The sequence below is a fragment of the Saimiri boliviensis genome, chromosome 1 (assembly GCF_048565385.1).
Source record: "Saimiri boliviensis isolate mSaiBol1 chromosome 1, mSaiBol1.pri, whole genome shotgun sequence".
Taxonomy (NCBI): domain Eukaryota; kingdom Metazoa; phylum Chordata; class Mammalia; order Primates; family Cebidae; genus Saimiri; species Saimiri boliviensis.
This window is the reverse complement of record NC_133449.1, coordinates 46,353,494-46,497,672: the sequence shown is the minus strand read 5'-3', so window position 1 is coordinate 46,497,672 and position 144,179 is coordinate 46,353,494. Positions and strand designations below refer to the sequence as shown.

Below are 144,179 nucleotides of genomic sequence, written 5' to 3'. Positions count from 1 at the left end.
CTCTAGCCACTGCCCCCACATTTTTCCAGCTGCTCCAAAAAAGCCAAACTGCTGCTCAAAACACTTCTTTCCCTTCCCTGAAAAGTCCCATTCCCAGGAAATTCACTCCTGACTCCCTCATGCCTCCTTTGGAGACGCTTTTTTCTTTTTCTTTTACTTTAGGTGTATACTCTATCCAGCATTTCCCCCCAAGTTATCCCTCCCCACCCTCCCCACCCTCCGCTGTCCCTCCCCTACCCCCCCACCAGCCAATTGCCCCTAGTGTGTGATGCTTCTCTCCCTGAGTCCACGTGTTCTTTTTGTTCAACACCCACCTATGAATGAGAACATGCGGTGTTTGGTTTTCTGTTCGTTCAACTCCTTGTTCTTAATGCTTTGCCCTGCTTCTCAGAAGTGCCCTGATCCTCCAACATCAAACCGTTTTGCTCGAATGTCATCAAGTTGCAGAGAATTTTCTAGAAGGATCAGAGGGAGCCTTCTTAAGGGGCCACTGCAGCAGTGGAGGCCAAGTGGAAAGCATGCCGGACTGGGAGCCGGGATCCTGAGCCCAAGTGCTGACACCGCCATGAATGGGCTCTCCACGCTGTGCCTTAACTTCCACATCTGTGAAATGGGATGGCCCAGCGACTCTGAGGTTCCTCTCCCCCTCCCCCTCCCCCTCTTCCTCTGAGACTTCAGAAGCTGCTCCAGGCTGAACACAGCCAGGCCTGAGGTACAGTTCACCTCCCAGACTCTGCTTCCTGGGGCCTCAGCCAAGCCCCGGGCTTCCTGCCTGGTGAGCCACGGGCACAAGGGGACTTCACAGAGTCTCTGCCAGGTTTTCCTGGGGAGCTGGGGGTGGGGAGGCAGGGAGCCTCTCAGAGCTAACACAGAGGCTTCGTCTGTGTCCAGAGCTGCAGGAGGAGTGCACTGAACAGCCCATGGGGACTCTACCTTGCCTCTAGATTTTTCCGTGACTTTTTCAGAATCTTTCATTTGCCCAAGTAACCTCTCAGCAGTTGAGACTAATAAGGGCCATTAGCTCAATTTGACACATGAGGAGGCCGAGGTGCCATGAAGAAAGCGATGCTGGAGGAGGCAGCATGTCAGCACAGGTAAGAGCATCTGCTGCTCGGCCACTTAGCCTTTCCCAGCCTCAGTTTCCTCATCTAGAGGTGCTGATACTCTAGACTGCTCTGATAAGCCTACCCATGCTCCTTGGAGAGGAGAAGGAGGCCCAGGAACACCTCTGATCTTGAGGTGGGACCCAGGAGCCAAGCCAGTGCACAGGCAGGTCTCCAAGAGATCCATGATGGGTCAGGTACTGTTCTAGAACATTCCATATGTCATCTGGTATTATCTTCACAGCAGCTCTGTCAGTCAGGCATCCTTTGCCCCATTCTGCAGAGGGACAACTGGAGTCTGAGAGTTCACACACAGCCAGGGTCCAAACTCAGGTCCCAAGTCATGTTCTTCCGACCACTCTGGCCCACCCTCCTTGGATGTGGGTCTAGCGCCAGAGCATTGAGGCAGGCTCTGATTCTGCATTATCTCCTCCTTGTAGACAGAGAACCAGCAGGTCTCAGACTCTTGCCCTCAAGTGACCCTCCCACCCTGGCCTCTCAAAATTCTGGGATTTCAGGCTCAGGGCCCAGTCCGATGCAGGTAAGGAAACCAGGCAGAGAAACTACTGAGTTTGGGAAACTTGTGCTTTGAGATCCTCTCCTTTCTTCAACCAGAGGGAATTTTTACAGATAAATTTTACATAGATTAAAGAGTTATTAATACATACTTTTTAAAAACCAAGTCAAACTAAAAGAGAGACTTGAACAGCCACCAAATCTCTGGAGGAAAAATGTCTTTTATTAAACTTAGAAATGATTGATGAAATCACAAAGAAAAGATTAGCAGGTTTGACTACAGAGAAATGTACATTTTCTGTATCAAAAAAAGACTGAAAAGGGGCAAGTGGGAAAAATATTTGCAGCATTTAAGATATATAAATTAAAAAGTTATCTGCTTTTATTTATACTCTTATTTCCTTCCTAAGATGATTTGAGGAGGATAAATTACATAAAGAGTCCATACAAACTGCTAGTTACAAACAAAAAGTCTTATATGTATACAAATAAGCAAGGAGCATAGAAGCAATTTACATAAAACAAGCCATAACTAGAAATAGATTTACAGAAACTGTGCAGGCTTGTTAATCACCAAAGAAATGTGAAGTTAAGTGGAAAGTTTAACTTGACACCCAGAACTCATGAAGGTGTGATAAAATAGCCCCATACATTGCTGGTCTGAGTAAATTATTACAATTCTCAAGGAAAATAATATGGCAAAAGATATCAAGACCTATAAAATATTTTTTATATTCAACAGTAATTTTACAACTGGGAATTTATGCCAAATATTAAAAAATGTGAAAAGAGTTATGTGTACAAAAATCCTTGTTGCAAGCGATTTTTTTTTTTTTTTTTTTTTTGAGATGTGGCCTCCCTCTGTCACTCAGGCAGGAGCGCGGAAGTGCCATCTTGGCTCACTGCAACCTCCATCTCCCAGGTTCAAACAATCCTCCCACCTCAGCCCACTTGCCCCCCCACCCCATGTAGCTGGGACCACAGGCACATGCCAACACACCTGGCTAATTTTTTTGTATTTTTAGTAGAGACAGGGTTTTGCCTTGTTGGCCAGGCTAGTCTCAAACTCCTGACCTCAAGCGATCTGCACACCTTGGCCTGCCGAAGTGCTGGGATTACAGGCATGAGCCACTGCGCCCAAACTTCATTGCAATATTTTATTTTTTTTAAAGGCAAAACTTTAAAATGACCTAAATGTCCTAAAGTAGGAAAATTATTAACTGAAGTTTGCCTCGTCCATTTAGTGGAATACAGTACAGCCTTTAAAAAAGAAGTTTACAGAGAGAGATCCAAGATGGCTGATCACTAGCAGCTCGGGATTGTAGCTCCCAGTGAAAACGCAAAGAACGAGAGGACGCCACACCTTCACATGAATTCTTGTTGCTCACGCACCGGGAGATTCCCAACGGAGGAACCCCACGGGTCGCCAGCGCGACTCTTGTGACCGGCGAGGCGGTTTTGCCGGCGCCTCGGAGCGTCGGTTCTTGGTGCAGAGTCAGAAAGGCACCATCAATCTTAACGCCGCTGATTTGGTCGGCGCAGTGAGATTCTCAGATTTTGGCGCTGAGAATCAATAAGTTGGACGTCCACCCAGAAACCCAATTACAAAGACGGTAATTATAAAGACCACAGATGGATAAATCTACAACGAAGGGAAGAAAACAGCCAAAAAAGACTGAGAATACCCAAGATCAGAACGCCTCTCCCTCAGCAGGGGATCCCAGTTCCTCATCAGCAACGAAACAAGGCTTGATGGAGAACGAGTGTGTTCCAATTACAGAAGCAGGCTTCAAAACGTGGATGATAAGAAACTCCTGTGAATTAAAAGAACTCGTGCTAACACAATCTAAAGAAACTAAGAACTTTGAAAAAAGGTTTGATGAAATGTCAACAAGAATACAAAATTTAGAGAGGAAAATAAGTGAATTGATGGAGCTGAAAAACACAATACAAGAACTACGTGAAGTATGCACAAGTTTTAACAGCCGAATTGATCAAGCAGAAGAAAGGATATCAGAGGTCGAAGACCAACTCAATGAAGTAAAACAAGAAGACAAGATTAGAGAAAAAAGGATAAAAAGGAATGAGCAAAGTCTCCAAGAAATATGGGACTATGTGAAAAGACCTAATCTGCGCTTGATAGGTGTACCTGAATGTGACGAAGAGAATGAATCCAAGCTGGAAAATATGCTTCAGGATATTATTCAGGAAAATTTTCCGAACTTAGTAAAGCAGGATAATATTCAGCTCCAGGTAATACAGAGAACACCACAAAGATATTCCACAAGAAGAGCAACTCCAAGGCACATAATCGTCAGATTCACCAGGGTTGAACTGAAGGAGAAAATACTAAAGGCAGCCAGAGAGAAAGGTCAGGTTACCCACAAAGGGAAGCCTATCAGACTCACAGCAGATCTCTCAGCAGAAACCCTACAAGCCAGAAGAGAGTGGGGACCAATATTCAACATCCTTAAAGAAAAGAATTTTCAACCAAGAATTTTACATCCAGCCAAACTAAGTTTCATAAGTGAAGGAAAAATAAAGTTTTTTGTGAACAAGCAAGCACTCAGAGAATTCATCACCACCAGGCCTGCTTTACAAGAGCTTCTGAAAGAACCACTACACATAGAAAGGAACAAACAGTATCAGCCTTTCTAAAAAATACCAAAAAGTAAAAAACATCAATATAATGAAGAATTTACATCAACTAATGGGCAAAATAGCCAGCTAATATTAAATGACAGTATTAAACTCACATATGTCATTATTAATTCTAAATTTAAATTGACTAAATTCCTCAATTCAAAGACAGGCAATTTGGACAAAAAACTAAAACTGTATGCTGCATCCAGACCCATCTCACATTCAAGGATACACAAAGACTCAAAACAAAGGATGGAGAGAGACTTACCAACCAACCAGAGAGCAAAAATAAATAAGTAAAAAGCAGAAGTTACAATTTTTGTCTCTGATAAAATAGTATTTAAAGCAACAAAGATCAAAAGAAGCAAAGAAGGACATTATATAGTGATAAAAGAATTAATGCAATAACAAGAAGAGTTAAAGGTCCTAAATATACACGCACCCAATACAGGAATACCCAGACATACAAGACTTATAAAGAGACTTAGACTCCCACACAATAATAGTGGGAGACTTCAACATTAATATTAGACAGATCAATGAGACAGAAAATTAACAATGATATCCAGGACTTGAACTCAGATCTGGAACAAGTAAATGTAATTAACGTTTATAGAACTCTCCACTTTACACAAAATATACACTCTTATCAGTACCACATCATATCAACTTAGAAGTTTAAACGAAATGCTGGTTGGCTCCTTGTTTGTTACTCTCTTCCCTTATTTTCTTTCATGTCTCCATTATTTAGGACAATTATAGGTATACCCATATTTAGACTGCATTCTAGCCCGGGCAGCAAAGCAATACCCCCATTCTCTCTCCTTCTTCCTCTTTCTCTTTCTTCCTCTTCTTTATTCTTTTTCTTATTATTATTTTTCTAAAAAAAAAAAAAGTTTACAAAAACGTATGGCAAATAAAAATGCCTGTGACAGAATGTTAACTTTAAAAAGCAGAATATATAGCTGCAGTATTCAGAATATATAATTCATAGTATAAATATAACTATGTGAAAAAATACATGCATACAAATATGTGAAAGGCAGGCCTTCCCCCAATGTGTGCAAGAGATGGGGTATAAACGGAGACCACATGCCAAATGCCTAAATATTAAAAAATAATAATTCAAGCTAACAGACTGTCAGATCAAATGTTTCACCTTCCTACCTTGTGATACATTAAGATGCATACTGTAATCCCTCAGATAACCATTAAGAAAATAGCTCAACCATTATAGTGTAAAAATGAACAACGAAATTAAAAAAGTTTGCTAGAAGAATGTACGTTTAACATAAAAGAAAGCAATAAAGGAGCAACATAGAAACAAAAAACAGACATGAGACATGTAAAAAATAAAGAGCTAAATGATAGATATAAATCCAATAATATCAATAATTACTGTGATTGAATGAATGTTTATGTCTGCCTCTTCCCCACAAATTTGTTTGTTGAAGCCCGAATTCCCAATGTAATAGTAGTTGGTGATAGAGCCTTTGAAAGGTGATTAGGTTTAGATGAGGTCATGGTGGTAGGAATGTGTTGGGATTTGTGTCCTTATAAGAACTGGAAGAGAGACCAGAGGTCTACCATTTGAAGACACAGCAAGAAGGCAACCTTCTACAAGCCAGGACTAGAGCCCTCACCAGGAACTGAAATCTCTAGCACCTTGATCTTGGACTTCCCAGCCTCCAGAACTGTGAGAAATAAATGAATGTCTCTTGTTTAAGCCACCCAGATTATGGTAGTTTGTCATAGCAGCCCAAGCTAACTAAGACAATTACATTAAATTATAAAAACATTATTCATAATTACTCCCAACTGGAAATAACCTAAATGTCCATCAACCAGTGAACGAATAAACAATGCAATACTAACCAGCAATTAAAAAGGAACAAACAACTGATAGACACTTCCATGTGAACAAACTTCAAAACCATGCTAAGCAAAAAGAGCCAGATGCAAAAGATGAAATGTTATGTGATTCCATTGACATGACATGTCCAAAACAGTGGTTGGTGGGGGCTGGCAGTGTAACAGGAGTGACTGCAAATGGCCACAATGGGTTATTGGGAGGTGATGGAAATGTTCTATCTAAAATTGGATTATGACCATTGTTATGGTGATGAACAACCCTGTAAAATTTACTAAAAATCATTGCATTTAAAATGGATGAAATATATGATACATGAATTATACCTCAATAAAGCTGTTTTTTATTTATTTATTTTTTTTCAAGTCTAAGCCACATTTATTTGCACATGTATAGTAATGGGCAACAGATACTCCAAGTTCATACAAATTTGTAAAACAACAAAGTTAATAATCACTTGGTACACTTGTGTGTTATCTTGCTTACATATTAAAGCCTAGATGAACTTCCTTCATTTTGTAGACTTCCATACAATACTTCCTTAAACAAAATTCTTGAAAACACATATTGGCATGTTTCAGTTAGAGCCAACACAAAAGTTAAGACAAGACACGAACTCGAAAACCAAGTCTGAAAGATACTTTAACTCCCTCCCCTAAAAAGAAGTGATTTTCTTTAACAGACGTATATGCTATAAATCACACAAGTAACCATGAAATAAAACTGTTTTTTAAATGCTAAAATTAAAAAATATAGTATACTTATGATACTGTCAAAAAATGAAAAGACAACTCATTAACTGTTTAAAGTACATGTGTGGTTTGTCTATGACATATGGTTCAGCCGGGTGCATTTTCTGGCTTCTTATGACACAGGGCTTCAAATTTTTCTTTAAAATTCAGATAATAGATACTTTTTTTTGACCTCTGAACTTTTTATTGGCCTTCTGCTCCCCAAAGGGTCCCCTGCTTCTGCTGGCTTAATGTCTCAGAACTTTGGGATCGCTGGTCTCAGACACCACTTAGCCATCCACTATCCGGCAGGTGGGGGTCTATCTGGATGGTTTGCATGGAGTTGCTGCTGTCCAGGGCATCACCAAGATTGAAGTCCTCTCCATCTTCCAGCAGGCGGCAGTAGGTGGCAGAACAATGTGGGCATTGTCCACAGTATTTGCCAAGATCTGAACCCTTAGGTCCTCGATGGTCTTGAAGTAATGGCTCCAGTCTCTGACCTGGGGTCCCTTCTTCTCCAGGTGCTCCTGGATTTTGCTCTCCAGCTTCCAGTTCTTTGTCTCCAGGCTCCTTACTCTGTTTAGGTAGGAGGCCAGGTTGTCGTTCAGACTTTGCATGGTCTCCTTATTCTGGATGCCTCCCATTCCTGCCAGACCCCCAACCATCCCTGCCACCAGACCCCTGGATGCCATGCCACCCTGGAAGCTGGTGGAGCAGGACACGGAGATCCGGGAACCAGAGTCCGCGGTGCCTGCATAGACACTGGCCACACTGCTGACCAGCTGGGCGCCATAGCTGGGTGCCTGGACAGAGCCCAGGGACCGGTAGTTGGGACAGAAGGTGGAGCAAGTGGTGAAGCTCATACTGTCCAGAGAAGAGAGCAAGACAGGACTCAGGCTTTGCCGACAACCGATAATAAATACTTTCAACTTTGCAGAGGTATCTCTTGCAAAGACTCCACTCTGTTGCTGTTGTTCGATGAATGAGTGTTGCTGTGTTCCAATAAATCTTTATTTACAAAAACAGGCCACTGGCCAGAGGGCTGTAGTTTGCCAACCCCTGACAGTGTTTCCCACTGAGAAAATCACACAAGAGCAAATGCAAAATCGACATTATGCTCATATTGTTCCCTGAGACACCAATCATGTTGGAACAGGTTCTCCTCCCCCACTGCCACCTGCAACTGTCTGGATTGAATTATACAGGTTCTCATTTTCAAAACAAGCGTTATGAGAGGTAACAAGAACAGACTGAACTTGACTGGCTGTTATGAGAGGTAAGTGACCTCGTGCCTATAAAGCCCTAAGTCACTGAGAGATTGGTGGTCCATGGATGTTAGTGATTATTATTCGCTATGTTTTATGGTTGTTGTTGGCATTACATTTGACTATTTATGTGATACACTTAGAACAGTGCTTATGGCTGGGTGTGATACCTCACGCCTGTAATCCCAGCACTTTGCAAAGCTGAGGTGGGTGAATCACCTGAGGTCAGGAGTTCGAGACCAGACTGACCAACATGGATAAACCTCATCTCTGCTAAAAATACAAAATTAGCTAGGCATGGTGGTGCATGCCTGTAATCCCAGCTACTTGGGAGGCTGATGCAGGAGAATTGCTTGAACCTGGGAGGCAGAGGTTGCAGTGAGACAAGATCATGCCATTGGACTCCAGCCTGGGCAACAAGAGTGAAACTCCATCTAAAAAGAAAGAAAGAAAGAAAAGACAGTGCTTGCAACTTAGTTATATTTTAAAGACTCTTTTTGGGAGCAGTTTTAGGTTCACAGCAAAATCTTGAGGAAGGTGCAGAGCTTTCCCATATACCCCCTGCCCTCACACATGCCCAGCCTCCCGACATCCCACTCCCACCGCCAGAGTGGGGCATTTGTTATAACTGGTGAACCTACAATGACATATCATCATACAAAGTCTGTATATTACACTAGGGTACATTCTGGGTGCTGTACATTCTACAGGTTTGGACTAATGTATACTGACATGTTTCCACCATTATAGTATCATCTGGAATAGTTTCACTCCCCTAAAGACCCTCTATGCTTCACCTATTCATCCCTCTCATCCCACTGAGCCCTGATAACCACTGATCTTTTTACTGTTTCCATAGTTTTGCCTTTTCCAGAATGTCATATAGTTGGAATCATTCAGTAAGTAGCCTTTCAGGTTGGCTTCTTTCACTTAAAACCTAGTAATTTAAAAATAAACGCAGCCACCATTTTCATCAAATCCAAGACCTATATTTTAAAAAATTGTGGTAAAATGCACATAACATAAAATTTACCATCTTAATCATTTTGCAGTGCACAATTTGGCATCAGGTAGTGCATTCACAGTGTTATGGAGCCATCACCACTGTATAGCTCCAGAATATTTTCATTATCTCCAAAGGAAACCCTGTTCTTCTCAAGCAGTCATTCCCTATTCCTCCCTCTCCTAGCCTCTGGAAGATGTTTCAAGAAAAAAAAAAATCACTTCTCCAAACGTTTGAGATTGCACAGTGCTTACAATCAAAAACATCATTTTTTTTTTTTCAGGGCAGGGTCTCACTCTGTTGCCCAGGCTAGAGTGCAGTGGCACATTCATGGCTCATTATAGCCTTGACGTCCTGGCCCTAAGGGATCCTCCCACCTCAACCTCCCTGGCAGCTGGGATCATAGGCATATACCAGCTATGGTCATGGATGTACATGACCTTGCTAATTTTTGTATTTTTTGTAGAGACGGAGTTTTTTCTCCATGTTGCCCAGGCTGATCTCAGGCAGTTGACCCACCTTAGCCTCCCAAAGTGATGGGCTTACAGGCATGAGCCCCTGCACCCGGCTCCAAAACATCTTATAATCATTGTTTACCCTGTGGTGTTCCCACACAGTTGTCATTGCCTGAATAGGCATAAATTTGGTCTTTTGCTGTTTACAGCTATGAGTTCTAAAAGAATGCGTAGTTTTGTGCATTCCTAGATATTTTATGTGTTGAGTTTAACTTCCTCTAAAGTGCCTTCAAGAATGCTATGGCTCAACAATTGAAAATTTGTTGAATGTGAAGAAGGACCTGAAACAAAGCTGCAGGACATAAACTCAATATGAATGAGGCAAACATCCACCAGCAGAGACACCACCATAGTCTGTGCTTCTTCCAGAGTCACAGTCAGGTGCTTTATGGGACAGGAAAGGAAGAGGTAAGTAGATGAAGTTGTGCCATGTTTTGTTACTGAAATATGTCTAAAGAGACGGCCTGTCACATGTCAAGCAAGGCAACCGAGGGCGAGAGACATTGTGAAATCCCTTGGAATAGCTAATAAACAATTTCAAAATAAAGGGAGGTTGGTGTGTCTGGTTCATGTGTCATGTGAGACTGCTGTTAAGGTATTATGATTCAGTTTAATGGCAGTATATTTTTTCATGATGGTACATAAAATTAAAAATTGCATACTACAATTGATAGCATCTTAAAATGATAACATAGTATTATTATCATCATCACATTGCATTTTATTTCCACTTACTTGTCTGTTTCTCCTACTGGATTGTCAATGTTTTGAAGAACAGGAATTTCTCTTATTTGCTACTGTACCCTCAGTGCCTTGCTAAATGTCTGGTATGTAGCAGAAGCCAACAAATGAACAAACAAAATTCATTTGGGAGATGAAGCTCACCAATTTAATTAGTCTTAACTCCTGGTTTTAAGGTTGCTGTGAGAATTAAATAAAAAACAGTGTTTAAGATCTTGCCTATTATAGTGCTTGGCACAAAGTAAGTGCTCAATAAAGACTCATTGGTTGGTTCTTGTTTTTGTACCAGTTAGGATAGTATTTGGCTAAAGTGACAGAAGACCCAAAATAATAACGGTGTAAACAAGAGAGAAGTGTCCCTTCAGATAAGCAAAGTGTGGAAGTAAACAGCCCAGGTATGGGAAGCTCCATGACCATCAGGATCTCAAATTCCTTAGCTGTATTGCTCTGCCATTCTCACACATGGCATCCACCTTATAGCCCAAAATGGCTGCTTGAGCTCCAGCCATCATGTTTACATTTCAGCTGGAAGGAAGTAGAAAAGGACAGCGGAAGAATGGTACCTCATCATTTATCAATACTTTCTCAGAGTCATCATGACACTCTGTTTACATCCCATTGATCAAAACTTGACTACATCTAACAAATGGCATCTGGAAAATTCAGGCTTTTGTATAAGCAGCTTTGTGCCTAGCTAAAATTCAGGAATTTCATTGCTAAAGAGGAAGGGGAGAGTAGATGTGCAGGGACAAGTCGGCTCTGCCAGAATTGTTCAATTTCATGGTGCTGACTACAAGCCCAACATGGGCTCTAAGAAGGCTTGGTCCATAAAGGCAGTGGAAGACTTCCAAGTGGAGATGGGCATGAGCTGGGCTTTGAAAGATGAGTGAAAACGTGGAAGGGATAGGTAAAGGCATTTCAGGCAGGGAAATGGCCTCTCCAGGGCAGGAGGCACAGGGAGTGTACCTGGGAGTGAATAGGGTGGTTTGGTCCTGTAGGGGCTTTGTGTTGGGAGGAAAGGGGCACTCAGATGGTAATTAGCTGGGTGTCAGCCCTGGAATTAGGGGTTAATCCTGGGCTTGTAAGCAGCATGGAGTCACTTAGCCCTCTGAGCTTTGCTTTTGTCACCTGTGAAATGTGCACAGTAATGCACCTGCTGTGAAGATTCAATAAAATGAGCAAGAGAAGCGCTTTGTAAACTATGAGTTCCTACACACTTTAGATGTTCAAAAAGCAAGCAACTGTTACCACGGCAGAGGCCAGAGCTTGGAAGGGGCGGGCTTGGAGTTTGCACCTCCTCATGCTGGTCCAGGTGGCTCACCACTTGCGGATCCCCTTGGGTGGGCATGGGATGCGCGTGGTGATTGAGGGACTTGGGGGCAGAGAGACAGGAGCCTTTGGTGGGGACAGACAAGGCACACAGATACTCCTAGGATGGGAGACAGTGACAGGAAGAATCGGGGGAGGGCAGACCCGGACCGTCCCAGTGCCCGTTCTGCTCCCACCCACACCAGGAAGCACCATGTGTCGGGGTCCTGTGCTAGCCAGGGCCTACTCCTGGACCTCCTAGCCTGCTGTAGTCAAGTCTGTAGGTTGCTAGGCTCTGGAGCAGGTCCAGCCCTCTGGGACATGTACCTCCTTCACATCACTCTGGGAGTCTCTGTGGCAGAAGCCAAAGGCCACGAAAGGTAATGGTGTAAAGGGGTGCAGACTGCAGAGCAGAGCTGACTTTGTCCTGAAGCTTCACCAGGCTGCTGCCTTCCCTGCAGAGGGGCCGACCAGGTTGCTATACTGTAATACCATCGTAGTCATTTTGGGCTGCCATAACAAAATCTGATAGACGGGGTGGCTTAAACAATAGGAGTTTATTCCTCACAGTTCTGGAGACTGAGAAGTTCAAGATTAAGGCACTGGCCAATTCAGTTTCTGCTGAGGGCTCTCCTTCCAGCTTGCAGGTGGTTGCCTTCTTGTTACATTAGGGTGCACTTTTGGTGCTGCGTATTCTGCCATGGGCAACAGGCCTGCAGCCTCCAGTTAGGCAATTGTAATATCTTAGACTGGACCTCCCACAGCCATTTGCAGGGCAGTCATACTAATGTCTGTATTTATCGTGGCATCAATGACAGTTTCGTAGCCTCACATGGCAAGGCAGAGAGAGCACTCTGGCTTCTCTTCCTCTTCTCATAAGGGCACTAATCCCATTATGGGGGCCCCACCCTCATGACCTCATCTAAACCTAATTACCTCCCCCACCTTCAAATACGATCATGTTGGGGGTTAGGGCTTCACCTAATTCCCAACATATATTCCATAGCAGACATCTAATTCCATCTGGACACCTGCTTTGGCCCCGGGGCTCCTGCTGTGTCCCTGTACTTGCCTGTCCCTTCAGGACATGCCCTGAGGATGGTGGGCTTTTGCTCTAGAAGTGTCAGGCAGGGGAGGTGAACCAGGGCTGGCGCCTCTGCTGAACGTACACAGACTGCCCTGGAGGAAGGCGGGTGGCAGCTGCGAGGGTGGGCAGACCCTGCAGCTGCATGTCAAGCCCACCAGGTTTTACTGCGACGATGAAACCACACAGTGCCTTCTCTTTTCTTTTTTCCATGAGATTGCTGCAAAGTGGGTTGTCCAGGGGAGAACTCTGGAGGGGGAGGAGAGTCCGAGAACTGGTCAGAGAGAGACAGGACAGGGAGGCACAGAGTGAGAGGGAGGCCGAGAGTGGCATGAGGACCCGGAGAGAGTCGGGGACACAGGCATAGACACAGAGAAAGAAGAAGGCAGAGCTAGAAAACAGAGGGACAAGGTGGCAGAGATCCAGAGACACAAGAAGAGATGAGGTCTGCGAGGCCGTGCAGAGAGCACCTGAGGCAAGTGAGGCCGGACGGGGGGTGGGGGGGGACAAGGAGGAGGGGAAGGACGGGGCATGGGGGAGGGGAGGCAGACAGAGGACTCGGAGGCCTCACCCTTCTCAGAGGCCCCTTCCCCAACCCATCCCAAGAGAGGCAGAAACAGGAGCATCCAGGGCAGAGCCCCCCACTGGGATCCAGGTCTCCCCACACTCTTACCTGGCTGCCCGCCCCCTCCAGCCCAACGCCTCACCTCCGAGCTAGGGGACCGGGGCTTGAGCGAGGAGGGCTATGGGACCTCGAGGTTCCAGCTGACAGGTGGCTGATCTCATGGGTCCAGTATGGCCAGGCCTACGGGCGGGGGATGAGGACTTCTGAAGCCCCTCGTAGCCCCCAGCTGCCTGAACTGCAGGGAGGAGTCACTCACACTCACGTGCTATTGGCAAGGACATGAGATGACAGCCAAGGGCTGCCAGGGGATCACAGCAAATCCGACAGGAAACCCCACCAGAAGCCAGAGGTTGAGGACAGAGGAGAAGCAAATCAACCTGCAGGGGCGGGCGGGGCTGCGTCCTCCCTCTGCCTGCTTCCCCGCACGTCCTCAGGTAAGTGTCGGAGCGAGGCCCTTGGCACTGGCCCTAAGCTGTCATGGGGAGTGACTGGGGCTGCTGTGGCACCTCCGCAGGAAGCTTCCCTGGAGGAGGGGAGGATAACGGTGTTATTCTTCCTAAACAAAGATGGTGACAGGGAGGCCGGGGCTCACGGCTCCTCTGAGATCAGCTGGCCTGATCTTCCTCAGTGTACAGAAAAGAGCAAGCACTTGCCCAAGGCCACCAGCCCAGTCCATCTCTCCGTGCCCGTTGGCTGCCCTTCCACTGCCTCAATGTCTCTCTTCTGACTTGCCGTGTCTTTCCTGTCTTATCTCAGTGGCTCTCCATGGGCCACTCTTAAATCTGTCCCCGCTTCCTCATCCTCTGCCCCATGCCACCCTCAGTTCATGACACCTCAGTGTGGGGGAGTGTGTCAGCCACTAGCCTTACGTGGCAGAAGGCTTCGGGGAAGCCACAGCACAGTGACGCATGGGCTGATGTGCAATGAGAATATTTTAGATCTGAGTTATCCTTCCAAGACTGGAACATGTGGCTGCCAGAGGCCAGAGGGCACCGTTCCCGAAGAGGGGAAAGGAAAGGGAGAAGTGTTGAAAGGGCAGAGAAGACAGCAGGGCGGGGACAAGGACAACCTAGCAGAATTCGAGACATCCTCAGGGCTGGCCTTAGCAGGCTGCTGTCCTCTGATGCTCAGGGTCAGTCCCTCCCAGGCTCTGGAAGCCCATTCTTGCCCTCTCAGGACCCCCGCTCCCAGCATGTTTCTGCAGCACCAGCAACACATTTCTGTATCTCCCGATCTCCCTGGGTGGCCCGTTCCACCCCACCAAAGTGGGCCTGCGCAGCAGATGCGTCCCTTACTCCACTAGGAGATGTGTGAGAGGCAGGGGCAGTCCCATTTCCTCATCCTCTAGACTCCAGGCATGGGACCCCGGGAACAGGACAGCAGGGCCCTGAACTCATCAACCACCTGCGAGCCTGGACATCTGGGTAGGGTGCCCAAATCCTGTTGCGGCCAGCTGGGCCAGGGCCCTCGCACAGAGAGCACCCGAGAAGTCAGCACAGCCCAGAGGAGAGGCCCAAGGGTGGCTGGTGAGCACCCAGAGAGGGACGAGGGATGGCTGCCCTCCCCTGAAAGGCAACGTTTTTAGTTTGTCGAGAAGAGACAGATGGGTGTGGGGGGCACTCAAGGGCTCTGCCTCCAGGGCTTTTGCAGAAGTGCTTCCTTCCCAGAGGGACCAGATAAAACTCAGCGGCTCTTAGGACTGAGCTTCCCTCAATGAGCCTCCTCCTAAGAAGCTAGCTGTTGGGCCAGTTAGCCACCACCCCAGGCAGACTTCCCACATGGGGCAGAGTTTCTGAGCAGGCCATCACAGGGAAGAGGCCAGCCCCCTCCTGTTGGCTGTGTGATTGCCTTCCGATCTCTGGTCTAATCACTGGGAGCAGGTTGAGGAGGTGATTTGGCAAATCACCTGGCACCAGCCATAACAGCTTTATTTGGGGCCTTTCCTCTAAGGAGCTCCGAGAGAGGCAGGTACCAGAGCTCCTCAGGCTGACACATGGCTACCAGGCTCTCAAGGCTGGATTTCTTGATTCATTCAGTAAACATGTATTGAGTGCTTGCTGTGTACCAGGCCTTGATAATGCAGGGGATATAGAGTCCCAACCCTTGTGGAGCCTTAAAAGTTGCCCATGATTACAATCAAATTGGGGAGAACAGGGTGCTTCGGGAGTTTCTGGGGGCCCTTACTCAGTGCTGGGGGTTGGAGGAGATCACCTTAGAATCGACACCTGAGACAATGGCCAAAGGATGTCATTTAAGCAAGAGGGGGCAGGGAAGAGCCTTCCAGGTAGAGAGGATGGCCTTGCAAAAGTGATGGTCCTTCCCAGAAAAGGCTCCCAGAGCAGGTGCTGGAGAGAGAGGGGCCTTGCTGGCCCGGTGTGTTTATACCTGTCTCCAGTCCAGCCAGAATTTTTCTGGGCCTCCAACTCGAGCAGGAAACCCAGTGGGAAAGAGTTATTTCCTGCCCTCAGAGAGAAGAAGAAAACAAAAACCCCAGCAATTTCTGCCTAACTCCAGAATGTCAAAGTTGACTCATGCTGGTTGGGTCAACTTTGACATTCTGGAGTTAGGCTGATGAGAGACTTTTCTCTTTCAAAAACAGTGCTTACTGCTTTTCTATTTAGAAAGGTAACACATGCCCTATGTAGCAAAGTGTACAGAGGAAGGTGAAATCACATAGAATCTTGATGCAGAGATAACCAATAAAACACTTCGTTTTTCCTTCGAGTCTTTTTTTTTTAAAAAACATGCGCTTTTACATTTGTTACATAGCTTCACAAGCTGTGGCACAACTGTACATGCGGTTTGTTACCTGTCCTGTTCCCTTAATGTCTGTTCTAATGTTATTAAAAATTTCTTCTTCTTTCTTCTCCTTCTCCTTCTTTTTCCTCTTCCTCCTCCTCCTCTTCTTTCCCTTCTTCCCCTCCTTCTTCTTTTTTGAGACAGAGTCTCGCTCTGTGGCCCAGGCTGGAGTGTACCGGCATGATCTTGGCTCACTGCAATCTCTGCCTCCCGGAGTTCAAGAGATTCTCCTGCCTCAGCCTTCTGAGTAGCTGGGATTACAGGCACATGCCACCGTGCCTGGCTAATTTTTGTATTTTAGTAGAGACAGGGTTTTACCATGTTGGTCAGGCTGGTCTCAAAGCCCTGACCTTGTGATCTGCCTGCCTTGGCCTCTGAAAGTGCTGGGCTTACAGGTGTGAGCCACTGCGCCCGGCCAAATTCTTCCTTTTAAGGGCTGCACAGTATGCTGCCATATGGCTGTATCATAGTTTACTGAAGTGCCCTCCTGGGCACTCTTCTCCCATGTGACTTTTCCTGGCCTTTTCCTAGGGTTTCCCCTCAGCCCACAAGACCCCAGGCCTCAGCAGCCCCTGGAACAGCAGCGCCAGAGCCAGCCAGGCTATGGAGTTACCTGGGGGGCCTGGGGAACGCTCACAGTCTTTGAATAAGAATCGAAGATGTGGGGCTGAAAGTCTGCATTTTCAAAAATCTCCTCGGATGCTATGAAGCCACTCCAGGGGCAGGATTTGGAAGATGCCGTTTCAAAGTCTCCTGGGCTGCATAGCACCTGCATAGCCACATGGAGTTGAAATCGCTTATTTTAAATTAGACAAATCATATCTATTTTGCAGAATTGTTGGGGAAAACAGAGGTATGGCTTGTGAAGCTCAGGGTCTGTCATATCTTACATGCTCAAAAACATTGTAACTGCAGTTGTTACCATTCCAAGCAGAAGCTTTTGCGCTGTGTCCCGCTCGGATGGACACTGTCGGTTCCTATACCCATCCCGGAGGGGCTTTCCTGCCTTAGGACCCAGTTCTCCTCATTCTCTTTTGCATCAAATACAGAATCTGTGCTTACCTTTTCACAAACACACCTACTGTAGGGCAGTCAATAGAAAAAAACATCAAGCTGGGTGTGGTGGCTCATGCTCGTGTAATGCCAGCACTTTGGGAGGCTGAGGTGGGAGGATTGCTTGAGGTCAGGAGTTCAAGACCAGCCTGGGCAACATAGTGAGACCCCATCTCTACGAATAATAAAAGTAAAAAAAATTAGCTATTGTGGTGGCTCAAGCCTGTAGTCCTAACTACTAGGGAGGTTGAGGCCAGAGGATTGCTTGAGCCCAGGACTTGGAGGCTGTAGTATGAGCTATGATCATGCCATTGCATTCCAGCCCAAGCAACAGATAGACTCTGTCTCAAAAAAAAGAAAAAAATCATAACGTGTTGCCCATGAGTCAGAATATGTATAATTGGGACTGTTCCATATGGCATATGGTGTTAAATGACCAGGAAGGACCTGCGATGGGGGAAGAGGTTCTAAACAGATGGTGAGGGACTATTGGAACCCCTCTTCTTATCTAATCAAGGAGGTAAAACTTCAGGAAGAAAAAGAGGGAAATTAACCTTTATGAAAGTGTCAGCTCCAAGTGGAGTGTGGTTGTTGTGCTACCAACCAGTGGTACAAACTGTTATTGGTTGCTGATGAGCTAAACACAGACATTGAGAGTAAGCACACAGAACAATTTTACAGCAATTTGACATTGACATTACCACAGTACCCAAGCGTGTGATCATTTTTTTTTGGAAATTTTTATTGCATTTTACGAAAGCACTGATCTATGACTGATTATATATTTTAAACAGGGATTCTTCACCACGGAGAGCTTGAAAGGCACTGGTTTAGAGACTGGTATTATGAGATCTCGCACCACCTCTGCAGGGTCTTGAATTAGGGGCTCCATCACTTCTCCTCTGTTCCCTCTCCGGAAGACAGTACATTCCCATGCTTGCTTGCCAGGCTTCGGCCAGAGGAAGGCAGTCCTGCTTCCAGGTCCCCCATCCCACACCAACCACAAGGCAGGGGTCAAGACTCCCCAGGAAGAACCCGGGCAGAGTTTGGAGGATCTAGGTTTTCCCAGGAGGACAGGGGTGTGAGACCCTCAGGACAGACCAATGTGGGGGACTGGCATCTTCCTGAGGCCTCAAGGGAAGGAGATTCCCCGATGACTTCTGCCCTTTGTTTTATACTCACCCCTCCTCATCAGGGAGCTTCTCTTGTGTCTGATCTCAGTTCTCACTGCCGGAGCTGAAGTCCTTGCCTAATAGTCCAGCCCCTGCTCCACGCTGAGGCTGGTGCTAACTGCTCTGGGGACACATGCAATGGAGATATTTTTGTTAAGCACTTACTCTGATTAACTCATTTACTTTTCCCGATGATCTCATGAGATAGGCCCTATTTTTATCTTCATTGCACAGGAGAATCTCAAGGAGGCTGGTGGTAAGGGACTGGCTTAAAATCACACAGCTAATATGTAGGTAGACCTCCAGCCTGCCCTACTCCAGGACCCGAGCCCTGAACCACTGACCGATGCTGTGGACCTGCCTTCGAGGATCTTACAGTCTAGCTGGGTCTGTGAGAGCCTTGAAGAATCCCAGAAGAGGCAGGTAGCCCTGAGTGTGTGGCCCAGGAACCTAGAGGAAGGAGGGACACTGGGGAGGAGGCAGCCAGCCCCAGGCCTTGCTCCTGGCTCTCCATGCTCCCCCGGGAGGATGCTCATATCCTGTGTTTCTGCCTCCTTCCTCCCCAGATGTGATCTCACTCCTCCTCTCCCGAGAGGCCCTAGGAAAGTGGCTATTGTTTCCTCCCACACAGAGAGCTTGGGGACCCATGAGACCCCTCTCACTCTGTCAGGGCAGCTCATATTCCCGGCAGTGACAGGGTTGGGTCGTGCCCCTCAGCCTCCCAACGACACCGTTTGTGTTTTTCCTTCGAGAATGGTCTGCATTAGGAATCTGGAGGAAAGACCCTTGTTGGAGTCCTTCCTCTTTCCCATTCTCCTGTTTTCCTACCCCCTGCGTCTGGTATTCCCTGCTTTTTGGATGGGGCGGAACAGGGTAGAGCAAGTGATATCAGGAGAGCCCAGCCAGTGTCCCGCTGTCCTAAGCTCTCAGTGCAGCGTCACTGAACCTCTCAATGTGCTCATCCAGCAAAGCAGCGTTTGAGGATCCAGTAGGAAATGGCTGTGGAAGCTCCGCTAGCTCTAAGGGGCTCTGCCTGGTTTGGCTTCCCTCTCATTCCAGACTTACTCAATTCTTGCAGCTTCCAAAGCTTGGCTCAAGTCCACTGCCTCCAGGAAGCTCACTCTGACTACACAAGTCTGGATCCAGTCCTCAGCCTGGAGGGATTCTTGTTCACACTAGTGATACGAGGCTGTGTTCCATCAGCCCTCGAGAGCTGTGGGGACACCAGGCAACCCTATCGTGACCACGGGTTGGAATTCGCCATGCTGCTCCGCAGCACCAGGCCCCACACAAGCTCAGGCTTGCTCTGCTCAGACCTTCTCTGCTTTAGGACTTGGTGGTTTTCCATGTTTTTCACCTGGGATCACCAGCTCTGGGGGAATCTCTGAACGCCCGGGGAGACGGTTTTAGAAGAGATCTTTGTTATTCCCACCACACTGGTGAGGAAACTATGAGAGGACCTGGGCGAGGTCACGAAACTGGTTTAATGGATTGCTGAGTCAGGACTCAACCTGGGTTCTGATGCTCTCAATACACCCCAGGCTGCCACCTTTGCCCAGGGCCTGAAGAAAGCCATGCACAACGCAAGTGCGTGCACCTGGGGCTCATTACACCTCTCAGTGGGCTTTTGCCTGGTCTTGGCTTCATCAACGTCTCCTCCTGGCATTCTCAACCTCTCCCAGAACCCTCCCACAGCCCCACAGGGAGCCAGGCGGAGACAGCGGTGGCCGGAACAGACCCTACACCCTACATACATGGGGATCCCAGGCCACAGCGGGTGGGGCTTTGCTCTTGGCAGGACAAACAGTCCTGGTTCCGAAAGGCCCCAGAGGCCAGGACAGAGTTTTAAATAGCCAGTGACAGGCCAATTGTGAGGCCCGGTTTAAATTAGTTGTCAGGGCTCCATTGAATCAGGTTTAATTGTTGGTTGGTGCTGAAATGATGAATGAGATGTGGCTTTAAATAGGAAGCCTAAGTGTTTCAACCTCACCCTCGGCTGGAACTGCAGGCATGATCTGGTGTCCTCTTATTCAAAGAGTTCCCTAGAGGAGAGGAGGCAAGAGGATGGGTGGACTGAGTGCAGTGGACTGCTGCATCTGTTTCTAGGTGGTCTAGTGTTCCAGGACAGACACAAGGATCACCTGTTGGAGGCTCAGGGAAATAAGGTCTCGATCATTCAATCAGCCAGTCCTTCTTCAGCCCATCTGTCCACTATTTTCCTTGCCATCCTTTGACCAAGGATGCTTATTCCCATCTGTGCCTTTGCAGGGGTCCCAGACCAATCTTCCGAGAGTTGACAGAGGAAGTGGGGGGAAAAGGCAGACAGGAAAAGTCCGCCATACTTGGGAGTTCCTGCATTTGGACCTCACTCTGTCCCTCAACTGCTTGGCTTTGAGAAGTCACATGAGCTCGCTGAGCCTCAGTTTCTACATCTGTGAACTAAGACAAAGCTTGCCCTACCTCCCTCCTCCAAGGAGCTGTTGAGGGATCAAGAGGGCTAAGGCGGGGAAAGAGCTCTAAAAACTGTCATCGTGCCATTACTGATGATCAGCAATCAGTGCCTCCTCTGCCTGGCCCTGGCCCAAACTGGGGTGAAGGGAGGGTGGAGTGTGAATGGGGAGAGGGAGCCTCCAGTGTGCCTCCTGCTGTCCGCTACTGACCCCCAGCAGGTCACTGCCAACTCAGTGGTGGTTTGGTACCTTCTCCAGGGTTGCTGGACAGTTCGAGTTCTCTGGGCCAGGGCGGGGTTCCCCACCCACCTCTCTCATCTGGGGCCTGCCTGGTAGGTTCCCCCGGCTGCATTTTCCACCTCCAGCTTCCTCTAACCCTTACCTGGAGCCAAGTGGGGCAGTCAGAAGAGAGGGCAAGAGAAGCCCCACAGAGCCAGGTTGTAACCGCCAGTCTTCTTAGTAGAGGAAGCTGGAGGGCTGATTTCTGCGTTTGCCTCTCAAAGCTGGAAGAATGGCAGCAGGTGGGAACCAAGGATCAGCCACTGGCGAGGGAAAGCTTGGCGGCTCCGGGAAGGCACTGGAAGCCTCCACAATGGTGTTTCTGGGGCTCAGGGCTGCAGCAGCTGCTGTTAGTAACACCCTCCTGAGAGGGCCCCGGAGGGGCCCTCACACCCATGTCAGCCGGCTCCTGCACCCCTGGCCACACCAGGCTCAGCAGAGTCCTCTCCATTAAGCAAGCAACTGTCCTAAAATGTCACATTCCTCAGGATGTCACTCCTAGAGGTGGTTAGCAGCTCCCCGTGGCCTATGAGGTGGCACCCAAGCCCCTGAGCTCACCTGTGACAGTCCTCATGGCCAGCTCCACCTGTGGCTTTCCCCTCTCCCCTTGTACTTTCAGCAGCACAGGGGTGCACCAAGCAGACACAGGATTCCACACTGGAGTCCAACTCACACGTCGTGTTTTTGGTTTTTGAGACAGGGTCTTGCTCTGTTGCAGGCTTGCCCGTCTTGTCTCTGCTCCCTCCCTAGCTGTCATCTGGCCCCAGCCTCCTCATCTGCTGGCATGAGGAATATTTACCTGCCCCAGAGCAGGGCCATGAGGGGTTGGGAGGAGTTGGGAGATGGCCCTGGGACAGCAGCACAAGGAGCTTAGGTAGGGCGTGTTCAATCTCCTTCCTTACCTTGCAGGCTTGGTGGGATTGTCTGCGGAAAGAATCTACGGGAGGAAACGTGCTGCTGAAAACTTTTAGGAACTACACAAATTCTGGCCTCAGGAACCCCCTTCTCCTGGATTTCAAGCAAATGGGTCTGTGCACTCCAATAGGTAACGGGTGGGCCACATTCTTCCCACCCCCAATACCCTCTGATTCCCACCCATTTCTCTCCCCGCCTCCAGGTCAGTGGCCCTGGGTTCCCTGTGGACACTAGCCGTCCTCTCTGCACTTCACACCTTCTCTGTTCTCTGTCTTTGAGATGCATGCCATTTCATCTTCTACCCTCAACTGTCTTTCAACTTTTACCACCTCCAGGAAAGTAAGATTTAAATCACCCTTGTTATATTGTAAAGGGTGAGAAGACTCCAGCTGACCCTTGGATGCATGCGGAAAAAAGAGACCAAATACTATTTTTTTTTTTTTTTTTTTTTTTTTTGGAGACAGAGTCTCACTCTGTTGCCTAGGCTGGAGTGCGGGGGTGTGATCTCAGCTCACTGCAACCTCCACCTCCCAGGTTCAATCAATCCACCCACCTCTGCCTCCTGAGTAGCTGGGATTACAGGCATCCACCACCACACCCGGCTAATTTTTTTTTTTTTTAATCTTTAATAGAGATGGAGTTTCACCATGTTGGCCAGGCAGATCTCGAACTCCTGACCTCAAGAGCCACTACGCTTGGCTGACTAAACACTTTTCTATTTCTATGTTTTTTTCTTTAGCTTAAAAAAGTTTGTTGGGGGTGGGGAGTGGGCTACAGAGGAGATGCTTTTGAAGAGAAAAACATCACAACTCTGAAAATTCTGGTGAATGACAGAAAGCTCAGGAAACAGGCTCCCGAGAAAGTAGCCACGGTGCTAGAGTGCGCATGACCTGCTCTTGGCAGTTTCTGAGCCCTCTCTACCGGCATCACTGCATGCTCCTCCCGGATGTGTGAAGCTGCCATTATTGGAATGCCCACTTGCGTTGATGGGGGAAACAAAAGTAGGTATTATAATTCCCGCTCCATAGAAGAGGAGCCAAGGTTTGGAGAGGTTAAATACTACTGATGATAAAACAACAACTATAGCTACCATTGGCTGAGAGCTCATTACGTGCAGGCTCTGGGGGAAGTGCATGGGAGGCATCTTCTCATTGACTCCCTTAGCCATCTGGCAACGTAGACACAATTGCCCCCATTTGATGGAAACTCAAAGATGTTAAGAAATGAATCCACATTTAGGAAGTGGCAGGGCTGGGCTCTCGAGAGCACCCATTCCAATTCTAGGACAGGGATAGGGACAGCCAAGGGTCATCTGGGGCCATCTCCTCATCTCTGAAGAACAGACATGACCGAGGGCAGAGCTCTGGCTTTCTTTCCTTTACCTGGAGTTAGATTTAGGACTTATAGGACCCATAGATGAAAGTGACAGAGAGGCAGTTTTTAGTCCAGCCCCCAAAAACATTTTAGATGAGACTTTCCTTAGAAATAGGAGACACACAAGGGGTTCAAAATCTGGATGAAACTTCTACCTGGAGTGCTGTAGAAGAGACTCCTTCTGTGCCTGGGACAGACAGGGCTTGGTCTCAGAGCTGGAAGACCATATCCCAGCACTACCACCGACCTACTCACGTCATGACCTTGAGCCAACTACTTGAGCTCTCTGAGCCACAGTTTCCACATTTGTAAAAATGGGAAAGTAAGGCCTTTCCAGAAAGATGGTCGTGTGGATTTTTTTTTTTTTCTTTTTTTTTTTTTTTTTTTTTTTTTTTGAGACGGAGTTTCGCTCGTTACCCAGGCTGGAGTGCAATGGCGCGATCTCGGCTCACCGCAACCTCTGCCTCCTGGGTTCAGGCAATTCTCCTGCCTCAGCCTCCTGAGTAACTGGGATTACAGGCACGCGCCACCATGCCCAGCTAATTTTTTGCACCTTTAGTAGAGACGGGGTTTCACCATGTTGACCAGGATGGTCTCGATCTCTTGACCTCGTGATCCACCCGCCTCAGCCTCCCAAAGTGCTGGGATTACAGGCTTGAGCCACCGCGCCCGGCTATGTCGTGTGGATTTTGAAATATGAGATAACAGGGGCGAAAGCACTCCTGGCTTGGCCCAGGTGGGCATCCAGTAAATACTGGCTCAATCTGAATCTAAGCCAGGCAGGGGGCTGGGATCAGAGGACAGTGACAGTCCCTTGCCACTCCAAGTGTCTATGACTTTCATCACCACACTGGCCATGGGCCCTGCTTATTGTATTTGCCACAGGTAGCCAAATACCCAAGTGAGGATGTGTCCACGGGGCCGAGAAGAGATCTGCTAAGAGTATTCAGTTTCACGGTGGCATACCATGTCCTTGGTTCAACTTCTTTTGGAGAGGAGTGTGGAGAGAGGAGGGGAAATCTTATGATCTGTCTGAAGTGGAAGGAAAGCTCTTATCTCATTTCCTTCTCAGAGCTACATGTGATGGTGTGACTCGGCGTGGACGTGCTGGGGAGATTAACGGGAACTGACAGAGGCCTGGGCCACGTTCTCTAGTCCTCTTCCCACACAGGCTTCCAGAGAAGGGGAACTGGGCCCTCTTTGCCGTGCCAAAATAAACTTACATTGTTTCCAGCTCCATGAGAGGCCTCGAGTGAAGCCTTTGCCAAACCCTAAAAGGAAGGAAGGCTGGGGGGTGAGGGGGCCCTGGATCGGGGGATGCACCCACCACCCCTCTTTCTCCTGACTTTGCGAAAACTCCATGTGGGCAAGCTCTAAAGCAAATCTCAGATAGCACTATGAAAATCTGGGCTTTTAGAGGAGAAAGAAAGAACTGGAACTCCCATTTGCTGAGGATCTACTATGTGGTGGGTACTTGGCTCGTTAAGAGTCATGTTGGTGGGCTGGAGGCACATGCAGACGTGGGTTCGAATTCTGATCCTAGCCCCATTTGCTAACCATATGACCTGGGCAGCAAAGAACTCTGAGCTTCCATTTCCTCGCAGGTAAAATGGGGCTGTTACGTAACAGCAGTGCTTTGGAGAGGTGCGGCGAGGGTTAAGTCAGGTCACGGATGTGAAGTTCTCAGCATAGTGCAGGGCATATAAAGGCACTCAATGTACGTGAGTTATTATTGCTGTTATACAGCTGCTACTACTGATAACATTTTAAAACTCATGAAAATGCTGAGAGGTAGGTATTGTTCAATAAACATGACAGATATGGGCAATATGGGCTCAAGAGAGGCTGAGGAACTTTTCAGGGTCTGACGGTTCATGAGCCGGAGGCTCAGGATCAAACTCAGGTCTGCCCGGAGTGCGGGCCCGTATGTGTTGCACCTGCATCTGAAATGAGGGCTGACTGGGTTTTCTGATACAGATGCCAAGTTGCTCTGAGGCTGGAAAGCTGGAAAACGGCAAAAACAAAGATCACGGGCATCACTTTCACGGCCCAACTGCTCCCAGACTTCATAGGCTCAGCTAGTATCCAGCCGGGCCTGGCTGACCACCAAAGCCTAGGGTTCTCCTTGCCGGGCCCCGGGCTCCTCTGTCTTTCAGCTTCCATCTGGAGCCAGCATCTGCAGCGTGGGCGCCGTCTGCACCACTGGACCCCAGGCCCAGCACAGTTGGCTTCCTGCTCCTGCAAGGACAGCTTGTGGGAGCTGAGCCAAAGCAGCCTGGGATTGAAACCCTAGCTCTGTCCCTCACTAGCTGGGTGATGCTGGGCATGTTACTTGCTCTCTCTGAGCCTCAGTTTTCTCACCTGTAACTCTGGAGCAACAGTACCTAGTGAGAGTTACAGGAGACGATGACAATGGCAAGTGTCTGAAGGTGTTAGCTCTCCCTCCTCCCATTCCCTGCCTCTGGAAATGGGTGCTCCTGGCTCTCCTGCTCACTCAGGATCATAAGGCTGTGGAGCCCCAGGCCAGGACCTATTTTTCATCCTGATATGTGCTCTCTGCATGTCATCCGTAATGAAAAACGAATAACTCATGTGTTCATTTCATTAAATGCTGCCCCCACAAAAGTGTGGGCTTGTGCAATTCTCCAAAGACTGTCAGCTGGAAGATATCTCAGAATTCCTCGTAAATCAAAAGGTTTCATTTTGCTGCCAAGACAGTCAACTCTCTTTGCCTGAATAAGGCGGTGGGCGGTGCTGGGCTGGGATGGAGCCGGAGACTTGCCTGCTTGTCCGGGCTCTGCCAATTACCCACACAGGAAGGGAGCAGACTGCCTGTGACTCCGGCAGAGGAATGGGTGGGGTGGGGTGCTGGATCCTACAGGGTCCTTCCTTCTCCTCCTCCGGTTCTAAAATTCTAGACTTTGGGCTTCCCTTCTTCCTCTGCCTCTCCCAGCCCCCTCCCACTATCCTCCTCCCGCTCTGCTCCACCATCCTGGCATCTCCAGTCAATCAGGTCAAATCAGCTTAGGGCAGATTCTGCAGAGAAAAAAGCATCTATGCCTTCCTGGTAGAGGATGATCTTCTAATGGCCCTTAGCACCAAAGCTGCCCTCCTTAGGAGTGAAAAGAAGGGCAGCCAAAGTCTGTGTTTCTATTGTGGGGTCCAGGAAGAGCGGGGCATTTGCTCATGGAGCTAAGGATGGATAAATTCAGAAGTAAAAAGAGGGTTCCCCTCCTGCCTCCAGCTTTGGAAGGGGCTCCCAAGCCAGCCCAAAGGGGCTTCGTGGTCTAGTGGAGCAGGTTCTGGACCACCCAGAGGGGTATGCACTTTGTGGGTGGCAATGGGAGTGCACAGGGTGAAGGTCCCAGAGGAAATTGGGCCTCCTAAAAAACACAGTCAGAGCTGGTCTCTTGGGGAGGGGAGATGAAGGTTGCAGAGATGTTCAATGTCTTTAACGCTGGGGTGTCTGACTGAGAGCAGGAGATAGACATCTCTTCTATGTGTGGTATAAACAAAGACTACAGCATATTTAATGATTTAGTGAAAGATTGCTTCTGAGTGCAGGGGTTGGGAAGGAGAAGGAGACAAAAGAATGACAAGGACAGAAACAGAGACAGGCTGAGGGGACAAAGAGAGAAGTGAGGGGCCAAGGGGAAGGAAGGGAAAAGGGGACAAGAGAAAGAGAGAAAGGAGAAGGAGGAAAAGGGGAGGGAGAAAAGCACGCGAGAAGAAACAAAAACGGGGGGAAAGAGTGAGGAAGGACAGTGTTTCCCAACACGTGTCATCTGAGTGCCGCCCTCCTTGACAAGGGGGTGGGGGCGTGGAGCAGCCAGCCTGCACGCTTAGCAACATCTCCACACCTCACGTCCTGGTCATCGCTGTGCCTGCCACTCCATTGCCTCCCCAGCAAAGGTGGGCTCAGAATCCGCCCATCGACAACTCCAGGAACACTATTTACCTAAAACAGAGAACAGGTACCCTGGAGCTGTACAGGAGGTGGTACCCCCTGTGTGGCTGACAAATCCCAGCAGCACAATAAGATGGGGACATAACGAAGCACTCAAAATACAGAACGCGCTGTCCCATTCACGAAATCATTAAAGATGCCGTAGCCTCTGTTTATACCACACTAGCACTTTGATGTTTATAAAATCGCTCTATTCACCATGGGAGGCTTAAAAAAATCCCTTCACTAATTCTGAAAATAAAACCCCTGGCCAGTCATGGTGGCTCACACCTGTAATCCCAGCACTTTGGGAGGTTGAGGTGGGCAGACCACCTAAGGTTGGGAGTTTGAGACCAACCTGACCAACATGGAGAAACCCCATCTCTACTAAAAATACAAAATTAGCCAGGTGTGGTGGCACACACCTGTAATCCCAGCTACTCAGGAGGCTGAGGCAGGAGAATCGCTTGAACCCAGGAGGTGGAGGTTGTGGTGAACCGAGATCATGCCACTGCACTCCAGCCTGGGGGATAGAGTGAGACTCTGTCTCAAAATAAAATAAAATAAAATAAAATAAATAAAATAAATAAATAAAACAAAATAAAATAAAAAAATAAAATAAAATAAAACAAAACTCCCTAAGATGTCTATCCATCCATCTACTTGTCCATCCATTCATCTGGAGTCCATCCTTTCAGTGACCTTTTAATTGAGGAGCTACAGTGTCAGGCACTCTGTTTTACTGGTACAAGCATGAAAACTTCCCAGTTCTTGCCCCCGGGGACTCATTTTCTGCTGGGGAAACACAGCAGAAATTAAGTAATTTATTATATATATCATTACAAGTAAAGTCATGAATAAGTCAATTTATCATATTCAGCATTCTGGGTAGAATAATAACTGTATTAACAATTGTTATCTGGGAAAAACAAGACTATGCAAAACAAACCCCACGTGTGGAGTGACCATTATAGGTCACCTGTGATATAGTCCCCTGTTCTTCAGCAGATGCCCTGCTCTCTCTACCTCTCAACTGTGCCCTGATCTCTTGCTTGGCTGGTGTGCCCTGAGTTCAGAACTGACAGCTAAGGTTTTATTTCCTCTTTTTATTTAAAAAATAAAACCATTTTCAATGCATAAAACATATGCATAGTTTAAAGTAGAACTATAAAGCAAATATTAGCTGGGCATGGTGGGTCCCGCCTGTAATCCCAGTACTCTGGGAGGTCAAGCAGCAGGATCACTTGAGCCCAGTAGTTCACAACCAGCCTGGGCAGCATAGCAAGAACCCATCTCTACAAAACATAAAAAAATTATGGGCATGATGGCACATGCTGGTGATACCAGCTACTCGGGAGGTTGAGGCTGGAGGATCCCTTGAGCCCAGTAGTTGGAGGCTGCAGTGAACCATGATCATGCCACTCCAGCTTAGGCAACAGAGCAAAGTCCTGTCTCTAAAATATTAAATAAATAAATAAGGCACATTTTTTTTTTTACCACCAATGAGATAAATAAATAGACTAGAACATCGCTAGTACCTGTGAAGTTCCTCGCTACCAACACCACAGATCCTTCCCCAGTCAAATCTCCCTTCTTTCCTTCAGAGGTAACACTATCCTAACTTTTCTGTTAATCAGAAAAGGTCTGATTGAACCTCGCTTTCTTTTTTTTCTTCCTTTTTTTTTTTTTTCCGCTCTTGTTACCCAGGCTGGAGTGCAATGGCGCGATCTCGGCTCACCGCAACCTCCGCCTCCTGGGTTGAGCCAATTCTCTTGCCTCAGCCTCCTGAGTAGCTGGGATTACAGGCACGCACCACCATGCCCAGCTAATTTTTTGTATTTTTAGTAGAGACAGGGTTTCACCATGTTGACCAGGATGGTCTTGGTCTCTTGACCTCGTGATCCACCCGCCTCGGCCTCCCAAAGTGCTGGGATTACAGGCGTGAGCCACCGCGCCCGGCCCCTGAACCTTGCTTTCTTTTTAATGATTTTACCATTTATGCATGCACCCTAAACAGTATTAGAGTGAATAATAAACGCCATTTGTAAGAGAAAAATAGCTGAATATCTGCAATTTCATACAGCTTCGTATTGTTTAACCCACTAGTTTAGTCTATTTTTTAAACTTGGAAATAAATATACCGTATGCATTCCTTTATGATCACTTCATTTGGTCAACATAGCTACAATTTCATTGTATGTATTTTCAGTGCTGAGATTTCATATACTACACAAGCTCACAGTTTATACATTTTACGGTTGATGGACATTTGAGTTGTTCCCGGTGTTTGGTCCTTACCGACGTTGTTGGAAGTTTTCTTGTCTCTGGCGCATACATGCATGAGTTGCCCTAGGGTGTTAAGCAATACAGTTGCTGGATGACGTGGTCTTTAACATTGTTAGATCAAGTCCAGTTGGTTTCCACATTGGCTGTACCAATTTATACTCCCAGATGCATCTGCATCCCTGTCATCTCTTGGTATTACAGACTTAATTTTTCCAATCTGGGGGATACAAAATGGTACCTTATTGTGATTTAAATTTTTATCTCCCAGATTATTAATGAAGTTGAGCTGTTTGTTTGTTTCGTACCTATTTGGATTTCCACTTTTCAGACTTGTCTGTTCAAGTCTGTTACCTTTGAAAAACTGGTTTTTTTTCCCCTTGATTTTTAGTTTTTTCTATGTTCTGGATATTAGTCCTTCATTGATTATATGTGTAGTTCCAGTCTGTGGTTTGTTTTCATCTCTTTATAGTCCCTCCTCAGTCTTCTCTCTCTCACAAAGTTATTTATGATAAAATTCCCAACATATACAAAAGTAGATAGAATAATATGATCAATCTCCTTGTACCTATCACTCAACTTCAACAATTATAATTTCATGGACAATCTTGTTTCACTTATACCTTTTCAACTTCTGCTCCTCTAGCTTCATTTTTAAGCAAATCTAAAACACTACTCATCATAAAATTTTGAGGATTTATCTCAAAATTTATCTCTCTTCATAACATAACCACAATACAAGTATGACACCTAAAATATTTTAAACAATTTAATATCACCAACTTTTATAATAACTTTTGATAAACAGAGGTGCTTAATTTTAATGCCAATCTACTTCATGGACCTATTTATTTATTTATTTATTTGTTTGAGATGGAGTTTTGCTCTTGCTACCCAGGCTGGAAGTGCAATGGCATAATCTCAGCTCACTGCAACCTCCACCTTCTGGGTTGAAGCAATTCTCCTGCCTCAGCCTCCTGAGTAGCTGCGATTACAGGTGCATGCAACCATGCCTGGCTAATTTTTGTATTTTTAGTAGAGACAGGGTTTCACCATGTTGGCCGTGCTGGTCTCAAACTCCTGACCCCAGTTAATCCACCCACCTCGGCCTCCCAAAGTGCTGAGATTACAGGTGTGAGCCATTGTGTCCAGCCATTTCCTTACTTTTATATCTCATTTAAGAACTCTTGCTCTGAGACCACAAAAGTATTTGCTTCTCTCCTTTTTTAAAAGGTTTATAGTTTTACTTTTCACATTTAGCTCTTTATTCCATATTAAAGAGATTTTGGTATGTGGTGTGAAGTAGAGACTCATTTTTTTTCCCCTTTAGCTCTTTTTTCCCTCCAATATCATTTCTTTAAAAGTTTTTTTCCCACTGCCCTATAATCTCCAGTCAGTCATATATCAAGTATCCATATATGTGTGAGTCTGTTCATGTCTCTCTCTTCTGTTTTATTAATATATTTCTCTATGGCTATGCTAATGTCACACTCTTTTAATTACTATGGCTTTATAATAAGTCATGATACCTGGTAGGGCAATTCCATCACTTTGTTCTTATAATTATTGCACTTTCATATGAATTTTACAATAAGCTTACCAAATTCTACATGCAAAAATGTGTTGGGATTTTGATTGTGATGCATTGAATCTACAGACAAAGTTGGGGAAAATGGCATATTTACAATATAGACTCATTCATCCATAAATATAGTATGTCTGCATTTATTAGTGCATTCTTTAATGTCTCTCAATAAAGTTTAATATTTTATACAAAATCAGCATACATTTTATTGGACTGATTCATAAATACTTTCGTGTTGCAAATGTAAATGATCACTTCAAAATTTTTTATTTTCTTAATGTTTATTGCTCATCTGTTGAAATAAACTTGTGATTTGCATGTTAATTTTATACCCAGCAATCGTACTAAACTTTTTACTTGTTCTAATAACTTCGATTTTCTATTTAAACAATAATATTGCCTGTACATATTTAACAGTTTGTCTCATCTTCCCCAAACTTAAGTCCCTTTCTCTCTTTCTCTTCCTTCCTTCCTCCTCCCTTTTTCTCTTTTTCTTTCTTTCCTTTCTCTTTCTTTCTTCTTTCTCTGCTCTCTTTCTCTCCTCTCTTTTTCTCTTTTCTCCTTCCTTCTTTCCTTCATTCCTTCCTTCCCTTCCTTCCCTTCCTTCCTTTTTTCCTTTCTTCTCTCTCTCTCTCTCTCTCTCTCTCTCTCTCTCTCCTTTCAACAGTCTCACTCTGTCACCCAGGCTGGAGTGCAATGGCATGATCTTTGCTCACTGCCACCTCCGTCTCCCAGGTTCAAGTGATTCTTCTGCCTCAGGCCCCTGAATAGTTGGGATTACAGGCGCATGCCACCATACCTGACTAATTTTTGTATTTTTAGTAGAGATAGGGTCTCATCATGTTGGCCAGGCTGATCTTGAACTCCTGACCTCCGGTGATCCACCCAACTTGGCCACCAAAGTGCTAGGATTACAGGCGTGAGTCACCGTGCCTGGCCCTTTTTTTCTTTGTTAAAATGGGTATGATTCGTAGTATAATATTAATATAAGTAGTGATAGTGACTATCCATTTTTCTTTTCTCCATTTCAAAGGCAGTGGTTGGACAAGATGATCTCTTTCCAATGCAAAAATCTTGATTTTCCTTATAATCATCTTCTTTCTGGCTCAAGTAACTACTCAGTCTTCTAGAGTAAGACTAAGAATCATAATTTATATGCAGACTTTATGTTTTTGAGACAAGTCTGGCTCTACTGCCTAGGCTGTAGTGCACTGGCACAATCTCAGCTCACTGCAACCTCCACCTCCCCAGCTCAAACTTTCGTGCCACCTCCGCCTCCCGAGTAGCTGGGACTATAGGCATAGACCACCAAGCCTGGCTAATTTTTGTATTTTTCGTACAGACAAGGTTTCACCATGTTGCCCAAGCTGGTTTCAAACTCGTGGGTTCAAGCGATCTTCCCATCTCAGCCTCCCAAAGTTTTGGGATCTTGGGCATGAACCACCCAGCCATATCCAGACTTCTGATAGTTGCATCTCTCTAGCCTGAGTGGAGAAGATCCTGGAGTCTGATCTCTGCTCCAACAATCCGTATTTGTTGAGTCATTTCCTCTCAAAACCCCATTCCTCCTCAAACTCCCAAGCCATTTCTGGTTCATATTTTGAATCATGACTAATCATCAAAAAAACTGTGATGGCCAAGAAGTTGGCTGTGCCCATATCCCTTTTTGAAATTCTCTCTGCCCTTCTCCAGGGTGAGAGAGATGGACTATGCCTTTGCTCCCACCTCCTAGCTCTGGCTGAAAGAAGTAACACGTTATGCTATGCTATTGATCTGGGGTGTCTAAGTTGCGTCCAGATAGGAGAACACCAGATACAGCACAACTAGATTCTCTAGGATCAGTCCCTTTCCCCAGAGAAGTGCCTAATGCTCTGGCCTACTTTTATGGAGGGTTACTAGAACAAGCAGCTATTGGAAGAAGGTTTGCCATATAAGTATTGGAGATGGTGTTCATCGTGTTGTTCAACATTCCTTACATAAGGACACATAGATGATATTATGATTGGAATTAAGTATCGGTCTAGTTAGTCTCTCCTGTTGATCTAACATGTGTCTGCAATGGGGTTGATACTTTCTGGAATTATTTTTAGATAAATTTTCATATCCTGTAAACATTGTTCTGTAGTTTCTTGTACATTGGAGGAATGTTTGAGTCTCAGATGGAAAGCTAGATGTTGAGAGAGAAAACGTTTACTAAATTCTTTTGACCCTCACTTAGCACATCAGGAGGTAGGTCTGGCTGACTACATTTTAGAAGATGATGAAGGAAAGCGTATCCCTTCTATCCTCATAGACTGTGGAAAGGGGAAGGAGGATAGAGAGAGAACAGGTAGCTCAGGAGCCGGAGCTCTTCTCTGCCTCTATCATTATTACCTTCCCCACCGATGTCTCAGGGTACAACCTGGCAAGTTGGGAGTTTCTTTTTTTTTTTTTTTTTGAAATTGCCGTGATTTTTCATTCAATTTGACATCTCGATTAGAATGAAACTAGTAAGAATGAAGCTTTACAAACATTGCAATATTACTGTATCATTGTGATATGGCTTTACATCGATTATATGTAGAGAACAAAATAACATTAGAATTAAGGCAATAACAACACGTGCAAACCAAGCACATTACCCTGATATGGTCCTTGATAAAAAGCTCTTTTGGTTAGCTGATGGTTGATATTGCTGCATGCAGGCCATTGCTCTGAAGGATAAGCTGTGAATAGCTTCATTCGTTAAAAAAAAAAAAAAAAAAAAAAAAAAAAATCCCTCCTACTGGCCCACAATAGCCAGAAGAAGTCTTCAGTAATCTCCACTCCTGTCACCTGCAATCATTGTGTCCAGGGTCTTCTGATACATCTGAGCGAACATTTGTGTTATTTGTACAAGATCAATCTCACTTCGAGTGACCACAATCCTGACCAGGGTGGAGTTATCTGTGCCAGCAGCTTTCATAGCGTAGTAGAGCCTCTCAGCAAAGAGGGCAGTTCAGGGTACACTGCAAGATGGTCTTCAAACCACTTTTCACATATCCGGAAAACTCATGGCTCACACTGCTTAAGAAATCTCAATTAGCCATCCTGGAATAAGCCTCCATGGTAGCTCTCAGTTGAGGAAAGCTTCTCGTGGCAAGGATCATGTTAAAGCAAGATTCATCAGTCCCTATTATCCCCTCGCTGGCTTGATAGAGACACTGAGCATCTTCCTGAGCCATTTGGTGGTTTACACTCTGGTTTTCATCACGATTTCCCCGGCACATGGACGCAAGTAAGCGTTCAAAATGTCCTGATGTATCTGACCTAATGTCCTTTTCAAGGTCTCGTCCAAATTCTGACTGATAACATCTGACAATTTCTCGGATTTCCTGATTTGTTCTTGTGCACAAAATTTCAATCAATACACGTTCCTGAGTTCCTGCATCGCTTTCCGTAAGCTCCAGGCATCGTAATATGTAGGAGGCATGAACAGGGCCAGGATCGGTTCTTCCATATTTCCACTTAACTCTGATTTGAGATACTTGATTAAATCCTTGCCATATGAGGTCTTAAATGCTGCTTTAATTTTTTTTTTTTTTTTTTTTTTTTTTTTTTTTTTTTTTTTTTTTGAGATGGAGTTTCGTTCTTGTTACCCAGGCTGGAGTGCCATGGCGCGATCCCAGCTCACCACAACCTCTGCCTCCCGGGTTCAGGCAATTCTCCTGCCTCAGCCTCCTGAGTAGCTGGGATTCCAGGCATGCGCCACCATGCTCAGCTAATTTTCTGTATTTTTAGTAGAGATGGGGTTTCATCATGTTGACCAGGATGGTCTCGATCTCTTGACCTCGTGATCCACCCGCCTCGGCCTCCCAAAGTGCTGGGATTACAGGCTTGAGCCACCGTGCCCGGCCCTGCTGCTTTAATTTTTTGCCTCTGATCATTGGAACGGTTGGCCACCACATCCACAATTGCCTGCTCGTCTGTCCCAAAACCCTTTATTGCCTTACGGAGAATTTCTGCATCTCTCATAGCATCGAAGTTGGCAGCTGGTCGGATAGTTCCTTGAGTGCCCTGAGTCATTGTGGCAGGCTGACTAGGTTAAGTAGGCTGTCCTCCAGGATACTGAGAAGGCATCTGTCCTCCAGGAAAGCCACCAGGTAGTGAGACCTGTGCTGGACCGTCTCCATAAGACTGTGAAGGTGGCTGTGGATAGCCGGAAAAGCCTGCTCCACCTGGTGGGACTCCAAATCCATGGCCTGGAGGAGCTCCGGGATAGGATGGAGCGCCCCCTGGCTGTGGGGCACCAGGATAGCCTCCAGGGGCTGTGTAACCTCCAGGTGCAGGGTAGCCTCCAGCTCCTGGATAGCCACCACTTGGCACTGTGGGTAGGCACCTCCCCTCATTGGAGGAAAGCCACTAGGATAAGGATACTGACCAGAAGGGGGAAAGATGACTCCTGACCTGCAGGAGGATATCCAGGGAAAGGTGGGTAGCCTGTTGGGGGATAGCCTGGGTATGACATTCTGACCAGGGCAGCAGCATCACAGCCAAACCTGGTCGTCTGCCAAGTTGGGAGTTTTTAAAGCAAGTAGACATCGGAAGGCCACAGGGAGTATCTGGGCTGGAGACACCCTTCTCCAGGAACACTGGGTCCAGGAGAAGCACCCACATGAAGACGTGGAGGTAGTGCAGGAAGTAGGAGGTAGGGGAGTCTGAGACAGCACCTGAGCAGGGGTTGAGAAAGCCAGCAGAAAGGCAGAGGCCTGGTGACAGGACTGAGTGACCACTAGGACAGCTGGCAGGGATCACGGGCTCCAGCAACAGCTCCTGGCACAGCACCCCAGAAAGCAAGATGAGGCCATCCCATCACAGCAGCCATGAGCTCAGGAAGCAGGAGGTGAAGATCCAGGCGATGTCACAGGAAGCCAAAGGCCTCCCTTCTGGGCTGTGCAAGGTTCTGGTTGGAAATGTCTGCCATACTGGGATTCAGCAGCCAGAGAGAGCAGTCTTCAGAAGGTTGACATTTACCTGAGTCAGTCCAGTTATCTATGAAAAACAATTTTGATTTCTAGATCAAGCTTGACATTTACCAAATTGGATAAAATTTAGGATTTTACCCTTCTGCTTCCCAGTGGAACTGATAAGAAAGAAGACATTCATTATAAAGAAAATTTTAGCCAGGTGTAGTGGCACATGCTACTTGGGAATGTGAGCTACTCAAGAGGCTGAGGCAGGCAGATCACGTGAACCCAGGAGTCCAGCCTGGGCAACATGGCGAGACAGCCATCTCTAAAACAGAAAGAAAGAAAGAAAATTGTAAAAGTTACATGTTTTCCCCATCGTTGCATCGCACTGCATTTTCCCTGTCACTGCCTTGCAGAGTAAATGTTTCCTCCCTACACGTCACTACACATCCTTTCTATGAAACTTAGAATTATTGATCTCACTGTGGTCTCTGTTTAGCTGCAGAGCTGACTTGTGTGTTACACTCAGTAACAACAAATGTTCTTGCACAAGTGAGGAAAGGGCACAAGATGTGGCGTTAGGCAGACCTGAGTGTGTGGCTTGGGCCACATTATGACTTCTGCGGACGCCAAGCACTTTTATACTTGTGGACTTCTTCCTCCACAAAAAAATTAAATACATTTTACAATTGTGTGGGCATAAAGACAAATCTATTAATATCATGTATTAAAACATTTTCTTCAACCTAAAGATTCTTTTCTCTTCTGATAGTAAAAGAAATTTTAAAACATTTTAGTGGGCCCCTAAATGTATCCTGGGCCCTGCGCCTGTTGGCGAGGGCGGCCCTGCTGGCACCTTTGCCTGGCCCGGGCATGCCTCTTTGCTTGTCTTCCTCATCTGTGAAATGGGGCTGTTGGACTCAGTGATGGAGTGCATTCAAGGACTTGGCACCTGGGTAAATAAATGTGGTTTTCCTTTCTTCATCTCCATGGATTTGATTTTCTATTTCTATTTTCGTGATCTTGCTGCATATGTGGTTTTCCCTGTGAGTCACCTTCAAAATTCTCTTTGGAAGTAGGTGGAGTATAAATTAGAAATAAAAATGCCTTTTTACTTCCTCAGCACTTAGCACAATGCCGAGCTTTATATTCCCAATCCTTGTTTGTTGACTGTGCCTGTAAATGGCTCCCTCCCGGCCAACCTCCGCCCACCGCCCTGTCCCACCCGGCCTGGCTGCTCTTAGAGGAGGCATCCTTTCTTTCATTCTTTGGCCTCTTCTCTCTCCCTCAGAATTCTTCTTTCCTTAGTGGCCTGTGCTCAGCTGGCTGTCAGAGTGAGGAAGGTGCCTGCTAAATGTCACATGGTGAGCTGGGTCATCCTCCCACAGCCCCACAGGTGCACACCCTGCCCCACCGAGGAGGATGCTGTGGCTCAGCAAGGAATTGCTTCCCTATGTGGTGGGACTGGGATTTGAACTCTGGCCTGTTTGGCCAGGTGGTGGCATGGTGTGTTAAGCCTCCATGGTTTACAGTTTCTAGCGGTCGGAAATTTCTTGGCACTGCTCAAATAAAACCCCACTGGAAAAGATGGAGGTCCCTCGAGGTGTGTGCTCAGCTTTGACACCATCACTCGGGCCCCACCATTCACCCAGCTGGAAGCTTGTGCTGAAACTCTCTTCCTAAATGTTAGTGCCACAAGCAAGGCGGGAGGAACCGGAAGGCACAAAGCTCCCACTGGAGATTCAATGGTGTGTCCATCAAGAGGATGGCCACCAACACATTTCCTTTATTAGCCAGACTTCAGAGTGCTCGGCTCCAGGACTTTAAGACGGCACCAGAGTATTCAATGAGCTGGTGTATGTGAGGCGCTTACAACAGCGCCTGGCATGTGTGTTGGCCGGAGCCGAACCGAATGCACCGACTCATTCAGCACACATTGAGCACCTACTGGGCTGCAGGCTGGGAAGATACACATGAATAAAACATCTTCCCACTTATTCAAGAAAAGGCAAAATAAAAATTGCCCCGTGATGGGATAGAATCTGCAATTAAAAAGAAGAGCATGTGCAAGTTTATTTATGTCCTATTACACAGGCTCCTCCATTCTCCACCCCACCCCCACCCTCTCAATCTGTCGCATTCAGGGATCTGGGGCTCTGAGCATTTGCTTGAATTAAACAGAGTCAATGGCATGTCAGAGTTGGAAGGAGGAGGAATGGAGAAGGTGGAAGAATGAGATGGAGGGATAAGTTTAAAAGAGAGATGTTGGAAGTCAATGCACAGATGTCTCATCCTGGAGAGGAGACCAGGTCGGACAGACAGACCTGGAATGTTCTAGTGGGAACAATCATATTATTAATAACTGTGATAACGATGCATGTTACTGAGTGCTTACAGTGCCAGGCACTGCTCTAAGCCTTAACACAGATGAGCATATTTAATTCTCCCAATTCCCCAAGGAGGCAGCTCCTATCATAAACCCCATGTTAAACCCCAGAGGCTCAGCAGGGAGCAGTGACTTGACCACAGGCACCACTGCCAAGAGACAGCCTCCTGCCTGGAGCCTGCCTGTCCTGTGGCCTTCACACAGGTGTGTGTGACACTATGGGCCAGGTGAGATCGGGGGGGAGGGGTATACAATACCACCACAGCCGAGTTAGAGTTTAGAGCAGAAAGCATGAGGTCATACTGGTGGAGTTTGAATGCTGGCCCACCATCACTAACTCTGTGGCCTTGGCCAGGGTCTTTCTATGTCTTGGTTTTCTTATAAATTAAATGAAGATTGGAGATGGCAATGATGACAGTACCTCCCAGAGTGGTTGTAAGGCTTTAACACAATTCTGCACACACAGGGTTTAGCAGGGCCTGCCCAGATGAGCCAGAAACATGGCAGGCATCCCTGAGGTCATGATTTGTCCCTAGGAGAGTTCCCCCTGCCATCATCCAGGCAGATCAGCTCAGGCTTCCAGGCTTCCACGCTCACAGATGAGGGGGCCAGCTCATGACAGACAGTGGGAACCACAGAGGGGGAAATGCTAATGAGAAGTGACCCCACCCATGAAGCCTGTCCCCAAGCTGATTGAGCATGTTGGGAAATGTGCCCAAGTGTGGCAGGACCTGATCCGTGGAAATGCCTTGGGCATGGGCAACTGATGACTGGCCACAGGAATGCTGGAGGACATCGCCTGATCTCTGCCTCCAAGCAGGGCACCATCTGGTCGGGGGCAGAAGACTCTTCACAAGAACCAATGAGTGGCCCAGGTGGGGTCTTCCCAAGAGTCACCTGCAACGTGTGGTCCTGGCCGTTGGAAAGCACAGTGACCAGTGAGCCACGGGCTGGGAGCGGGTATGCGCAGAAGGCCAAGGGGCTGTGGGAGGTGGCGTATGTGTGGGATGCTGTGACTCAGCCACCCAAGGACTAGCTTCAGGTCTGGCTGCCCCACCTTCATCAGGCCTCCACGCTTCTGACCAGCCATTTCTGATTTTCTCTCCTTTTCCTCTTTTTGGTGAGGGGAAGGTCTGGTGTCATAAGTGAGGCACAGCAAAGGCCAAGGTCTTCTCTTCTGGGGCTGTTCTGGGCTGGGCCGACTCTGCTGTTTGAATGTACGGGGCTCATTCTACAGTATGCCAATAAATGTGCCCATGAAAAAGAAGACCTTTAGAGATGTGCTCATGCAGATGATTCTATCCCACCTGTCACAGAGGGAGGCACGGCGACCATCTGCTAGATTCTCTATTCCCACCCCACCCCTTACATTTTTAACCACAGATTTTCACAGTTTGCCTTACTTATTTAAATCTGTTATTTAGAAAGACACATGTATGGCTAAGTAAGGAAACGGCAGCTTTTGCCCATTGAAGCCTGTTCTTCACATATTCTGTAGCTGGCTGGGGTCCCCTGAGAGACCCTTATATGTGCAATCCTGGGTGTCCTTTAACCAGGCTGGATTTAGGACCGAATCCACTGTGGATTATCGAGTGCTCTGTACTGGGTGGGAGGAGAGCTGACATTTAATGTGACTCGTCTTTCAGAGTAACAGCGAGACCCCCATCTCTTGGTCCTTGAGGGGGATGTAGATCCCTCCTTTAACCTGGGGACAATACTGTATGTCCAAATGCTATGCTCTTGAAATCATGCTGCTCAGCCAGACCACAGATTCAGTTATTCAGCACCTACTGTATGCCATACATCGTGTGCCAGGCACTGGTAATGCCTCGGGATGAGACGAAGTCCCCACCCTCATGGAACTGACACTTTTGTGGGGAAAGAGCCAGAAAACCCAACACGGACAAATTGTGCTAAGTGCCCTGAAAGGAACAAACTGTGACAGAGAATGGAGAATGGCAAAGAAGACCGGGGGCAAGGAGGGTCCACAGAAGAGTGATGTGGAAGGCGGGCCCTGGCTGGAAGAACTCTGCACATGCAGAGGGAGGGTGAGTGTAGGTGGGGAGGAGAGAGAGCTTTACAGATCAGAAGCAGGAGAAGGATCTGGCCCTGGGCCTCTTGCATACCGCCTACCTGCAAGCCCTGGGGTCTCCCTGGCCTTCTCTGTCTTTGCAGCTCCTTGGAATAGGAAGTACCAGGCCCTGTGCTTCTGTCCATGGCCAACAGAGCTCCCTAGAGAGCCTAGCCTGCCTGCTCACCCAGTACTTCCTGGCTATGCCAGAGCCTGCACCTGGCCAGAGTCCTAAGGAGTTCCGAAGCCTCCCTCAGACCACACAACTCCCGCCCCACCACACCCTGCTCAAGTTACAGGGCTTTCAGCCTTGCGGCCACCGCTGCCATCTCTTTGGGCCTCTGGTCACCTTGACACAGCCTCATCACTCTGATCATTTCTGCTGCAGCTGCAAGGCACCGCTCACTGCCCTGCCGTGACTTCAGCCTTCAGCACGCTGTCAGGAATATGCCACTGCCTATTCCCCTTCTTTCTGGTGACATCTGGTGACTTCTTTGAGATCTCTCCAAATGCTGCTCCCTTCTGCACCCCCTCTCCCACGCTTTCCTGCCTCCTTCCCCTCTGTTCCTGGCACTTCACTATAAGGCTTACTTACCCCGTCGTTAGCTGTTTGAGTCTCTCCCCGGCTTCCCAAGGGCAAGGTCTGAATCACTTTTATGCTTGCAGTTCCAGGAGCTGATGCAGCGTAAATCATCAATACAGCTTTGTTGAATGAACTCCTCATGAGCCCTTTAGAATAATATAATAATCTCCTTTGTATATTCAGCGTTTAACAAGCTCATCCAGAACTTTGTGCCATTGTATGCTTGCAACACCGTTAAGAGTAGGTGGTGACCTGCTGCACAGGTAGGGAAATGTGGAGAAAGGTTACATGATTTATGTTAGATCACACACAAATTGTTGGCAGGGGTGGGGCATGGTCCTAATATCCTTACTCTTAGTTCACTGCTCTTCATTAACTTCAGAGCACTCAAGCCTGGAGTCAGAGAAAAAACACATTTCTCAGTAATACATCTTAAGATACAAGCTGAGTACATACCTGTTTTAACACAAACTTAAAAAAAGTGCCCTATATTTGACCTTAGATTTCCCAAGCCAAATAAATAAATTAGTTAAAAGTGCACTATAGACAGGAGGTAGGCCTTTATTGAGCACCTATTATATACGGTTATATACGGAACTCAGTATTCTGGGAGACACAAAAGAATTACAAGACTCTCCTTCATAGTACTCACAATTATTCAGGGAGAAGGACCCAGTGACAAACACAGCAAATGGAGATAACGTACGGGTGGGTAAATGCAGAAGTTCTTGGATCACAGTTGCTCCTGAGAGGCCCATGGAGAAGGTCCCAGGAAGTCATTCCCATGGGAGAAGTGATAGCAGAGAGAGACCTGGGGATGAGGAGCAGAGGTGGGCAGATGCAGAGGACAAGGAGGCGGCCCAGGGGCTGCCTGGAGGGAGGAGCTTTATAGGAACACTTGTGTGAGCGCTCTTCTGAGGACCAGAGAAGACGCAGACATGGTCTTCTGGGATGTCTCATCCACAAGTAAAGCATTACTCTTTTTCATCAGTTGCCAGAAACAGTTTTAAGGATAACAAACTCAATCTCTGGCATCAGAAAGGATGCCTCATCCCCAGGGATTCTAAGAGGATAGGAGTTGTCTTTCCAACTCAGCTCAGCTCGGCTCAGCTTAACCCAGCTCAGCTCAGCTCAGCTCAAGTCAGCTCAATTCAGCTCAGCTCAGCTCAAGTCAACTCAACTAAACTCAGTTTAACTCATCTCCACTCAGCTCATCTCAGCTCAGCTCAATTCAGCTCAACTCAACTCATCTCAGCTCAGTTCAGCTCAGTTCAGCTCAAGTCAACTCAACTTAACTCATCTCCACTCAGCTCGACTCATCTCAGCTCAGCTCAATTCAGCTCAACTCAACTCAACTCAACTCAGCTCAGCTCAGCTCAGCTCAGCTCAGCTTGGCTCAGCTCGTCTCCATTCAACTTGGCTCAGCTCAGCTCAACTCAGCTCAGCTCAGCTCAGCTTGGCATGGCTCAACACAACTCAGCTCAACTCAACTCACTTTAGCTCAGTTCAGCTCAGTTTAGCCTGCCCTTCATATTACCTGTCAGTCATAGATCAGCACTTCCTATCCTCAACTGCCACAGACAAAGCTAGTGAAGTAAGACCACAAACAGGGATTTCTATCTCTTCTCTGCCCCAAGAGCAATCACGACATCCACTCCCCGTTACCTCCACCTACCCCCATTACAGGCACTTATAACAAGGTCCAAGGACCCAGCTTCATTACTGAATATGGTACTTGAGGGATGGTTGGCAAAGGCTCTAGCCCTAATGGAAAACCCTGGAGAACACTCCAGGAGTGTGATGGAAGTGTGATGACTCTCCTCCCCTTGCAAACTGAGACCTTAGTGAAATGGACACAAGGAAAGAAGAGGTTGTTGTAGGCTGATGGCCCTGTCTGCCTGGCCCCATTGGCCTGGCCATTGAAGTTGTGCTGGAACCAGGCAAGTGTCCAATGTGTCCCTAGGAGAACTTCTTTTTCTTTCTTTTTTTTTTTTTTTTTGGGAGACGGAGTTTTGCTCTTGTTACCCAGGCTGGAGTGCAATGGCGCAATCTTGGCTCGCCGCAACCTCGGCCTCCTGGGTTGAGGCAATTCTCCTGCCTCAGCCTCCTGAGTAGCTGGGATTACAGGCATGTGCCACCATGCCCAGCTAATTTTTTTGTATTTTTAGTAGAGACGGGGTTTCATCATGTTGACCAGGATGGTCTTGATCTCTTGACCTCGTGATCCACCCGCCTCGGCCTCCCAAAGTGCTGGGATTACAGGCGTGAGCCACCGCGCCCGGCCCCTAGGTGAACTTCTAAGGTTGTAAGGAGGTTTCTGAAGGACACATAGGGGCCTCATGGAAAAGTAGATTTGGTGGGGGCCTTTCTCTATTCTCTCTTTCAAAGCCATGCATTGTGCTGGTCCAGGGTACCAGGCAGGGCTCTGCTTCTTTCACTCTGTCCTATGGCAACGCTAATGCATTTCAGCAGCTCTTTAACCTAAAGACCTGTGTCAGTGTAGGGCAGGTCACACACACAGCATCTCTAGTTGAGTCCGCTGACCTCATCACAATGCCTGGGAGCTGTTCATGGGCCTGTAGAGTTCATGCCCCTCCTCATGTGTCAGCACAGGAGCTAGTCCACGCTGAGGAAATCATTTATTGTATCTTTCGCCAACAGAGTTTCTGTGGAGGGATTCCTCAACTATTTTTACAACTTCTTTCAAAGTTTGACAGTCTTTGTTCAGGTGTAACCTGGATCTAACCTCCTACTACCACACAAGCCAGTTCTCTTTGGTCTGCCACTGCAAAATCAACAAGCAGAATGGTGGTAGATGCAATAATGACCATGAAGGCTACCGGTTAGTGAGCACACACTCTGTATTAGGTACCCTACATGGACATTATAAACATCTCATGTCATTACATGTAGCCGTCACCATCTCTGCCCTATGAATGAGGAAACTGGAGCTCAGAGATGAGGTTACTCATTTGATGTCACGGCAGTCTAGGGTAAAGCTTATATTTAACCAAGGGCTTATGATTTCAGCCTTATAATATTATCCATTCAAAAAACATTTGTGTGGGCCAGGCATGGTGGCTCATACCTGTAATCACAGCACTTCGAGAGGTTGAAATGGGAGGATCATTTGATATCAGGAGTCCAAGACCAGCCTGGCCAGCATGGTGAAACCCCATCTCTACTAAAAATACAAAAATTAGCCAGATGTGGTGGCACGTACCTGTAACCTCAGCTACTTGATAGGCTGAGGCAGGAGAATCGCTTCAACCCAGGAGGTGGAGGCTGCGGTGAGTAGAGGTCATACCTGGGTGACAGAGCAAGACTGTATCTCAAAAACAAACAAACAAACAAACTTAAAACCATTTGTGGAGTATGTATTACACGCCAAGCACTATTCTAGTCACCGTGAACATACATGAATACAAACACATGGACAGATATCTCTCTCATTTCAGAGTTGTTCACAGAGTCACAGCTGCAGTGGAGAGAAGCAATTATGCATAGATGAGTAAGAGAGCCCAGGGATGCTGAGTGACATGCTTTTGGTCACCCAGGAAATTGAAAGGCAGAACCAGGTGTCTCAACTCTTGAATACTCCTTGTTATTCCTCTCATCTTTGAAAGTAAGCATTTTCTAGGAAGACAAAATAATCTTTTATTTTCTGGGTTCCTAGCCAGGAAGTCCTCTTCACTGCTTTGGAGGGGGTTTCCTTGCCCAGGGAGACCCTGGCAGGTCAGCCCTCATGTTCATGGTTCCTGCTGCTTGCAGAGAAAGTTACATTCCTGGACCTTCATCTTCTGGAAGCATGACATTACTTTTTTCTTTTCATGCATGGTATTTATGAGGTCTTTTTCCCCCTGGGGCTGCTCCATGTTCTGAAATGTGAACATGGTAGACAGGATGGATACATTTTTTGGAACAGTAAGTACAACCAGATGTGTGGATGAGGCTGAAGAAACACAGCGAGCTATAAATATCCCTCAAACATTGCTTAGCTGCATCTCACAAACTTTGACGTGTTGGATGGTCATTTTCATTTGACTCAAAATATGTTTCCATCCACTTTGTGATTTCTTCTTTGACCCATGGGTTATTGGAAGTGAGTTTTTACATTTCTAAGCATTTGCATATTTTTCACATCTTTCTGTTACTGATTTATAATTTCATTTCAAATTAGTATGGCCATTCATATTAGTATTAGTACTCTAGATTATTTAAATTCTTGTAAGTTTTTTGAGACTCTTGATCTCAGCATACAGTCTATTTTGGTAAAGGTTCTATGTGCACTTGAAAAAATGTGTCTTCTGTTACTGTCACATGAAGTGTACTATACATGTCATTTCTGTCAAGTTAGTTGATAGTATTAAGTCTTCTATATTTTTGTTTTATAATTATTTGTTCTATCAGTTACTGAGAGGAATTTTGGGATCTCCAGCTACTTTTGCGGATTTGTCTATTTCTTCTTTCAGATCTGTCATTTTTTTGCTTCCCTTATTTTTAAGCTTTCTTACTGGGTATATATACATTTTGGATTGCTTTGTCTTCTGATCTATTGACCCCTTTATCATTATAAAATGTTTCTCTTTATCCACAGTACCATAATATTCTCTTTTCTGAAATGTACGTTGACATAACATAGTTACAATGGCTTTTTAAATGATTAATGTTGTGCATGGTATTAGTATGTGGTATATCTTTTCCCATCCCATTCCTTTAATCTAACTGTTTTTTAGGGTTTATATTTTAGGGATTTTTTTTTTAAAGAGTGTATAGTTGGGTCTTGGTTTTATATCCAGTCTGACAATCTATGTTTGTGAATGACAGTGTTGAGATAATTTACATTTAATGTGATGGTTAAGTCAGATGTATAGCTACCATCTTGCTACTTGTTTTCTATTTGTCCCATCTGTTCTTTGTTCCCTTTTTATTCTTTTTTGTCTTCTTTTGCATTCATTGTACATTTTTTGGTGTTCTATTTTATCTCCATTATTGACTTGCAAACGATATCACCTTGCTTTATTGTTTTTAGCAGTTGCAATAGTGTTAAAAATATACATAATTAATATATCAACTCTGCCTTCAAATATACTAATTCACAGAGAATATAAAAGCCTTCCAACAATATGCTTTCATTTTTATGCTATTGGTGTCATAAACTTACTTTACTGCTGCGTGTTATTAACATCACAATACATGCGTTTGTTTTAAATCATTGTTTTTAAAACTAATTTTAAACAAAGGAAAAAGAAAAAAGGTCTTTTCTTTTTATCTGAATATTTGCCATATCCTAGTCTCTCCAGTTCTTTGTGTGGCTTCAAGTTTCCACTTGACAGTATTTTCCTGTTGCCTGAAGAACTTTATTTTTTGAAGTCCAGTGCTACTGGGAACGACTGCTCTCATCTTTTTTCTATCTGAAAAAGTAATCATTTCACCTTCATTTTTAAAACAGGTTTGGGCCATAATATTGAAAGACATAATCCTGAATGCCACAATCCTGTTAAAATCCCAAGAGATCAAAATCCCTAAAGTCTAAAAGTCTGGAAAATCATAATGCTGAAAGATCAAATTCTGAAAATGTAATTTTGGAAAAACTGATTTCAAAAAATTCTTTAAAGACATTTATTTATATTTTTAGAGAGAGATTTATTTGAGAAACGTATAAAGACACAACAGAACACTTCATACTTTACCCAATAAAATGGGCAATCACAACATACATATTTTTACAAGCATACACACTCAGGTATACTAACAGCAGTCACATGGATATAACAATTATAAGGAGATGAATCATATTCATAAAGAAATAGGTGAAAAAGCAAAATGTGTACATGCATAGCAGAATGGTTGGCAATTGTGTGCATCCAGCTTTATAACTGCTGTCATTTGAAATAACATGATGGACAACCTAAGTCTTTTGGTGAGATCAATCAAAAACATCAGTGGGTCACCCCTGTATATGCAGTGGCCCAAAGAGCCAAGATTTTGAGACATTTTATCTTTCTCAAGTGCAGGTGTACAAAAAGAATATCTTTTCATTTACTGAGGAAGTTTCAATATTTTACATATATGGACAATGCTTACACACAAAAGTCAATGTGATATGTACTTTTGTGGAATTAAATTCGCAAAAATTGCACAAGACAAATTAGAACTCACTAAAAGTCTTTATACAATTTATACTTAGTACTGGAAATGATGTGAAGATGAAATAGAGAGCACAGCAGATTGGTACTGTGTGTGAAGGGGCAGAAATCATGCACAATTGAATAATTTAGCAGGGGAGATTTCTTGTGATTTTTGCCTGCATTTTCACTTCTATGATCTTTGAGACACTCACTGCTCTTGTGTTTGGAGAGTGGTTGAGGTGTACAAATTTTGTAATTATATGATGTCCTTTTGAAATTCTGGTTATTGCTTGGCTGTTGCAATTAAGCAATTTTCTGTTTTTTGCAGTGTCAAAAATAATTAGCTTTTTTTTTTTTTCTTAGATGGAGTTTCACTCAGTTGCTCAGGCTGGAGTACAGTGGCACAATCGCCACTCACCGCAACCTCCGCCTCCTGGGTTCAAGCAATTCTCCTGCCTCAGCCTCCTGAGTAGCTGGAATTACAGGTGCCTGCCACCACACCTGGCTAATTTTTTGTATTTTTAGTGGAGATGGGGTTTCACCATGTTGGCCAGGCTGGTCTCGAACTCCTAATCCACATGCCTTGGCCTCCCAAAATGCTAGGATTATAGGCGTAAGCCACCATGCCAGGCCATAATTAGATTTTTTGAGATAGGGTCTCGCTCTGTCACCCAGGACTGGAGTTCAGTGAAACAATCTTAGCTTACTGCAGCTTCAACCTCCTGGGCTCAAGTGATCTTGCCATCTCAACCTCCCAAGTAGCAGCTGGGACTATAGGATCATGCCACCAGGCCCAGCTTATTTTTAATAGAGATGGGGTCTCTGCCACGTTGCCCAGGCTGGTCTCAAACTCCTGGACTCAAGCGATCCTCCTGCCTCAGCCTCCCAAACTCCTGGGATTGCAGGTGTGATGCACCATGCCCAGCCTAAAATTATTAGCTTTCAAATTTTTATCTTTCACCATTAAGTAGCCTTGTACTTTTTATTCACAGTTTTGTTTTGTTTTGTTCTTTTGTAAAGAAACAATTTCACAGATCACTTCCACTGAGCTGTAAGGAATACATTAAGAAGGAATGATACTTGGCTTCTCCAATATCAAATCTGTATTAGGCAATAATCTCCAGAGAAACAGAAACAATAGGATACGTATATAGTATATGAGAGGAATTTTTTAGGGGAATTTGCTCATGTGATTATAGTGGCTGAGAAGTCCTATGACAGGCTATCTGCCCGCTGGAGACTGTGGAATATGGGAAGTATGGGTCAGTCTAAGTCAGAAGGCTTCAGAGCCAGGGAAGCCAATGGTGTAACTCTCAGTCCAAAGCTGAATGCCTTGGGACCCAGGTCGGGGCTGCTGGCAAGTCTGGAGCTCTGATGTCCATAGTAGCAGAAGAAAAGCCTGTCCTAGGTCTCAGAGAGAGACTCATTCACCTTCTGTATTTGTTCTCTCTGGACCCCTGGATGAGTGAATGGTGCATACCAACAGTGAGGGCAGTCCTCCCCACCCAGTCCACTCAGCCTCACACACCAATCTCCTCTGGAAACACCCTCACAGATCCACCTGAAATAATGCTTTACCAGGTTTCTAGGTATTCCTTAATCCAGTTAAATTGATACCTAAAATTCAGTGCACATCCCCTTGTCAATTTGGCACATATATGCATCTCCTTAAACCAAACTTAATTTCCAAATGAAGATGATAACAAGGTAACAGTTCTGCATAGCACGCTGCAACCAACATGATGCAACTATCTTGTGTTCAACCGAAGACACACTAATCCTTTCTCCAGAATTTATGTTTCGGAATTTTAGAAATTAGGATTTTAATCTTTTTTTTTTTTTTTTTTTTTTTTTAGATGAAGTCTCACTCTGTCTTGGCTCACTGCAAACTTCCGCCTCCTGGGTTCAAGCAATTTTCCTGCCTCAGCCTCCAGAGTAGCTACGGGTAGTATGTGCCACCACATCCAGCTATTTTTTTCTTTTTTTGGTATTTTTAGTAGAGGTGGGGTTTCACCATGTCGGCCAGGCTGGTTTTAAACTCCCGACCACAAGTGATCTGCCCAAGTTGGCCTCCCAAAATGCGGTAATTACAGGCATGAGGCATCATGCCAGGCAGGATTTTAATTTTTGGGATTTCAACATTCAGGATTATGGCATTAAGAATTATTATTGGCAACATTTTAAATTATATTTTTACTAGATTTACAGTACTGGGTTGGTTTTTTTCCTATCCATGCTTTAAAATGCATTCCATTGTCTTCTGAATCGCATGGTTTCTGATGAGGAATCTGTAGTAAGTTTTATCTTTTTCTTCTATACAAAATGTTTCTTTTCTCTCTGGATGCTTTAAAGATGTTTTCTTTGGAGCCATTTTTCAGAAATTTGGTCAGATATTAATAACATCTTGGTGTAAGACTTTTCCCTCTATTGATTTATAGTTCTCATCAAGTTTAGGGGGGAAATTCACCATAAAATTTTCAAGTTTTTTTCTATTTCCTTCTCTTTCTTATCTTTGTGGCACTCCAATTTCATGGGCACTAGACTGCTTGATATTGTCCCACAGGTCATTGAGACTATGCTATCTCCCCCTACTCCCGCTCAAATTTTCTTTTTTTTTTTTTCCTTTGGTTTAGATAGTTTATATTGCTATGTCCTCAAATTCACTCTTACTTTCTTCTGTAGTGTCAAATACGCTGTTAGTCTCATGCAGTGAAATTTTTATCTCTTGAAGTCCCATTTGGTTCTTTTTTTTTTTTTTTGAGACGGAGTTTCGCCCTTGTTACCCAGGCTGGAGTGCAATGGCGCGATCTCGGCTCACCGCAACCTCCGCCTCCTGGGTTCAGGCAATTCTCCTGCCTCAGCCTCCTGAGTAGCTGGGATTACAGGCACGTGCCACCATGCCCAGCTAATTTTTTGCACTTTTAGTAGAGACGGGGTTTCACCATGTTGACCAGGATGGTCTCGATCTCTCGACCTCGTGATCCACCCGCCTCGGCCTCCCAAAGTGCTGGGATTACAGGCTTGAGCCACCGCGCCCGGCCCCCATTTGGTTCTTTTTCATATCTTCCATTTCTTCCTCATTATCTTCGTTTTTTCTTTGACTATGTAAACTTATCTATAATAGTTGTTTTAAAGTTTTTGTGTGCTAATTTCGTTATCTCTGTCATTTCTTAATTAACTTTTATTACTGATTTTCCTCCTGGTTATGGGTCACATTCTCCTGCTTCTTTCCATGCCTTGAAAAGAGTATTCTTTTGGATGCTGGGCAGTGGGGATTTTATTTTGTTCTGTGTTCGATTTTGTTATGTTCCTTTAAAGAATGTTATCTTTGCTCTGGCAGGCAGCTAAGTTACCTGCAGATTAGCTTGACCCTTTTGAGGATTGTTTTTACGCTTTGGTAGCACTTCTGCTAAGGGATGACTCTTTGTGGTCTCTAACTGAATGGCTCTGGAGCTCAATGTGTACTTTCTATTCTGCCTGGTTGAATGCAAGTATCTTGTAGCCCTGTGTGACTGCTGGGAATTGTTCAGCTTGTATCTCCCCAGTAATTCTTTACTTAGTCTCATAGAGTTTCACCATACTCAGGTTCAGCTGGGTGTGCAGCAGCAGATTCAGGGGGACCTCTCTGCAGATTCTGGAAGCTTTCTCAGCATAACTCCCTTCTTTATGATACTTTGTCACACAAATTCTGGCTGACTCAGCCTCCCTGAACTTTGATCTCTGATACTTCAAATCAGTAACACCACCACACTCTTCTAGGATCCCACTCCCTGCAACATGGTCCCAGAAACTGTCCCCAGGCAGAAACCTGGGGGCAACAAGAGGGTTCACCTCATTCATTTTTCTTCTCTCATGTATCACAGTCCCAGGCTGACTGTAGTATGATACCTGAACACAGTTGCGGTATATAATTTGTCCCTTTTTGTAGTTGGTTATGGTAGGAGGCAAGTTTTGTCCCCGTTTCCCCAAAATGTTATTTATCATTTTTAGCAAAATGAAAAATTACAAGCACATAGAAAAAATGTGGAGAATATTCAACCAGTGAACATGTTAAAATTTGCCATATGCGCTTCAGATTTTTTTTAAAGAACAAAAGTATTACAGATACAGCTTAAGTGCTTTAAATCTTTTTGATTTTATAAGAACCCTGCCAGGTGGTGATAATTATTTGAATTTTATTCAAGGAAAAAGAAGCTTTCCACGGATGGCATAGCTGGTCCTGGGAGAGCTCGGTTTAGACCTTTTTAGGCCATCTTCGGCATACAGAAATAGACTCTTAGGTGACCTGCACATAGTGTGTGCAGGAGCAAGAAGGCCCCTGGGCTGAGTGGGGGCAGTGGAAGGGTCCATAGGGAGTAGTGCGACAGAGTCGCACCAACAGAGTGCCCACCGACAGAGTCTCCAAAAACACACAGGAAACTGGCTTTCTCTCTATGAGTCAATGAGGCATGAACCTCTTTAACCTGCATATGACTGGGCTTTTGAAATGAACTCCAAAGCAGTGTGACTTAGCCAGGGCAGGAGGACAGAATAGCCAATAGGTATGGATGAACTCATTTCCGCACCGGATTTTTTCTCAGCTGCTGCCATCAATCAGGTTAACTAAGGCTCCCTGAAACATCCCTGTCGTCATCTGAAGTGACCAGTTTTGCTAGGTCTCTGTGGCATCCCTGCCGAGGGGCCTTCTCATCGTCTGTGACTCAGTGGCTGCTTCCTTCCAAATGGCTGCCTTGCTGCTCAGGTGATCCGCCCACAGACTGCATGGCTCAGGTCCGTGTTGACTTTCACAGATTGTTTCATTATCAAATTTTAGTAGTTGGAGAGGAGGTGAAAGTTTTCACGCAGGTGTGCAAAGTTCTAAGGAGGATAAGGAGTGGGAGGTGTCATCTGGATCCCTCCTTGGATGGAAGAACAATTCTTTTTTTTTTTTTTTTTTTTTTTTTTTTTTTTTTTGAGACGGAGTTTCACTCTTGTTACCCAGGCTGGAGTGCAATGGCGCGATCTCGGCTCACCGCAACCTCCGCCTCCTGGGTTCAGGCAATTCTCCTGCCTCAGCCTCCTGAGTAGCTGGGATTACAGGCACGCGCCACCATGCCCAGCTAATTTTTTTTTGTATTTTTAGTAGAGACGGGGTTTCACCATGTTGACCAGGTTGGTCTCGCTCTCTCGACCTTGTGATCCACCCGCCTCGGCCTCCCAAAGTGCTGGGATTACAGGCTTGAGCCACCGCGCCCGGCAGAACAATTCTTTTTAACCAAAGAGCCAGATTAAGCAAACACTAATAATCATGGATATCGTGGAAACTTCTTGTTTTGTTTGAGGTTCCCTTCCTACTCTCTGGAAACCATCCCATCTTCTCACTGAGCACCTTCAGGGGCTGGGGGGCAGTCATATTCTTACGTGGCTTGGCTTCTGGCCACACTGGTTCTCTCAAGCTGGGCCATGAGTCCCTCCCCAGGACCTCTGGACGTGGGACCTAGAGTAGCATTGCTCTCTGTCTGTGAAAAAGGAGCTGTGCTTTGCCAACTCTGTCAAATGTGGGCAGTCCCCACGTTTCCTGCCCTGGGGAAGCACAGGCTGGTGGTCAGCAGAGAGAAAAATGGAGCAGGTGCTTTAAGAGGTACATAGATAAAAGATGGAGAGAGCCCCACCCCATGACTGAGAGCCTGGTTGTGCCCTTGGGTCTTATGACACATCCCAGGATGTTTCTTTTTAAAAAATCTCCATCTTGTGTAAGTTAGTTCAATATGGGATTATTTAATACAATCTGCATTGGGTCTTCATAATGGTAACGATTACATACTATCTCACCTAGGACTAACAGCCACTGTTGCATGGCAACTTCAAGGCGTTAAGAGAATTGCTGCAGGTAGGTGAGAGGGTTTCGCTGGGGTGGGGTGGGGACTTTAGAAGAAGGTCCATTTTAGCTAGACTTGCTGACACTCAGCATGCCTGGAGGCAGAAGATTATGTGTGTTGATTCCTTGACACTTTGATTTCAGTATCGGAACTAATGTGATTGCTAAAATATCTAAGTTCCTCTTTTTGGAGTATTTCAGTATAAAGCAGGGTATCCATAAAAATATTGAATATAATGTGAACCACATATGTAACTGTAAATTTTAATGTGGCCACATTAAAAATGTAAAAAGATACAGATGAAATTAACTTTAATAATATATTTATTTAAACTGATATATCCAAAATATTCTCACTTTAATATAATCAATATATGCCAATTATCAGAGAGATATTTTATCGTCTTTTTTTGGCCTAAGTCTTCAGGGCGCGGTGTGAATTTTAGACTCACGGCACATCTCAGTGAGGACCAGTCACAGTGCTTGAGGTACAAGAGCTTGAGAGCCACGTGTAACCAGTGGCTGCTGCATTGGACAAGGCAGGCTTCTAGAATTATCCTCAACTAGCCAGGATTATCCTCATTAACCTCATTAATTATCCTCATTAACCTCATTAATTATCCTCATTAACCTGCCCTTAATGAGCGGCGGTTCAGAAACAGACTCCCCCTTTGGCTGGCTCAGAAAAGAGGGCTTTTGTGCAAGGATCTATGTGAAAGAGACGGTGTCTCAGAACAGGCACTTTGGCCTGGGTGGCTTTCGTGGGAGCTGGGACCCAGGTGGCAAAGCCATCCCAAGCTAAGGCCACACTCCCGCCTTTCCAGGAACCTGTGGAGCATTGACCCTGCTCTCTGAGCATCTGCTCCATTGTCCTGACTCTGCTCCTGGCCCCTTCATGCCCTGGCCTGCACATGACTGTCATGGAGATAACCTGTTTCTCTTTGCTTCCCTGCTTTCTGCACCACAACCCTTCTGCTCTGGCTCCCAATTCAAATCTCAACAGCCACTCAGTTTCCCAAACTTTGTCCTGAAGGGGGAATCTTTTTTTTTTTATTATTGCATTTTAGGTTTTGGGGTACATGTGAAGAACATGCAAGATTGTTGCATAGATACACATGTGGCAGCGTGATTTGCTGCCTTCTTCCCCATCACCTATATCTGGCATTTCCCCTCATGCTATCTCTCCCCAACTCCCCACCCCCTGCTGTCCCTCCCCTATTTCCCCCCAACAGAGCCCAGTGTGTGATGCTCCCCTTCCTGTGGTCATGTGTGTGTTCTCATTGTTCAACACCCACCTATGAGTGAGAACACACGGTGTTTGATTTTCTGTTCTTGTGTCAGTTTGCAGAAGGGGGAATCTTAAGAGGCCTGGATCATCTTTTTTGCCAGGCCACAACTCAGTGGCCTTGGGAGAGGCTACCCTTAAGTCAGAGCCCACCCCAATCTAGCTAGTTATAGCTGAGGTGGGAGGAGGGGCAGATTCCCATGGAGGTGGTCTCTGGGAGGTTGACACGGGATTGGCCTCTCATGGAACATCTTTTTCCTTAATCGGAACAAAAGAGACAAAAGCCACTCTTTCAAGGGTTCAGACACCCTTCTCACAACACTCTATCCAAAGGGAAGGGAAATGTCCTCTCTACAGGCCAGGTTAATTCAGTGGCGGTCTAGAGACTTCACAGGGAAACAGTCTCTGTGTGGTAGCAGCTAGACTCAGACTTGAGGGTTTAAAAGGATCAAGAGATGTGAATTCCCAGTCATCTGTGCCCTTGTGGAGATCTAGACACAAAAGCACAACATTCACAATAGACTCTTACTAAATAGCTTCCTTTTGGTCTGATTCCAGCAGAAGGTTCGTAATTTGCATTGCTAAATCCTCACTTTCCTGGGAGGAAGATGGAAAGTTTAGAGAAAAATCCCGGTCAAGAAAGGTCATAATGCCCTGGAGTCGTTGGACATGACAAAGAAGCAGGTGTTCCAGTAGAAAGAGCACAAATTTGCCTACTCCTTGTCCCCCCTTTAGGAGACCTCAGGCCACTCTAGGATTCAGTTGTCCCTGTAGGTGGGACTGAGCAGGACTGAGCAGTGGGGCCAGGCCTGGAAGGGCTTGGAGTCTGTGGTGGATGGATGGGGCAGGGCCCCCGCTTCCGGCTCCACAGCTAGCCTTGCCGGGAAGGCTTGGAGCTGCTCCCTGGCCTTGACCAAACCTGGGGAGCAATAAGCAAGAGGTTCTGAGCCAGGGCGTTGATGCTGCCGGAAGGGCCCCAGCATTCGGCCAGAACTGAAAATGACGTGGCAGAGGTGGGCTGCCAGGTTGGGGAAAGCAGCGTCAGAGACCACATTCATTCAGCCTCAGAGACCACATTCATTCAGCCTCAGAGACCACATTTTATTCAGCCTCAGAGACCACACTTTATTAGCATCGCTTTCATCGTATTAACACAAGCAGTAACGAGTGCTTTCAACATCCTAAACCACACATCTGGAAGCTGCAGTAGGCTATACAGGTACAAACCCTTCAAAGAACTGGCCACTCGTTCAGGGTTTAAGGGGCTCTGATGGACTTCAGATCGGTCTCATCTGATCCTGAGCCCAGCCCCACATCACCAGGCTGCTGTGCCCATGCACGGCCAGGCCCCACAGTCATGACTGCCCAGGCACCAGCCAAGTTCTGATGTTCTCTCCAAACATTGCCATCCCTAGAATCAATGGAAAAAAAACCAGGACTTGGAAATCTCCTTGATAAAAGAGCTTTCTGTTAGAAAGTCCGGCCAGCTGCAGTGCGGGCTCGAGAGGACAGATGGGTAGAAGAGAGCCGTGTCTATAGGGGCTGGCTTTCTGCCCCTGGTGAGGCCAGCCCAGCCCACTCCTGGAACAGCACTGAGTCTGCCAGCAGAGGGCTGCACCCTTGGGGCCTGCTATAGGAGTGGAGCCATATTGACAGGTTCTGTGCACTCCCCTGACCCGTGCTTGTGGGGCAGTGCTACTCACAGCCAGGGCGCTGTGGGCACATTAGCCAGCATCTCAGAGGTGGCAATGTAACCCTCGCCTTGCTTGCTGCACAGGGTGATTTTATCAGTACAAAATGGAAGAGCTGTGTAAATGGCTGGGTGCTGAAAAATGTAATGATGGCACTTGCTGAAATGCCATTTAACCCACAGAACAGAACGTATTTTATTAGCTGCAAAAGTGTCCTTACTCTTGGAGTAAGGACAATGGAAATGCCAGGGCAAAAATGCAAAACAAGAAATACGGGGCCAACAGCAAGCCAATATACGGCGTTTCCCATTTCACTCTTGAAAAGCTTTGGCTGAGCCTCTGGGTGAACGTGGCCTCCCTGGCATTAGCCCTGGGGCCCACTGGCACAGTTCCTTTTGCTGACAGAGGCTGGTTCCCAGTCCTGATTCCTTCCCCACCACCCCCACTGTCCCCCACCTCCCTCTCTTCCTCTCACACCTTCCATGCCAGGCTCCTGCCAGAAATGCCATTTGCCAACCTTAAAGCCTCACCTCATCCCTCCTCAGGCCACACCCTGAGTGTCTCCCTCTCCTCCAAAACTCAGCCCTGAGCCCTGGTCCCAGAGGATCCCACAGGCTCAGACGTGTAAAACCTTAAGACGGGATTGCCGTCTCCCTCAAGGTGCCCCCAGAGGCAGAGCCTGAGACAGGGATTCAGGTGCAAGTCATTTATTTGGGAGCTGATTCCTGGAGGCATGGAGAGGTGGTGAGGAAGACAGCCAGGGAAGGAGGAGAGCTGCTGAGGGCCACGCGAATGAGCCCTGGCCAGGAAGCCACCGAGAGTCAGTGTAGGATGCACCTCGGAATCACGCCACCAGGGGCAAGCAGGCTGGAGTGGCAGGGAAGCTGGGGTATTTCCACTCAATCTGGGCCCTTACTGTTAGAGGGGTGCCTCTGAAAGGCACTGACCCCCTGAAACTTTCAGTCTAGCCTTCCCATGGGCAGATGGTGTCAGAGAAAGCCCTGAGGCAGAGAGTCACAGGTCCTTACCTGCATGTGCGGGAACTGTCCTCCAGTGGGCCAAGGGCATGTGTGCTGGGCAGAAACTCTACCACATTGACCAAGGCCCCAGAGGAGCTCTGGAGCCGGCAGGCAGGCCTCAGTGCCCATACACAGGTGAAGGACTTCGGGATTCAGAGTCGGCAGATCTGAGTGGGAACCCTGGCTCTGTTCCAGAGCAAATCTTGAGCAACTTCCTTTCTCTCTAACCCTCACCTTCTTTGTTGAAATGGGATATTCATGCTTCCTTCAAAGGATTGCTGTGAGCCCTGAAGCCAGGACACCAGGTACTATTAGAAACTGGCTTTCAACCTTTCAGATAATGTCTTTTTGAAGTTACAAGTTGAGTACTTCCCATTCTTACCAAGAATTACTCATATTTCTGACTAACATTACTAATGCCAAAGCAATAATGGGGGGAGTGGGGAATGAGAAGTTGAGAGTTAGTCTTGGAATCATGTTTTAAATAAGCACTATTCCACGTTATCCTCCAAACAACTGGCCACTTGAGAGCATGGTACGAAAGTGCACAGCAGTGTGACAGGTACGTTCAGCTCATGTCCACAAGTATCAGTAAATAAGTTTATTCTGTCTCACCTGACTGTTTGGAACATATGATTTTTGTCCATCTCAAAATGGGCAAAATTACACTGGGATTAGTGGGAAAAGTGACTAATTGTGCCATTATAAAATTCTTTTGGCAACAGATTTCTCATTAGAGGAAAACAGCTGTATATAAAATAAATAAACCGACAGGTTGAAAATACAATTTGCTAATAAATGATAGACAATATACTATTGAATGGAGGAAAGTAAAAATATATGTGTATATATATATATATATACACGCACACACACAAATATATATATATATATATATATATAGAGAGAGAGAGAGAGAGAGAGAGAGAGAGAGAGTGTGTGTGTGTGTGTGTGTGTGTGTGTGTGTGTGTGTGTGTGTATTCAGCCCTGGCTAGGAAAATGTCACAGGTTGGAGTCTCCAGAAACAGATATTGAGGCAGAATTTGGGGTGCAAAATTTTATTAGGGCTCCACACCTGTGAAGGAAAGAGGGAGTGAGCAGAACGGGGAAGAAGCTGAACTGCAACAAGGCCTTGGCTCGTCCCCCAGAACTCTGGAGTGGATGTTGTCCTGCAGAGCACGAGATGGCTGTGCTTTCACACCCCTGCCTCTCTGTGACAGGATGCAAGCTGCCACCTGAAGACAGTGCAGGGCAGCTCTTTGCAACAAGCCAGGTCCTGAAAGCTGATAGCTGGACCAAGATTCCAGTGGATGTGCAGCGAGTCCTTTAGGGGAAGGGGATCGAGGCTTTGCATCCTGGCATCTACCACAGGCAACGGCATTAACTCTCGGTCATTTTATTTCGATAGCTTCTTTTGGCTGACCATAACTCTTCAAGGAGTTTTCCTCCCACCTCCCTCTGCTGCCCCCCAACATTTCTCTTGGTTTATTTTCAATCCTCTTTGCTAAACCAAAGGCAAACAGGGTGGGAGAGTGAAGAAGAAAAGAACTATTCCAGTCCATTCCTTCACCTCTCATCTCTGGATATGGCTGTCTGCAGATAGTCACAGCACTGGTGACCTCCATTCCCTCAAGCTAAGCTCTGTCATCCAGCCTCACCCAAATTAATATCCTCATGGAATAACCCTTTTACTCTGTTTCTATCGATTTCTATTTATCCTTCAAGGGCTTTTTAAGTCTCACCTCTGTGAAAACCGAAAATCCCTTCGTGTGCCCTATTCTCATTGTTTATAACCTACGTTCAAGTATTTGATTACATTTGAGGCAATATTTAACTACACATTTTCTTCAATCCCAGCCTGGAGTGCAGTGGTGCAATCTCAGCTCACTGCAACCTCCACCTCCTGGGTTCAACTGATTCTCTTGCCTCACCTCCTGAGTAGCTGGGATTACAAAGGCACATGCCAACATGCCCGGCTAATTATTGTATTTTTAGTAGAAACAGAGTTTCACCATGTTGGCCAGGCTGGTCTCAAACTTCTGACCTCAGGCGATCTGCCCGCCACGGCCTCCCAAAGTGGTGGGATTACAGGCATGAACCATGATGCCTGGCCACAAAAATTAATAATTGAGGAGTAGGATATGCGCCTTTTGCATTCCCTTTAGTACCTGGATATTATCGGTGCCTGATATGTACTTATGAAGTTTTATATTGAATCAAAAGAAATTTCTTTTAGAAGGAATACTCAAAATGTTGTGATTAAATTCCAACCATATGCAATGCTTCTAATTGCTGCAGTTTCCACTTTGAAGAAAAATAAGTGATCATGAAATGATCTAGAGAAGCAACATGTGGGAATTTAAATCCATTCATTTATCAACAGCAAAACAACTATTTCTGGCTTTTTTTTTTTCCAGACAGTCTCGTTTTAGAATATATACATGTGCAGTGATGCGGTCTCAGCTCACTGCACCCTCTATATCCTGGGCTCAAACAATTCTCCTGCCTCAGCCTCCCAAAGCTGGGATTACAGGCACGTGCCACCATGCCCGACTTTTTTTTTTTTTTTTTTTTTGTATTTTTGAGTAGAGATGGGGTTCCACCATATTGGCCAGGCTGGTCTCAAATTCCTGACCTCAGGTAATCCACCCGCCTTGGCCTCCCAAAGTGCTGGGATTACAGGTATGAGCCACTGCACCTGCCCTATTTCCAGCTTTTTAACAAGGACTGGATCAGGGCTTTCAGACTCATACTGCAAAGATAGAAGGATTTAATGGATCTAAGTGAGAATTCATGGCCCTTGAACTGTTAACCTCCGATGTCTCTTATTTCATTCAAAGCATCAGCAGCTCCTGAAATCTAATTCTAGGTTCTACAAGGTGCATCAAATAAAGAAAGTGTAATAAGCATACTTAAGATAATTTAAATTCATTTAAAACTGATGGCTCCCTAGACCAGTGATTCATCAAATGCAGCCTGGGGAGAGGATTGCTTGAGGCCAGGAGTTCAGACCAACCTGGACAATGTGGTGAGACCCCATCTTTACAAAAAATTTTAAAAAATAACCGGGCTTGGTGGCGCACGCCTGTAGGTCCAGCTACTCAGGAGACTGAGGCTGATCATGCCTCTGCACCCAACCACTCTAGCCTGAGTGACAGTGTCTTTGGTGAGGCAATAAATTGTGAATTTTATTAAATTCCAACTCTTGAACACATATCTTTTAAATGTACTGTGTGACAAGATGAGAAGCCCACATCAAGTATTCTGCTGCATCCTGAAGTACAGGGGTTGTCTCCATGAAAAGCACTTGTGTTACTGAACTGCAAGCTGAACCAGCCACTTTGTAATAGAATACCATTTTTATCAGAATGACTGAAAAGTGTGCTTGCTCAGCCTTGAGTATCGACATTTTCTCAAAAATTCCACTTCAAGCAAAACAACTGACGGTATTTGTTGCTAATTGTGCAATTATATTTTATATAATTTTATAAAAAATTTTTATATCAAATTTGAGTTTTCAACCAAAAATTGGAATTTGGGGAAAATTTGTATCGAATATTATAATATTTCCAAGTACTTAAGTATGAGATCATTGGTGCTATTATTAAATAGGATTTTAAAAATATTATATACTGAAATGAGTAAAACTTTGGAAGAACTCTGTGAGTCAATGAACCGGTATTTTCCAAATGAGCAATGCAATGCACAATGCTACAAAATCTACTCAGAGTACAAGATGGACCAGTGCATTTTAAGGTAATACATTTTCACAGTTCATTGATAGGGTTTCAGATTCTTCTCTGTAACCAGCCTTTAAGAAACTAGGATTTGTCAAGTTTTGCTCTAATATCACTGAATACCCACAATTATTTGAAAAGGCTATCAAAATGCACCTCTCCTTTTCTAACTGCATATCTATGTGAAGCCAGATTTTCTTCATATTCTTTAACCAAAATAATGTATTGGAACAGATTGAATGCAGAGGCAGATAAGAATATCCAGCTGCCTTCTATTGAACCAGGTGTGTGTGTGTGTATGTGTGTGTGTGTGTGAGACGGGGTCTCACTGTCGCCCAGGCTGGAATGCAGTGGTGCGATCATGGCTGACTGCAGTCTCAACCTCCCAGGCTCAAGCGATCTTCCCACTTTGGCCTACCAAGTAGCAGCTGGGACTACAGCCACATGCCACCACGCCCAGCTAATTTTTAAATTTCTTGTAGAGACTGGTTCTTGCTATGTTGCCCAGACAGGTCTCTAACTTCTGGGCTCAAGTGATCCTCCCATTTCAGCTTCCCAAAGGGCTGGGGTTACAGGTGTGGGCCACCATGCCCAGCCTAAGCCAGATACTAAAGAGATGTGCAAAGATGAAAACAATGCTGTTTTCTCATTTGTTTTACAAAACAGTTATTTTTTTAAAAAATGTTATTTATATTAATGTATGCTGGGCTTATTGTTATTTTCAGAATAACCAAATGTATATTTCTAATTTGTGTTTTAATTTTTAATATGATAAATATTGGTAGGTAAATCCACAAATAAAAGCATTTTGGGGTCATCAATAATTTTCTGGAGTGTAATGGGGTCTTGTAACCAGAGTTTGAGAAGCACTGCTCTAGACGGATGGGAACTTAGGACATGTTGAGAAGTGCGCTGGAGTGACTTGAGATGGGTATCAGTTAGAGGAGAGAAGGAGAGAAGCGAGTCTACCTAATTCCAGAAAGAGACAAGAGAAAAAAGGCACAGGCCAAAGGCCACATAACTGTCACACCTGAATGTGTTTCTTGTTACAGATGGTGGGGACTAGAGCAGAGGTTTCAAGGGTTGGGCCAACTTCTTTCTTGGAGGAGTAATTTACTGGACCTAGGGCTGGTAAGTATGAGATATCCTTTTCCTGAGATGTGAGATTCAAAAATTCCAGATGGATGATATTGTTTTAGCCACTTAATATATTTAACAAAAAAATTCAAATTAAGTATACTTTGGGCCATTAGATTTTATCCTTTCATTCGATAGCAGAATAAAATTACCACCGAATCAGACTATATAAAGTTTTTAAACCTTAAAGAACTAGTCATCCAAAGAGCCAGAGAATCAGCGATAAAGGGATTAAGATTATTTACTTCTTTCCTCAAAATTTTTCTGATTTGATTATGTAACTTACATGACATAGGTTTTCTTTTTTGTTGTTGTTGTTTTGAGATGGAGTCTTACTCTGTTGCCCAGGCTGGAGTGCAATGGCGTAATTTCGGCTCTCTGCAAACTCTGCCTCCTGGGTTCAAGTGATTCTTTTGCCTCAGCCTCCCAAGGAGCCGGGATTACACATGCACGCCACCATGCTGGTCTTGACTCCAGACCTCAGGTGATCTGCCTTCCTAGGCCTCCCAAAGTGCTGGGATTAAAAGTGTGAGCTACTGCAAATGGCCTTTTTTTTTTTTTTTCTTTTGAGATGGAGTCTCACTTTGTCACCTGGTCTGGAGTACAGTGGTGTGATCTTGGCTCACTGCAACCTCCACCTCCAGATTCAAGTAATTCTCCCACCTCAACCTCCCAAGTAGCAGGGGCTACAGGTGTGTGCCATCTGCCCAGCTAATTTTTGTATTTTTAGTAGAGATGGGGTTTTGCTATGTTAGCCAGCCTGGCCTTGAACTCCTGACCTCATGATCTGCCTGCCTCAGCCTCCCTAAATGTTGGGATTACAGGTGTGAGCCCAGGAAGAAATACGTGCCTCTACGTGGAATACCATGTACCCTGTGACACACCAGTACCTAAGGATAAACGTTCACTAGAAGTCACAAACCATTAAAATCAAAAGACCACTTTTTTTCACTTGATCTGTATTTGGGTGTTTGGAGGCATTCCTCATAAGTCTAATATAGTTTTCAGGACATCCTGTGGGAAACTTCCCCATCTAGGTCCCAAGGACAATATTCTAAATATTCTGCCTTAGAGAATGAAAGCAAGATTCTGGTATCCAGGCCGGGCGCGGTGGCTCAAGCCTGTAATCCCACCACTTTGGGAGGCCGAGGCGGGTGGATCACAAGGTCAAGAGATCGAGACCATCCTGGTCAACAAGGTGAAACCCCGTCTCTACTAAAAATACACAAAATTAGCTGGGCATGGTGGTGCGTGCCTGTAATCCCAGCTACTCAGGAGGCTGAGGCAGGAGAATTGCCTGAACCCAAGAGGTGGAGGTTGCGGTGAGCCGAGATCGTGCCATTGCACTCCAGCCTGGGTAACAAGAGCGAAACTCCGTCTCAAAAAATAAAAATAAAAAAATAAAAATAAAAGATTCTGGTATCCATCCGGTGCAAGCAGAAACAACCAGGAGTGACAGCTATGTGGCCTTTAACCTATGTCCCACTGTCTCTTGTTTTTTTTGGGAAAACTTTGTTAATAGGTAGAACTACTTTCCATTTCTTGATACACAACAGGTCCCACTTCTCAATGAATGGTAGGCATTTCAACACTCGCAGTAAAACAGACATCTTCTCACCTTCTAGCAGCTATAGAATCCAAGGATGTGAATTCCATTTTTTATTGTTTAAAGGGGTATATAACCAGCAGAATGAAGTAATAAGGCCTAAAAAGGTTGGGTCTCAATTTCAAAATTAATAAGGTCAGAAAAGACTTTTAACTATAAGGTAGTCAGGTAATTGAATCTAGTGTTAGAATAAAGAAATAAAGTATTGTTTAAAAAAATTTTTTTGAGACAGAGTCTCACTCTGTTGCCCAGGCTGGAATGCAGTGGTACAGTCTCAGCTCACCGAAGCCTCTGCCTCCCAGGTTCAAGGGTTCTCCTGCCTCCGCCTCCTAAGTAGCTGGGATTACAGGCACATGCCACCACACCCATCTAATTTTTTTGTATTTTTAGTAGAGATGAGGTTTCACCATGTTGGCAGGCTGGTCTCAAACTCCTGACCTTAAGTGATTTGCCCATCTTGGCCACCCAAAGTGTTGGGATTACAGGCATGAGTCATCGTGCCCGGCCAAAACATGACTTTAAAGTTTTTGACATGAAGCAAGATAAAACTAGTAGACAATGCTATCTTATTCTTCCAATTCTTCGAACTGAAGCAATTTAGTTTTAGAACAAAAGACCATGTTTTATGCCTTTAAAATATTTATACAGTAGATCATTACATATTATTTCTGAAAACTAATTCATTTTTCAACAAATATTTACTGAGCGTCTACTCTAAGCACTGGTAGGCAAAGATAAACTCTTTTTTTTTTTTTTTTTTTGAGACGGAGTTTCATTCTTGTTACCCAGGCTGGAGTGCAATGGCGCCATCTCGGCTCACCGCAACCTCCGCCTCCCGGGTTCAGGCAATTCTCCTGCCTCAGCCTCCTGAGTAGCTGGGATTATAGGCACGCGCCACCATGCCCAGCTAATTTTTTTGTATTTTTAGTAGAGACGGGGTTTCACCATGTTGACCAGGATGGTCTCGATCTCTTGACCTTGTGATCCACCCGCCTCGGCCTCCCAAAGTGCTGGGATTACAGGCTTGAGCCACCGCACCCGGCCCTGATAAATTCTTTCACTTGATGGGAAACTAAGCCAAGCACTGGGCTGGGCTCTAAGCATGTGGCAAGGGCCAGGATGGCAAGGTCTGACTTCAGGGAGCTCCCAGGAACAACTAGCAATGATTCAGTGGGTAAAAGGAAGGAGGGACCAACAGAAATTAGATGAAAAGGAACACTTGGGAATCTTCCCAGAAATTTCTGTCGTAAAATGAAGCATACTAGTTGTCAGTCTTAGGCAGCAGCTGATGACGATGAAGACAATGTAGATGTTCCACAGAGGACACACCTGTGATGATTAGTATTAGTGGGAGAAGATGGTTAAAGAGATCTTACGGCTACCTTAGCCATTCCCCAGGTCACGTCGCATGTGCGCGCGCGCGTGCGTGCGTGCGTGTGTGTGTGTGTGTGTGTGTGTGTGTTTCCTGGTCCTATACTCATAGCCAAGGTTACAAAATAGAATGGTGTATGTTTTTAGAGAAAACAAAATAATGAAACTTTTATTTTTATGTGTATTGCTACATTTCTACTAGGATGTAGCATAACTAAGCATAAACTAAATTTATAATAACTATATTTCTATTGATTCCAAAGATAAATTATTTCACCTGATGGAAAACTAAAACATTTTATGAGTATAAAAATAAAAATTTGAATAGAATTATGGCCTGCTTTATACTATCTGCTTCCTAGTAATTTTCTGAGCAAGATATTTTACAGATATTTTTTCTATGAAGATTTTGAGATAATGTTTCAACATTTTGACCCTGTCCTTCAGTAAAACTCCACAGTAAACCAACAGTGTATAGGAGAATTACCAGCTGAATTTACATTTTAGCCAAGAGTTTGGCAGAAAAAAGAAACACTGCAATTTGGATCAGGACCCCTGGATTCCAGGACCGTATTTCCATGAATGGACTAGCATGCATAGATGGATTTAAGCACAAAGAAAAAGATAACATTTACCAAGCACATATGCTGTGTGCGGCCCTGGGCTATGTATCTCTCGAAGATTATTCAGTTTACATTTCCACACCACGATGAGGTAGGTGATGAAGAACCCACGCCTCGGAAGAGTTAAGAAACCCACCAGTGACTAGTAGCTGGGCTGAGTACAAGCCAGGCAATCTGACAGCAGTTCCACAGCCACGGAAGAAATCTGAGCTCTTCAGAAGAAAAATGTACCGAAAGACCAGCTTCTCCATTCAAAAATTATTTTAAGTAAATCTGCTCTGTCTTATATTAATTCATATACTTATGTTACAAAATGTCTATTCTTCCCAAGTGCCACAGTTCTGAAAACTAATCACTGGTACTTTATCTGTCATTTCTTATCTGAGATGATTTCCAAAATATTATTCCGTGGTGTAGGCAGGTATTATTTTCTTCACGAGAGGAAGAAACAAGGGTCATTGGAAAGTGTGAGCTGACCAAGATGATGGGGTGACAGCCCCCAAACTTTCAGTTAGCCCAGTCTGCCTAACTCCACCATACCTCAGCTCCCAAAGATCTCATAAAACTTTATCCAATGTTTATTCAAGAGCATTGTTTTTCATTAAAACATAAACGACTTTCAGTACCACATAATTTTGGACCTGTAGTTTCACAGACAGGGTGAATTACATGAATCTTAGTGCTTCACAGCAGTCATTTTTTCTCTGTATTATCCACAGGCTTCTTCACTCATCACAGGAAGACCAACATGTTAGTTATCTACTTGTCTCTTTTTTAAAGACAGTTTTGTGCCCATACTGCAAGAGAGGACACAGTACCCACACCTACATTTCACCCATTCAGATGTGAACATAGGGTTCCCTTGAATCTCATTTATTATGATTGAAGAAAGAGTAATCCTGCATCTATATATACTAGAGGTCAAGATCAACAAATTGAGACTATAATCATGATCCATTTGAAAACATGACACCATCCTTTTGAGTATGTCTCCATTTCCAAAGCAGCACTTTCTCATGGTTTGCTGAAGTTCTAAATAGTTTTAAGGTGCTAGTATAAAGCAATCTTTTTTTTTTTTTTTTTTTTTTTTAGACAGTCTCACTCTGTTGCCCAGGCTGGAGTGTCGTGGTACAATCTCAGCTCACTGCAACCTCTGCTGCCCAGGTTCAAGCGATTCTCCTGCCTCAGCCTCCTAAGCAGCTGGGATTACAGGCGCCCACCACTGCACCTGGCTAATTTTTATATTTTTAGTAGAGATGGGGTTTCATCATCTTGGCCAGGCTGGTCTTGAACTCCTGACCTCGTGATCCACCTGCCTCAGCCTCCCACAGTGCTGGGATTACAGACGTGAGTGACCTCTCCTGGCCAAAAGTAATCACTTTTTATTTTGTATTTATAATAAACACACACACACACACACACACACACACACACACCTCTTCATGTTGGAATTCACAAGAAATTACCCAAAGAAATTTCAAAAAGAGTATGTGTATGTAAAAAAAACTCTTAATGTATAAAGGAAAAAAAATATTTTGAGTGTGAAAACAAGATTGAGGAAACGGGTGAAGAAGGAAAAACAGAGATTTGTCCATTTAATTTTATCACTCATTGGGCCCTGCATTCTGGATATTCAGGTAGAAAACACAACATATATATATATATATATATATATATATATATATATATATTTTTTTTTTTTTTAATGAAATCGCCTACTAGAGTCTCGATCTGTTGCCCAGGCTGGAGGGCATTGGTGTGATCTCAGCTGACAGCAGCCTCTGCCTCCCAGGTTCAAGCAATTCTCCTGCCTCAGCCTTCCAATTACCTGGGATTACAGGCTCCCACCACCATGTCCAGCTAATTTTTGTATTTTTAGTAGAGCCTGGGTTTTATCATGTTGGCCAGGCTGGTCTTGAACTCCTGACTTCAAGTGATCCACCTGCCTTGGCCTCCCAAAGTGCTGGGATTACAGGTGTGAGCCGCTGCGCCTGGCCTACTCCTAAACACTTTCTAAAGCTTCAGATGTGGCAAATTTCCAATTTTCTAACTTTAGCGAAAAACACCACACTGCATTCTTTTATCTAGTTGTACTTATAGCAGCTACAAAAGTGTATTTTATCTTAAAATGCAAACTTTTCAAGAGGAACTATTTTAGAGTCACCTCTTTTTGCTAGACAGCTATGGCATATTTTAAAATTCACTTATAAAGACATCTGATCTTATTACCTTTGGAAAGCATTTTGATTATAGACACGCGCACACACAGAGTTTTAGTTATGTCTGAGACAGACTATAGACAGACTATAAAGGAAATGGTAAATGATACAATGTTGATGAATGATAAAAAGCTCATCCAATTCCTATTACCCTTCTATTTTTTCTGGAAAAGGCAGAACAAAAGCTGGCAGGAAGGAATCAATAGTCCAAATGGGTGAAGAGATTCTAGAAAAAAACATAGTTACTATAAATATATTCCAATATCCTGGCCTGGATTAGTTTCTTCCAGAGAACTAAGCGTGTCCAAATAAAGTCTCTGCAGGTTGCCATCAGAGGACCTGAGGCAAATGAAAGGGAGGCTGGAAGACCAGAGACAGGTGATTTTGATCTTTAAATAAGGAGAGTCAGATGGTCCCACAACCTGCAGACTGATGAACATGACATAATCCTGGGCAGTATTCTGGGATGGATTATTGAAAGGTAGGACCTGTGAGTATTTAGGGGAAAAAGGGTAATCTCCAGGAACCAGCATGAATTCACCAAGAATAATTCACGTCAGATTAATCTTATCTTTTTTCACAGAGTAAGTGGGAGATTGTGGAAATATGTGAAGCAATCTAGATTTCGGAGGGACAAGCAATAAGGTTTTCACGACTTTTTTGTGGGTAGACAGGAAAAATAAATACAAATGAATTAATTATTCATTTAACAAATATTGGGTTACTGCAAAAGTAATTGCGGTTTTTGACATTGGAAGTAATGGCCAAAACTGCAATGTTGCACCAACCTAATAAATACCTGCTCTGTATTAAGCACTGTCCTAGGCATTGATGATAAAGACAGCAAACGACAGATATGGTCTCTGCCCTCGGAGTTCCTCAAGAGGGACAGTCAAAACCCAAAAGCCAAATAAATAACATACGCGCAAGGTTTTTTTGTAATACAGACTATGAAGACAACAGAGGCAGGGCAGAGATAGAGAGTGGGAGGCGATCTCCTTTAAATGGCATGAGCAGGTCTGAAGAGGTGACACAGAAGCTTAGGTGTAAAGAATGAAAGGAATCTACTTTGCTACGGGGAACAGCGGGAAGATGACAGTTTCAGGAAGGGTAGCATGTGCAGAGACCTTAAGGAAGGAAACATACCGGAATGAGGGAGCTTTGAAAGGCAGCCAGTGTGTCAGGGGAGTGGTAAGGGGATAGCTGTACTAGATTAAGGTTGGAGAAATTGGCAGGGGCACTCCCCAAATAAACTGGTGACCAGTTCTTTCAACTCTTTTACCAGTGGTGTGGAAACCATTTTTTATCAGTGATGTATATCCTATTGTCTTGAATACAATATAAGAGAACGAAGCATAGAAAGAAATGTTAATTTGGTTGACAAAAGGAGAATCCAAAGAGGAAAATATAGTGGATAAGCGCTTAGGCTTTGGTCTCAGCCCAGTGTTGGAAATCTAGCTCTAACATTCTCTCTACAACCTTAGACAAGTTATCTAACCCCTCTAAGCCGGGTATCAAAGACAAGTATAGGGCCAGCACAGTGGCTCATACTTGTAATCTCAGCACTCTGGGAGGCCGAGGAGGGCGGATCATTTGAGGTCGGGAGTTCAAGACCAGCCTGGCCAACATAGCAAAACCCCATTTCTACTAAAAATACGAAAATTAGCCAGGACGGGTGGCGTGCACCTGTAATCCCAGCTACTTGGGAGGCTGAGGTGGGAGAATCTCTTGAACCTGGGAGGTGGAGGATCGTGTCACTGCACTCACTCCAAGCTGGGTAACAGAGTGACTCCATCTCAAAAAAAAAAAAAAAAAAAAAAAAGACAAGTATGGGATGAGACCCAGGCAGCTCAGTGAAATCTTCTATATTACGCAATAATCTACCCAATGCATCAGGTTATAGGTGGTTCATTTGGTGACCAGGAAACTATTGTGGCAGCTTTCTCCCAGGATTATTTTAAATACATTGTCCAGCCTCTGAAAGAATTGTTTATAGACCAAATGGAGGCCCTTATATTTATCTTGCTTATATCACCAATAAACTATAGTGCCTCACAAATTTTCTGTTTGAAGGATTGAGAAACTTAGCAGAGCCAAATTCTAGAAATTAATTTTAGCCTTTCAGTTCTATTATCATCACTGGGAAAGAAACTGCTACCATACTCAAGTATTTCTCTATTCCTTTAGTGCCATGAAAATTTAATACTGTTGCAATTACATCCAAAGCTACTTAAAAATATTTTTTAAATTAGGTGACAAAGCTTTAAAATATTCAAGTTCAATTTTAAAAAATGATTTAAAGGGTTAATAAAAGCACAATAAATTTAAAACAATTCACCCTTTTAAAAATAGAAGCAAATAAAATGTTAGTAGGATTAAGGGCATAACTGTTTGTATTTTAAGGCAGGTAAGAAAAAAATTAAACCATTCAGTGTAATGATAGATTGACAAAAACAACCCTAAAATCTTGGGTTGCTAGTTGGGATGGAATATTCAGTAAAAATATCCAGAAAAAGAAATGTCAGGCAGTAATGCTGTACATTTCTAAATATACTACTACTAAGCAAGAAAAAATTCAAAGCAGGCCAGGGATGGTGGCTCATGCCTGTACTCCTAGCACTTTGGGAGGCTGAGGCTCAGGAGTTTGAAACCAGCCTGGCCAACGTGGTGAAACCCTGTCTCTACTAAAATGCAAACAATTAGCCGAACATGGTGGCGCGCAGCTGCAGTCCCAGCTACCTTGGAGGGGAGGCAAGAGAATTGGTTGAACCCAGGAGGCACAGACTGCAGTAAGCCAAGATTACGCCACTGCGCTCCAGCCTGGGCGACAGAGGGAAACTCTTGTCTCAAAAAAAAAAAAAAAAAAAAAAAAAAAAAAAAAAAAAAGAATTCAAAGCAGTTTTCATACTTTGTAAAATTGAGAAATGAGAAAAAACTACATCAGTTATAGAAGTATTTTGGAGGTTAAAGTCAGCAACTCCCTCTTAAGATTGTGCCACCCTTTCTCGGCATTTTTGTCAAGTAAAAGTGTTTTTGATGTTGCTTTTTTTCATGTTCCTATTTTCTCTACATAAGCATAGTTAGTAGTGATAGTTTTCCTTATTTGATCAAATCTTCATATTTTTTGCATTAAAATGTGCCTTTTAAAATGCTATCGATAATTAAAATGTCCATAGTTACCCTAGTTTTCTCTACGTATGCAGTTAGTAGTGATGAAGTTTTCCTTATTTGATAAAATATTTATTCATTTTTTGCATTAAAATGTGTCTTTTAAAATGTTATCCTTCATTGGATATCCGTAATATCCAATATACATGTCCTACTTTACTGTAGTTCAGGAGTTTGAAACCAGCCTGGCCAATATGGTGAAATCCTGTCTCTACTAAAATGCAAAAAATTAGCTGGGCATGGTGGTGCACAGCTGTAGTCTCAGCTACCTGGGAGGCTGGGCACGAGACCTGCTTGAACCCCAGAGGCAGAGGTTGCAGTGAGCCGAGATTGCGCCATTGTGCTCCAGCCTGGGTGATACAGGGAAACTCTATTTCCAAAAAAAAAAAAAAAAAAAAAAAAAAAGTAATATACTGTAAGACATGTATATTAAATGAGAAATACAGCTTGGCTTATGATTTGCTTAAATTTGGAGAAGCTATCAAATACTGCTTGCTTTTCCTTACTGAAAATTAAGTTGATTTTTCTTCTGCAACTTCTCTTACATGTGCTCCTGTTTGATTCCAAAGCTAGCGACATGACCTAGGCAAATTTCACAGGACTTCCTGACTCCAGTCCCTCTTGGTTATAGGCTATCTTACAGCTGCTGCCATAATGTCTAAATCTTTCTTGCTGCAGAGCCTAGGTAATTTCAGACTGTTCAGTCTAGCGTACGCTACAATCGCCTGATTCCTCCACCTCAATCCTGCCCCTCTTCTTTTGCTACCTGCCACTCTACTTCTGCACCTGGCCTCTCCATCATCTGCTGCTAAATGAAATTCTCATTTTTGTGATAAAAGAAACCCAATACCTTCCCAAATCATCCCTACTCGACTTGGGTCACTTTTCTGTTTTGTCTTTATCACCAATGAAACCAGTTTTTACTTAATTACTTTATGTCCATATGTTCTCATAACTATACATTTATATAGTTGCCTACATCCCCACCAGTTTATAAACTTAGTCAAGGGTCTTCATCTTCTACTGAAATCCTATTTCAAAAAAACCCTTCAGTAACTGACCGAAGATGTACAACTTTCTATCTTTCATCTTTTATAAAATGTAATTTTTAAAACTGTCCAAAATACATGAAAAATATGAAAGGGAATGTAACAAATATTAACAGCAGTTACCTCTGGAAAATTTCAAAATGAGAGTTGGGAGGGGCAGGGCTGGTGGTAGAAATGTACCTCAATATATACCCATTACCTAAAATTGTGACTGGCACATGGGTCTTCAATGAGTATTTGCTGAATGAATGACCAGAGTCTAAATGTCCAGTCAACAGTATGAACTGTTTTTGGGAGGTTCTTTTACGATCTTCAGTACTTCTTAAATATTCCATAATGAACTTGGATTTCTCATATAAAAATTCACACTAAAAAAGATACACAAACAAATCCGACACGGAAAGCATGACAACCAAATTTGACATGGATAAAGTTTTAAAATTCAGTGCAAGTTTTGATTCCAGTATTTTAAAACTTTTTGGAAGACAAGTCCTCTATTGAAAGCAGACGGCTTTTAAAACTCCTAATGATACAGAATCCTGAATTGACAAACTAAGATAAATGCTGCCATAATTATTTCCTCCAAAGAAATTCTTAATCCCATGCAAAATCCCTGGCTGTTGCATCCTGTTCTGTGGCTTTAAATATTATCAATATAGTCGTTCCCCATTTTATTTTTAATATATTTTTTAGAGACAGGATGTGGCTGTGTCTCAAGTGATCCTCCTGCCTCAGCCTCTCAAGTAGCTAGGACTACAGGCACATACCAACCCACCCAGCTAATTTGTAGAGATGGGGTCTTGCTATGTTGCCCAGGCTGGTCTCAAAACCCTGGGCTCAAGTGATTCTTCTGCCTTGGCCTCCCAAAAGTGCTGAGGTTACAGGTGTGAGCCACCGTACCTGGCCTAGTCATTCCCCACTTTAATTTTCTCCCTTAAACTCTACATTCATATATCCAACTGCCTACTATGCAATGTCTCTGTTAGGATTATTAATAGGAATCTCAAAACTCAATACTTCAAGGCAGAATTTGATTTATACCCTCCAACTTGCTCCTCCATTGGTTTTCTTAAATCTCAGCTAATGGTAGCATCACCCTTCTCACACCAAAAATTGGAGTCATCTTTGATCTTTTTCTTCTTGTTCACATGGAATCCATAACCATATCTTATCAGTTCTACCACTAAAATATGCCCCAATTCTGACTTCTCCCCATGACTATCACCCACGTCCAGGGTCCCATCATCTCTCACCTGAATGACTGTAAGTCTAATCCTCACCTTGTTCCACTGGTCTTTTCTCCACTGACAAGAGAAATGTACCACACACCACACATCTCCTTCACTTAAAACCCTCCAATGGCTTCCCATCACAATCAAAATAACATCCTAAATCCCTCACTATAGGCTTATAGCCTTAAATGGTCAGGCCCTTGCCAATCTCTAGACCCTCATCATTTGCTATTCTCTTCTACACTCAATGGACTTATCTTACTGGCATTCTTTCTTTCTCAGCAAATAATTCCATTTCTGCTTTGGGGACTAGTTTTATTGTTCTCATCTAGAATGATTTGTTCTTTGATCTTGGTTTAATTTTCCTATCATTCAAGGTTACAACCCTATAAAATTATGCCCTTTACCACTACATTCTGCCTCATTTTATTCACAGCTTCAGAAATTATTTTGTATTTAACTCCTCTCTTATCTACTAGAATTCAATAAACTCCAGAAGGCAGTAAAACTTTGTCTTGTACCCCTATGTGCCCCCATTACTTAAATAGTGAATGGCATACAGGTCTTCAATAAATATTTGTTGAGTGCATGGCTGAAGAGTCTTCACGTTCAAGCAAGCATCCAGGGCATGAAAACAAAACAGTTGCTCCAACTCATCTATGCTTTGCAATAGCAACATCTCCTCTCGTCCACCACAAATAGCCAGCTACCTCCCACAAAAATTCCACCCCAAATCTCTTTAGAATATACTATTTTAAAAGTCTATGTTCTGGATCAGCTGTTGCAAAATTATAAAACAAAACCAGGGCCTCAAATACATGTAGCTTTTATGCACACAGGCCAAGCAGCATTGCCCTCTTCAGAAACTTTTCTCACCTTTGAGTCAGCCCTTGGTGTACATTTCTATCTAATTTCATCTAAGTAAAACTGCATGTGCTGGGGTACAGATAAGCAAACAAACTGGTGCTATTTGCCCTTTGAGAGTTAACACTCTCAAAGATGAACCTGGCTCTGTATCCTTCTTAGAAGGGTCCTATGGCCGGGTGCAGTGGCTCACGCCTGTAATCCCACCACTTTAAGAGGCTGAGGCAGGTGAATCACCTGAGGTCAGGAGTTTGAGAACAGCCTGACCAACACGGTGAAACGCTGTCGCTACTAAACATACAAAAGTTAGCTGGGTGTGGTGGCAGGTGCCTGTAATCCCAGCTACTTGGGAGGCTGAGGCAGGAGAATGACTTGAAGCTGGGAGGCAGAGGTTGCAGTGAGCCAAGATCAGATCACTGCACTCCAGCCTGGGCGACAAGAGCAAGACTCTGTCTCAAAAAGGAAAAAAAAAAAAAAAAAAAAAAAAAAAAAAAGAGGCGGCTCCAGATTCACTCACAGGCTCTTTGGTTCTACCAAAAAGCAGTATTTGCTATAAAAATAAGAGATCTAAGACCAGTCTGAATAAAACTTTCCAAATTAGTGTTTAGTGTCAGAGAGAAAAGAAAGCTTTGGAATAAACAGAAATAGCAACCAGATCAAAATGTGAAATTAAAAAATTCATAAGCTTTGGATTTTGTCAAATGAAGGTTAAAATTCAAGTATCAGTTCTTATGGTTCCAGCCATTATAAATCTTATGTAAACATAAGAGGCAAAAACAGATTGGTGTGTAGAGAATGATTATTTGGGCTCGTTTTGTCTAAGAAACATAAATTTAATTATGACTCTTAATAACTATTTAATCCAAGCTGCTTTTCTTCAAATATTTTGTACTGTGTTTAGCCAGAAAAGAAAATACAGATGAACTCTTTCTCTTTGTAAGGTGACTGTATTATAAACAAGACTAAAGTAGCAAGGCTACACTTTAAGTGCAGAGAATAACATTTGAATAGGACAAGAATACTCTTCAGGTAATATTTATAGCATAAGATCTCTGAATGCTTTTGTATCAGGTGGCAATGCCATCTAAAGTAATATTAACAACATAAATGTATATATGTGCATACATACATAATACACACTTGTACATATGAGGGAAGGGAGAAGTAGGGGTGTGTGTGTGTGTGTGTGTGTGTGTGTGTGTGTGTAAGGGAACGAAGAGAATGAATGAGAATGGGTACAAATCAAAGCAATCTTTTTCTTGGGTTAATTATTTCAACTATAAAGATGTATCTCAACTTTTAAAGAAATTCCTGATTTGTATTTAAATGCACTTTAAAAAGACCATAACACTCAAATGTAGTTGACAGGCTACAACGGGATTCAGAAAAGGACACAGTGAATATAGACTTAGGTGCAAGTTCATGCTGGTGAATCTTCTTTTTTAAAATGTAAGCCACTAATATTTTAAGAAAAAAATTTAAACCAAAAATTGCATATTAATATTATACACAAACTGAAACAGAAGTGACTTTTAGCACAGTGTACACATGCTTACATAAACTCAAACACATTTAAAACAATTTCCATTTAACACATGAAAGTTTTAAATACATAAAAGCATTAATATTTTCTATAAAACTACAGTTAGAACATCAATTTGCTACAAGCATATAAAAACATCAAGTGCTTTCTTGGAGTTTCAAGTTTCCTCTCTAAAACACAATCTTGCTTACATATATAGTCCTTTTCCAATAATCAGTATGGATTTTTTTTTTCCTCAAGAGGTTTATTTTCCAGGTACATTATAAGCTCAAGAAAATAGACCCAACAATTACGCAATATAATAATGTCATAACAACTTAATTGCACATAATGCTTTAAAGTAGGTTTGGATTAAGTTCTCAAACACTTTGGTATATGATCTTCAGGGACTTCAATTAGAAACAACAGAAATTTTAAGTCCCTTCAATCCCCATTTTGCTTTAAAATGGACAAGTCTTTGGTTAAAGTTCTACATTTTGGGCATTTATTTTTAACTAAGATGGTCCCCAAACCAATACACGGTGCTGATGTATTACTAATTCACAAGACTTCATTCAATCTGCTTCTGATGCAGTGGGAGGTTACATACTCATTTACTATAATATGTCATTGGATAGTTTCAATCTTTCACTTATAAGCAGAGAAATCAATAGGCTTACTATTTCTCTGTCAGTTCTGTTATAACCTAAACTGTACAGGAATTTGCAGTAACTATACATACTGTTCCACAGTATATGTGATTATGACTGATAAGATGTAGAGCATTAAATTTGGAGTTAGCTTATTCTGATAAATCAATATTAGACTGTATAATAACTGCATTAACTATGGAAAGATTGTTAGTTAATGCTTATATAAAAACCCCAAACCATTCCATTTACAAGAGAAATTGTTGCAAATGTATAAAACAGCAGATATACAAGGAGAACACCAAACATACTTTATTAGCACAAAAAAGCAGCCATAACAAGGCACAGCAAGCAGAAACATACATTAGCAGTCAAAGGGTTAGTGTTGCATACAAATATAGCTTTTCTTTTTTGTAGCCTTGGCAATAACCATAGGGATGTAAAATAACATTCTGTAGCAGCAGGTAAGGAAACTATGGAGCACTCACCAGTGGTACAGAGCACATAAACAGAAAGACACAAGAATGGATTTGGCTACTTTAGTGCAAAATGTCTAGGACAGAACTGTAAATTCAGTCCAGTTACTAAGAAGCAAACACTAGAACTTGATATAACTTCCAAAAGAGCTCACTCAAGTAGTAGTACATATTATTCTAAGTGACAAACAGGTGCTAAGTAAAGTTATTTACAGATACAATGGTTACAGTACCTTTTAACTCTGCAATTTAGGTTTCAGATTTTCCATTAAGAATTAACTGCACTGAAATTCCTATAAATTATACTTAAGCAATTCAGCTATGAGAGTTTACAAAAAAGAGATAAATACTGCCATCCAAATTATTAATTACAGTTCAACAATAATCTCAACATCAGCAACCACTGTAGTTACTATCATCTGATTTGTTTGGCCATCTTCTAGTCTTATGTACTTCATGGTTCACAGAATCATCCTGGGCATAGGAAAAGATCCAACTTTTATGAAACAACAATTAGACTGCACATCAACTTAAAAAAAAATCACACGCAAGACTACATTGCAGCAGCTATTCCAAATGCCTGCTTTAAGTTAAAGCACTCACTTAAAAAATTAATACCCAGGGCCTTTCAATAAAATTCTACTACTAGCTTTGTAAGTCTGAAATTTTAAGAATGACTATTTAGAAAATCTGGTTTACTTAACAGTACCTTTTGCAGAAGAGAAAAGGTGTCTGATTATAAACTACAACACTGAAGTCAACTGCACTATGCCCTTGTGGCCAGAAAACTGCATTTTTTTTCTAAAAGGAAGGCAGTCTTTTATTTTTTATTTTTTGGACTTCCAAAGCTTGATTTATAGTAATTACAAACATCACTACTTTTGGAAGGTTATAGAAAAACTCTTAGAAAAAATAATTTCAAACATTAGTCACACTGTTGAAATACTCATCCAATATTAATAATTTGTTCTTCAGTAAGAAATAGAATTCTTCATAACAAATGCCCCAGAGTTGCCTCACTCAAATACTACAGCCATTAAAAACCAAACTGTTAGCGAAATCGGCAAAATGTTTTTGTAGTCTTACTGAACACCTGTAGCTCTATCCTCTGTTGTTCCAGTAGGCACCATGTTTATCTGAATAAGTAACAGCAGGTCGCATCTGACAGATACTAACACTAAGCTTACATACTGTATGAAAAAGCCTAACACTGCTATGTGTGCTTGCTATAAGTGTACTGTCTGATGCACATGAAAGCGGACCTAGTTAACACCCTTTGGGGACAGGAGAGTTTACTTTGCCTTGACTGGTTCTCGTTCTAACCAGCGAACTCTAACTTTTTGTTTATAATGATATTCTTTTAAAAAATCCTGTAACATTGAGGGTAGAGGGAGCCCATCAATGCCATCATACGTAGTGCACCTGCAGATTACCGCACGGCAGATATACTGCAGGCTAAAAGGAAAAGTCCTATTTAGTGATATAGTAAGCAATGGTTCAAAAAACATGCATGAACTTGGATCTTTATAATGTTCTAAAAGTCCTGTTACAGTCGAGGAGTGAAATACACACGGGTCATGGGCATCAAAACTAAAGTTGTGATTCCACTGCTCAATTCGGGCATGCAGGGATCTGTTGTAACGTCGGAAGCTCACAGAGAAGAGGTAGTCCTCTTGCGCAGAGTCCCTGAGCAAAAACGTGCCTTCAGGTTTCCCTTCAAGAAGGGCTTCTGCTTCATAACGGTCCATCACTCCCCAGTAACAGGGATTCCCTGTAATTTGAAGCAAATCAGGCACAAGGCAGTGTATGTAATCAATCTGTGTGTGGACTTTCCAAGCTCCCTGTCTGCTAACATGGGTATGGCTGTCTCCAGATACCTGACGCTGCTTCTGCCTCCGTGACTGCAAACACAGGGTGGTTGCATCCTCTTCTGAGTCACAATTAGCTTGAGGAATTGCAGAACTGTCCCCACTTATTTCAGTCATTCCAGGAGCTAACTTTGGTCCCAGTTTATATAATGGATTAACCTGTGCAGTAGCTTCAAATGTATGTATTTGTGCATTGGGAGGCGGATCAACCCCTTCTTCAATACTAAGCCGCCTTCTCTCTCTAAGCCTATCTTCTTCATCTTCTGTAGAAACCAAAGATGGATCAAATGTATCAAAAAATGTTGAATGTGGGCTCACAGGAGCTGTATGCTGTTTAATCAAATGCCATTTTTGAGCTAAATCTGAACCAGCAGGAAAAGGGCATTTCTCAAGCATTAATTCAGAAAGATGGATTTTTCTTTTATTGGAAAAGAGAGGCTTTGACTGCTTGCTGTAAGTTCTCATGGGAAAACACAAGCCCACAGTATCCTGCAACCGCTGTCTCAGAGAGCGACTTCCTACAGTTCTGCTGGAAACACTGTCCATGTCGTGCACAGAACTTACGCCATAGCGCCTCTCTCTCCTTTGAAGTCCACTTCGAGTTCTACCAAACTTTTTATCAGTATCTAATGAACTCTGGGTCTTTGTAGAACAGGAATGTTTTTTCTTCCCACCCCAAGGAGCATGTCGAGAGTAGGAATCTCTTCGTGCAAGTCTTGTCCCTGGGGTAACGCAAGAATCATTATCCTTTTCGATGCTTATTTCAACAATTTGAGGGATTTCAGTGGCACAATTTTGATTTCTCCTTGAAGAATTCTTTGAAGGGCTTAATCCCAGTTCTAAGGCAACATTTTCTCGTAAGGGACTGCTTTGTTGCTGAGGAGTTGAGTCTCCTATGCTGATGTTTTTTTCTTTGACAGACAAACATCTGTTGGAGTTCATGTCCACATTTTCATTGTGGCTTCCTCCCTCATGACTGAAAAGATTCTGACACCTGTATTTGAAGTTATTCCACATTTTTCCCACTTTATCCATTGATTATAAAATCTAAAGACAAAACAGGAAAAAGAGAAAAAAAATTAATCAAAGTAGCATGTGAAGGTAGCTAATGCAGTGCCCACACCCATTCCCATTCAGAATTTCAGTGATACTGGCTAAGAGTTCACTGAAGCAATGAAGCAGTTCACTGCCCTTCTGAAGTGATGAGGCACGTGTTCTGTTGGGCAGCAGGAAGGCCACAGGGCCTTTTAGGCACTGACCTGTTCAAGCCAGTCCTTACTTCCCATTTCCCTTCCAGTAGCATATTTTGAACTCAGGTGAAAAGAAATAAACACTCTTAAACTCTGGTTTCTTTTTCCTGTGCATCAACCTGTCTCCTTAATTTGAGTATTACAAAGGCAAAATATGCTCCATATTGTTGAAACACACTTGCATACAGCTTTTCAAAAGTTATAACCAGGAGCACATTAATGTAACACAGTAAAATTAGTTCAAAAGCTTTAATTAGTAGCAATCTTCCCGATTTCATGTAACCAGTTCCTTGCTATTATAAGGTTTACAGCTTCATTGCTTACAAAACACCTTTATCTTCCCTGTCACTCTACAACATATCAAATGTATCCATGATTTTGAAGAAGCAGTTTGAGTACAAAAGACATAAACTACAAAAATATTTTTCTCTCTTTTTTTTTCCTTTTCTTTTCTTGAGAGGGACTCTCATTCTGTTGTTCATGCTGGAGTGCCATGCGCAATCTCGGCTTACTGCAGCCTCCACCTCCAAGGTTCAAGTGAATCTCCTGCCTCAGCCTCCTGAATAGCTGGGATTAGAGGTGCGCATCACCATGCCCAGCTAATTTTTGTCTTTTAGGAGGGATGGGGTTTCACCATGTTGATCAGGCTGATCTCGAACTCCTGACCTCAGGTGATCCACTGGCCTTGGCCTCCGAAAGTGCTGGGATTACAGGCGTGAGCCACCATGCCCAGCCAGGACAGGTGTCTTTAAACTTCCCAATTCTTAATCCAGGAAGAGTTTGGAAATTATCACAGAGTAACAGAGAAAGGCTATGATACTATAGTACTCACAAGAACAAAAACCAAACACATACAATTTGGCATCTTTATTCTTGTTCCTTAAAAAAAAAAAACAAAAAACTAAAGCAGTTTATGACACTTTGCAAATAAATTCTTTTAAGACTACAGTATCAACAGGCACACAATAATATCAACAGTAACTAAATGTCAACATTAAAGAAATGGAAAAACCTAAACTTAAAATTTCAATTGGCTTTGTCACATTATGATAGCAGAAAACTCTGGCTGATATCTTGCCATAATTTTGACTTATTATTTTTGTCATAAATGCTTGTATTTTCAAGAATTTGAATAGGGATAAGAGAACAATAGAGAATAAACTTTCTTAGAATGAATTACAGGTCTTCCCATTAGTTTCTCACAGAAAAGGCTCTTGGATTAATGGAAACACAGCACAGAAAATTAGTATCTGTGATATCATAAAATGTACTTTCAGATGATTTAATGCTTTATTAAAAGCATACTGTCAGGCACATAGGGAGTTTGCATGGTAGTTAATATTTATTAGAATAAAATGTATTAGGCAAAACTGTTAAATCTCAGTAAAGTCTATTTTAGAACTGCCTCCTCTGTCTTGCAAAAATCTTTTCTTCTAAGCCCTTTTATGAGGTTTATACCATTTGAACCTCATATGCCTTGTTATCATTTATCATTCTTCTTAAATTAAGATTTCAGTTCCCTGCCCATAGTCCTAATGTAGCCTAATTCCTCCCATATTCTTGGTGACTCCATTATCTTGGTATATGTTATCTTCCAATATCCTAGTCCTCTTCGTTCTTAGTTTCTTCTCATTTTTTTTTTAAAGTTGCTTTTTATTTTTACCTAATTCATATATTGGTAGTTTCAAGGTCAAATACCACTACAAGACTCTTAACAAAAAAATAGCACCACCCACCACGTGGCTACTAGAAATTTTAAAAGTAACATATGTGATTCAGGTTATATTTGTATTGAACAGTACTGATGGCGAGCAAAGGCCAGCGAACCAAAGCCTGAAGGCCAAATCTGGCCCACAGCCTGTTTTTGAAGGGATCCCAGCTCAGAAAAGTTTTTATATTTTTACAGGGATTAAAAAAAATACACACACAAAGAACATTTGACAGAGAGCACATGTAGTCTGCAAAGCCTAAAATATTTTGTATCTAGCCCCTTTCAGAAAAAGTTTACTGACCCTAATCTACCTATTTAAGATAAATCACATCACTCTAGACACTAGAAGAGCCACAGTCAAGAAGCCCAATAATTTAACTCTCTTCTCCATGTTTACAGATTTTGGAGCTATCTAAAGATACTTCTCTGACAAGCAAATTATACCCCAAAAATAACTTTTAGAAAGTGACCTAACCTAAAACCACTCATCTCCGTACATAGATCTTTGTAAGTTGTATGAATGAATATGGTATGCAGAAAACATTTGTTCTTGCCAGGGTACAAAAGGCAGTTTCTAACACTGAACCCTCAATTCGGTTTCACAGAGCATGAAATCTAGTTATTTCTTTATTCTTACTCTGGAGCATGTTATCAGATTGCATTGTCACAGAATATTCTAATTTAAAGAAAGGTATTATGCTCCATACTCCATGGAGAAAGATAGTTGATTTTCTTGACATGTGAAATGTGATATGGGCAGTTGTACTATTAGGAAGGAAAAATATACTGACAGTAATTCATAGACTAGTCGACATAAGAATCAGGAAGGCATTTCAACTATCTTGGTATTAACAATGTCAGATTCAAACTTCTTTTGTTTTGCTGAATTTTTAGAAATGTGTTTCAGATAGAGCTGAAACCCTTTAAGATCTAAATGACAACTCTATGACTTTATGGTTTTATATAAAATTATACAGGGGCTAAAAAAGTATTAAATTTCAATTGCATTGATTTTAGAATAAAAGTTTATCATCCATTACAATCTCTTACATTTCTACACATGCTTAGCTATTCTTAAAACTATCCAAAACAAATTTCTAAAAAGTTATTCTTTCCTCAAAGGAATAGTAAGTTAAAACTGATTTTATAATGTTTTTGGAAGATAAATAGCTTTTGTTGAAAAATTAGATTTAACCAGATAAGCTACAAATTAGAACTATGGAAAATTAGGTCAAATTCCCTCACTACATAAATTTACATATATAAAAATGAAATAGTACAGTCAATGGCCCTTGTTAATGCCAAATAGTATCTATTACAAAATTTACACAAAACGAAATAATTGAAATAGTTCCCAGGAGTTTATTTCAATGGGACTTAACCCATACTTTGAGAAATAAGTTTAACATGTTTTCAGAATACATTAAGAGAGAACTATTATACTTACATAATTATGAGTTATATTCTTAAAATATACAGTTAAATTATAACATAACAGTTATATTCTTAACATTGAATGCCATAAAGAGGAAGAATGTGACAACTCAATTCCTTCCTCTACTATTCAATCTATCTAGACCTCTTAGCCATAACACCTTTCTAATAGAAAGACCTTCAGTTACAGTAACAAAATTTGTGGCATGCAGGTTGATTAAAAGTATTTCTGTATCAAATTCAGGCACAAGAGGCAGTTTAGGAGACAAGTTTTGACTGATATTTTGGTGGCATTTCAATAATTTTTAGAAAAAGATAATACAATGTTTGACAGTAATACTGACCCAGAATTTCAGGAATGTGTGGCTGTCATAGCTACAGCTTCGTAAAAAGAATTTTAGAATCACCTGGCCTTTTAAAAATGATTTATTTTTAATTGTTATTTAATATTAGGTTGAACCATATAAAATTGCTATTTTGTGGGTAAAAAATGAACATATAATTCAACCTCAGAGTTACACTATTACAGTGTACATAATACATTAATATAGTAGACCATGTACACTCAAAAGAAATACATTAATATAGTAGACCATGTACACTCAAAAGAAGGTGGAGCCCTTTAATCTAGTATACCCAGACACTTGTGGTTCCCAGCAGTTGAGTTACACTTTTAGTTATGTTAGGTTCCAAACCTGTTCATGCCATTTATATTACTGTAATTATGTGATTTAATTAAATGTTAATTAGCCTAATGAAATATGGAAGAGTAGGGAGTTGGATAAAGTTAAGTGACTCTGAAATACTCAATAAAAGTGAAATACTTATGCTGCTGAATTAGGTATAGGCCAAGAAAATAGTTCAAAGAAATGGAAAAAATACTGCAAAGATCTATGACGATTCTAAACTAAGAATTCATCTGAAGAGCCTAAATTCTTGTTCTACTTAAAAAACTCAAACTGGAATCTTACATGATATATTATGGGCATGGATTCCCCAATACAGACAATATGGAGCTACAACTAGCAGACCTACTCTGAAAGAAAAGGCCTTGGCTCTTTCAGTAGTGTTTGAACCAAAGCAACTCCATCTTGAATAGGGGCTGGGTAAAATAAGGCTGAGACCTACTGGGCTGCATTCCCAGGAGGTTAGGCATTCTAAGTCACAGGATGAGACAGGAGTTGGCACAAGATACAGGTCACAAAGACGATGCCAATAAAACAGATTGTGGTAAAGAAGCCAGCCAAAACCCACCAAAACTAAGATGACAACCAAAGTGACCTCTGGTTGTCCTCACTGCTCATTCTACGTTGATTATAATGTATTAGCATGTTAAAAGACACTCCCGTCAGTGCCATGACAGTTTATAAATGCCATGGAAACATCAGGAAGGTACTTTACATGGTCTAAAAAGGGGAGGAACCCTCAGTTCCAGGAATTGCCCACCCCTTTCCTGAAAAACTCATGAATAATCCACCCTTTGTTTAGCATATGACCAAGAAATATCATAAGTATACTCAGTCAAGCAGCCCATGCTGCTGCTCTGTCTGTGGAGTAACCATTATTTTATTCCTTTGCTTTCTTAACAAACTTGCTGTCTCTTTTCTTTATTGACTCACCCTTAATTGTTTATTGCGAAGGTCCAAGAACCCTCTCTTGAAGTCTAGACTGAACCCCTTTCCGATAACAGCTCCTTTCATAAGACTGGCAAATTAACATACAGTTATATTCTTAAAATTAGAATAAACTATTTAAGGTATGTATCCCTTCTTATGACTTCTCGCTTCATTAGACTTGATAGACAATTGGTTCTAGCTGAATCAGATAAGAGGTCTTCCTCAACAATCATAATTAAAATTTATAGTAGTGCCAGGATTAAGTAGCAAGCACAAAGTCCTAATGATAACAGGGAAACATGACCTAGTTTTGGGGTTGAGGAGTAAGGAAGACTTCTCTGAGGAGGTGATATTTCAAAATTTTATCCTGAAGGATAAGAAGAAATGAATCAAGACAATGTTCTACAGGCAGAGGAAATAGCGTTCACAGAGGTCCTGAAGCAGGAATGAGCATGGCATGAACAATGGCTGAAGTTAATACAACCTAGTGAGTGAGGGGAAGCATGTCAAGATGAAGTTGGAGAGGTAGGCCTTATAATCCACGATAAGAGAACAAGGGCGGATGCTGATACGGCACTGAAGGCTACCACAGGAGTCCAAGTAAGCACCTGACTAGGATGCTGACAGCAGAGATGGCTATGAGATGTTCAGAAGTCAAATCTATAGGATTGAAGATCAACTGAACATGGGAAATGAGGAGAGTTGTATAAAAAAATGACACTAGGAGTCTAGCTCAGGCAAATGTAAGAACAGAGATGATGTTTAGAGATAGCAAACACAAAATAAAACTATTTTGTGGGTAAAAATGAACTTAGATCTAAAAAAAAAAAAACTAACTAATGGGAAATAATTTAACAACTTGTAATGAATCCAAGAAAGAAAGAAAGAAAGAAAGAAAGAAAGAAAGAAAAAGACCAATCTGGACAAATGTGTGCCCCTTTTTTGGATAAAGCTTCTCTGACATCATAAGAAAAAGAAAAATTTGGCCAAGCACAGTGGCTCAACACTTTTGTAGGCTGAGGCAGGAGGATCGCTTGAGACCAGCCTGGGCAACATAGGGAGACCCTGCCTATAAAAAGATTTTCTAAAATTAGCCAGGCAAAGTGGCACGTACCTGTGGTCTCAGCTACTCAGGAGGCTGAGATGGGAGGATCACTGGAACCTGGGAGGCTGAGGCTGCAGTGAGCCAAGACCACACCACTGCACTCCAGGCTAGGTGACAGAGTGAGAAAATATATTTCAAAAAAGAAAGAAAAATAAAAAATAAAATGTAAACATCTTAAAATTAGTCTTTAGGAGGTTATTTGAGAAGGGTATCAGGAGAGGTAAAGGCAAATAAGGATGACTTTTAATCACGTAAGTAAACAAATGTAAAGAGAAGCATGTCGAACAAAATAATCAACTAGAAACTCCAAATAAGACAGCCTAGTTTTGGTGTTACCAATTAGCATGTAACATACAAATTTAGTTTTTAGAAACAGAAATCGACAAATCTTTAGTTTATTAACAACTGAAATTAAATCTAATCTATCAAAAGCTGAGAAGCTGAAAATATTTTTAAAACATTCATTTTAACATTTGCTGAGTACCACATGTGGACAACATGATGATACAGTTCAAGCTCTCAGATGTAAATATTTAAAGTTCTTTCTTTATGCCTATTTACTCTAAATTGACCAAAAATTTAAGCAAACTTTATTTGCCAGATACCAAGTGCATAGCAGCTTAGAACCTGCAAATTAGAAGGATTGGGGATGTGGTTATAGAGGAGTACTATGAGTAAGTACACTGTCCAGAGCAAGAGAAGACCAAAGAAACCTTAAAACGTGTAACAGCCCAGGGCCACAGACTACATGGATACATTATGCAAGACATTAAAAAAGGAAACACATGAAGACATGAAACAAAGATTTAAAAGATAAGAGACCAGTTGGGCACAGTGGCTCATACCACTTTGAGAGTCCAAGGCAGGCACATTGCTCAAGAGTTTGAGACTAGCCTGAGCAACAAGGCAAAACCCTGTTTCTATATACAAAAGTTAGCTGGGTGTGGTGGTGTACACCTAGGGTCCCAGCTACTCTGGAGGCTGAGGTGGGAGGATCACTTGAGCCCAGGAGGTCAAGGCTGCAGTGAGCTGTGACTGCATCATTGCACTCCAGCCTGGCCAACAGAGCAAAATCCTGTCTTGAAAAAAAAAAAAAAAAAAAAAAGGTAAGAGATCACTACGAACAACTGTAAGCAAATAAATTTAAAAACTAAAAAGAAATGACTAGATTTATGACTAGATTTTTTAAAAAAACATAAATTACCAAAACTGACTCAAGAAGAAATTAAAAATCAATGGCCATTAAAGACTGAATCGGTAATTAAGATATTTGCTCAAGGAAAACACCAGCCCATGCAAAGTATTCTAGGCAGAAGGAACTAATCTGTCCAGCAACATTGATGTGTAATCACTGATGGCCAGAGCAAGAGGTCAAAAGAGATCCAACAGCCAGCTTGATAAGGCAAGAAAAAGAAATAAAGTCATACAAATTGGAAAAGATAAAATAAAACTCCATTTCTGATGACATGGCTGTCTACATTGAAAACCCTAAGGAATCTTAAAAAATGAACAAAAGTAAACTAAGTCACAGAGTCACAGGATGCATGATCAACACACAAAAATCAATTACATAACTACATACCATACTAACAACAAACACGTAGAAAACAGAATTAAAAGAGATGCAACAAAGAATACAACCTTAAAGGAGATAGGCTGATAGGATATTTCTATACTCTAAAAGGATAAGATTCAAATGGCAGGGTAGAAAACATGCTAGATATCCTAGAGTTACCACTGCCTTGTACTTACTCTAGGGAGTGGTGAATAATAAGAATGTGGGTCTACAGTCTACTTCACAACCATATCAGGCCTATTCTTCCCCTCCATCTCCAATGCCCCCTAACAGGTTCAGTCTTCATCATTGGCATGGATGAATCAGGTGCCTAAACCGTCTACCTTTCTCTATTCTCCCTTTTGAAACATCCTTCACAATATTGATCCCAGGATTTCAAGCATCAAAGAAAAAAAAAATCAAAGGGCTCTATGTCTGGCTACTTCCTCACTACCCTTTAAAAACTGGAAACAAAAGGTGAAGCAAAACAACAGATAATGGTATTATAATTTAGAAATACTGAGATAATATGGCTGGAATTATGCCATCTGAAGAAAGAAGGTGATCAAATGGTTGTTTTTACATATACAGAGATTCTTTCTTTAAAAATGGGAATTCTGACTGGCCACTCTTCAATCCTTCTAAAGACCAATACAAAGAAACTCTCAGGAAAAAATTATAGTTCAAATGGTTAAAAAGGTAAATAAACAATCAAAAGAGATTTGTGAAGAGTTTTTCATGGGAAACGTTAAAGAGGATAAGCAACCCTCTGTCTCTAGCCAGCCCAGTTGTCCTTCCTGTACAAGCAACTCTATTGGCTAACCTCAAAGATCTATGATCTTTCTTTTAATACAAGAATTTTTAAAATAAGCAGAGATTCCACAAACAAAAATCAAATTATTTAAGGTCTCTAACATAGCACAATAGTTAACTACTAATTCTGATCATACTACTCTCCAATTAAATTAAAGTAAAATCCTAATGTATAATACTGTGCTATTTAAATAGTCTCATACTCCATAGCTAGACATTGATCAGGTACAAATTTAGGTTCAATTTGAACAATGTAAGGTTAGTGCTAGCTACAAAAATATGTAATCAAAGCAATGCTATTCTTCTAACACAAACTTTCCCTTTCCTGTCTCTCCCTAAGAGAACTTCCTACACAGTTTAAGGTCTAGTCATTTCCCATAAACATGGCTTAAAATTGAGACTTCTTTTACAGATAAAGAAAAGTAGGTTTAAACAGTCTCAAAGATGTACTGAGCAGTTTAAAGTAGAATTCTCAATATTCTTTGACAAGGATATAGTGCTTGATTAATAAACCCACAGTTCTTAGACGTTCTCTGAGATCTGAAATGAATTAACACTTACTATTAACTCACAGTTCACATCACAATTGTTTGAAGTGTAGCAGGTAAAAATCCTTTGTTATTGCTTGCAGGTCAATCCTAGAAATCCACTTAAATGGGATAATCCTACGTCTTGTTATATAGTAGACTTTCTAATTTTCACAATAAAATGTAAAATTTTCCAGGGAAAATACTTAGATCTAGTATGGATGAACCATTCCACAACTATTTTCCAAATACTAAACAGAAATCACAAATATACATAAAATAAAATCAGGTAAAAAAATCTTGATTATTATTTTGAAAGAACTAGTTTGGGAACATTTCACCACTCACACTGATTTTCTGTGCTCTGTCCATTATCAAATTACTTCACCAGAAAGATATATATGTGGTTTGTACTATTTTGGCTCCCTACACAAATACTTTACCAGAATTACAGCTTAATGTTATGGTCTCAACTTTTTAAGAGTTTATCAAATACGTGGTCTTGTATTATTCCATGTTCTGTAAAAATGGTATCAAAGGTTGGGTGCGGTGGCTCATGCCTGTAATCCCAGAACTTTGGGAGACTGAGGTAGCCGGATCACTTGAGGTCAGGAGTTTGTGACCAGTCGGACCAACATGGTGAAACCCCAACTCTACTAAAAATGCAAAAATTAGCCAGGTCTGGTGGTTCATGCCTGTAATCCCAGCTACTCAGGAGGCTGAGGGAGGACAATAGCTTGAAACTGGGAGCGGGAGGTGGCAGTGAGCCAAGATTTCGCCACTGCGATCTAGCCTGGGCAACAGAGTTAGACTCCTTTTCAAAAAAAAAAAAAGAAAAGAAAAAAGTATCAAAGACATCACCCCTGATATAAAGACCCCCACAAAAAAAATTCCTCTTTGACTTTACTGCCAAGGTTTCTCTTTAAAAAACTGTTATGTTTCCTTTACACGGAAAATGAGAAAAATATAATCCATTGTGTTTCTCCTTCCTTTTTTCCCTGCTATTACCAATAGAAAATACGAATGGAAGTCCTTTGTTTAAATTTCTGATATATTTGGAGATGTCCCCCTAGTCCCTTGCATAACTCTTAATTATCATTATGCTAATGTTCAAGTATACATATGTTTGTCAGAGGCATGTGGACCATCTTGAATAGGGGTTGGGTAAAATGAGGCTGAGACCTACCGGGCTGTATTCCCAGACAGCTAAGGCATTCTAAGTCACAGAATGAGACAGAAGGTCAGTACAAAATATTGGTCATAAAGACCTTGTTGATAAAACAGGCTGCATTAAAGAAGCCAGCCAAAACCCAGAAAGCCATGAGTGACTTCTGGTGGTCATCACTGTTATACTCCCACCAGCACCCGTGATAGTTTACAAATGCCATGGCAATGTCAGGAAGTTATCCTATATGGCCTAAAAAGAAGAGGCATGAATAATCCGCCCCTTGTTCAGCATATCATTAAGAAAAAACCATAAAAATGGGCAACCAGCAGCTCCCAGGACTGTTGTAAGGAACAGCCATTCTTTTATTCTTTTACTTTCCTAATAAATTTGCTTTCACTTTATGGACTCACCCTGAACTCTTTCAGGGCGAGATCCAAGAACCTTCTCTTGGGGGTCTGGATCAGGACTCCTTTTCTGTAATATGTTGATTATATGTGTGTATATATATATGGGGGGGCAGAATTAAACGAAAAACTTACAAAAAGTTAACAGTCAAGTTTTCTGAAACTAAAAAACTGTACTTTGGGGCCTAAAATTGAGTAATCTCAAAAGTTCCCATAAGATGAATGGGTAAGAATTTCAACTAATCATAAAAACATAAACCTAATTTTAAAAGTAGTAAACAGGCCGAGCGTGGTGGCTCACGCTCGTAATCCCAGCACTTTGGGAGCCTGAGGTGGACAGATCACAAGGTCAGGAGTTTGAGACTAGCCTGGCCAACAGTGAAATCCCATCTCTACTAAAACTACAGTAGGCTGTCATATGTTGAAAATTAATATATGTAATTTATAAGAAAAAGATATGCCAGACCCAGTGGTGTGCACCTCAGACCAGCTACTAAGAAGGTGGGGGTGGCGGTGGGGGTGTGGAGAGGATGCCTGAGCCTAGGACTTCAAAGTCCAGCGTGGGCAACAAAGCAAGACCTGTCTATTTAAAAAAGGAAACAAGACAAAGAAAATGGTAAAACACAACACCTCAATTAAAAAACAGCAAATGATATCTCCAGAATAATCACAAATCAGATGTATACTTGGCCAATAAATATATGGAAGAAAGGTCATTCTTGGAATTTGTCAAAGACATACAAATCAAATGTGATATAAGATTTATCAACCTGGCAAAGTTTGCTTTTATTTCTTTTACATTTTAATGGTACCATCTAGCATGGGTATTGAGAAAGTACCGTTGTCACACACTAATGTGGGAACATAAATCCACATGACATTTCAAAAAGGAAATTGTATATTACGTACCAAAGCTTTAAAACTATGCACATCTTTCTATTCAAGGTTTCACAATTAGAAACTTATTCCAAGAACATAATCAGATAAGGATGCAGATTTATATACAGGAAATATTCATCATTGCATTAGTTATATTCGGAAACAACTGGCAATAATCATAATGCTCAGTGAATGGAGGGCGGATTAAATAAATTGTGGTACTTTTATATGCTGGAATATTAGACACAAAAAAACCATGTTTCTGGAGCATTTAATATTCTGGAAATGTTCATGAAATTAAATAAAAATGGTTATAAAATAGTACAACTAAATAGACCTCAACACACATATATACCACAAATTTTTTTTTAAAATGTAGTTAGGAAATACCACTGTGGTTATCTCTGGACAGTTTCTGATTATTTTAATATTTTTTTTTCTTTAGTACTTCCCAAAATATTAGATTCAATATTTTGAAATGCAATTTAAAAAGGAAAGTAGATCTTGGAGCTGGGTGTGGTGGCTCATGCCTGTAATCCCAGCACTTTGAGATTTGTAAAAATACAAAGATTGGCTGGGCGTAATGGCGTGCGTCTGTAATCCCAGCTACTCAGAGGCTGAGGTGAAAGAATTGCTTGAAAAACAAACAAACAAACAAACAAAAACCCCAAACAAACCAAAAAAAGAAAACAAAACAAAAAGAAAAAAAGAAAAAAGAAAGAAAGAAAGAAAGAATTGCTTGAACCTAGGAAGCAGAGGTTGCAGTAAGCTGAGATCATGCCACTACACTCCAGCCTGGGTGGTAGAGTGAGACTCTTGTTTCAAAAAAATAAAATAAAAAGGAAGTTGATCTTGAAAAAGATCAATTTAATTTCATATTATAAATTCAAATATATATTTAAAATGCAGAAGAAATTAATAGTGAAATATTTTTAAAAATTTTTAAAGAAAAGGTGAAGCAATGGTGAGAATGGAAAGCAACACAAAGAAATGGTGGGTTAGATGGGTAGAGAACGCAATCAATGGAGAAAGGAATCGCAAAGGTCTCCACTCAAGCCAGCGTGACTTTCTCAAACAGTATAGGGAATTAGTGGTAAGTAATACCACTAATGAATTTCAACTCATTTATGAGTCTCTCTTGGTTGCAAGGTTCTAACACTCAGGGTAGACAAATGTAGGTGTGTATGGATGAGTAAGGATCCTGATTAATAGGCATGGATTTGATCAGGAAAACAGGTCAGAAGTCCAAGAACAAAATCAGTAACATGAGTGGGTCTGGGCCTCAGGATACTGGGTCTGAGAATGGGTCTGGTTCCAGGGCTGCCCTAGGAAGCGGCAAGAGGAGCAGCAGGCATTGGCAGCTCTTCATTCTAGAACTCTGGTTCTTACTGGGACCCAGCAAATCCCCGGGTATCAGCTTTAGATATGTGATTTGCCTCCAGCCACCAGCTGGTATCTCTGCTTCTAGACTCTGTATTCTTCTTCTGCCTCATACGTATCACTTTCTAATACCTTTTGCTAATTCTTGGTCTATCACGAACCCCTCCTATCGCTTTCTCTTGACTTTTCAAACTCTGCTTCCAGCCGGGCGCCGTGGTTCATGCCTGTAATCCCAGCACTCTGGGAGGCCGAGGTGGGCAGATCACCTGAGGTTGGGAGTTCAAGACCAGCCTGACCAACATGGTGAAACCCCGTCTTGAAAAAAAAAAACAAAACAAACAAAAAAAACCCTCTGCTTCCAATACTTAACTGCCAATCTCTATTTTTTTGTGTGAGTTTTATGACACACATCATGTGTATCCTTACAGTAACTAGCACTCCACCTTGTCTATCTGGACTATATACAGACAGAAAATTAAAAGCAAAAGCTGTATTTCTTTAAACAAATATAGCCAACTATAAGGCCTGTCAGAACGTGATTGGTTAAGCTGATTCCCAAGTGTAAACAAGTTTCTGTGCTAGTCCACCTGGTTAGGCAGTGGCTGACCAATCACTCGTGACTTTAATTTGGATACCCATGCCAGTCCAACCTATGGCCAGGTAAGGTAAGGTCATTCATGATCTAACGCACAGCTATCTTGGTTTACTCCCTCAGTGAATGTTCTCCGTAGACATGACTGTAGGAATAGCAGGCACTGAAATTACTCAGTGACAAATGTAATAACAAAAGGTCTTATCCAGTATTTCATAACTCATGTTCCCTAGAAACCTAGTATACTACTAGATATTAAGAAGTAGTCTACAAATAAAGGTTTCCATTTGAATAGCTAATACCTTAGTTCTCTGAGACAGGAGATCCTCCTTGGCATTACTTCCTATTTCCTAAGCTGATCACAGTTGCATTTTTCAATATTATAAAGTAGAACAGAATACACATATTATGGTATATTGATACAATGGAATAGTATATGCATAATGGATTAGAGAAATGAAAATATACACATGAATACTGACATGTAAACATATGTGTGTAGACATGTATACAAAAGAGGCAAAACTAAACTATACCATTTAGGGATGCAGACATAGATGGTAAAAGTTTAAAGAGAAAGAAAAAATAATTTTCACAAAAGTAAGAACATGGTTACTTCTGGGGGGATGGCATGGGGTGGGGACAGGTAGAGTTTGACTGGCAAAGGGCACACAGCAGGCTTCTGGTACACTGGCAATATTCTATTTCTTAATCTGGGTAGCAAATATGCTTTGTAACTACTCATTAAACTGCACCTTTATAATGTATTCATCTTTTATATATGGGTTACATTTTACTACAGCAAAGGAAAATAACCAAAAAGCAGTATACGTGAGAGAGACAACAAAGAAAGCAGAGGGCAGTACTGTACTTGTGCTTGGAAGCACTCGCAAAGTGCTACTAACAACCACTTCAAGCATCCTTCAGTGAAACCCCAATAATAGCCCACCCCTACACAAGACTATTATTTCTCTAATTACATTACCTTTCTATTATTATTCCTGTAAGATATTACATCTTAGGACAATTTACAATAAAATAATAATGGATATAGTCTTCTGCCAAGTTTTTTTCTCTTTGACTTCATATGGCTATATGTATGTTTTGCTATTTACAAAAAAAGAGAGAAAGCCACAAATAAAATTTGGCACAGTTGATCCAACTAAATATCCCACCTAAGAAAAACCTGAAGCATCTACTTTTCTACTGGTACATTACTTCAAATGTTATAAAATTAAACGTGTTAAGTAATCCAATAATTTACAATATTTAAGAATATATTTCTCCTTGATATGACATTATTCTGCCATAATGTTCATTTTAAGATGTTGTTCTTAAAAGAATCTGAGTTCTTATCCTGATTCTGCATCTTTCTTACTGCTAGCAAGATGCAGCTTACTAGCTTTCTTATTTCTCTGTAGGGAAAAAAACTTCAGTTTCCTGGATGTGATTGATGAACTTCATCTATTGAACTAACCTAGTTCCTTCAAGTAAAATGTAGCTAATGGGAAAAAAGTTTTACTTAACTTAAAGACTTTTTAACATATACATAGAAGCTATGAGAACATACGTTCCAGCCTTTACATTTATAAATAAGTATTCTCTAGGGTCAATTTTTACCTCCTCAAATACAACTGGATGTGTATGGGAAACATACTTCTAGTCCACACATTCAACTCCACTAAAAGCCTAAAAGTCTGTCCCACTCTGGCTATTCTCCATCAGACCTCAAATTAACTATAACTAAAATTAACAATATTTCCCCCCAGGTTTGCCCTTGAAATGTCATTTACCAGGTATGTACTTGATTTCTTGGGAAAATCTTAGAGGATCTTACTCTTCCTCCACTAAATGCCACCATATGAAATGTTACCTAGTTCAATAGTTTCTTTTTTCCAAAATGTCCCTCCAATGTACCTTTTCTGTCTATTTTCACTGCCAGTAACTTTGTCCAGATTTCTTTTGTCCCATTCTTAGGTTTCTACAACACCTTGGTCTCTTCTGTCTTCCCGGACTCATAATACTCAGATTTTGTTTCTTCTAGTAACATTCAACAGTTACGGCATCTTCTGCCTTGCATTCACTCACGACCACCCATAATCAGGCCTTGCTTTATCCAAACTAATTTCTCCTTACTCTGAAATACCTCCCTTACTATTTTTAACATCTACATCAAGTTCAAATGTCTCCCTGTTGATTTCTCTAAAAGTGTTTATGGTTAACACAATTTTCAGATCATTTCAAGCATATCAATTTATCTCTACAACTATAAGATTCTAAAGATAAAAAATAGTCATAACATTGCTTCTTAAAACCCAAAGCACATAGGGGAAGGATGGAAATTTACATCCAGATTTTTTTTTTTTTTTAGAAATGACAGGTGTCTGAGCCAAGGTACTATCTTGTATTCTGCTGCTTTCATCTTGGCTCAGGTAACTGATTATACCAACAGCTGGTGTGCGAGTTGGCCAGTAAAGCATGACTCACCATTTTGCCAAATTGGCCAAACAATCAGCTTCAATGGGAAAGCTTCTATGAAATTCTGTTTAAACCACTGGATATGCATTCTATGTAAATGCATTAATTATTTGAAAGCTTGATCAGATAATTTTAGTAAAAGAATTTGACTGCTAATTTGGAATTTGCGCTATGTGCCCACTATGATACAGACTCCAAATCAGAATTTTCTAGGCATCTGGCAAATTATAAGCAACGAAGCACCCAATAATAATTATTGTCACCAAACTAACTCCTATCTGATAATAAAAGTCAGCCAGTAGGAATGGAGTTAATTTTTCTTACTTTACACATTAAGAATCCTTTTCTCTTCAATGCCAGAGGAATTTTATAAAAGCAAAACCATCAAACTACAGCTATAATATTTCTTCTCATTGTCCAGTTATGATAAAATCTCCATAGTTCAAAAGAATAAGAATTTACAGATTGTATTGTCCTGTGTCTCTCACCAAATAATTAAGAGACTTTTAAAATCTAGTCTTTTATTGTGAAAGGCCACTGTATTTCTCTAATGCCACTCTTGGATCTACTTTTAAAATTTGACACCTGGACAATGTTCCATAACTTTCTTAGTTTACACTTCAGAAGCTCTGATTGGAACAGATGATAAATAGCTTGCTAGAAAAGTAAGTTCTTAATATAGGTGAGTGTACTTCTCTTAAATTTCCTTTTAAGAAGCTATGCGAGTAAAGGTTGAGCATCCCTGAATCGAAAAATCTGAAAGTCAAAATGCCTTATATTCTGACACTTTTTGAGTGTCTATATAATGCTCAAAGGAACATTTTGAATTTCCACATCAGGGATGCTCAACTGGTAAGCATAATGCAAATATTAAAATCCAAAACCCTTCTGGTCCCAAGCATTTCAGATAAGGGATACCAACCTGTATGTGGCTTGTGTTGTGGGTAATGGGTGTTTGGGAGTAGCACAACAACCCAGGCGTCCATCAACATATGCATGGACAAACCAAATGTGGTGTGTACATATATATATATATATATATATATATATATATATATATATATATGTAATGGAATATTACTCAGCCTTAAATAGGAAGGATATTCTAACAGACGCTACAACATGGATGAAACTTGAAGATATTGTGCTTGACATTTTGGGCTGGATGAAAAGAAATAAAAAGGGAAATGACATTGTGCTACACGGAATAAACCAGTCACCAAAGGGCAAATATTGGATGCTTCCTCTCATGAGGTTCCTACAGTAGTCAAATTCATAGACACAGAAAGTAGAATGGTAGTCTCTAGGGGCTGGGGAGAGGAGGGAATGGGGAGTTAGTTTTTCATGAGTATAGAGTCCCAGTTGGAGAAGACAAAAAAGTTCTGCCGATAGATGGTGATGATGGGTGCACAATAACGTGAATGTGCTTAATGCCACTGAACTATACACTTAAAAATGGTTAAAATGGGCCAGGTGTGGTGACTCACACCTGTAATCCCAGCACTTTGGGAGGCCAAGGCAGGAGGATCATTTGGGCCCAGGAGTTCAAGGCCAGCCTGGGTAATACAGTGAGGCCCCATCTTTACAAAAAAAAATTTTTTTAATTAGCTGGGCATGGTAGCATACACCTACAGTCCCAGCTACTTGTGCAATTGAAGCAGGAGGACAAATTGGGCCCAGGAAGCCTAGGCTGCAGTGAGCTATGATGACACCATTGCACTTCAGCCTGGGCCACAGAGAGAGACTGTGTCTCAAAAGGGAGGGGGGAGTAAAGAGGGGAGCAGGGGAGGGAAAGAGAGAGAAATGGTTAAAATGGCAAACTTTATGTATATTTTACTGTAATAATTTTAAGAAGTATACCACAGAATCATATTACCTTTTAAATAACTATGTTCTGTGGGGTCAATTTTGAGGCATGCCCTCTACTATTGACTGTGTCTATTCTTTCACATAATGGAGAAAATTGGGGAAAAAATTAAGTATAAGAAATAGACATCAATGTCTACATAAGCAATTATCCTTGTACACATGGGTATTTAAATACTGCCATCTGCTTATGTCTGATATTTTTGCTGTACTCCTCCCAAATGTCTTTATCCATTCCTTCAATGTGTATGAGCATGGATTGTGTGCTAAACTTTATGTAAAGAGCCAGATATAAAAAGATGAAACACAGTCTCTGAGAAGTCCAAATCCAGCAGACAAGGCAAACAAATTACAATATAGATTAAATGTAAAATAATTAGAGTGCTCTGGGAACATAAAGCAACCACCTTTAGTTAGAGTAATGTGGCAGACTGCCAGTTGTCCCCATACTTGTTCTCTGTTCTTCCATAATAATATAACCTTCTTTATGGCCATGGACTAAGTTCTGGCCAATGAGATATAAGCAGATACATGGTGTGAGAGGCTTTAGGAAAGCTTTCTTAATAAACAGCTGGCATATGCCCTTTGTCTCTTTTTTCTTCCATACTGCTGATTAAAACAAAGATATCCCAATTTTGAACCATGAGGACAAGGGTCAAATCTGCAAGCTTCCAAAGCCATGAGGTGGAAATTACTTCGTGGAGTGGAGCTGTCATTTTAGCCCTACATTGCAAACTCTGAACTTTTACAGGAAATAAGTTCTCATTTTTAGGCCATCCTTATTTTGGAGTTTCTGTTACTTGCTACTATACCCAACTAATCCTAACTAATGCAGGGGGTCAGGAAAGGCTTCACAGAAAAGGTGATCATGAGCTAGGTTTTAATGACTGAATAGCTATGTGCCAAGCGGAAAATGGCATTTCAGGCAGATATTGCAAAGGCATGGACTTAGGAAAGGGCCTGGCTCTCCAAAAGAAGGAAAATGATTCAGATGACTGATGTATGGGATGGATGGTGTCAAGTAAAAGACAAAGCAACCTGATAAAGCAACCTGAAAACTGGGGAAGAAAGAGACTCTAAAGGGTCTTCCATGCCATGCTTAAAAGGTGCTTTTACTCCTGGATATGGTCCTATTAAATTACTAAGACTTCATTTCTCTGCATATTCTAGTCTAGAAGAACCAAATGTCAGTCAGAAGACAATCAAAGCAATAAGGATTAGGTATGATGAGGACAGGGGTTCAGGAAAAAATCTTGTTTTTATAAGAGATGGGTACATTATTATTTTAGTAAATGCTGAGGACTAGAAGAAATATTACATGGCATGAAGAAAAATTTATAATTCTGAGAGTTAAAGGAGAAGAATATGGATAAATGTATACTTTAACAAGGTCTAGATTAAGTGAAGATTCAAATATCTGCCTATTAAACTGAACTAAGGCCAATGAATTGTGGTATAACTATCAATAATAAAATTATCATCTATCAATAATAAACCATCTATCAATAACAACATTTCTTTTTATTATATGCCTACACCTGTATGTTGGTTTCCTTTCACAAATGGCTGTCATAGGTTAGTAGAGCTGAACAGCATGTTACCTGTAGCAAAACTTGGTATTTGATGATCTGACCCCTAAGAGTTATAAAGAAAAATCAGCGCTTTTAAAGGTCATTAGAAGCTTTAATTTTTATTCATGCAAGAAGCATTCTTTTATTTTCTGTAATAATTATACATTGTTTTTGTAAATTTTAGTTTTCTAATTTAAAAAAACCCACCAGTGCCTATTAAGGAAATAGAAAAAACACCAGCAACTATTGCTCCATGGAAGTATCAAAGACAAATTATTGAGAGGGTATATGGCCTCTCTGAATCCATAACTCATTAATTATACTCTCCTAAGTTTCAAAGATCAGAAAAATCCAAAAGGTCCCATAATGTTTCCATTATTTCTGTCTAACACTCCCTTAAGTACTACATTTTAGACTTTTAATAAATAGTTATTGCACACTGATGACATCCGAAATAGAGTATGGGATAGTTTATTAACCAGAAAACTGCAGAACATGGTTTTTATGTTTTAACCTGATATTCCTGTTTTCAATTAGTTTTAGTGTGTCATTAGTATCTTCAACCAGATTATGAGTTTTCTCAGCACCTTGCTCTGTAACAGGCACCAAAACACGTGTTAAAGAGCACTGTGGGAAAATACTCATTTTTTTAAAGAGTGGCATATATGGCTTTCTTCATTTAAACATGTTATTCAAATCATTTGTATCTAATTCTAACTTTTCCTTGAAAGAATGTTATAGCTTATTTAACCTTGAATCTTACTTGCTTATTATTTATTCATCCCTTACAACAGTTATTTATTTATTTATTTTGAGACAGGGTCTCAGTTTCACTCTGTCACCTAGGCTGGTACAATCCAGGATCACTGCAGCCTTGACCTCCTGGACTCATGCGATCCTCCCACCTCAGTTTGCCAAAGTATTGGAATTACAGGCATGAGCCACCCCACCCAGCTGGGTTTTTGCTGTTGTTGCTGTTTGTTTGTTTTTTGAGACAGAGTCTTGCTCTGCCACCCAGGCTGCAGTGCAGTGGCAGGATCTTGGCTCACTGCAACCTTTGCCTCCCAGGGTCAAGCGATTCTCCTGCCTCAGCCTCCTGGGTAGCTGGGATTACAGGCACGTGCCACCATGCCAGGCGAATTGTTTGTGTTTTTATATAGAGCCAGCATGGTCTCAAGCTCGTGACCTCATGATCCGCCTGCCTCAGCCTCCTAAAGTGCTGGAATTATAGGCATGAGCCACTACGCCTGGCCTGGTTATTATTATAAAATAATCTGGGGCTGGGCACTGTGGTTCACTCCTTTAATCCCAGCACTTCGGAAGGCTAAGGCAGGTGATCACCTGAGACCAGGAGTTCAAGACCACCCTGGCCAACACAGTGAAATGCCGTCTCTTCTTAAAAGACAAAAATTAGTTGGGCGTGGTGGCATGCACCTATAATCCAAGCTACCCAGGAGGCTGAGGCAGGAGAATCACTTGAATCTGGGAGGCAGTGAGTCAAGATCGTGCCACTGCACTCCCGCCTGCCTAACAGAGTGAAACTCCGCCTCAGAAAAATAAATAAATAAAAATACAAATAATTTGGGCAACAATAGGAATCTAATAGATAAAGAGGCCTTTGACCCATGTAATTATTTGTCAATGGATATATATTAAGATGTTAAAATCTCTCCAATTATGATTCACCACATGATTTTTAAACATTGTGAGAATACAGCTTACAGCGAAACCAGCTATTGTGAAAACTGGTTATAAATTCACCTGACTCATCACCATATAAAAGCCTAACTCTCATGGCCCTGGTCCTTAATATCAAGAGATGAAATTACAGTAATAATGATTTCTAGGAACACAGAAAGGACACAGTTGTCAGTGAGCATCTATAAGCTTTTATAATATCCTCAAAGGGGTCAAGCCTATTAAAGATACACATTTGTTCTTCCTTACCTCCAGATTCAGAGCCCAGCTGGACCTGCCTCAAACTGTCTTCCATACCGTCTCCAGGGAGTGCCACAGAAATCAGTTCTGGGAAATAGTCTCTGTTCAAAATTCTTCAGTGGTCTCTACCCCTTGAAGGATAAAATGTAAATTCTTTCAAGTGGCACATTGGGCCATGATGAATTTGGCCCCTGCCTAACCACTAAGTTTCATTAACTGTTTTTCTTTAAGGTTCAAACTATGTATGACTTTTCTGGAGACACCAGGTTTCCTTCTGCACACTTTTCCACAAGCTGCTGTTCCCTCTGCCTGGAATGCCCTCCCTCTACTTACACTATACCTGGCAAAAATATTACTACACTCATTCAGCAAGTCTCAGTTCACTCATCATCTTCCCTATAAAGGCATCCAAGAGCCCTCCAGGCTGACTGACAGCTCCTTCCAGTGGTGCTCTGGTAAGCCAGCTCTCAGAATGGAATAAAAGCTCTGATACAGTCAGCTCTACTATAACATTTGCTTTGAAAACTAGAATTTCTTTCAGTGTACATTAGGGAACAACATGAGCACATGAATCCCATTTACTTATGTGCCATTTAACACTAGATGGATGAAATAAAACTGCATCCAGCCACAGAGCCTGAACATAGAAATACACAACACATACACCTCAAACATCTCCCAGCTACCTCAGTTCATCTCTATGTTACCAGCCACAGCCGTCCGCATCTGGTGTTAACTTTCCCCGAGATTTCAGGCAACCATCCTTCCACCATTTCACAGTAACTCACAAGAGGCAACTTTTCCCATTACTACCTCTACAAGCAAACTTCAGGTCTTTTTCAAGGTAAAAAAAAAAGTGCCATATTTATTATAGTATTTTTGTTTCTCTTAACCATTTTAACATGTAAAATTGTTAAAATGAAGCTATAATTTTTATTAGGTTCCTACTTCTTTTAGAAATGTGTTACTGATGAAACTTTCATATGTTGTGCCCCAATTCCATTTTTCCCTACACCTGGTGATTTTTAAGAATGTATACATCTCATTATAGCAGAACTGACTAGACACAGCATTTTGCTGGTGTCTGTGGTGTATATACCACCAACAGTTCAACTCTACTGGCCAGACCTGGCTCCAACACACCACATCAACAGTCCTTTGTACATATCTGTATCACAGCAATCACATTTTTGCATGAGTCCCTTCCTGTTTATTTCAATAGACAATAAGCTCCTGGAGGGCAGGGTCCGTGTCTTAGTATTAATATTTTCTGGCTGTCATAACAAAAACGCAACAGAAAGGTAATTCTCATAGTTCTGGAAGCTGAAAGTCTAAGGTCATCAAGGCATTGCAGATTTGGTGTCTGGTGAGGGTCTGCTTCCTGGTTCAGAGATGGCCATCTTCTCACTGTAACCTCACATGTGGAAGGAGAACTCTCTTCAGCTCCTTAGGAAGGCACAAATCCCATTCATGAGGGTACCAACCTCATAACTTAATCACTTCCCAAAGGCTCCACCTCCTTATACAATCATGTTGGGGATTAGGTTCTGATACAAACATTCAGCCTATAGCAGCCTCTTCTACCTTAGTACTGATACTCCTTGAAGAGTATCCAACAGATAGTGTGCATGTTGCTAATGCAGACATCATGGAGTAATGGACTTAAAATACAAAAAGAATGACTATAAAGCTTATTTCTACAATGGAGAATTAATAACATCTGCTCTGCTCCAAACCCCTACCAAACTTATTAGTAAAAGGAGAACTCAGATTTAAACACAAGTGTTTCTGACCCCAAAATTTATCACAAAAGAGACAATGGTCCATAATTAACCTTCATATCTGAATATACCTACCAATCTAATATACAAGCCTACATATACTTAAAGGTAAATGAGAATTATAGACTAATTAAAAAAGCAGACTCTGAAAATGTGGTTAACAATTTTTTCCCCCCGATCAGCAAGTGTATATAAAATGTCTTATAAGAATATGCAAATTAAATTTAGTTATACATTTAATATTTTGTGGAAAAAAATTGTATTCTCCAACCATTGGCTATCTAATCTATTTTTTTTTTTTTTTTTTTTTGAGAAAGAGTCTCACTCTGTCACCCAGGCTGGAGTGCAGCGTGATCTTGGCTCACTGCAACCTCAGTCTCCCAGGTTCAAGCAATTATCCTGCCTCAGCCTCCTGAGTAGCTGGGATTATAGGTGCTTGCCAATACGCCTAACTAACTGTGTATTTTTAGTAGAGAGAGGGTTTCACCATGTTGGTAGCCAGGCTGGTCTCAAACTCCTGGCCTCCCAAAGTGCTAGTATTACATAGGCATTAGCTACCATGCCCGGACAACCTAATCTTAATCTGAGACAATCTCAAAAGTTGCCCTGAAATCCAGGACAAACAGTATTAATATCCTGAAATGTAAAATACAGGGCATTACATAACATAGTAGTTACCAGAGGTGAAGTGATTTGTTGGCCAAAAACTATATCTAAGTGAGCTTTCTTTACATATACAGTCATGTGCTGCATAAAGATGTTTGGGTTAATGAGAGATGGCATATTATGATTGTGGTTCCTTAAGATCACAATGGAGCTGAAAAATTCCTACTCTAGTGATGTCTAGATGATCCTGACCAGGTATATGCTCATGATAATGTGTGTGTTTGTATCCTAGTCTTTAACAAAAAATCTAAAAATTTAAAAACAGAGAAAAGCTTATAGAACAAGGATATAAAGAGAAAACATTTTTGTCCAACTGTATATGTTTGTGTTTTAAAATAAGTGTTGCTACAAAAGGGGCAAAAAGTTATAAAGAATTAAAAAGTCTACAAAGTTAATAAGCTAAAGGTCAATTTATTATTCAAGAAAGAAATTTAAGTAAGTTTAGTATAGACTAAGTGTACAGTGGTTATAAGGTCTACAATACAGTAATGTTCTAGGCCTTCATATTCACTCACCACTCACTGACTCACCCAGAGCAACTTCCAGTCCTGAAAGCTCCATTCAAAATAAGTGCCCTATACAGGCAGGCCATTTAAAAGTATTTATACTGTAATTTTACTGTACCCTTTCTATGTATAATGTTTAGATTCATAAACACCACTGTGTTACAACATCTAAAGTATTCAGTACAGTAACAGGCTATACGGGTTTCTAGCCTAGGAGCAACGGGCAATGCTATATAGCCTAGGTGTATAGTAGGCTATACAGGCCATACCATCTAGGTTTGTATAAGTCTTATCTATGATGTTCACACAATGAAATCGCTTCATGACATATTTCCCAGAACGTATCCCTGTTGTTAGGCAACACATGACTACTTTTGGAGCCCCTATTATGCACATATATTTAAAATTTTTAGGTCACAGTATTAATATTTTAACTACTGCTGTCTTGAATAATAAGGAAAAGTGTCAATTTCTAGCTGTATGTCAGTGATGTTAGTAAAAAATCAGATTTTAGCATACTGGCATATGTCTCAAAGAGTAGTGAAAAACTGGTTTCTTATATTAAGGTTTTGCTAAGAAACTAAACCACACATAGTGTTTGTGAAGTTACATGGCATGGAGAAGTGGTTTTCAAATTTAGCAATATCAGGATAACAGAGGGCTTGTCAAAACAAATTACTGGGTCCCACCACCAGTATTTCTGATTCAATAGATCTGAGGTAGAGCCAGAAACTTTGTGTTTCTAACAAGTTCCCAGGTGATTCTGATGATGCTAGCCCTGGGACCACATTTAGAGAACCACTGGCATAGAGGCAAATGGCAAAGCTTTGGGGGTCAGAAATACAAATCCCTGGCAGGCGTGGTGACTCATCCCTGTAATCCCAACACTTTGGGAGGCCGAGGTGGACAGATCACTTTGAGGTCAGGAGTTCAAGACCAGCCTGGCCAACATGGTGAAGCCCCATCTCTACTAAATATACAAAAATTAGCCGGGCATGGTGGCACACACTTGTAGTCCCATCCCAGCTATTTGCGAGGCTGAGACAGGAGAATGACTTAAACCCAGGAGGTGGAGGTTGCAGTGACTGAAATAGTGGTACTGCACTCCAGCCTGAGAGACAGAGCCAGACTCTGTGTCAAAAAAGAAGAAACAAAAATCCCTGCTTGTATTTAACATCTATGGACATAGGTTAACAGTTTTACCCTAAAATTTCCTCATGTCTAAAATGAGGAAAGTTATTGGAGAAACCAATAACATATGTAATAAGTGCCCAATACAGAGTAAGCACTCAAATGATAGCTATGTGTGTTGACTGAAAAAATGAATGTCATACTTAACAGTACACATTGCTCCAATGCAAATCAAGATAGAGTAAAAACATTCCATCCTGTCTCTCCTACTGAATATAGCTACAAAACCCCAGAATGCTTGGAGCAGCTATTTAAAGACTCTGAAAAGTAAATGGTGGGAGGAAGATGGGAAAAGATCAAAATTCAACGGTAGCATGGAACCAGTGGTAAGTTTACTTTTTTCTTTTCTTGTATTCTGCCATCGACTTGGGAGAAACCTAGAAGTGGAAATCAATGCAGAGATCCAGGAGAAGCCCTTCAGTTCAGGCTTAAGAAGCCAGGAAAAGGATCGTGGCAGATAACAGTTGGGCGCCCACAGGTACCTAAAACTCTGAGGGAGGGAAACATTCCTCCATAATCCCAGAAGCTGTCATTTCAAGAGAGTGGGCAACCTCTTTCCATCAACTTTTTTTTTTCCTCTCTGTATTCCTACCACTTAGCCCTGGATGTGGGTGCAATCACAGGAAGTGAGCAGAGTAGAATTTCCCTTATACTTTCTCCTCCTTGAGAGGACTCAGAGGTCAGGAGCAGAAAGTATAAAGGAAATTGCTGAGAGGGAGGAACGCACAGAAAAGTGAATCCATAAAGCTGATTATAAACTCCTGGCTTTATCCCAGAGCTGAGCATGGCATGGATCTCGACCTAAACAGCATACCAAAAACGATGAGAACTGAACTAAGAGAGAGATTACCACCTATCTCAAACTGACTGGAACAATATCAAACTGATACTGCACACAGGACAGACCCAAACAGCAAAGCACCACAGTCTTTGAAAACAAACTGACATTGAAATCACCACCCACAGAAAGCTGGCTGCAACTTGAAGGTTGAACCCAACAGAGTCAACTGACTGCTAAAACAGAAATATCAACATTCTCCATGAAATTTAAATAAGACCCAGAGTCTTATAATGTAATATTGAAGATGCCCAGGAAGCAATCTAAAATTACTTGGAATATGAAGGACCCAGAAAATATCAACTTGCATGGGAAAATAAACAGACACCAACATTGAGATGACACAGTGTTTGAATTATCTGACAACGACCTTAAAGCAGTTATTATAAAAATGATCCAACAAGTGAAAACACTCTTGAAACAAATAAGTCTCTCAACAAATAAATAGAAGCCATAAAATAAAACAGAAGGAAAATTTTAGGCTGGGCACAGTGGCTCATACCTGTAATCCAAGCACACTTTGGGAGGCCGAGGTGGACAAATCACTGAGTTTGGGAGTTCAAGACCAGCCTGACCAACATGGAGAAACACCATCTCTAATAAAAACATAAAATTAGCTGGGCATGGTGGTACATGCCTATAATCCCAGCTAGTCAGGAGGTTAAGGTAGGAGAATCACCTGAACCTGGGAGGCAGAGGTTACAGTGAGTCAAGATCGTGCCATCGCACTCTAGCCTGGGCAACAAGGACAAAACTTAGTCTCAAAAAAAAAATTTTTTTTTTAGAACTGAAAAATACTGATAACTGAAATTAATCACTGGATGGACTTAATAAGCAAAATGGAGATGACATAGGAAAGTCAGTGAACCTGAAGACAGACTGGTAGAAATGATCTAGTCTGCACAAGGAGAAAAACAGTGAATAGAGCCATAAGGACCTTTGGGATATCAAAAGGTCTGACATTCACATCACTGGTATCCTGAAAGGAGAGTAAAAGACAGCAATGTAGAAAAGTATTTGAAGAAATAATGGCTGAAAACTTTAACAAACCTGGTATAAGATACACTGCATATCAGATTCTAGAAGCACAGAGACACCAAGTAGACTAAACCCAAAGAAATCCATGCCCAGACATTTCATAGTCAAACTGCTGAAAAATAAAGACAAAAATTTTGACAGTAGCAAGAAAAAAACAAAAGAAGTAATGCATTACTCATAGGGGAATAGTAATTTGACTACCTATAAATTTCTAACCAGAAACAATGGAGTTCAAAAGGAAATAGCACATTTTAAGGAGTTGAAAGAAAATAACTATCAACTCAGACTCTAGGGAAGTAAGCAAAATGAAGACACTTTTGGATGAAGGTAAAATTATGAGAATTCACTGCCAGCAGATCCACTCTGAAAGAGTTACTAAAGAATAGAAGAGAAATGATATCAAGAGGAAAAAAATGTAGCATCTAGAATTAAGGAAGAACAAAGAAATGGTAACCATCCGGTGGATATTGAGGTTTAAAAAAAAAAGAAACAGTAACCATCTGGTTGAAAGCATAAACTATGTAATTGTCTGATGGGGTTTTATATGTATGTAGATGTAATACAAAAGACAATACAACAAAAAAGGAAGAGGGCAGAGAAACATATACGGTATTAAGATTTCTACAATACGCTTAAGTGGAAAAGACTTATTCTAAGTAGACTATACAAACTTAAATATACATGTTATAATCTTAGAGCAACTACAAACACACAGTATAATGAGACATAATTTTAAAAAAACAATAAAATTAAAATAGAATACTAAAAACTGTTTAACTCAAAAGACAGCAGGAAGGGGAAAAAGAGGAAAAATATATAAAAAGAACAAATAGAAAGCAAAAAAATAAACAGCAGGGCTAAATCTAAACATATCAGTAATTATATTAAATGTAAATAACCTAAAAACACCAATAAAAGACAAAATTGTTAGATTTTTTTGAAAAGGATGACTCAATTATAATTTCAAATATGATGAGATAAATAGGTCAGAAGTAAAAGGATGAAAAAAACATATGCCATGGAAATGTTAATAAAAAGAAACGTGAACTGGCTATATCATTATCAAATAAGTAAGTTTTGAAGCAAAGAAAATTACTAGGAATAAAAAGAGCCACGACATAATAATGAAAGTGGTAATTCACCAAGAAAATATAAACTAAATATGCATGCACCCAACAACAGAACTTCAAAATATATGAAGCAAAAACAGACAGACTGGAAGGAGAAATAGACAAATTTACAATTACAGTTGGATATTTCAACACCCTCCTCTCAAAAAACTATGCAAACTGGCCAGGCGAGGTGGCTCACACCTGTAATCCCAGCACTTTGGGAGGCCAAGGTGGGCAGATCACTTGAGGTAAGGAGTTCAAAACCAGCCTAGCCAACATGGTGAAATCTCATCTCCACTAAAAATACAAAACTATTAGCCAGACTTGGTGGTGCGCGTCTGTAATTCCAGCTACCTTGGAGGCTGAGACAGGACAATTGCTGAACCTGGGAGGCGGAGGTTCCAGTGAGCCGAGACCTGGCCACTGCAGTCCAGCCTGGGCGATAGGACAAGACTCCATCTCAAAAAGCAAGCAAACAAACAAACAAACAAAAACTTATGCAACAAAAATCTAATAGACAAAAAAAAAAAAAAAAAAAATCAACCACAAGATGGAACACTACAACCAACTGTATCTAATTGGTATCTACAAAAAATTCTACCCTACAAGAGCAAAGTACACTTTCTCTCCAAGTAAACACAAAATGTTCACCAAGACAGATCATACCCTAGGCCATAAAACAAATCTTAACAAATTTGAAAGAACTGAAGCAACACAAAATATGTTCTTTAACCATAATGAACCTAAACTAGAAATCAATAACAGAAGTAATCTCCAAAAATTTAGAAATTAAGTGATATAAATAATCCATGAGTCAAAGAGGAAGTCTCAAATGCAGTTAGAAAATACCTCGAACTGAAAGGAAATAAAAATACATCATTTGTATGATGTAGTTAAGCAATGCTCAGAGGAAAATGTACGGCATTAAATGCTTATTATTAACAAAAAAGAAACTTAACAAATCAGTAATCTAACTGTCCACCTTAAGAACTAGAAGAAAAAAATGAGCAAAACAAACCCAAATCAGGTAAAAGGACGTGCCTACAGCTAACATCATGCTTAATGGTGAAAGCCTGAATGCCTTCACTCTGTAAATGGAAAAAATGCTTTCCCCTCTATAATTGGAATCAATGATATTTACTCTCATCAATTCTATTCAGCATTGTATTTGATGTCCTAGCCAGTGAAAGAAACCAAGAAGAAAAAAAAAGCATACAGATTAGAAAGAATTAAAACTATCTCTATTTGAAGACATATTTATCTACATAGAAATCCCAAAGAATCTACCAAGAAAACCTTTAGAACTAAAGAGTTAAGATTACAAGGCCACAGGATACAGGTCAATACACAAAAGTCAATCATATTTTTATATATTAGCAATGAACAGTTAGAAACTAACATTTTAAAGACCATTCATAATACCTCTGAAATACTGAAATATTAAATCTAACAAAAACTGTACAAGAGCTGTTTGCTAAAACTAAAACACTATGAAAGAAATAAGAAAATATGTAAATAAGCAGTGAGAGATACCAGATTCATGGGCTGGAAGACTCAACATATTAAAGATGTCAATTCTTCCCATCTGACTACAGATTTAACACAATTCTAATCAATCCCTTCCCATGATATTTTTTATAGATACAAACCAACTGATTTTAAAACCAAAGGCAAAGGAACTAGAATAGCCAAATAATTTTGAAGAGAAATAAAACTGAAAGAATCGTAAGTCCTGCTTTTAAATATAATAAAAACCCAACAGTAATTAAAACATTCTGTAGTATTGGGAAAGGACAGACATACAAAACAGAATAGAACTGAGAAAGAGACCCACACAAACGTGACCAACTGATTTCTGACAACAGTTCAAGACAACTTAATGGAGAAAAGGGTAGTCTTTCCCTAAACAATAGGTGTTGTAACAAGTGGACACCTATATACCGAATATACAAACCTCAACCTAAACTTCATGCCTTATACAATAACTCAAAGTGGATCACAGATGTAATATCTTGTAAAATGCACACCTATAAAACTTTTAGAACATGAGATAAAATCACTGTGACAGAGTTAAATAATTTTTAGACGTGACACCAAAAGTACTATCCATAAAAGAAAAAAAACGAATTGAACTTCCTCAAATTAAAAATTTTTGTTCTGTGAAAGAGAGTGTGAAGAGAATAAAAAGCAAAGTATAGACTGGAAGAAATTATTGGCAAATGACATATCTGACACAGGATTTCTATCCTGAATATATAAGGAACTCTCAAAATTCAACAGTAAGAAAACATATAACAGCCATTAAAAAATGGGCAAAAGACTTGAACAGAGTTCACTGAAAAGAACAGATAGAAGGCAATTGAATACATAAAAATATTCAATATTATTAGACATTAGAGAAATCCAAATTTAAAGCCAAAATAACATAGAACAGATAAGATAAAAAGTGGTGGTAACACAAAATGCTGGCAAAGATGCAAAGCAACTAGAACTCTTATAACATTGTGAATGTTTTCAGCCATTCTTGAAAACAATTTGGCAACTTTTGATAAAGTTAAACATACATATACCATATGACCCAGCAATCCCAACCCTTCGTATTTATCCTAGAGAAATGAAAACTGTGCTCACACAAAAACCCATATATAAATGTTTATAACAGTTCTATTCATAATCGCTCCAAACTGGAAATAACTCAAACGTCCTTCTGTAACAGGTGAACGGATAAACAAACTGTTAGTACAGCTATACAAGGGAATACTATTGAGCAACAAAATGGAATCAACCATTGATACATGCAACAACCAGGCTGAATTTCAAGGACATTCTGATGAGTAATAGAAGTCGGCTTGAACACACCCACTAATCCAACCTACTTGCATACATATACCTCAAAGTAAATGTGAATTACAGACTAATTGAAAAAGCAGACTCTGGAGAGTTGGTTGACAGATTCTTTACCCCCCAACTGGCAAATGTATATAAAATGTCTTAAATCTTTTGAGTATGTGTGCATTAGTGAAACAGGAGAATGAACTACCTACTAATATATGAAATGGGTATAAATTCTACACTGAGAAACAAGCATCTCTTTTAACCAACCATAGAGGCTATTAATACCTAATACCAACTAAACACAAATATTTAATATCATCATGTAAAAAAGAGAATTTAAGACAAGGCAAACAGAGTACATACAAATCAAACAGAAGTTTGAATAAAGATTATATATTCATATTAGATATTCATTGGGTCCTTGAAACAGAAATGATAATACTGTCCATTATTAAGATGGAATGTACCTTACTTTTTCTAATAGCAGTAACAGATTTATACTAATCTATCCATATTTTTTTCACCTAATTTCCTCTGACACCAAAAACATGCCCTTTGAATGCTGACTGGGATCAAGTACTCAGACTGGTCACATTTGCACCCCTCTGTAAAACCATCCTAAGAAGGCATGAAATATTTCTTTTTTTCTCCAAGACAAACCAACAGCAAATCAGTACAACAAAAGACACAGAAGATTATAATTCAAAGAAGACAGCTATTCATTATTTGTAACTACATATATTTTGGGATGATGCCATAAAAGTTAACAGACTAACCAGATGACTAAAAACTACTTAAGTAAGTGACCTATCTTATGCTCCCTAACTTTAATTCATAACACATTAAATATAACTCTACTGTGGGAACACTCGCTCCTTTTAAATGACAACAGCACTAGATAACTTCTCTATCTTAAACCTTCTGATGGTATATGAGCTTTATGTAGCAAATCCAGCTCTTCATATGTTTTCCATTATGCTAAAATGTAAAATTTGGTGCAATTAGAAACTGATAACAAATATTTACCTCCTATTCACGTTAATTACTGAATGCTTAAAATGTTCCAGACCCTGAGGTTCAAACAAAAGAGAGACCAAAATAATACAGGACCTCAGGGACTTGGCTAAGGAGACGCCGCAGATCTGAGATAATTAGACACCAGAACTGTGCATAATAAAGCACTATGGCATACACTTAGGGAATAACATTTAAACAGATGTCAACACATTCTTTAACAAGTCTCCCATATAAATCTTTTCCATGGAAGACAAAATAAATTCATTTCAAGTAGAGAGGCACTGCGACACAAAGGAGTCTGAGCTCTGCCATTAAAATGCTCTTAGGTAAGTCTCAACTGCCGTAAGGTGTCTAGGTAGTAGACACGAAATTGGACACAGAAAGGACATTTGTTCATTCACCTCTGATTTGGATTTGGCTAATCAAGAAAGCAGGGGCAGGTAGGGGCTCCTCCTAGAAGGAAGGAACTTACGACGTCTGCACCTCTGGATGGCAAGCTCGCTGCTTAATTCAATGCTGCCTTCTCAAAACCATGTGAAAGAAATGATGCTGACAACCAAAAGGAGGAGCTGGCTCCTCTCCTTGCCTCCTCCAGAGTACACACACTTATATCAAGGGCCTCACTGTCCTGGGCTCAGCTGCACTGGCACCTCACAGTCCCAGGGACACCCTATGATGCATCAGCTGTCTGGCTTAGTTTCACTCTGGTTCTCTGTAAACTCATCTGAAAAACAGGGAATTGGACTAGATCCCTTACAAAACCACAATCTACAAATACAGTGAACTAGAAACGCTAACAACAGAACACCAATCTTAAAAATTTGTCAGCTATTAGTAAAAACAGTTTATTAAATTTGCTACCTGGATTTAACTTCTCGTTTTACAAGAAATATCAAGCTGTTTTAGAAATGCCAAATTGGAAAAGCAAATACTGCTGAAGTCTTTAAAAGAGATTCTTACCATAGATACAAAATAGTAAAACAGCCAGATCTGACAGTAACACATAATCTATGCAAAAACTCATAGATTGAGTTAAATTTTACCATTTAGAACAAAAATATTCTTGTAAATCAAGTATTGTTAGTATCCTATAACATCAAGAGCAGTAGAGTTCCCAGCAATGTCTGCAGGAATCAAGAAAAGATCAAGTCAACCTTTAAGTTCAAGACTTCAAATTCAGATGTACAGGTAAACAATCTTAACAATTACTGAACAGCAAGGATGTGCAAGGAATTGTAATAATCACTTTATTGGATTATCTTTAATTCTCACAACAATCTTATGAGGTATGAGTTTTTATCACCATTTTAATAATGAGAACACCGAGGCTCAGGTTAAAAAACAAGACTTCAGGACGACATGCTCTGATCAGTGAACCCAGTAGCTCACATCCTTTCGGCAGATATAAACCTACAATGACAAGGTGGACCATCAGACTATCATGGCTTGATATTGTTTCCTAATATAAATTTTTAAAATCAGCCTTGCTTTCTTTATCAGTATTCCATAAATTTGCTTAGAATGGAATCATTTCCCTGATCAAACTGAGTTTCTGGATCTATGACTGCTGAGGAATAGACTCTAGACCATTTAGGTTAAGGTCATTCTTCTTTGAGTTCTGGTATGAATGATGCTTCCCTAAAGGACGTGCCTATTTCTTTGTTTATTAACCATAACAATGCTTTGACTCTTAATTATTAACTTTCTGCTATGGATTTCCAACATGTTCTATATATAGCAAAATATGTGAAGCTGAGTCACTACAGTGAGTTCCTGAAGAGCAACAGGTCCATATGTTTAACATGCCAGGGATACAGGCAGCAAACAATATGTTATTGAGAAACGCAAGACTTATGATGTCTATTCTTTCTTTAACATAAAGACTTCTACACCTGCAAGGAAGTGGGCAGGAACACTGGCTAAGAAAGCAAGATCAGAACTTCTTTAAAACCAGCTCTAAAAAAAGAAAACAGGAAAGATAGCAATATTAAATTTATCCAAGTGCATAAAGAACTGTTTGATAGAAACTCGTAACTTTAAACTATGAAGCATGGGAGACTGTCTCAGTCTGGAAAAAGTTTAGGTTACATATTACATGTACAGTGTAAGAATAAGTGTTCCTTTCATTAAATCTAGTTATAAAGCTATCAATAAAGTTCAAGCTTAAAGTGCAATGACATATATATATATATGTATATATATATATATACATATATATATATACATATATATATATTTTTAAAAAGCTCAACCTAAAGTATCTGCAAAAATGGAGAAAAAGGATTGGGTATTTATCATCCTGTTTTTATCATTAACTTTTCTTATAACCCTCAAAATCCAAATTCTTAATTTTTCATCTCCTGCCTGTTATTTTTATTATAATCAGTAAAGTACTCTAAATAAAAATTTTAAAGAACATGATTTGTAATAGTTTTATGGTATTTGGTTACACAACTATAGCATAACTTAATCATTTGAGGTTTCTAATTTTTTTAAACATTATAAATACCACTGTAATGAATAAGTAACATACACATTTTGTGTGCATCTCTATTTCCTCATAATTACCTCATAAAAGGTAAACTTGAGCAAAGGTTATGAACATTTTAAGGATTTTGAATATTGCCAAACTGCCATTTAGAAAGCTGTATCACTGAATGTTCCTAGGAGCAACAGATATTTGCCAATACTTTATTCTTTTCTATGTGAGAGACCTACTGGAGCACACAATTATTGCTGTCATTCAGCTCTTTGGCTTTTTCTGTAATCTTATTCCTTAAGTCTAGAGAAAACTCTTTTAGAAAGCATTTATCTGTGGTTGAGCAGTTTTTCCCATATTGCTTTTATTTAACAAATTTAGCTCTGTTGATTAAACTTAAATGCCTTGTATCAGAAATAATATGAATGACATTTTAAAAATAAAATAATTATCCCTCTATGAGTAGACCACCAATAAAAGATGCCCAAAATGATGTTCATATAACTGGCAAACTTTGGGTTTAGGAATATTATTTTTCCTTTTTAAAAAAATTTATTCTGTAACTTTATTGCTTGAAAATTAAAATATGAGCCGACATGATTTTTAAAAATAAAGCCATCATCTAAAAATTATAATATACCAAAAATTGTAAAGAGCTTTTTTTAAAAAAAGAAGGAGTAAACTCCTATACTTCCACTTTCAATTATCATGGAGTAAACTGTATTGGGCTAGACCTTCTGTAAATAACTATAAAACTCAGCAACATAAATGAAGTATTATTTTCAGATATTTGGATGACAGGCAGCACAGGACTGTGAATCCCGAGAGAAGAGAAACAAAGACTCACAAATGCCCTGGCTTTCTGCTTATACCCCATAGAGGAGAAACACCAAAAAAAAAAAAAAAAAAAAAAAAAAAAAAAAAAAAAAAAAAAAAAAACACAAGAATCTCACTGAGTTGAGGAAATAGAGCTTGAAGTTTGAGGCTACTGAGGTTGCTGGAATTTGAGCAGCAAAACTAGAAGGGAGCTGTGGAGACGAAGTTTCAGAAATCTTTAAAGTGATCTCCTGAGTCTTTGCCTAGAGACTAAGCTGCACATGTGCAGGCAGTATTCCATCAGATCAGTAAAAAAAATAACATGTAAGGAAAGAGCAACTACAGAGTGTAAACCAAACAACTTCTGAGCTTGCAAGCACAAATCCAGAAGACATTAAAATTCCTAGCAGTTAAGAGTGAAAGACCTTGTTGAATACCTCATGCATTCAACAGAGACTCAGAAAAGGCATGCCTCTTTATTAGAGGTAACCTAATCCTAAAATTAACAAAATGGTGTAAAACCAAAGATAAAAAGAGAAATCTTTAGAGCAGTGGGAAGAGAAAAAAGAATACATATTTCATCAAGTGAGCAATGGTAAGAAATACCACTAACTTCTCATCAGAAAGCTGGAAGATAATGAAATGATGACCTTAAAGTGCTGAAAGAAAAAAAAAAAAAAAAAAAAAAAAAAAAAAAAAAAAAAACCCTGTTAACCCAAAATTCTATATCTGGCATGAATATCCTTAAAAAATGAAGGCAGAAGACTTCTGACTTCTAGTCATGAGCCAGAAGCAAAGTCCAGAATTGTCCTGCTGTTATAAACAAATAGAAAACTAGACAAAATATCAAACAATAGTTTTCACACAAGATAAGAGGCAATATGAAAACATGATCCCCTAAAGAAGGAAAACAAATAAGGGAGCCCTATGATTGCTCCAGCTTTCTGCCTAGGACCAAACCACAGGGAGAGGAAGCCAAAGAGTCACTAGTCTCACTAAGTTGAGGTGATAGAGCTCAGAATATAGAGTCTGAAGCAGCTAGAATTTGCAGGGCATTGAACCACAAAGGAGGAAATTACACGGAGAAAGTGCTCCAAAATATGCAAAAGGGGTCTTCTTGAGTTTTTGGCCAAATACCAATCTGCATACATGTGATATGTAACTCCATGAGGCTACACAAAGAAAAACGTCCAAGAAAATAACAAATACTGGGACACTCTCCACCAAACAATTTAGAATTCACACAGGATAGGATCAACAGCCAGCTGGGATGAATAAATCCTCATGAATACATGAAGGGATTAAAGGAGACACAAAAAGTGCACACCTCAGTGATGGGCCCAAACAGGCCCTAAACTAAAAGCTATTCTATATCTGCCCAAAAACAAACAAAAATTCCCCAAACAAAAAACTCTGAAAACAAAACTTGAAAGTTCAAGTTGATCCATAAAATTGGCCAACCATAGTAGCTCATGCCTGTAATCCCAACATTTGGTGAGGCCAAGGCGGGAGGAATCCTGAGCCTACAAGTTCAAGACTAGCTTGAGCAACACAGAGAGCCCCTGTCTGTACAAAAAAGTCAAAATATTAGCAGAGTGTGGTGTTGTGCACCTATGGTTCCAGCTACACAGCAGGCTAAGACAAGAGGATCTCTTGAGCCCAGATATTCAAGAGAGCCATGTTTGTAGTGAGCCATGTTTGTACCACTGCACTCCAGCCAGGGTGAAAAAGTGAGACTCTGTATTAATTAATTAAATGTATTAGTTAATTAAATAAAAAATTTAAAAAGTTGATCCATAAATAAACTGCTTGCCAGGACAAAACTCAACAATCAAGAAATAGCATATTAAAAAAAAAAAAAAAATCAAGATACTCGACATCATGAAATCCATAAAAAATTACCAGACCTATGAAAAAGAAATAATAACCTATAATAAGGACCAAGAAATGGCTGGGGTAAGTAAAGGACATTTGAATAAAAGACCTTACAACAGCTATTAGAAAAGAGTTTAAAGACATAAAGAAAAACATCAACACAATGAAGAAAAAGGGAATACTGTACAGAGAAATGGAAACCATATATATGTAAAAGGAACCACACAGGAATTCTAGATCTAAAAAAAAGCGGGGGCGAGGATATCTGATATGAAAAACGAACTGGACAGGCCTTACAGCAAATTAGACAAAGAAGCTGTTAATAAAAAAAATCAGTTACCTTGAAGACAGGGCAGCAGAAAATTTCCAAACTAAAGGAAAAAGAAACATATTAGAAGAAAAATGGACAGGGCCTCAGTAATCTGTAAGTTAAAGTTAATATTAAGTGGTTGAACATATGTAGGATTAGAGTCTGAGGAGGAAAGAGACAGCTGGGAAGAAAAATATTTCAGGATAGATGGCTAAAAATTTTACAAATTTGATGAATACAATGTTGAGATCCATGAAGCTCAATAAACTTCCAAAAAACCGTATCAAGTGGAAACATAATAAAGTTGCTGACAACCAGTGATACAAACAAAATCTTAAAAGCAGCCAAAGGAAAAAAGCATATTATATACAGGGAAACAAATATAAGAATTACAACAAACTTCTTGACAGAAACTATGCAAACAAGAATATAGTGGAACAACAAGATGGTGGTAAGGGGATCCTAAAAACCTAGAATTCTATATCCATACCAACAACTTTCAAAACTGAAAACAAAATGAGAGGAATGTTGTACTACAGGAAATGTAACAAGAAGTTTTTCAAGCAAAGGGAATATACTAGACACAAACTTGGATGGAAGAAACAAAAATCTAAAGAAATGGTTAAATGAAGGTAAATATTAAAGATATTTTTCTTCCTTTTTTTTTTTTCTTTTTTTTGACAGGGTCTCACTCTGTCACCCAGGGTGGAGTGTAGTGGCACTATCTCAGCTCACTGCAGACTTGACAGCCCAGGCTCAAGCTATCCTCCCACCTAAGCTTCCCGAGTAGCTGGACTTAAAGGCACAAGCCACTGTATCCCACTATTTTTGTTATATTTTGTAGACACTGGGTCCTACTGTGTTGCTCAGGCTGGTCTTGAACTCCTGGGTTCAAATAGTCCACCCACTTCAGCCTCCCAAAGTGCGGGGATTACAGTATTTTTCTCACTTTTAATTACTTGAAAAAGTAACCTTCCTGACAAAGCAAAAAGAACACATAAGCTCAAAATGTATGACAACAAAAGCACAAAATACGGAAAAGAAGAACTGGAAGTAATTATTATGATTCTTGAATTACACATTAAGTGGTAAAACACTAGCTGATGGCAAATCATGATTAACTAAGGCCACCAACAAAAAATACTTAAACAGATTTGTTACAAACCAACAGAAAAGATAAAATAGAATCATAAAAGAATAATCCATCCAAAAACAGGTAGAAAATCAAAGAAAAAAGCAACAGAGACAAACAAAGAACAAATAGTAAGATGGCACATTTTCATCCAACTATATCAAAATTACATTAAGTGCAAATGGTCTAAACCACTGCTTGGCATGGGGGCATGGCTATGTTCCAATAAAATTTTATTTATATAAACAGGTGGCAGGCCACATTTGGCCTGCCAGCCGTAGTTTGCCAACCCTGGTCTAAACACATCAATTAAAGGAGAGATTATCAGACTAGATTAAAAAAAGCAAGACCCAATTACCTACTCCCTACAAGAAATCCACTTTAATATAATGATACAAATAGATTAAAAGGATGAAAAAGATATATCATGTAAATACTAATCAGAAGAAAAGTTTGTATCAGACAGAAACTTCTGAACAAGGGAAATTCCCTGGGATAAATAGGACCATTTCATGATGACAGAGGGGTCAATTCATCAACAAGACTTAATAATCCTAAACGTACATGCACTCAACAGTACTGTAAATTATGCGTGAAATAGGAAACAAAACCTAACAGAAGTAACTGAAAGAAGAAACAGACAAATCCAAAATTTTAGCTGGAAACTTCAACCCCCCTCTCACAATTGTTGACAGAACCATGGACAGAAAATCAGTAAAGATGTAAGACATAGAAGATCAACTTAACCCAACTGGCAATTATAGAACACCCCACCTAGTAACAGGAAAATAAACATTGTTTTCAAGCACACACTGAACATTCACCAAGATATGCCATATGTTGTGCTATAAAACAATCAAAAAGTTTATATTGGTTGAAGTTATTAAGGGTATGTATGTTTTCTGATCACCTTGGCATTAAATAAAAACACAGTAACAAAAGGATACCTGGAAAATACCAAGTATTTGAAAATTATGTGGAAACATTCTTTTGAACAATCCATGGGTCAAATAAATTACAAGAGGAATTTTAAAATATTTTGAATGGAATAATAATTAAATTATATTATTATCTGTAGGATACGGCTGAAGAATGCTTACAGGGAAACTTATAGCTTTAAATGTTAATAATTGCTTTTAAGAGAGTTTTGAAAATCAATTATTTAAGCTTTCACTTAAAAAAAAACTAGGGAAAAAAGAGCAAATTAAACCCAAAGTAAGGAGGAAGGAAGGAATTAAACAGCTCAAATAATGAAACAGAAAACAGATAAACCATAGAGAAAAAGGAATGTCAAAAGTTGGTTCTTTGAAAGGATTGATGAAATTCATATTCCTTCTTCAAGTTAGATTAATCAAGGACAAAAAAGGAGAAAAGGCATCCAATCTCAAGAATGAAAGAAGAAATAGATCCTACTGACATGAAAAGGAAATACTGTTTCATAAAATTTATAATTTATTTTCATGCTGATAAATTCAACAGATTTGAATGAACAGATTCTCCAAAACACAAATTACCAAAACAGACAAAAAGAAACAGAAAATCTGAGTAGTCTTATATTTGTTTTAAACACAGAGTCTCACTCTGTCACCCACCCTGCAGTGCAGTGGCATGATAATCACAGCTGACTGCAGCCTTGACCTCCCAGGCTCAAATGATCTTCCTGCCTCAACCTCCTGAGTAGCTGGAACTACAGGTAGGTGCCATTATGCTCGGCTAATTTTTAAATTTTTGGTAGAGATGGGGGTCTGGCTGTGTTGCCCAGGCTGATCTCATTTCTGGGCTCAAAAGATCCTCCCAGCTCAGCCTCCCAAAATGCTAGGATTACAGGCATGAGCCACTGTGCTGGGCCTATATTCTCTCTTTTTAAAATTAAATCCCTTAATTAAGAAGTTTCCACAAAGAATACTCCAGGCCCAGATGGCTTCATTGATAAATTCCATCAAATAGTTAAGGAAGAAGAACATCAATTTTACCCAAACTCTTCCACAAAATAAAGTAAGAGGAAACATTTCCTAATTGATTTTATAAAGTCAGCATAACTCTGATACCAAAGCAAGATAAAGCCACAAAACAATGAACAAACAAACAACAAAAAACCTATAGACCAAGAATCCCTCAATGAATCTAGGGGGAAAAAAAAACCCCGACAACACATCTCAACCAAGTGTTTATCTCAAGAATGCAAGGTTGGTTTAATAATCAAATACCAATCCATGTAATTCACCATCTTAATAAAATAAAGAAGAAATACCACATAAGCATCTCAATAGATGCAGAATTATTTTCTAAGAAAGCTAAACATCCACTTGGGGGGGGGGGGTGGGAACTCTAAGCAAAGAAAACTTCAATCTGATAAAGGGCATCTATGAAAAACCTATAACTAACATATTCCGTGGTAAAAGACAGAGTTCTTCTACACTAAAAAAGATCTAAATAGAGCTATATCATATTTATATTAAGATGTAAATTCCCTCCAATTCATAGATTTAAATGCAACCCTAATAAAAATTCCAAAAGGTTTTTTTTTGCAGATATTGATAAACTGATTATAAAATTTATATGGAAATGCAGAATAACTAAAAAAAGTCTAAACAATCTTGAAAAAGAACTAACTGGAGAAGTTCTATTATCTTATTTCAAGCCTTAATGCTATGGTAAATCAAGACAGTGTGACAGTGGCAGAAAGACAAATAGATGAACAGAATAGAGTCTAGAGACAGATCCACACTTACCCCATTAACTAATCTTTAACAATGTGCCAAAGCAATTAAAGGGGAAAGAAAAGTATACTGTGTTTGAACAATTAGCTATCTATATGGGGCAAAAATCTAACCTCAACCAATAACTCAGCCTCAATATGCAAAAATTAATTTGAGATAGTTCATAGAACTAAAAATAAAAGCTAGCAGTATAAAGCATCTGGAAGAAAACATAGGATAATATCTTCACGACTGTGGTGGTGGCAAAGATTCTTAGGACCCAGAAAACACTAACATAAGAGGAAATATTGATAAAAGAGACCACTAAATTCAAAACTTTTGTTCATTGAAAGATGCCACCAAGACAATGAACAGTCAAGCCACAGACTGGGAGAAAAATCTGTAATACATTTATGTGACAAAGAACTCATATTCAATTAATATACAAATCCTAAACCTTAAGAGTAAAATGACATAAAATTGGCAACTGGCTAATGTCTTACAGAGACATATCATTAAGGATGATATGGAAAACAGTCTATAAGCACATGCTAAAATGCATGACATAAGTAGTTACAAGGAAAATGCAAATCCAAACCACAATGAGATATCCTAGTAAGAAGAATAAACCAAATACTGATGATGATAAGGAACAAAGGGAACTCTCATAGATTGCTTGTGGGAATGTAAAATGGTAAAACTATCTCACAAATTAAATTGTTCTGCAAGTTCCTCGTAATGCTAAGCATACACCTATTTTAAAACCCAGCAATTTCATGTATTGACCCAAAAGAAAAGAAAATATGTCACAAAAAGACTTATACGAGAATGTTCATAGCAACTTTATTCATAACAGTTGAAAACTGGAGACAACCCCTTTTCCACAATAATACTTATACAATGGAATACTACTCTACGACTAAAAGGAACAATTATTACATATAACATGGATGAACCTCAAAAACATGCTGATCAAAAGAAGCCAGACTCAAAAGAGTACATACTCCATGACTCCACTCATATAAAATTCTAGAACAAAGTTAATCTTACGTGAAATAAATCAGAACAGTGACTACAGGCATGGAAAGGGAGAAACAGCAAAGACTGAATGGGAAGGGAGCACAGGGGGCTCTTTCTGCAGTGATAGAAACTGTAAGTTACAAAGATGTATTAAGTGTCAAAACTAATCTTGAACTTAGGTATACCTTGAACCTGGTATATTCCTATTCAGATCTTTAAATTTTCTTTTTTAGTGTAGAAAGATCTCAGTCTTTCACCAATGAATATGATGCTAGCTATAGGTTTTTAATAGATGCCCTTTACCAAACTGAAGAAGTACTCTCTTATATTTAGTTTGCTTAGTTTTTTTTTTCCACAAGTGGATGTTTAACTTTCTTTTTTTTTCTTTTTTTTTTAGAAAGAAAAATAAATAAATATAAAAAAAATAAATAATAATTTTAAAGAAAAAGAATGAAGGAGAGGAAGAAAGAGGAAGAGGGAGAGCGAATGGAAGTGTTGCTTTATTGCCCAGGCTAAAATGCAGTCTAAAAATGGGTATTGAAAGCCTCTTTTATACCAATAATTGTGCTTATTAATAGAGACAGGAAAAAATGAGGGAAGAAAATAACAAACAAGCAGCCAACTAATATTTCACTTAAACCTGTAAGTAGGTGTGATGTGGTGCTGATAAGAGTGTGTATTTTGTGTATTTAAAGTGGAGAGTTCTACAAATGTTTATTAAGTTTACTTGTTCTGGATCTAAGCTCAGGTCCTGGATATCCTTGTTAATTTTCTGTCTTGTTGATCTGTCTAACATTGATGTTGAAGTCTCCCACTATTATTGTGTGGGAGTCTAAGCCTCTTTATAAGTCTTATGTATCTGGGTGTCCCTGTATTTGGTGCGTATATATTTAGGATCATTAGCTGTTCTTGTTGCATTGATCCTTTTACCATTATGTAATGTTCTTCTTTGCCTCTTTTGATCTTTGTTGCTTTAAAATCTATTTTATCAGAAGCGAAAATTGCAACTCCTGCTTTTTATTTATTTATTTTTGCTCTCCATTTGGTTGATAAATCTTTCTCCATCCCTTTGTTTTGAGTCTTTGTGTATAGGTGGGTCTGGATGCAGCATACTGATGGGTTTGGGCTGTGTCTTTTGATTGGGGGATTTAGTCGAGTTTAACACTGCCATTTGATGTTAGCTGGCTGTTTTGCCCATTAGTTGATATAAATTCTTCATTATGTTGATGCTATTTACTTTTTGGTGTATTTTTGTAAAGGCTGATACCGGTTGTTCCTTTTTATGTATAGTGGTTCTTTCAGAAGCTCTTGTAAAGCAGGCCTTGTGATGATGAAATCTCTGAGTACTTGCTTGTTCACAAAAGATTTTATTTTTCCTTCGCTTATGAAGCTTACTTAGTTTGGCTGGATATGTGATTCTGGGCTGAAAGTTCTTTTCTTTAAGGATGTTGAATATTGGCCCCCACTCTCTTCGTCACATTCAGGTACACCTATCAAGCGTAGATTAGGTCTTTTCACATAGTCCCATATTTCTTGGAGATTTTGCTCATTCCTTTTTATCCTTTTTTTTCTAATCTTGTCTTCTCATTTTATTTCATTAAATTGGTCTTTGGCCTCTGATATCCTTTCTTCTGTTTGATCAATTCGGCTGTTAAAACTTGTGCATACTTTGCAAAGTTCTCGTGTTGTGTTTTTCAGCTCCATTAATTCACTTATATTCCTCTCTAAATTGTCTATTCCTGTTAGCATTTCGTCAAACCTTTTTTTCGAAGTTCTTAGTTTCTTTGCATTGGGTTAGAACAAGTTCTTTTAACTCACAGAAGTGTTTCTTATCATCCACCTTTTGAAGCCCACTTCTGTTAATGGAACACACTCGTTCTCTATCAGGCCTTGTGCCGGTGCTGATGAGGAACTGTGATCCCCCGTAGAGGGAGAGGGTTCTGATTTTGGGTATTCTCAGCATTTTTAGGCTGGTTTCTTCCCTTCGTTATAAATTTATCCATCTGTCATCTTTGTAATTACCGACTTTCTAATTAGGTTTCTGAATGGACGTCCAACTTGTTGATTCTCAGCGCCGGAATCTGAGCAACCTGCTGCGCAGGGTAAAAAGGCAGCGTTAAGATTGGTGGTGCTTTTCTGACTCTGCACCAAGAACTGCCGCGCTGAGGCACCGGCAAAACCGCCACGCCCGCCACGAGAGTTGCACTGGCGACCCGTGGGGTTCCTCTGCTGGGAATCTCCTGGTCCGTGAGCAACAAAAATTCGTCTGAAAATGTGGCGTCCTCTCGTTCTCTGCGCTTTCACTGGGAGCTACAATCCCGAGCTGCTAGTGATCAGCCATCTTGGCTCGCTCTCTCCACTCTTTTAATAATCTTAACTTTCTTAAGGTTATTAAAGATATTTAGTGTATGGAACTGTACATAAACTTAATATCTATTTCACTATATGTAAATTATACTTCCGCTTTTTAAAAAAATTAAAGGAAAACAACCACCAAAAAATGCAATTCTATCTTCTTACTCTTTGCCCACTCTCTAAAACAGTATCTCCCAAACTTCGGTCTGAGGATCATATACATCAGAATCACCTCGATCTTTGCCTTAACTTTTACTGAACCAGAATTCAGGCATGGGGGTGGGAGACTGGAAATCTGTATTTTAAAAAAGAGCTCCAGGTAATTCTCATGTCCGAGAAAGTTTAAGAATTGCTGTTATAGAAGTACGTAAGGAGAAAATAAAAAGATACAAGGGATTTAAATAGTATGTAAATTAAGTAATCAGTGCTACAAACATCAAAAACTATAACAGTTGTCACTGAAGTCCCAACTGCGATTTAAATTATGTTACAGTATCCTCTGTTCACATTCAATTTTCTACTTAGTGCTTTAAGGAGTTTCAATTCCCAATTTTAGTTTTCAATCATCTAACTACGCACATTTTTCATTAATCTCAACTCAAAATACGCATTTTAGATAAGGAATCTTGTTCACCAGTCTCCCCCTCCCCTGCTTAATGTTCTATTTCTTTCTTGGTACTGTTTTCCCCATCTCTTAATAGGGTTATTCCTACTTTTCTCTGTACAGCCTTGTCTTTCTACCTCCTTTAAAACTGAACCCAATGCCAGGTGCAGTGGCTCACGCCTATAATCCCAGCACCTTGGGAGGCCAAGGCCGGTGGATCAGCTGAGGTCAGCAGTTCAAGATCAGCCTGGCCAACATGGTGAAATCCCATCTCTACTAAACATACAAAAATTAGCTGGATGAGATGGCACATGCTCTAATCCCAGATACTTGGGAGGCTGAGACAGGAGAATTGCTTGAGCCTGGGAGGTGGAGGTTGCCGTGAGACTGTGCCACTGCACTCCAGCCTGAGTGACAGAGCAAGACTCTGTCTCAAAAAAAATAAAAAAAATAAGTAAAAATAAAAAAATTGAACCCCACACTCATCTTTTCCACTAAGTGCTAAACACCACCTAAGTCAGATTCTTTCCAAATTCCCTTCAGCACTTGAAGATCTTCCTCCTAATAGACATATTTATTTCACTGAAATTGGACATCTAATCTTAATGACTCATTAACACCATCCTTTGCTTAGAGAGCAGAACTTTTGGGGGAAAACTGAAAAGATTACAGCCTCTTCCCTCAAGCTGTTTTTATTTTTCCCTCTTTGAGTAGCTCGAAGGGGCTGGAGAGGTAAGGAGGGAAAGAGGCAAAGTGATAGTTGCGTGGGGATGCTCTGAAACAGATACTAAAGAAAGTGAAAAAAGACTTCAATCTTCAGGGTCTGTTCAGACCACTTCACCAGCCCAAAGCAGCAAACAGGGATTCTAAAAAGTAACTCTAGGTGAGGGACAAGGAAATGTATTTGTCTAAGGATCCTGTGTTGTACTGGACGGCTAGCAGGATACTGAAGGCAGGAAGAAAGATCCCAAGTGGTACAGTGTTTCAAGGACACTCAAATATTTCTGGCAGCAAATATTTTCCTATATTTTTTGTAAGACTAGGTAGCGGGTTTGGGGTGGCAACGGGTAACAAGTAAGTATTATGAAATGTCTACGCTCTTGAACTAAGTACCAGGAATGGCAGTTACTTTTTGTTCTGAATGCATTATCATTAGGTATTATGGGCATTACTCACCTACTTTCCTAATTTTCAGCTATAAAGTATATGCCTTCAAAATTGTATCTATAAGCCTGACCACACTTCTGATCCAGAATTTCTGATCTGTATTTCCAACTGATACTGTGGTATCTTTACTTATCTAAAAAGCATTATTACTTATCTGAAATCAAACTCAGTATTCTCTCTCTCTCAAACTTGCATGTATTATCCTAGACTCATCCTCAACTTCTATCTCCTTCTAACATTAACAAAATCTGGAGGACTCAGACTTTTAAGTATCTCTGAAATGAGCAGTGCTCGTGTTTCCAACCCCACTACAAATTCCTTAAATCAGACCATCATATGATGCATCTCTTTCTTGAACTAGAGCTGAGCCTTAAATGGCCTCCTTGACTGTCATCTATCTACCACAAGTCAAGGAGAATTGATTCATTCACTCACCTTGCCATGTGTAATGCAGACAGTCCCTGACTTACAATTTGGTTCAATTCACAACCATTCTGTTTTTCATTTTCAGTACGGGATTCATTAAATTATATAAGACATTCAACACTTTATTATAAAATAGGCTTTCTGTTAGATGATTTTGCCCAGCTGTAGGCTAATGTAAGTGCTCTGAGCACATTTAAGGTAGGCCAGGCTAAGCTATAGTGTTTGGTAGGTTAGGCATATTATTATCATGATATTATCATTTCTGACCTAATAATATTTTCAACTTAGGATGGGTTTATCAGAACTAACTCCACTGTAAGTTGAGGAACATTTGTATTTGCTTAGTAATTACTTGGTGAATGTCTCCAATCTTTTCTCCTCCAGACTATTCTCTTTACTACTGCTATGATCAACTTTCTAAAACATAAAACTGTTTGTGTCACTTCCCATCCATAAAACTAAATAAAAATCCAAACTCCTAGTATGGCATACATACAAAAGCCTTTACAATTTATTCCCCTCCCACCTCCGTCCTAGTCTGATTTCCTAATTTTCCTTTGCACTGATTTAGAAAAATCAAATAGCATCTTCCTCCTTAAACACTCTATAGTCTTTCATTTCTAATAATCTACAATAAATAGTAACTCAGTCCAGGTTACTTCATTTTTATGAGCACTCTTATAACTATTTACAACCATTAGATCAACCTGTACAGAAGTAATAAGTGAAGAAACAATCACAAAAACACACCAACTCTCAGTTAGCTTATTTACATAGCCTTATTAACGTGGTCAATATAGACTAAATGAAAAGTGATTAATATGTTTCAACTATCTCCTGAGCCACCACTTTACAGTAAATTGACATTAAAATTCTTCCATTATAGACTTCTTATTTACCTTGTGATTGACAGGCATAAAGAGAACTATAATTCAACTTTCTTCCCATCTGTCCTTTTCTTCTCATCTTTAATACCTCCCTTCCCCACCTCTCCTCCTCTACTTTCTGTCCTAGTCCTGCCACCTAAGTTTTCACTGCATCCGTTTTCTCTACTCTTCAAAGGAACATCAGCATTCCTCTATCCACATTTGTACAGCATTTAAAATTTATAAAGCACTCTTACATATACTTACTTGATCTTTACAACCTTACTTTTTTGAGATTTCAAAATCAAATGCTGCCATTGGTACTTTCTTATATTTTATCTCAATTTTGAGGAAACCGTGGTTCAAAGAAGTTCAGTGACTCATCTAATATACTGCTATTCCCTTTACCTACAACTCAACAACCCCTTTCACCCGCTGATCTCTCAAGACACAGTCCAAGCTTTCCTCTACCTCCAGGGCAAGAAGAATGGTATGCTTATTTCCATACTATCCATACTATCCTAATGTTTTTTACATCACTACTTTATACCACTAGAACAACCCAGGTCTCTAGATTCCTATTCTGGTGACTTTTCTATTAAACAATATTTTCCTTGTTAATTAATGTTCCTTTTATTAATGCAACCATCCAGCATTTTATAAAGTCAAGGGAAGAAATGCCATGGGTAACCAGAGGTGACTAAAACTGTATACCAAGACATTTCTAGCTTTCCTTAAAAATCAAGAATTTAAGGAATGTCTCTAAATCTTCTCAAAGTATTTAGATACCATCCTTGCGGTAAAACGACATCCAAAGCCAACCACAGCAAAGAGTAAAAGAGCACTTCATAAACCCTGACTTAAATTATTACAGGTTTTAAGTGGTGCCTCCTCATATCCCGGGAAATGTCTAGGATTAACAATCAATAGACTAGCACATAAGTCTCAACTCTACCACACATGGACTGACTTGGGAAAGTCACTTAACCTTCTCTTGCCAAACTTCCTTTTCTATAAAATTAGATAATGCCACCTATCTTTCTGAATTAAAAGAATTAAATGTAAGAACAGTCATAATAAATCACTTAGCCTGGAATATAATAAACAGTCAAAATATGATAACCCCCCTTTTTTTAATATAGCATCATTTTTGTTTTCAGAACCATGCCCAGCAATGCTTCACTTATTCTTGGACTTTCTGACCCAGCAGCAACTACAATAAATGCTTTCAAGGAAGTCATCTACATAACTTCTGGATCCCCTTCCTGGGTCACAACTCAGGTCCTATAAATATAATTTGGAATATCTTCCCCTAAATGCATTATCTTATTCTGTGCCACATGAAAACTCATCAGAGGATATTCCTGTAGCTTCTCCGTGCTGGCTTGGCTTTTAACTACCTGGAACAGCACATGGAGTCAGCTACAAATCTGGCAACTATCACTGCCAGTCTATCTTTTAAATCATTTATAAAAATGTTAAATAAAATTCATCCGAGTACTGATCACCTGAAGGATAATGGGGTTGGACTGCTGTTTTCATGTAAATACCCAATGTCAAATATGAAATAATTAGATAAAGAAGCTCCCCTTTGGCCACAGGCATATTTAACTCTTAAGTACTTGGGTTTCTCCTTATAGATTATATTTAACATTCAGTGGGTTTCTCCTTTAGCTTTAAGTATATTTCAGATGCTTTCCTGTCTGGTAATCTGTAAGAAAAAACAAACTCAGTTTCTTCACATTGTCATTCAACAATCAACATATGTGACCTCAAAAAGTGTGTAAGGATTTCTCTGTACCCAAAAGCAAGCAATCAATTCTACAGCAGATACCAACTGGGTGTCCTCTAATTCAAACCAATTCTGACAACAGCTACACCTAGAGATAGCGTGAGATTGCACAGGTTGAGGACTCAGACCCAAAGACTGAGCCCCGCTTCCGATGCCAATCCTATTCTCCATTATTTTACCTGTGCTTCTGACTAACTGGCTATAAACTAGGGTTTCTACAACCTTCTCCTTGAGTTTAATTAATTTGCTAGAGCAGCTCACAGAACTCAGAGAAACACTGTGAAGTATGTGCTGGTTTATTACAAACTATATTTTAAGGATACAAATAGCCAGAAATAGGGCAGGGTCTGAAGTGCAGCAGCTTCTGTCCCCCATGGAATTGGAGTGTGCCATTCTCCCAGAACGTGGATGTGTTCTTGTTCACCTTCACAGAGGCCTCCACTAGTCTGGACCCCGTCTCCTCCCGGGTGGTTGGTAGGTGGAGTTGAAAGTGGCAACCCTCAGAGCCCAAGGCTGATATCCCTGGAGATCATCACCTCCAACCAGTGCTTACCTAGGGACTTTTCAAATATAGCTTCATTAACATATGCTCAGGTGTGTTTGAAAGTGCTTGTTGTAAATAACAAAAGACTATCTTTCCTCTTTATTACTCAGAAGCTGTTTCAGAGCTGCTTCAGGAACCAAGGATAAGAGGCCAACTACTCTAACAAAAGATACTTTCATTGTTCTAGTCACTTAGGAAGTAATGAGGCTTACAGGAGCTGTTTGAGCTGGGAATCACAGCCGAAAAGCAAAATATATATAGTACATAATGATATTACATCCTGATATAACGTGCCAACCTGTGGGATTCGGGATTCACACTAGAGCTAAATTCCTACAAAATCCGGTTAACCTCAACACTACTCTCTATCCAACCACCTCTGATTCTTATCCTAACTCCCCTTCCTCCAACTTCCTACCATATACGCAGGTCTAAAGTACAGTTTCCATATCATTTCCATTCCATCATTCTAGTTCTCATTGTTCCATTTTCCCTATATCTATTATTTAAATAAGCTTCCACCCTTTTAGATTGTTTGAAATATTTCTTTTTTTTTTTTTTAAAGGATTTTTTTTTTTTTTTTTTTTTTTTTTTTTTTTTTGAGACGGAGTTTTGCTCTTGTTACCCAGGCTGGAGTGCAATGGCGCAATCTCGGCTCACCGCAACCTCCGCCTCCTGGGTTCAGGCAATTCTCCTGCCTCAGCCTCCCGAGTAGCTGGGATTACAGGCACGTGCCACCATGCCCAGCTAATTTTTTGTATGTTTAGTAGAGACAGGGTTTCACCATGTTGACCAGGATGGTCTCGATCTCTCGACCTTGTGATCCACCCGCCTCGGCCTCCCAAAGTGCTGGGATTACAGGCTTGAGCCACCGCGCCAGGCTGAAATATTTCTAACTCAAGGATACTGCTCAGAGTAGGAAGATGACATCGCTCCTATTTATGGTCATCCTCAAATAAAATAAGGAAGTCAATTTAAACATGATCCCAAAGCACGTAAGCCATTTCAAATACAATTTTTAAAAAATTATCTTCATTACTTCTTCCTCTTACCAGTTTTGATAAAAAAAAATTACTGTATGAAAGCTCATCAAAGTAAGGTAAATTTAATTTTGGTGTTAAACAGCATATGAACCTGTGAAAACATATTCTTGCTATATTATATTTCATAACTCAGTATGGTCTGTCTCAAATCATTCCCTACAATTTTTCACCTACATGTAAAGGCAGGCAACTAATTTTCAGGTCACTAAGATGCAAATTTATCCAACATTAACATGAGTCAACAATCCAGCCTAATTATCCTTTCAAGATTATTTCTGCTCTGACTACATTCAAAAGCCTTCCCCCTTCCTCTTACAAGGAGGATAGCTGGCTAACTCAGATGAAGAATCTGTTATGATGGACAAGACAAATAATTCATATTTTCCCTCTTTCATTTTCTAACTGCGCTGAAGCTAAGAAAGTAATTTTTACAGTCTACACCTACTCAGTTCACATACCCGTGAATTTTAAGCATGAATAACAGTCCATTCACAATGGCATAATTATCTCTAAATGTATAAAGAAACTCCAACCTAATGAAAAAATGAGCAATGGTTGGTTATATTTTAACATGACATGCCTTCTAAAACCATATTAAATTAACTTATTCATGGTTAGATTATATAATAGACCTGAAGAAAGTACCTATGAAATTCCTAAAAGTATGTCATGAATGCAATAAAGGCCCAATACATTGTGGTAACTTCATAATCCTTATTGTAAGAGTTAATCAAAAGAATATTAGAAATTGGTCACTCTTCAAACAATAAAATTCTGTATCAGGGAAAGAAATATATAACTGGAAACTTGTGATGGCTACACGTAACTTTCTTAGCCCTGTTAGCATCACTTTAGACTAAAGAATTGGCCCAAGTATTCATCATCTGAAGTACCACCAACAGCATGACTCCCTGCGATCAAAAACAAGAGCAAGACTACTACTGGCATAATAACAATGCTTTTGAGCTCTAGCTTGTTTCTCGTTTTAATCCCTCATCTGTAAAATAGACTCACTTCAATGAAACTCTAAAAATAAAGGCATGTAAAAGACATTATGGAGATACATTTTTTAAATAATGAAAATTAATGTTACAAAAGTCGTTAAAAAACAGCTCTTGCATGACAAATGAGAAGTTACATATTGTGACAGAAGGCAAAGATGCTGTAAGGAAAGACCACAAAGATGCACGAGATTCGAAGTTAAAAGGACTACAAATGAAAGAAGGACTGTTACAAAAGCAACAGAAAATCCTGAGAAGGCAGAATCATAGAACACCAAGAGAAATTCACTATTCTTTAGATAATAGACCATTAACAAGGACTCTGAGATAACTTATGACTCAAACTGTTACTGTCAAAAACATTTGCTAAAAACACATGGTCTTGACACTAGTTGAACCTGGGTTACAGCAAATTAAAAAGAACCATATGTTATAAAATTGGAGTCACACAAATTTTATCACTAAAATCTCACAGCTTAATGAATGAAGTCATCAAAATATTCACTTAACAGAAAACAGGATTCAATGATTTTCCCATGGTTCCACGGGCAGAGAAGAGTTCCAGTGAATAATATACCTTATAAATTCCTCACTTCCCTCATCTAAGCATACCCAGCAGGTCTCCAGTACTCTAGTACTGTATTTTCACTAGAATACCTGCAAATCAATTATTAATATTTTTGTTCTAGAATAATGAAACTGCAACAAGGATCTCCCAATGACATTCAGAAACACTAGCACATTCACTTTAATTTGATATGCAGACCTAATTAGAGGTCCAAAGTAAGCAGAGGAAGGAGAGTGAGCAAATATGAAACATCAGAGGATCATCTGCACCAAGTACCCCTTACTGAAGACTATGATTTGATCATGCATTTTTCTAGGAATTTTTGTAGCTTGAAAGTGTGTGCACAGCAAGGAAATAAATGGGCACACAACTGCCTGCTTATACACCTAATAAACCACAGAGAATAATGTCTAATATTTGCTGTACCCTTATAATGTAGTAGGCAGGCACGGTTAAACCTCATCACTATGCTATGAGGTAGGTACTTCTAACATTCTCACTTTACAAATGAGTAAAGTCAGGTACACTGCGGTTAAATCACTTGCCTGAGATCATGTGAAGGGGCTGAGATACAAATCTTGTCTTTCTCTATTACACCTATAATAGGAATTATGTATTCATAATGATCATGTAACTCTACTCTCTTTTTAAAGGTACTAAATCCATTTTAACAAAATCCCCACACTAACTGAAAATAATTTTCATATAATTTACTTTGAAAATATAAGAACCTTTTGAATTTCGAAAATCTTTTAAGCAATTAATTTTTAGCATAAAAATTACAGAATGCTAAACTATATTAAGACATTCATCTAATATTTTAATCTAAATGACAGTTTGTCTCTTTCCAATGACGGAACTATCAGCACTAACACTAACAATGCAGCATGCTGTTTTAAACTTTTAAATAAAAGCCCACCCAGTTTTATATAATTTCATGGATAAAAGTAGTCAATTCAAACTTCATCCTTAGAAGGGAACAATACAAACAATCCAAAAACCATTAACAGTTGGCACAAGAAAGCTTTAGAAATAAACAATGTGAAAGCGATCAAGCAAAAAACCGCTGTACTGGAGTCCACAGACCTGCCCACCAATCCTGGCCTCATCACTAAATAGCAATTTAATCCCTTCAACTGCTCAGAGTCTTGGTTTCCTAATCTGCAAAATAATCATCTCCATGGTCGTCTACCCTTCCAGCTCTAAAAGAATTGTGACTCATACACATATATCTTTTTTCCAAGCTTCCCATTCTCATTCTGTTTAGTTATTACCATTACTTCACAGCCAGTAAGTGTTATTTTTCCTTAGTTCTACAAAAGGAGAAAACACCCCAATCTAAACAAAGGTGACAGGGGAAAGCTTTCCTGACCACTGGTCTGCCATAGATGATTCTCAAGGTGAATAATGTAAAAGCTATTATAATGTTAAAAGGTGTTAGGTTTCAATATTTTAGGCTACTGTTTTGTATGCCAGTACATTCTCCCCGAGGACGAATAGTAAAATTCAAGGACAATAAGGAGAAAAAAAGACAAAATTATCCATTAGTTATTCAAGAACTAAGAAGGTGCCAACTGAAAATATTAACACCTTTTTGCAGAAATGTTTTCTCTGATGAATAAAAGGGCCAAAATATGATCTACAAATTTTTCCAAAATATGTTTAAGTACCAATTAGCTTTCATTTTGTAAACTGTAAAGTACTCTACAAATGTAAAAAAATAGTAACATATATACAATTAAGAAAATATTCATAAGATTAAAGATCTCTTCTCAGTGAAATGAAGAACTGCCATGGACTGCCACAGAGGTGGACTCTGGGTACCACCACTACTGCCTAAACCCGGTATACATTTTCATATGCTTCCGACCCACTCTCTAGAGTGTTATGTAAATGAAAAATTATTAAAATTAAACTAAACGACTGACATTAAGATTACCAATTGTTAGGAAACATAACTTGATTTTAGCATTGTTCAATAGAGCTGCTATCTTACCATATCCTTCCCAGTCAACACTTCTGAAGTTCAATTTTGCATGATCGTGTAGAGAAATAAAAGTAAGGAAAAGAAAGAATTTGAATTACTTATTAGTCTTCTAGAATAAAACTCGGTAGTATATAACAGCCCAATCCAGTCTAAATGTTAAATAGGGAAGAAGTAAGCCACCACTATGAAGAGAGGTCGCTACAAGAATTTCAAGGTGTAGTTATATGAGAATTTCCAGCAAAACTTGTAACTGATAAAAAACTATCAAACATACACATCCATTTTTCAATCAAAGACAACTGACAAAGTCCAGCAGCAGCCAGGCACATTTTAGTTCGAACGTCACAAGAAAATGTCAAAATTTCCTTGTGGCTCCAATCCCTCAAGCCTTTCAAAGTTCAGAACCAAACCAAGATGTATTTACACGGTTTTTAAGCAATTCCCTCTCCACAAAATCACCCGTTTCTGCTACTCGGATACCCAAACCCCACATCAAAGACTCTTCGGAGCCCAAGTAGTTGCAGAGGGGTCTTCCAGCTCCCGCCTCCGCATCCCTTACCCACCTTGGTTAGTTAAACCTCCCGGGGCGCTCAATTCATTTTCCACATCTATACTCCCGGGTTTCCTCCCTCATCCCCCAGTGGAGCTTTTCTCCTTGACCTTGAGGACCCCCAGACCAGGCCCTTGGAGCCCCAAGTGACTTGGTCGGTGACCCCTTCCCTGCAGCCTGCGTAAGTGGCTCAGTCTCCCGTGGCCTCCCCACAACCCACCAAGACCCCGATCACGAATGTCCTCCTACTGGCCCCGGACGACCCCTTCCCCTTAGGTACCCCATGTTCCTCGAACTGGAATAACAATTCCTCAGAAATGCATCGAGAGCCTACTAAGCGCACGCTCCCACTGTGTGCGGCGTGATCTGCACGGAGCTCGCGGCCCGGGCTCGCCGTCCTTTCACCGGCCAGCCCATCCCAGCCCCAAGCCGGCGCTGCCTCCACCGGCTTGCGGGGGCGACAGCCGGGGGCGCACTGTGCCGGGCGCGGGTACCGGGGCAGCGAGAGCCGGCCGCGGACCACGGCTTGGGGGCCGGGGAGCAGGCGGCGGGCCGGGCGCAACCGCGGGGACACTCACCGTTCGGGACGCGCGGGGCGGCCTCATCCAGGGCACCTGCGGCCAGGCAGGACGGGCCGGGACGGCGCAGTCACCGACAGGGCGAGTCCGCCCGCCCTCCGGTGCGTCCCGTCCCCTCCGGCTGCCCAGCGAGCGCAGCCTGGCTTCCTCTGGACGGAGCCCGGGGACCCCAGCTCCGCCGGATGCCCCCGTCAGGCCCCCACCCCCTTCCCGGCCGCCTCCCCCTCTTTACCCGTTTCCCCTCCCCCCTCCCCCCAACCCCCACTGGAATGGAAAATACCTCCCGGGGCGGGGGGCGGGGGGCGGGGGGCGGGGGGAGGGGGCACGCCTCTCTGAAGGGCAGCCTACCGTGACCAATAGCAGGCGGGGCTTTGGAGGGGCGGGATTCCTAGCGGCCAATCCGGAGGCGTGTAGGTGAAGGCCTAAGGAGGGAGGCCGGGCGCGAGAGCGGGGCGGCCCGGGAGTCAGGGAGGTCCGGCCGCTTGGGTGCGCGCTATGCGCGGCTGCCATTTTGGAGTCGGGCAGCTGCGACGGTGGACGGGTCCGGCCAAGGAAAGGGAGGAGCCAGTCAGGTGGGAGAGAGGCGGTCACGTGGGTCTGAGAGGCGGAGTAAAGCGGGCTGCGGCCCGAAGGGAGGGGTTGGCGGAGGCGAGTTTCGGGGGTTGGGGGGATGTCACGTGGTCTGAGAAGGGCCAGTGATGGGCTTGTGGGTGGAAGGTTAACCTGAGGTGGGAGTGGGGGGAAAAGCGTTGTCCCTGGTTTCAAGTCTTAGGGAAAAGGAGAGGAAAATGCTGAATGGAGGGTGTGGGTGCCGGGTAGGAAAATATGAATGAGTTTCCCTAGCGCCCTTCAGCATGGTGCCACCCAGTTAGCAAGTTCCAAGATCCACGGGAAACCGGGCACCTCCTGCAATTCAAGTATTCCCATCCCCGCCTCCAGCTGCCACAAAAATGACTCACAAATCCGATGGAGGGGTGTTGGTCTCCCTGTTTTTGTCTGCCCTTTACATGGAAGGGCCCCCTCCCTGGAAATGGCTGAAAGGGTAGAGGAAGAGAACTGTAGTTCAGGGATGGTGACGCCTGAAAGGGCTCTTTTCCGCTGTCCCTCCCCACCCCTTTTTTAGACGGTGTCTTCCTTCCTGTGTTGCCCAAGCTAGTCTCGAACTCCTGGGTTCCAGTGATCCTCCCGACACAGCCTCCCAAAGTACTGGAGTTATAGGCGTAAACCACCGTGCCTGTCTCCATTAGCCTTTTAGAAACCTTGTCGTTCACAAACTGACCGGTCACTTCATAAGTGTTAGACGTAACCTTGGTCGTATTCCAACACCTCAACTTAAAAAAGTAAACCAAAAAGCTGTCCTGTGAGACTAACACTCATCCTTTATTTCAGTTCATGCCTCAAGTACTGGTTAAGTTTATTTTCCCTGCTAATCCACTGAAAAGTGCTTCTCTTAAGGCTACCAGTGACACCCATATGGCCCATTTCAAGGGTGGATTTTTAGTCATCCCGCTTAGTCTCCTGCAATGGATTTTGTGGACTACATGAAGCCTTTTGTCTTCCCTGATCCACCCCTCACCCCACTTTTCCTAACACCTTAAAACCTCAGGTTGTCTTTTTGTTCAGGTAGCCTTTCTAAATCTGTTCTCTGTTGACTCTAAGCCTAAGGATCTTATCCTCAGTCCTTTACTTAGTAGGCACACAGTCGTTCCTCTGCACATTGGGTGATCTGACCATTCTGATGGCTCAACAGCTGAATGTACGTATGGCGATGTCCAGATCTGCAGGTATCAAGTGCCTCTTGGGCATCTGCACTTGCAAGCCATGATGTCTCCACGTGGAACCTGGTATCCTCCATTCCTTATCTTTTTTTGATGACACAATCATCCACTTACTTCTCCAAACCAGGAACTGGGAGTAACCTTTCATGCCACATCTTCACTGCTCTAACATCTCCCTACCTCTTCCAACTTGATTGTGTCGGTAATATTTACTAAGCTTTCTCCTATCCACTTCTACTGCCACTGCCTCTGCCTCACCTGCACCATTTATTTATTAGGCCAGTACTTAACTGAGCACCTTACTATGCACCAGGCATTGTTTGAGATTCTCAGGATATATTGGTGAACAAAACTGACACAGTTCCTGAGTGGGACAAGACAAATCGTAAATTAGTAAATAAATGAGGTAATTTAGGGAATGATAAGTATTTTGGAGACAATAATTAGCAGGGGAACCGATAAGAACCTCCCAAGTTGTTGCTCAGCTATTCACTGCTGCCTTCTCCCCTTTCCTCCTCCTTCTTTCTTCTTACTCTCCAAGAAGAGATTGCCTTGATCCTTTCACCTAGTGTGTTGATTCCATCCCCTTTCATCAGCCAGGACTTTCCTCTATCTTTATATTTTTATGTTACAGCTATCTGAATACAAATCCCCAACTAGATGATAAGTTATTTGAGGTCAGGGATCATATCTTACACACCGTTGTGCCCCCACAGTGCCTTAGCTCAGAATAGGTGCTCACAAAATGAATATTAAATGAATTGGTGAGTCCCCTGACACCTAAAACAGGATACCACAGAAGCATCTCCAACCCAAATCAGAATGAAAAGGTCAGTGAATTCACCTATTTGAGTGCAGCAGCAGTTATGCCTGAGGGCAAGGGACAGAATTGTGAATGATATCACTTGTGTTGGTCCTTTCCGGGCCTGGGACTTCATGATGCCGTGCCCCATGTGTGCCAGTAGTTGCTTCATAAATGCTGCTTTACTTGATGGTGCCAAGTACATGCAGGCAATTAAAAAGTACTCTTTGTTTCTGATGATGAGCTTCAAACCCAGAGAACTCTGGGTGAGCTGCCAGAATAGGCCCTATAGGAGAAGGCTGCGGTTGCCACTTCACTTGGTATTTCCAGGCCCTTGGGTATTGCACCCCAACAGGGAGCAAGATGTTGCCAGTTCTGTCATAGTCATTGTAATTAAATCCAAGTTCTGGCAAAGGGCAGTACATAATTATGAAGTATTATTATGGTTTTTATCATTATTAGGCACCCAGCTGCCCAGCCCAGGAAACCACAGTAGTAAAACACTGAGAAGCCAAGCTCCTTTCCCAGCTGGCATGAACCAATACCAGGTGTATTGGCACGTCATCCTGCAGCTTCATACTCATCAAGATGAGACTTTCTGTCCCCTCTTTTTGGCAAAATAAAATTGTTAATGAATGAAAAGAGGAAATGTAAAGAAGGACCTTTGCCACTGCCTTTGAATCAAATCCTTTTTTTTTTCCATCCCCTAAGAACAATCTCTCCTCATCCGTCTATTTATTGCACAAATCTTTTTCGACTTTATCCTTGACCTGCTAGCTTTGTAAACATCATTTCATAATGACTCCTGAAAATATATCCCACTTTATAAGGGTGAGAGTACAAAGCACAGCAAAGAGTGCTTTCACTTTCAAGAAACTTGGAGACTAAGTATTTAGGAAAGGATAGTCAGGTTTGACAAGAAATTTGCCATTTATTGAGCACCTCCTCAAAGCTGCCGTTGGCATTTTCACGTATACTATCTGACTTAATTCATACCACCCTGCAAGGTAGGTTTCACTATCCTCATTTTCTTCAAGGTCACAAAGACTTAGTAAGTGATGAAACTGAGATACCAAAATAATTATATAAGTTGGATGATTGTATATTATTCATAGTGGATTTGTCCATACTGGTACCGAATAGAGGTAATAGAAATCTGTTACCTCTTTCTATCAAAGTAAAAATGGTTTCTTGTACAAAATAGATTTTAAGCTGAGCACTGAAAGGACAATTCAGAAGTGATGCTGAGGGAATTGTGCCAAACGAGGAGGCCAAATTGGCCAGAAGCCTAAAATCAATCAATAAGGAAAGATTTCTTGTTCAGTGAGGAGTCACATGGCATTCTTCAAGTAACTTTATTGTCTCTGCCGCACCAAATGGTGAAGACAACCCATGTGGTCCTGGGTTGGCAGGTGTAGGCTGAGGAAGAGTATGCTCAGGGTGGAGGCAGATGGTTTGGGGAGGGAATAGGTCCTTGCATGGTGAGGTCCCCCAGTGGCCAATAAACTGGCACATCTAGCAGTGGCTTCTGAAACAACTGAAACCATGACAACTGTCTCTGCTGCCAATCACTTGTTTTTAATTGATGTGTGTAGAAAAACTTCCCCTTAAATAGTTATATAGTTATTTAAACTTAAATAGTTTTAAATTTAACTTGTCATTAATTTCATCTTTAAATAGTTTAATGTTTGTCCATTTTTAAAACTATTCAGTACTTACTATGTTGTACAAGGCAGTTCCTTTCTACTAGTTTTAGTGGGGTTTTCTAAGGGATTTAAGTTTCAGTAAAATACGCTCATTCTAAGTGTACCAGTTTGATCTCTTTTGAGACATACGGAATCCTGTAACTACTACCATAATCAGGAAATAGAACATTTGCATTACCCCAAAAAGGTTTCTTTGTGCCCCTTTGCAGTAGGAATTTTAATATAACTTGTATTTTGATGAATCTAAAATTTAGATCTCCAGCTTCAACCTTGTTTTTGAAGTCTAGTACCATATTCTTAGCTACTTGCTCAACATATCTACTTACCTATTATAAACAAGCTACCTCAAACCAATGGTAAATGCTTTCTCTTAACTACAAGAAAACTCCCATCTCCCGCCTACCATTTCCTTCTTAAACCACTTTTTCTGTACTCTCCAATTTGGTTGAGCTGATCATCTTTTTATCAAGAGTCACATATGCTAGAAATTGTTTAAAATAATCTTTTCCCTCTCTTCCACTTCCCAAGATCAGTAGTAAGTGATTCTAACTCACACATACATTTTTTAGTAAGTCTTTTCCATTTTTACTATCCTCATTCACTTACCTCACTTGCACAATTGCAAAAACTCCTAACTTGTTTCTTCATGCTCCAATTCACCCACCAATCTGCCACTCTAATATTCTTTCGAAAACCCAGATCTGACTCTTTCAGTCCCCTGCTTTCATAGACTACCCAAGTGCATGCAAAATGGCACTGAAAATCATTCACAGTATTGCCCCAGCCTTCCTACTGGACCTCTGCTCCCCACTACACAGAGTATGCTGTTCATTTTCATCTTTCTGTGCCTTTCATCAGATCTTTGCTTAAAATGTGACTCTGTCTTTACCCGAAAAACCCCTCTCTTTCACAGCCCCATTTAAATGTCTTTTCCTCAGTGAAGTCTTTCCAGACCTTTCCAATAAAAATAGCCCTGTCTGTTGCACTTAACCTCCTAGGGCAGGTTGCACATACATTTATCACACTAAATAGGCACAGTGGTGAAGTGGAACAGGAGACCCAGATCTGGGTTTCAATTTAAAATCTCAGGTATTTGCTGTGTCATCCAAGACAAATTATATATAACCTTTCTGAGCCTTGGTTATTTCACTTATAAAATTATTATAAAAACTGTAGTAATACCCTACTTCATGGGATCCATGTGGTGATCAAATAAAGTAATTATAAATATGAACATGATTCGCTCTATGTAGATATTAGATATTATAATTACAGAACCATATCTCCTGATAGATTATGAGTGCCTTGAGTAAAAAAACAGTGTCCATTCGTCTTTGTTTTTTGTTTTGTTTTGTTGCTTTTTTGTTTTTTGAGATGGAGTATCACTCTTGTTGCCCAGGCTGGAGTGTAATGGTGCCATCTTGGCTCACTGCAGCCTCTGCCTCCCAGGTTCAGGAGATTCTCCTGCCTCCCCCTCCCGAGTAGACGGGACTACAGGCACCCACCACCACGCCCAGCTAATTTTTTGTATTTTTAGTAGAGACAGGGTTTCACCATGTTGGCCAGGCTGGTCTCAAACTACTGACCTCAGGTGGTCCACCTGTCTTGGAATCTCAAAGTGCTGGGATTACTGGGCTGAGTCACCGCACCGAGCTCATCTAGTCATCTTTATGTGCTTTCTACCTAACATAGTGCCTGGGCCTCCCTAGATCGGTTTATGACATAAATTACTGGCTTTTGTAGAATCATATTCTCCCAAATTATTCACTCAGTTAACTCTTTTAGCCTACTTTCTCTTTTTTTATTATTTTTTGAGACAGGGTCTCACTATGTCACCCAGGCCAGAGTACAGTTGGTGCAGTCATGGGTCACTGAAGCCTTAACCTGCCAGGCTCAAGCAATCCTCCCGCCTCAGCCTCCCAAGTGGCTGGGACTATAGGCACATACCATCATGCCTAACTAATGTGTGTATTTTTTTATAGTGGCAGGGTCTCCCTATGTCATCCAACCTGGTCTCCAACTCCTGGACTCAAGTGATCCTCCCACTTCAGCCTCCCAAAGTGTTGGGATTATAGGCATGAGCCACCATGCCCAGTTTCTTAGCCTACTTTCTACAATGTTTCTTCAAAAACCAATCATGACATCCTCATTTATTTTAATAATTGTTTATTGCTTTTATAATAGTCACATAAAAAGATATTTAAAAAAATGAAGTAAAGATTCTATCCATGTTTAATTTTAAAGGCCTTTATTAACTCAACAAAAACTTTTTAGAGCATTATATACCCAGCCCTATTCTAGGCATTGAGCATGCAGAGATGAACATGGGTTTTCATAAAACTTACAATATAGTAGGGCCAATAAGCACAAACCAACCAAGATTTTCATCTGTATAGTTAAAAGTGCTACAAATAGCGTAGAACAATAATGTAACTGGAGTGGTCATGGTGGGCTTCGCTAAGGAAGTGGTGTTTGAGCATCAAAGACTAGAAGGAAGCCACTATACAAAAATCAAGAGGAGGGCATTTCAGGCAAAGGGAAGAGATCGGAGACCCTGAGACAGGAGCAGGCAAAGTAGATTGAGAAACTGAAAGATCTTTGTGGCATGACAGAAGCAACAGGCAGTGGTAGGAATTGAAATCAAAGATGCAAGTGGAGCCAGATCATGCAGAACTTTGAAAGTCAGGGTGAATAGTTTCAGTTGCAGTCTAATTGTAACAGGAAACCATTGAAGAGTTTTAAGCAGAGATGTGGTAAGGCTTATTTATTTATTTATTTATTTATTTATTTTTGAGACAGAGTTTGACTCTTGTTAACCAGGCTGGAGTGCAGTAGTGCAATCTTGGCTCACCACAACCTCTGCCTCAACCTCCAGAGTAACCGGGATTACAGGCATGAGCCACTATGCCTGTCTAATTTTGTATTTTTAGCAGAGACAGGGTTTCTCCATGTTGGTCAGGCTGGTCTCAAACTCCTGACCTCAGGTGATCCACCCACCTCTGCCTCCCAAAGTTCAGGGATTACAGGCATGAGCCATTGCGCCAAGCCAACTTATTTTTTACGAGTGCTCTGGGCTAGACGCAGTGGCTCACACCTGTGATTCCAACACTTTGGGAGGCCTAGATGGGAGGATCCCTTGAGCCCAGGAGTTTGAGGCTGCAGTGAGCCGTGACCACACCACTGCACTCCAGCCTGGGTGATGAAGCAAGACCCTGTCTCTAAAACAACAACAGCAACAATAAAGATTGCTCCAGAGGGCCGGGCGCGGTGGCTCATGCCTGTAATCCCAGCACTTTGGGAGGCTGAGGCGGGTGGATCACGAGGTCAAGAGATCAAGACCGGCCGGGCGCGGTGGCTCAAGCCTGTAATCTCAGCACTTTGGGAGGCCGAGGCGGGTGGATCACGAGGTCAAGAGATCGAGACCATCCTGGTCAACATGGTGAAACCCTGCCTCTACTAAAAATACAAAAACATTAGCTGGGCATGGTGGCGCGTGCCTGTAATCCCAGCTACTCAGGAGGCTGAGGCAGGAGAATTGCCTGAACCCAGGAGGCGGAGGTTGCGGTGAGCCGAGAATGCGCCATTGCACTCCAGCCTGGGTAACAAGAGCGAAACTCCGTCTCAAAAAAAAAAAAAAAAAAGATTGCTCCAGCTGCGTGTAGGGAATACATCCTGGGGGCTTCGGGAGTGAGGATCGAAGGCATATTAGTTGTTTTGGTTCAGACTACAGACGTCAGTGGTCTGGATTAGGATGGTAACACCGAAGATGGTAAAGAGAAGTGGGTTTTAAGATATGTTTTGAAGGTAGAACTGAAAAGTCTTATTGAAGGATTTAATCGAGTGAATGAGGGAAAGACATTCAATGTAACTCTTAGGACTTTGGCCTAAGCAATTTGGTAGATGAAAGTTCAGTTTATAGAGTGCCAATTTTGTGGCATGCACTGTGTTAGTCTCCAAGAATATAAAACTCTCTGAATAAGACACATTATTTGCCCTCAAAAAACTCAGTCTAGTGGAAAAGACTGCCTCATACCCCAGTGATTCCCATGGAATATTTTAAGCTCAACAACAAAGCTG

General features: G+C 41.3%; 1 protein-coding gene and 1 pseudogene across 3 annotated transcripts; both read right to left on the bottom strand.

Moving 5' to 3' along the window:
• Window positions 1-31,522: 31,522 nt before the first annotated feature.
• LOC101029988 (annexin A7-like) lies at window positions 31,523-36,914 on the bottom strand (annotated as a pseudogene).
• Window positions 36,915-76,677: 39,763 nt separating this feature from the next.
• Window positions 76,678-136,346, bottom strand: SOCS5 (suppressor of cytokine signaling 5). 3 transcript variants are annotated; one of them, XM_039462431.2, is made up of 2 exons: window positions 136,165-136,346; window positions 76,678-79,780 (listed from the first exon to the last, which is right to left on the bottom strand). In XM_039462431.2, the coding sequence occupies exon 2, from the start codon at window positions 79,766-79,768 to the stop codon at window positions 78,158-78,160; it is 1,611 nt and encodes a 536-aa protein (XP_039318365.1). In that variant the 5' UTR covers window positions 79,769-79,780; window positions 136,165-136,346; the 3' UTR covers window positions 76,678-78,157. The 3 variants fall into 3 exon arrangements, with proteins under 3 accessions (XP_039318365.1, XP_039318362.1, XP_074252911.1); XM_039462428.2 differs by lacking the exon at window positions 136,165-136,346 and adding an exon at window positions 135,817-136,047; XM_074396810.1 differs by lacking the exon at window positions 136,165-136,346 and adding an exon at window positions 85,859-86,268.
• Window positions 136,347-144,179: the final 7,833 nt, after the last annotated feature.

Bases quoted from the DNA above. Each gene is read 5' to 3' on its own strand.
- SOCS5 (XM_039462431.2), bottom strand. From the start codon at position 79,768: ATGGATAAAGTGGGAAAAATGTGGAATAACTTCAAATACAGGTGTCAG.